This window comes from Pongo abelii, chromosome 2 (genome assembly GCF_028885655.2).
Source record: "Pongo abelii isolate AG06213 chromosome 2, NHGRI_mPonAbe1-v2.0_pri, whole genome shotgun sequence".
NCBI lineage: Eukaryota > Metazoa > Chordata > Mammalia > Primates > Hominidae > Pongo > Pongo abelii.
Window position 1 is genome coordinate 191,924,343 of NC_085928.1, and position 144,179 is coordinate 192,068,521.

The 144,179-nt window shown below is 39.1% G+C and overlaps 1 protein-coding gene across 1 annotated transcript; it reads left to right on the plus strand.

Annotated features, from left to right (window-relative positions):
• The first annotated feature begins 50,252 nt into the window (after positions 1 to 50,252).
• LOC129058388 (uncharacterized) lies at positions 50,253 to 107,877 on the plus strand. Its single transcript, XM_054551171.2, has 7 exons — positions 50,253 to 50,387; positions 51,433 to 51,643; positions 52,770 to 52,913; positions 70,847 to 70,996; positions 97,397 to 97,531; positions 97,620 to 97,756; positions 98,429 to 107,877. Exons 4-7 carry the CDS (start codon positions 70,898 to 70,900, stop codon positions 98,667 to 98,669), a joined length of 612 nt encoding a protein of 203 aa, XP_054407146.2. The 5' UTR covers positions 50,253 to 50,387; positions 51,433 to 51,643; positions 52,770 to 52,913; positions 70,847 to 70,897; the 3' UTR covers positions 98,670 to 107,877.
• Positions 107,878 to 144,179: the final 36,302 nt, after the last annotated feature.

Genomic DNA, 144,179 nt, shown 5'->3' on the forward strand with positions numbered 1-144,179 from the left:
CACCTGAGTAGCAAAGGCAGGATACTGATTCTTAGAGAGTTTCTTTGGTCAGTGAGGTATTGTAGAGCATAGCACACTATTTCCCTAGTCCCCCACCTGCCACCTCTGGTGGTAATAGCCATGACAGAATGTGATAGAATCATATTTCGAGGTGTTTTTTGCCCACAAGATATACCCAGTGTATTTTAGGAGGCATATCTAACTTACCACAAGCATCTAAACAAGGTTCAAAGTTCTGATCTGTAGATAGGGTAAGACTGGTCTGTTTCTGCCTCTGACAGATAAGTTGGAACAATTTCTTTGAGTGTAGGCACTAAGAAGTTTCCAGTGAACAGTCTGGGAGTGAGGAGCTAGAGCTGGAATGTGCAGAATGACTATGTTTAAGCCCCTAATGCAGGGCTGACTTCATGAACGTGCAACCTGTGAAGTCCTACAGATTCTGCTTAGAAGGGCCCTGCCATTAGGTTAGTGCTCTGCTGTCACTGTCTTGGAATGATTAATGATTTTCAAACAAAGGGTCTCCATTGAATTTTACTCTAGGCAAAATTATGTAGCTAGTCCTGCTCATGTGCAGTAAGTACAGGAGGACCAGACAGATTGGGGTTCAAATTTAGACTCAGATTTTTGCTAGCTGTGAGATCATAAGTGAATCCTCACTTAACTCTCTGAGCCTCAGTGTCCTCATCTGTTAAGTGGGGACAATTCCTCATTGTGAGAAATACTTAAATGGGAAAACATAGTTTAAAGAGCTAGTATGGTGCTAGGCACACTGCAGATATCTGTCTACCCAACCATTTATCTGTTTGATCATCTATCTACACATCCAACAAACATTTACTATTTGCCTATTTGCGTAAGGCACAATGCAAAGTTGAATAAAACATGCTCTCAAATAGCTTACAATAAAAGAGAGAAGATTTCTCCGTCCACAATGATCCTGACCAATAGAATTTAAATATGGCATAAATTAGAAGACTGGTTATTATTTGCAGAAAGGTAGAAAGGAGGTAAGAGGGAAGTGTGTGTAAAATTTAGGGATAAGAAGGTGAGTCTATAATCTGAGACAGCCTAAGTCTCAGACAAAAGTTAACAGGAGCTATGACAAATGTAATCTCATTTCAACAAATTCCCCAGGAAGGAAGAGGATGATAATACGGATGAAGACGGAAGAAAAAGGATAGGAAGGGAGATGGCAGAGTTAAAGGTCTAGGGCTGAGAAAAGAACAAAATTGGATCCAATAACTGAATCGAATATGCAATTTAACACTGGCCTTGTCAAGCCAAGCAGCTGGCTTTAAAATAATAAGAGATTTCTTGTTTTAACTACAGCAGTTTTTATCAGGTTAAGCATGTAAGCAGACTAGCAATGCACATATATGGGGCAATTTACCATCTTCGTTTAATAAACGAGTTTATGTGCTGTGTTGAAACAGTGCAACGTCCTTAATCCAATATCTGATGAAGGAGCACGGGTAGAAGAATTAATTTACCACACAGTAATTAAAGAGGGGTATGCACTATATATACTGTGAAAGTCTCTGAAATGAATATTTGATAAACAATTTCTGGTAAATTAAAAACCTGAAATGTTAAATTAAATGCAAATTAAAAATCTGGAATGTTAAATTAATTAAATACAGAAACCTGCATCAAATATCATTATAGGTCTCAGTTAAATCAGAGAGGAAAAAAAAAAGCCAAGTAACGCAGCATCACATCTTGCCAGTGTGCACTCTTGACTCACCTGTTGGGAATAAATGAGGGTGCCAGGAGCTTCAGCTTTACTGGTGAATTTACATATCATATGCACAATCATTTCTGGGCACCTTTTACTTGAGAAACTAAGTAAGGAATGAAATGAACTTTTTGCTTTATTATGGAAAAAAAGGCTAGGAGATTTATTCACATCACTGGATCCTCTTCTAGTTTGAGCTAAGGATGACCAAATTGCTACATAAAGGGTACCCTCAAGGCAGAGTAATTCATACTGCATGGTGGCTGAGCTTATGTCCGATGGGCAGCAGAATAATGAGCTTGCAAAATCAGGCTCAGAATGTTCCTGGAGACATGCCTTTTGCTGTGGTTTTGCTGTGAAGCCCTGTTGCCCCGAAAGGGAATCTAATGGGTCGAGGTCAGCCACAACTTCTTGGATTTCTTGACCATAGGAGATGCCTATAAACCTTGACCTACTGTCATCTGACTCTTGGTTTGAACACAGAATCAATCCATCAATCCCAGTTGCTTCTCTAGATTTGAAATTCTGTACCAGCCACTGATTTTTTTTTTTTTTTTTTTTTTTTTTTTGAGATGGTGTTTCACTCTTGCTGCCCAGGATGGAGTGCAATGGCGCGATCTTGGCTCACCACAACCTCTGCCTCCCGGGTTCAAGCAATTCTCCTGCTTCAGCCTCACAAGTAGCTGAGATTACAGGCATGCGCCACCAAGCCCAGCTAATTTTGTATTTTTAGTAGAGACAGGGTTTCACCATGTTGGTCAGGCTGGTCTTGAACTCCTGACCTCTAGTGATCACCCACCTTGGCTTCCCAAAGTGCTGGGATTACAGGCATGAGCCACCACACCTGGCTCCAGCCACTGATTGTTGAGCTATTCTGGGCAAGGCACTTATTTTTCCTTTCTCCCATTTCCTCACCTATTAAATGAGGCACACAATGCTGACACGTCAGAAAGCTGCAGCAGGAATAACTAATCAGTGAGTGCTTTATAATTTTGGTTCTAACTTCTGCAAATTAACCAGCATCCTAAAGCTGTCATAAACCACCAAAGTAGGTGGTTTTCTTGGTCTGAGTCTCTGGGGTCTATATCATGAACACTTGAGATATATAATTTATTTTTGGGAAAAAAGGAATAAAGACTTATTTAGTGAATGGGGAACTTTACAGAATAGATTATTTTCACCTTCCCTTGGGACACATAGTACCTTGTACGTATCTCTATTTTAGCACAAATTCTGTATTGCAATTATTTTTTAAAAATATACTAATTTTTTATTTCATTTTAATATTTATTTATTTTATTTTATTTTATTTTTGAGGCAGAGTTTCGCTCTTGTTGCCCAGGCTGGAGTGCAGTAGTGCAATCTTGGCTCACCGCAACCTCCGCCTCCTGGGTTCAAGGGATTCTCCTCCCTCAGCCTCCTGAGTTGCTGGGATTACAAGCATGTGCCACCACGTCTGGCTAATTTTGTATTTTTAGTAGAGATGGGGTTTCTCCATGTTGGTCAGGCTGGTTTCAAACTCCCGACCTCAGGTGATCCGCCCACCTCAGCCTCCCAAAGTGCTAGGATTACAGACATGAGCTACCGTGCCTGGCCAAAATACACTAAATTTTAAAAATTCATTAAAAATAGAGAGAATGACAGCATTCTCTTTAAAATATCCAAATAGGACAGATACAGATAAAGGTTTCTTGATGGCAGCAATCAACCCAGGGCATCCCCTGCCATTGACATGTATCCTTCTAGGCCTTTCATTTTTTAACAACATGCATTCACAAATATAGATTTTTTTTTTTTTTTTTTGAGGCAGAGTTTCTCTCTTGTCACCCAGGCTGGAGTACAATGGCATGATCTTGGCTCACTGTAACCTTCGCTTACTGGGTTCAAGGAATTCTCCTGTTTCAGACTCCCGAGTAGCTGGGATTACAGGTGCCCACCAGCACGCCCAGCTAATTTTTGTATTTTTAGTAGAGATGGGGTTTCACCATGTTGGCCAGGCTGGTCTCGTGCTCCTGACCTCAGATGATACACCCGCCTCAGCCTCCCAAAGTGCTGGGATTACAGGTGTGAGCCACTGTGCCCGGCCAGAAACATGATTTTTAAATAAAAAATTTTGTTTACCTAAATAGTTTTGTACTGTGCCTTATAATTCTGCAACTTGCCTTTTTTTAAAAATTGCATAAAGTCTTGAAGAATTTTGTGTCATTGAATTATAGACCAACTTCATTCTTTACTGCTGCACAGCATGCTGCTGTATCATAAGTTATTAACTATTTTTATAACAATTATATTTAGATTGTTTCCAGCTTTGTGCTAACATAAGCAAGCTGCACTCCTTGGCTGTGTCGTTTTGTCCCGTGTATTTCTAGAAATATAAAGAAAATTGGAGTCTATGATGAGCACCTTTAAAAAGTTAATGAATGTTGCTGATTCACCTTTGAAATTTGCCACATTATAGTCCCACTACTAGTACATGAGAATATATGTTTTCCTACAAACTTAAAGCTGAATGTTATAATGTATCCTCCTTTTAGTCAATCTGACTGGGGTGGCGGTAGGCTGGGGAAGGGGAAACTCATTCTAATTTACATTTCCCTGAACACCAATAATACCAAGCAAATTTTATATGTTTATTGGCCATTTTAATTACCTCTTTTATGAATGACCTTTTAATATTTTCCATTAGCCCATTAAATTTTTCCTTTTTTTAAAAATAGAGATGGGGGCCGGGCACGGTGGCTCATGCCTGTAATCCCAGCACTTTGGGAGACCGAGGCGGGCGTATCACGAGGTCATGAGATCGAGACCATCCTGGCTAACACTGTGAAACCCCGTCTCTACTAAAAATACAAAAAAATTAGCTGGGTGTGGTGGCGGGTGCCTGTAGTCCCAGCTACTCAAGAGGCTGAGGCAGGAGAATGGCGTGAACCTGGGAGGCGGAGCTTGCAGTGAGCCGAGATCGCGACACTGGACTCCAGCCTGGGCAACAGAGCGAGACTCCCTCTCAAAAAATAAATAAATAAATAAATAAATAAATAAATAAATAAATAATAGTAAAAAAATAGAGATGGGGTGTCACTACATTGACCAGGCTGGCTTTGAACTTCTGGCCTCAAGCAATCCTCCCACCTTGTCCTCCCAAAGTACTAGGATTACAGGTATGAGTCACCACACCATGCTGACTTTACTTCTTGATGAGATAAATACCAACACATAGTAACGACAGCCTGTGAGATGGGAGATACTGTTGGAGCCGTCTTCGGAAAATGCAGTCTGCCAAAATATATCTCCCAAAAAGAAACACTGCAACCTCTATGAGAAACCTGTTGCTAAAAGTAAACAGATAACCTTCCACAGGAAGCCTGATGTGTAAAATATTCTATCAGAGATGGTACTGTGGAAGTTGGTCTGGGATTCAGGAAGCTTGGGCTATGGTCCCAGTTTTACCATTATGTAATCTTTTGAAATTAGGTATATTATGAATATCTTTGGGATTGTTTTCTCACCTGTAAACAAGATAGTTAAACAAGATGACTACTGTTTCTAAACACTACTGAAGCCAAATCACATTTATCCCATATGTTCCAGTTGGCTCTTTTCCCATTAACTCAAGACAGTTTGTGAACTCTAAATAACAGATATATCTGATGGTAAGGGACTAGGGGTGAAAGTCAACAGTGTCACAATATACATTATAGCTGAAATAGATTTGAATTTACTTTTGAGAAAGTTCCCAAGTCTAAGGTTCTGACTTACTGAATTTTTTTGAAAAGTCATGAAGAGTCCATCAAATGATGCCATGGAGAAAATATGAATAAGAAACCATATTAGTGTTGAAGCTGGTAATTTAAATTAGTTGAGGTAGTTACAAATCATATCAGATTAATCCTTAAACTAACTGAATTACATAGGCTATGAAATCATATTCCAAGGATAATTTCTACACAATAAAATTAGACCTTTTGTAGGAAAAGAGGGGCAGCTGAATTAGTATTAATTGCATTTACAGTTTTTTAAAAATATTCAATTTGTCCCAGGCAGTAAGCATCATGAGCCTACATGTTAAAATTAATACATCACATGAGACTAATGTTTAAACTGGAAGAAACAGTTAATAATTAAATTTGGCTCACTTCTTCAATGAAAGTCGAACACAGACATGTCTTCAGCTAAAAAAAATTTTATTATATGTATATATATTTGTGTGTGTACATATCCACCTATTTATGTAAGTACATATATATGCGTATGTTATATACACATATAAATAATATTCTAAGGTATGTAAAATGAGGATAATACAAAGAAACAAAACCTCAAGTGGATAGCAATGCTCATTGAAAGCTCAAATTAAACATGAGTTAAATAACAACTGCAAGTGTACTGTCTGTTTGTTAAGCAGTCTTGTGTAAGGAAATAAGACATACAGAAAGACTTGTGGGTTTAAAGACATAGCCCCCCTTCCAGAGTGTGCAAGCGCACACATGTACATTTACAATGAAATAATTACCAGAATTAATAATAATCCTTTGGTTTCCTTTTCTCTTTAGTAAAATCCAATTCTATCTTGAAGATTTTGTTCATGGAAAAAAAACGAAAAACAAAAAACAAAACCCTTCATGTTTATTCACCCACTTCCCACACCTACCAAAGCACATATATGAGATTGGTCCAGAAATAAAGTTGCAGGTCTGTGTTCTGTAGTGATTAAAAAAGAAACTTCCTTTATACCAGTAGCATTTCCCGTAGGTATAGTCAATTTCCGATAGCAATAGACGATGTAACTATACTGATATAAATCACAGCAAGATGAGTTGAGGGGATTGGCCTTTCACCTTCTTTAATTCATTGAAAGATCTTATCTTTTTTTACAGGTGCTATCAGGCAGAGCAAAGGTCTGGGAGGCAGGATATTTTTGGGGGTAACTAATTTGCTTGGAGAAAATAAAGAATTTATTGCAAACATTCAAAATAAATAAGATAATCCAAGGCTGGGCGTGGTAGCTCACACCTGTAATCCCAGCACTCTGGGAGGCTGAGGTGGGTGGATTGCTTGAGGCCAGGAGTTCGAGACCAGCCTGGCCAACATGGTGCAACCCTGTCTCTACTAAAAATACAAAAATTGCCTGGGCGTGGTGGCACACAGCTACAATCACAGCTACTCAGGAGACTGAGGTAAGAGAATCGCTTGAACCTGGGAGGCAGAGGTTTAGGTGAGCCAAGATCGTGCCACTGCACGCCAGCCTGGGCAACAGAGTGAGACTCTGTATGAAAAAAAAAAAAAAAGAAGAAGTAAAATAATCCAGGTTTAGTGGAGAGTGTTTTTTTCTCCCCATCTTGTTTTTTTTTTTTCTGAGATGGAGTTTCACTCTTGTCGTCCAGGCTAGAGTGCAATGGCACGATCTTGGCTCACCACAACCTCCGCCTCCTGGGTTCAAGTGATTCTCCTGCCTCAGCCTCCCCAGTAGCTAGAATTACAAGTGCCCACCACCATGCCCAGCTAATTTCTGTGTTTTTAGTAGAGATGGGGTTTCACCATGTTGGTCAGGCTGGTCTCAAACTCTTGACCTCGTGATCCACCCGCCTTGGCCTCCCAAAGTGCTGGGATTACAAGCATGAGCCACCGTGCCTGGCCTCCCCATCTTAATCATTGTCCTTGTGTACCGTGCCCGCTTTATCTCTCTGTCCATAAGTCTCTCTCAATCTTTTTCTCCCTCATAAAACATTAGCTATTCTTTCAGGCCTCCATGTTTCATATATGTAAGTGTGTATATATATATATATATATACACACACACACATATATACGTATATATATACGTATATATATACACACACACATATATACGTATATATATATACACACAAACTATATATACACACACACAGACATACGCATACATTTTTTTTCCTTCCTTGAATCCTTGCTGCCAGCTTGTGTGCTTTGCATTGTTTGGACAGAAAAATCAACACTGGTAGAAGCCAGCATTCTGGGAACTACTTCTGCTCCAACCAAGTCTGTGACTTACTTTCACAGTTGCTTCCTGATTTGTTGCTTTTGTTCAAGAGACATTTCCTCTTGGACAAAACCAACTAAAATATAACATTAAATGTCCAGGATTGCGTGAGAGTCAAGGCAGCTCTAATGACTATGACTGATGGGAGTTGGTGCTGAGAAAACCAGAAGCCAAAAGAGATGTAGCATTTGCCACCCAACTGGAAATGAAAAGATGTCTGAAGTTTGGTGGTTTCTCTTCCCCTTCACCACGTTCCTTTTATTTTTGTGGCAAACCTTGAAACAAAGCTGGAGGAAAAGTGCTTTTTATTTGGTGGGTGGTGGAGGTTCTGACTCAGGCTTTACAAACATGACATTGCTTGAACCTCAAGATGAACGCTCCCACAGGATTCCAGAGAAACAAAGCTGCCTGCTCCATTGTGTGGTAACATTCACCTTGGGAATTCCGGCAGCACTGGGGAGGTGGCCACACAGGTGCAGGTTTTCTGAAGCACATGAATGGAGTTGCCAGAGTTCAAAGAGGTTTTTGAACTATAGACCTAGGCTTTCTTGGTTGCATTTGGCCTATTTGAATGGTAGATTTAGCTCTGCAACTACTAAAGCAGAAATTTCCAAAACTCTCATGAATTATTATTATTATTATTATTATTATTGTTTTGAGACGGAGTCTTGCTCTGTCGCCCAGGCTGGAGTGCAGTGGCGCGATCTTGGCTCACTGCAAGCTCCGCCTCCCGGGTTCACGCCATTCTCCTGCCTCACCCCCCCGAGTAGCTGGGACTACAGGCGCCCGCCATCATGCCCAGCTAATTTTTTGTATTTTTAGTAGAGACGGGGTTTCACTGTGTTAGCCAGGATGGTCTCGATCTCTTGACCTCATGGTCCGCCCGCCTCGGCCTCCCAAAGTTCTGGGATTACAGGCGTGAGCCACCACGCCCGGCTCAATGAATTATTAAGAAATTAGGTTTTGTTAATGAAAAATTAGAAGCATCCTACTACCTAATAAAAGATGAATAATAGTATGTCCATATAGCCAGGCATGGTGGCTTATGCCTGTAATCCTAGCACTTTGGGAGGCCGAGGCAAAAGGATTGCTTGAGCCCGGGAGGTAGAGGTTGCAAGTGAGCCAAGATTGTGCCACTGCAGTCCAGCCTGGGTAACAGAGCAAAACTCTGTCTCAAAAAGAAAAAGAAGTTCATATAATGAAATAAGTACATAGCCATTAAAGGTGATGCAGTAAAAGATAATGAAAAAGTTTTATAATATATTGTTATGTGAAAAAAAAGTATAGGTTATAAAGCTGTGGTAATAGATCATGCCACCTGTGGGGAGAAGAGGAAGGGTAAAGAAGAGTAAAAGATAGATGCATATAGAAAGAATGAAAAATATATTCCAAAATGTTAAAATGCTAGCATTAGTAATTTATGGGTAGGGGAATAGTAAATAATTTAATTTTCTTCTTTTGGTTCATCTAAATTTTAAAATACAGAGAACGTGTGTTATTTTGGTAATATAATTGTAAAAAGAGCACTTATACAGTGCTCTTGGAGGTTCCCACTTTTGTGCTTGGCTCTTGGCACTGACTTAACAAAAAGAATAAAACTTGTGGCATTGTTACGGAAGGATCAAATAATAGAAAGCCCCCAGAAATTCCCCTAGAAAGCCATAATCTTTGGGCCTGAATACTTTGGAGCTTGGCATCTATGCTCATTTCTTCCTTTCCCTTCCTTCCTTCCTTCCTTCCTTCCTCCCTCCCTCCCTCCCTCCCTCCCTCCCTCCCTCTCTCTCTCTCTCTCTTCCTTTCTCTCTTTCTTTTTCTTTCTTTCTTTCTTTCTTCTTTCTTTCTTTCTTTCCTTCCCTCCTTCTTTCTTTCTTTCTTTCTTTCTTTCTTTCTTTCTTTCCTTCCCTCCTTCTTTCCCTCCTTCCTTCCTTCCTTCCTTCCTTCCTTCCTTCCTTCCTTCCTTCCTTCCTTCTCTTTCTCTTTCTTTCTTTCTTTCTTTCTTTCTTTCTTTCTTTCTTTCTTTCTTTCTTTCTTTCTTTCTTTCTTTCTTTCTTTCTTTCTTTCTTTCTTTCTTTCTTTTTCTTTCTTTCGAGTTTCACTCTTGTTGCCCAGGCTGGAGTGCAATGGCGTGATCTTGGCTCACTGCAACCTCTGCCTCCCAGGTTCAAGCAATTCTTCTGCCTCAGCTTCCCTAGTAGCTGGGATCACAGGCATGCACCACCAAGCCCGGCTAGTTTTTGTATTTTTAGTAGGGACAGGGCTTCTCCATATTGGTCAGACTGGTCTCGAACTCCCGACCTCAGGTGATCCGCCTGCCTCGGCCTCCCAAAGTGCTGGGATTACAGGCGTGAGCCACCGCGCCCAGTCTTTGCTCATGTCTAGTTCCAAGCCCACATGGTGGCAAATGAATACATTGGCAGGGTACTGGCATAGGGGTGTAGGCTTGAAGTTTCATAAGCCGAAGTGAAACTGACTTCATCATGGAAATAAAGTATTTTAGACAAAATCTGTTGCTGTTGAGTGTTCTGCTGATCTGAAAATTCTAGCCAAAATGTTTGAAGTGACATAGCCAGTTATTGCTGGTGAACATGCTAGTCCTCTTTAGTGTGTAGAGATATTCCAGGTTTGCTTGTGACCTTGGCCAGCTTTTCATCCTAGAGACTTGCAGTAGGTAAATGGGCAGTAGAGTTTCAGATCTCATGGATGAATGGCAATGTTTTAGATAAGCCATAGAACCATGAATGCAGGAGTCCCTAGTGCCCATAGACCAAGTAACTGCTCATCTGACATCTTTGGTCTTTTTACATTAGCCAGCAAGGTCTTCGGCATTACTAGACTACTAGGCAGGTGGCTCACTCGGTTGCCCAGACTGGAGTGCTGTGGTGTGATCTTGGCTCACTGCAACCTCTGCCTCTCAGGTTCAAGGGATTCTCCTGCCTCAGCCTCCTGAGTAGCTGGGACTACAGGCACACACCACCACACTCGGCTAATTTTTGTATTTTTAGTAGAGATGGGTTTCACCATGTTGGCCAGGCTGGTCTCGAATGAGGCAGGTGGTTACTTACTCATGGCCCACTGTGGGCCAGGCATTTGCCTACCTTGTCTCTCTTCTCTATGTGAACTCTGCAAGGTAGCCATGATTATCCTTTCTTTTACAGATATGGAAACTGAGGCTCAGAGAACTTGAGTCATTGGGCCTATAAATGTGTAATGCCTAAGAACCCATATCTGACTGAAAACTAATGTTGATTCAATCATCAATGTCATGATTTGACTACAATCACAAACCTCCGGCCTTACTTATTTTTTAGTGGCCTGTTCAAGTCCAGGTAGTCCATAAGCTTCCCTACTTATACTGAGCCTTCCTTTCCCTTCCTTCTTTTTTTTTTTTTCTTTTGAGATGGAGTTTTGCTCTTGTTGCCCAGGCTGGAGTGCAATGGCGTGATCTCGGCTCACTGCAACCTCCGCCTCCTGGGTTCAAGCGAGCCTCCCCAGCTGGAGCCTGCCTCAGCCTCCCAAGTAGCTGGGATTACAGGCTTGCGCCACCACGCCTGGCTAATTTTGTATTTTTAGTAGAGACAGGGTTTCTCCATGTTGGTCAGGCTGGTCTGGAACTCCCAACCTCAGGTGATCTGCCCGCCTCGGCCTCCCAAAGTGCTGGGATTACAGGTGTGAGCCATCGAGCCCGGCCTATAAAATTTTATAAGTCAGAGTGCTAATAATTTGTCAGCCATTGTCACATAACATTCTTAGGCATCTCTATCCTCTTTGTTTTGCTTTCCTCTTTTCTCCACTTTGGATTTGTTTCTGCAAGGACACAGCCACATCAGTGATCTCTACAAGGTCATGAGGAAAGCTGGAAGTTCTGAATACACAGAAATTAAATTAGAGTGGTATTTTCCTTTTGGCTGTTTAAGAAAATGGAGCATTTCCCATCAACATTTACCACATGCAACTGAATTTACTGGCGATGTACCCGATTTGGACCAGTTTTACTGGAATCCCTGAGATTCAGAAGATAAAGCTCATTCTGAAATTTATGTGTTCAATTTTACCTACTTTGAGGTGACTCATTATAGCTTTCAGCCCATTTATGAAGTTTCTAAGTAGACCACTAAACTGGTTGTTTTTCAAAGGGTTTTAATCAGTATTTTACTGCTATTTGTACAATACAAGACGCCATCCAATGCTAAATCAAAGAATGCTGTGATTTTCCACAAACTGCCCTTGGTCCTCAGAACCTTGGGTAGTTAAAAAATCCATATGGATTGGAGGCTTAGCCTTTGTTGAATAGGGGAGACCCAGCCTTTGTTGAACACGGGAGACCCAGATGTGAGTAGGAGAGACCTTTTTTAGGCAAATGAACTTTCAGAGAACAGCAGTGCACCTCAAACCTCAGTTGGGTGAAAGCACTTCACTAAAATGTGCTGACCAGCTCAGGCTAGAGGAATCAGTCTCCTTGAGGTGAGCCTAAAGGAGAGAATTTAGGGAAGGACCCTGGAGTCATGGTCAGGCAACAGACTTAGTTCAAGCCCTGGGTCGGCTGCTTCTTAAAAAGGGATTCTAGATAAGACTTGAATCTCTCTGTGCCTCAGTTTCTTCATTTGTCAAATGGCAATGAATATGAGCACATGGTCCCTCACTACTGCCCCAGAATTGTTGTGAAAATCAACCCAAATAATGCCAGCATTTTGAATGGCTTAAAGCCCTACTCAAATGAAAAAATATTTCAGTCAATATTTATTTCTTTTAATGGTAAAAAATAGCATCATTAAGAAAAAAGTTTGAAAAGTATATATCTTACCTTCCTAACACCTTATTTTAATTTTTGAGTATTATTTTTGGTCATTGTTCACATATCATATTTTTACAGATTTAAAGTCATATTAGAATACTATTGCATTTATTTTGCTTTTGTAGCTTAACATTTTATTATAAATATGGTTCTGGGTTACTGCATTATCTTTATAATTATTATTTATGTGTTATTACCATGGTTGAACATTTAATTGATTTCGCTTTTATATATGAAACTGTCACGAACATCTTTGTGCATGAATTACATCCTTAGGATAAATTCCCTGGGGTGAGATGAATGAGCGAAAATATATGGATGTTTTTATGGCTCTTAATAGATTTTGCCATATTGCTTTCCAAAGGTTAGTAACAATGAACCTGACACCAGCAATGAATGTGTGTCATTTAAAAAGATTATTTTAAATCAATTATCCACCAGTCATATGTGAAGACATGTCCCAGGATTCCTGTTTTCCAGGGCCTTACATTTCTGACTCATTCATTCATAAGAAATAAGTAAATAAACAAGAAGACTGTGTATGCTGACTAAATGAAGGGTTCTATTAGTTAGGATTCTAGAAAAGCTGGCCGATTATTGCTATTGTATGTGATGCTTGCTGGCCCATTTGATTTTACAGATCTAGTGATATTTTTGCAAATTTTCTGGAACATACAGAGAACCAAGAAATATTGTATTATCTGGAATCATTTGTAAAAAACTTACATAGAAGTAGGATTTTTTTTTCTTATGCTAGTTTTCAGAAACATGACTTTTTTTTTTTTTTTTTTTTAAATCAATCAAGGTCTTTTTTGTTTCGTTTTGTTTTTTGGGGCTGTCAGATAGGTAATGCTTCAAAAGCATGCCTCAACCCTAAGTGGATATTAATGTGTGTGACTTACAACTATGGAATTATAATAACATTTATCATCTGTGCATATAGGTCTTTCAACTTTTCAAAGCTCTTTAATATGTGTGTTTTTTCTTATTTGATCCTCACAATCATTTCATGAGATAGGCTGAGATGGCATTAGACTCCATTTGACTGATGGGGGACTGAGGTATAAGGAGACTTGCCTAAAATAGTACCACTTCTCAGGGTTGGCATAGCTACCTGTCTCTCAGCTCTTGGCTCTTTCCACTTAACTGTATACATTTAAAAAATATCCTTGGCCAGGCATGGTGGCTCACGCCTGTAATCCCAGCACTTTGGGAAGCCAAGGTGGGCAGATCACTTGAGGCCAGGAGTTCGAGACCAGCCTGGCCAACATGGCGAAACCCTGCCTCTACTAAAAATACAAAAATTAGCCAGGCATGGTGGCACGTGCCTGTAATCCCAGCTACTCGGAAGGCTGAGGCAGGAGAATTGCTTGAACCCGGGAAGCAGGGGTTGTAGTGAGCCGAGATTGTGCCACTGCACTCCAGCCTGGGCAACAGAGTGAGACTCCGTCTAAAAAAAAAAAAAAAAATTCTTTCATGTCAATTACTGTACTTCTTAATTAGCATTGTAAAAATACGTTTGTGTAGAATTAGCTTGCCTTTTTTGTTTGATTTTTTATTGAGATAGGGTCTTGCCCAGGATGGAGAGTGGTGGCATGATTATAGCTCACTGTAACCTCAAACTCCTGGCTCAAGCAATCTTCCTATCTCAGCCTCCAAAGTACTGGGATTACAAGTGTGAACCACCATGTCCAGCCAGTTTGTCTTTTAAGAAGGCATTCTTGCACGACGGCATTGGCTTTTTCTTTATAAAAGTAGTGGGATGAAGGAGCTTCTTTAGTTAATGTAATGGCAATAGCTATCCTGTGTTCAGTGGCTAGTATGTATCAAGCACTTCTTACTGTTTTATTTCTTATTATAACTCTGTGAAGTAGTAAGTGGTATCCCTCACCATGTTATAAGGAAGAAAATTGCAGTGCAGAAAAAGCAAAGAACTTTTCCAATTTCATGGGTGGCAGAGCTAGACTTGAACCCAAATCCAGCTCAAGTTGAATCAAATGATCTTTCATGTGTATCACACAGCTTTCTTCAAACATCACTTTTTGAATGGTTAGTATAACAATATATATAATCTCACATAAATTTTTTTATTATAAAGGAAATATACCTTCACCAAACAACATTTAGAAATATACGAAATTATATTTAAATGGTGTCTTTTCATGTATTCATATCTAAGATATGGTAAAGACTACATTTAATTAGCTGTCATCTTAGAGATGAAAGCATGGAGCTTAAGCCTCCAGTCAGCATTGTTTTTGCTCCCCCAAAGTCTAGCTTTCTGTAAAGCTTAAAGATTTAACTCATCAAGTCCTACCTACCTGGTTTAGGTACTCTCTAGTTTCCGGTCTTGTACCTATTTAATTTGTTCACTTGGGAAGAAAGCAAACACAACAAAAAGAAATCAAGCCCTGACTTTGTACAGTAGCTAATAGAGCATCTTAAATCAACACAGCCAATGTAGCTTCTACTGATTCAAGTAATTATTTTCATCTGTAGCATTTCACATCGTCTCTGCTACCAAAACTTCCTGATACTTAGGGAACAATGGAAGGGCCAGATGTTTATTGGTACAGAGCTCATCTTTAGCTTATGAAAAGAAGATGCACTTTAAGTCTTGTCTCAGACCTCTAGCGTCACACCCCTTCTTTTCACTACATTAAAGTGGTAGCAGAAAGCATTCCTCGAGACACAATAAAGCAACTTAACAGCCATCCCACAGTTGGAGTTGGTATTGGGTTACTTTTTTTTTTTCGTACCATACCAGTTTACAGGAAAGTTGGGACAAGGTCAGGGAAAGTGTGTAATGGTTATCTGCTTTATTGAGGCCACACCTGAATGAAAAGTTTGGTGCTGAGACAAGATCAAACTTGAGTTTGGAACTTAAAACAGCAAACGTCGCTGTAGAAATGAGACTGCCTCATAGAGTTGTTTTAAAGGGACCAAACCCAGTCTGAACAATTTATTTCGATTTGACTGACATTTCTTGTGGGCTTATTATGTGCAGCTCTTTATACTACCTAGTCCAGGGTGTGCCTTAGAGCCCAGACTGGCCACAGCTGACAGCCCCAGCAGTTGGTAGCTCAAGTCCTAGCTGCACACACTCTTATGCAATGCTACTTGTTATCACACTGATTCAGATCTAAAACAGATTCACTCCTGTTCCCAGAAACAAATTCCGTATAGCAAAAGCTTGAGAGAACATAATTAACCTATATTCTGTTCTGTCCCTTGTCCCTGGTGATATACAGATCTTCCTTAACATTTTGCTCATATTCTAGCTGCTGGCATGCTGGCTCTCTTAATGAAATTCATATCTGGTCTTAGGAACTGTCATTAGATGAAAATTATTACCGAGCCTGCAAGCAACTCTCAGATGATTTTGAGAACCTCACAAATTAATTATGTTTAGAGACGCTGCGAGCTACATCGGGTCAATCTGTTTTCTTCTCATTTCAATTGAATTTACCAAACATTCATTGCGTTCCTACTGTGTGCCAAGTACTGTGGTTACAAAAAGGAATGGGACGTGGTTTGTGCCCCAAGGAGTTTTTTGATCTAGCAAGTGATGGATCTCATCATTTTTTCCTTGCTTCTCATACAGCCATATTCTACTCTCCTCTTTTTTAGTAAAGGGGTCCTATTTCTTTTCTTTACGCCACATGTGGGTGAGTTCTTTTCCTTCTGATGTAGATAAACTCTCCTCCATCCCGCTCCTAACTCTGCTATAGTCTTCCTGATTCTCAGAGCAATAGAAGCTTTGGGAGGATTAACATATACATCTGGATTTGAAAATGAGTCCATTTGTCATTATCAGCTAAGTAGAGGCAAAACCTTGGTGTACCATGGGTTTGTCAGGGGAAAAAATAGTTACGCTGTATTTTCTGAGTTAGGGGAATAACACTGGTTATGATTTTAATTCCTCCAGAGCATTTGAAGGGAGAAAATATGTACAAGTCTCCAGTCTTTTATGACTGTCTCCTATTTAGAACAGTTCGCCGAGTCATCACAGGCTATTCACCGGCCTGCCTAAGGACGGCTGTTTAGAAGTTTTAATTGAAAATTTGGCCTGGATTTTTCAGTTCAGTCCTGCAGATGAGAATATACATTTTTAAGGCACAATTCAAAATGAGCAATTTGCAGTGAAAATAGGCATATTTTCCAGTTTCCTATGACTAATGGCACATGAAGAGAGTCTAGTAATCACATAATTACTTTGCCATTACTAAGAAATCATTTTCAGATTCCATGAGATGTGGTTTGCAATAATTTCAGTGGTTCTGCACCAACAACCTAGACTTTGGAGGCCCACATTTGAAGACAAAGGCCCAATTTTCATTGATAGAGCTGTGGGGAATTCTTCTAACTGAGGAACAAAGCTCGGTTTAACTGATTTTCTTTGCATTTTGTTTAAAATCCAACTCTTGGACTAGGTTCAGGAAAAAACTTTTTAGAGGATTTGTAAACTTTTTACAGATCTCAGGCCCTACTCAATTAATATACTTGCCTGATTCCATGCTTAGTTTGAACGTTTGAAGGATCATATATCTTTTGATCATAAAATTTTTGCAGCTTGTATTACTTTAAACCATGATATTGGAAAAAATGGGCTACTTTTTAAAAAAAAGATCAGCTAAAGGGAAGTAAACTGTGAGCAGTAGCTAAAGGGAAGTAAACTGTGAGCAGTATTTATACATTTAAAAATTATTCTTCGGATATTAGAGATTTTAATAAGAGAAACTCAAAGGATCCTATATAATAATTAAATTGAAGAAAAAAAGAGCCTTTATTTTTCTTATTTAGAGTTAACCTTCAGAAGACTAGCTGCAAGTTGAAAGTTGCTAAAGCTGGGTGATAGGTATTTGAGAGTTTTTATTCTATTTTTTTTTTGTTTAAACTTTTCTATAATAAAATATTAAACATGAAGCTTCAGAGAAAGAAAAGACTGATAAAAGTATAAAAGAAAATTAGAAAGAGAGGGGAGGAGGAGGAGGAAGGGAGGGAGACAGAGAGGAAGAGGAGAAAGAAGTTAGTTTTTTGCAATTATGTGGTAAAAAGCCACAGGACCACCATCTCTGAAGTCACTGAATAATGATCATAGTTAACATAGCAGCCCTTTACTGAATACTTATAAGAACTAGAACTTTTCTGCGCATTACCACATTTAACCTTCATAACCACCCTTTGACAGAAGTAGTGTCCAGATCTGTATTTTTTAAAATGTAAGCACAGGCCAAGTACAGTGACCCATGCCTGTGATCCCAGCACTTTAGGAGGTCGAGGCAGGAGGATTGCTTGAGCCCAAGAGTTCAAGACCATGAGCAACAAGATGAGACCCCATCTCTACCAAAAAAAAAAAAAAAAAAAGAAAGAAAGACGAAAGAAGAGAGAAAGAAAGAGAAAAAAGAAGCCAGCCGGGCACAGTGGCTCATGCCTGTAATCCCAGCACTTTGGGAGGCAGAGGTGAGAGGATCACCTGGGGTCAGAAGTTCGAGACCAGCCTGGCCAACATGGTGAAACCCTGTCTCTACTAAAAATACAAAAATTAGCCGGGCATGGCGGCACGTGCCTGTAATCCCAGCTACTCTGGAAGCTAGGACAGGAGAACCTCTTGAACCCTGGAGGCGGAGGTTGCAATGAGCCGAGATCATGCCACTGCACTCTATCCTGGGCAACAGAGTGACAAAAAAAGAAAGAAAGAAAGAGAGAAAGAGTGAAAGAGAAAGAAAGAAAGAAAGAAAGAAAGAAAGAAAGAAGAAAGAAAGAAAGAGAAAGAGAGAGAAAGGAAGGAAGGAAGGAAGGAAGGATGGAAACAAAGAAACTGAGGCTTAGAGGTTTCCTGTGACTTACTCCAGATCCCACATCAATAAATGGCAGGTTATCTGCACCCAGAGTCCAGACCCCAGAATACAGTACCACTTTTACAATTGCCTTCTAGAGAGTGAAGAAGCTTGGGTGGTAAAGAACTCTTCATTTAGAGCTGTGAAGGTGCATTTCTGTAAAGCTACCCACCAAAGCAGTGGAAACACTTTGGAGCTAGACTGACCTCACCTTGAATCCTGCAGTTTATGGTGGTGTGACGTCTGGCAGGATGGGCATTTCTGGGCCCTAGTTCCCTCATCTGTAAAGCAGAGCACATAGTAGGCATAGGAGCACATAGAAGGAAGTCAACAGAGCCTTGCTATCATTTTTTTCTTGCCTACGCTCTTCATGCCTGGCTCTGTTCCAGTAAGTGCTCATGCTGTTCCAGCTTTTTATGATAGAAAGGCCATATCAGATGTACTTCAGAATACCTTTTAGCAATGAGAAGAGAGGTTAAGAACTGAGCTCACCTTATATTAATATAGAGTCCAGGCCCACTTGAAATATTTTTTATTGGGTAGCCAAGGCGGGAAGATTGCTTGAGGCCAGGAGCTTGAGGATGCAGTGAGCCATGATCATGCCACTGCACTCCAGCCTGGGCAACAGACTGAGACCCCATCTCAAAAAAAGATATATATTTTTTAACCACCCACACAGGGGTGCTATTATAATTGCTTATGAGAAAATAGTGAATCACCTTATTACTACTGAGTCATCCCACCTGTACTGGGACAAAGATGAGCAAAAGCTCATCAGGGCTGGTCCCAGCTTTCCTCAGAAGTCTGGAAATTCTTTGCTTTGATTTGAATATTTTCCTATTCTTCCTAAGAGCCAGTGATAGCCTTGGGGACATTGTGGCACAGTCAGGGTTAGCTACCCTGAGCCTAAGTGTGCTTAGATTTGCTGTTCCAACTGGAAAATAAAAAACAAAAAAAACAAAAAAACAACCAACAGGGCCGGGCGCTGTGGCTCATGCCTGTAATCCCAGCACTTTGGGAGGCTGAGGTGGGCAGATCACGAGGTCAGGAGTTCGAGACCAGTCTGACCAACATGGTGAAACCACGTCTCTACTAAAAATACAAAAATTAGCCAGGCATGGTGGCACGCGCTTGTAATCCCAGCTACTCAGGAGGCTGAGGCAGGAGAATCACTTGAACCCAGGAGGCGGAGGTTGTGGTGAGCCAAGATGGTGCCATTGCACTGTAGCCTGGGTGACAGAGCAAGACTCCATCTTAAAAAAAACAAAAACAAAACAAAACAAAACAAAAAAACACCCAAATTTGTCATCAGTGAAAAATCAGATTAGCCACGCAAGTTGTCTGAAACAAATAACTAATATAATCAAAACACAATAATCCAGTGACCTTAACAGACCAGACCAAGAAATGCAAAGGTAACTTAATTTTCTTAAATGTGTCATGCTACGTGCTAAATAAATAAGAACATGAAAAAAAGAGTATATGAAAACAGAGGATGAAGTTTCTAAGCACACCATACATGTATCTACAACATCATGAATCTCTTAACTTTTCTTCCTCCACCTTCTGTACCCTCCCGACCCCTAATTAGGATTATGTGTACTTGCCTATGAGTTCTCAAATAGCTAATGATACAAGGCTTTTCCTCAAACTCCTCCTTAGAAACATAGAACTCATTGTCATGAAACAAACATTTTCATATACTTTCTTGGGCAGGCTTTCTTCCCATTTAAAGAAAGCAATATTTACTTTTCAAGTGCTGTGACTAATTTTAGCTGAAAAAATTGGCTTGCTATAATGTGGACATGGCCCGTGGTAATAGGCTAAGTATTTAATTCAGTTTTTTCATCATTCCAGGTAAAGAAGCTGGTGTAAGAATTTTTAAATTTAAAGCAGACTTTTTTTCTATAGGAAGACTTTCATATTCATAGTCATTTATATTATAAAATAGCTTCTTATTTACAGCTCCTCTCTCAACATTGACAGGGTAGTAAAAAGAGGCAAAATAAAACATTATCTGGGAGGCTGAAGCGGAGAATCATTTGAACCCGGGAGGTGGAAGTTGCAGTGAGCCAAGATCGCATCACTGCACTCCAGCCTGGGCGACAGAGCAAGACTCCGTCTCAAAAAACAAAACAAAACAAAACAAAACACAAAACAAAACAAAAAAAAACAAAAAACAAAAACATTATCAAGTAAAAGCACATGGTGTCTCTTGAATATTATTCAGCAATTTTAAAAGTTTATTCTTTCTGAGAAGAGAGCCTTTAGTCATTTTGCAGAAACCACTCTGGTTTGTAAATTAACTACATAAAACATTTTTAATCTTTGCACCTTGATTTAGTAGTTTCTTACTTGATCAAATTCCTTTTAACATCATGGGAGTTAATGTCTGAATAATTATTTTAGACTTGGACTCAACACAGATTTCCATATGGGCAAATTCTAGGTAATGGGTGAAAAGTTTTGGTCTTTGTGTGTCAGGTGGAGGAGGAGGAAGTGAAACTTCATAGCTTTGGAAACTAATACATATTTTATTTCTGTTCTGTGTTCCATGAGATTTACAAATAGAACAAGGGGACTACCTGTGGAGGCCACATGTTGTTATATGGAAAAGTGAGACTTTGACACGTGCAAAATCCTGAGCGTTATCCTGAAAATCTGTGTTCAGAAAAAACAACCCTTTAATCAGCTGCCCTTCCGATACAGGTGGTCTCCCAGGCAGCTTTTTCTGTGTGAACAAATGAACAAGGAGAGGAATCTGACTGGTCCATTAGCGAATAAGCTGCTTTTGGGGAAAAATGCAAACTGGATTAAGGCTGGATTTTCTAAGAAAGAGGATAGGATCTAAGACCTGGAGATAGGTATTTGGTTTTTACACACACAATACCCTTTTAGTGATTCTAGTAGATCTAGAAAGGAAGTCTGGCCAACTCTCATCCACATGGGAAGAGGACCTGAAACTAGTACTATGGGAGCCTGGGTAAGCTTGAGGGTAAAAGGTTTGGGCAGGGCTGGCCCAAGACAAAACTGTGAAGAAGGGAAAGCTTGGTTTCCAGATGAACTCCCAGTCCCACCCTTACCCCAAGTCCAGGCTCCCAGTAACTTCCAGTGGGGGCACCACGATTGTCCTTTCCTGCTTGAGCCTGGATGGCTTGGTTGGGATCCAGATTATAAAAGATGTAAGAAACAGTAAAACAAGCAAGAAAAGCCAACAATTTATGTATGTATTTGCGATTATGAAGATAGTAGATGTTAATTATAGAAAATTTGGATATTCAATAAAAAATAAAGAAAATGGGTTACTTTTATCCATTCCTCAGAGTGAATCTTAGCATTTCTGTACATTCTATTTCTCTTATACACAAAATACATCACACACATTTTGGGTGGGAGTAGGGATATCACAGTTGACCTTTAAGATTATTTTTTCTCTCCTACTCATTAACATTTTTCTGTTCTATATTTCATTCCTTTAAGATCTTGTTGAACACTGGAGGAATAGTCAGTTTTGTGGCAATGTGACATATGCACAACTATACAATAAATACCATAGTTACTATGGCAAAAATGAGATTGGGGGAAACACTCAAAAATACTTTGTCAGTGACACATGAAATAAGAGAAAACTAATAAAAGTGGTAGCACAGTTGTACCTATGTTAAATGGTTAAGCAAGACATAAATAGTACAATAAATATGGCACTATCTCTTGAGAAAAAGCTATTGTTTACTTATGAAGTGGGCATTGGAAGGGTTGTACCTTGTGAGTTATTGTGCAGTGGTAGAAAGAAGGTTATTTGAAGTCAATGGAAAGTCGTAACACCAGATGTGAATGGATGTAGCTTACTGTCCTCCATTTGGTATTGGCACCAAACATCACGGTTAAGTGATCTTTCAGTCTTCAATCTTGGGACATGTTTTTCTGTCTTTAAGATGTAGATCCCTTCAGCCGGGCGCAGTGGCTCATGCCTGTAATCCCAGCACTTTGGGAGGCTGATGTGGGCGGATCACGAGGTCAGGAGATCGAGACCATCCTGGCTAACATGGTGAAACCCCGTCTCTACTAAAAACACAAAAAATAGCCGGGCGTGGTGGCGGGCGCCTGTAGTCCCAGCTACTCGGGAGGCTGAGGCAGGAGAATGGCGTGAACCCAGGAGGCGGAGTTTGCAGTGAGCCAAGATCGCGCCACTGCACTCCAGCCTGGGCAACAGAGTGAGACTCCATCTCAAAAAAAAAAAAGATGTAGATCCCTTCAAGCATTTGTTTAGAATAGGTATATTTTTCATCAAATTTAAAATTTGATCCCATGAATAGCCTTCTTCTTCAATTAACTTCCGTATGACAACTGAAAAATTTTTTTTGTAGCTTTCTCATTTGCACTCACAGCTTTTCTGGATAGCTGAAAGCTTTGGAAATTGTAGGGATGCTTAAAAAGCAGCCAGTACTAGTGCTAAAAGGAGCCACTTCTGCAGGATTTGGTGATTTCCATTTAAGATCTTTGCATATAGATAGTGTTTTTGTTTAAGTATGCACTGCTTGGCATTTTGAACCAGGTTGCTTAGACAGGTTTAGGATGTTGAATTAGACAGGTTTGGGTTGTTTATATAGAAAAGCTCAGAAGTGCAAAAGAACAGCAAAACTCAATCTTGCAGCATGATGTATGTGGTATATTAAAGTAGCTGGTAGATGTTTGAGGCGTGTGTGCATTTTTTTTGTATTTTTATCCATCTTGATTCAGTTGGATGCAGTTTTCTAAGTTCATCTAGCATATTTTGCTCACAAAATTGTGCATAGACAAATGTGAAATTCAAGTTATGCTCCATTGTTCCCTAATATATCAATTATGTTGGAATACATTTGTGTTTTTCAAAACAAGTATTATTGCAAAGTTCACTGTAGTCTGATAATCACATTTATAGTAAGGCACGACCAGGTGGTAGAGATGCATAATCCTTTATCTGCAATTTTGAAACCTATAAAGCTCTGAAAACTGAAAGTTTTTTTAACTCAGCTTAGATAAAGCTTGATCCAAAATAGGTTCATTTGTCATCAATCCGGCTTAAACTGATATAAGGCTCTTTTCCTTATTTATGTCACTTAATGTGGCTATGTATACACTTGCTCCAGAAATATTATTGCATTTGATAACTAAATGCTGTCTAAGACCCCACTGTAGGTTTAAGTAATATATGGCATAAACAGCTTTCTAACATCCCCCAAATTCTTAATTCTGAAACACAAATGGTCCCAAAGGTTTTGGATAAACAACTGTGGATTTGTAATGGACAAAAATGTATGACTCATTTCGAGCAGCACATTTACAGTTTAACAGGAACTTTCAGCATCCTGTAATATTTATGGGTGACCAATCACAGGAAGACTGTGGGGCCAGTAGCATGGCTGACCACTTCTTCCTTTGTTGAAGCTGTCTTCTTTGGCTCCAGAACCCCATATTTCTAGTCCTTCTCTTTCCACTCTAGAACCTTCTTAATAGATTTCATTATGTGCTTCTTTTCCTTGTCCATTTCTAAAATCCATGCTTATAAAAGTATGGTCCACAGCACATCTGCATCAGAATCATCCAGGGAATTTGTTCAAAATACAACCTCCTGGGCATTAGGCCTGATTTTATAAATTAGAAACTCAGAAAGTGGGGCTAGATGTATGTATTTTCAACAATTTACTTCATGATTCAGATGTGCATCAAAGTTTGGAGTCCACTCCTTTAAATAATAGTGTTCTTCAATTTCCCTATCTTTATTCATTTCTGAGTTTCACTTTGGTCTTATACTATCAATGATCACATATATGCTGACAACTCCAGTATCTTGCTCCCCACTCCTGGGACTCTTATATGTAACTGCTAACTGGGTATTGCTAACCTGGAGGTCCCATGGACTCTACAAAATCAGCATATTCAAAACTGGACTATCTTCTCCATACATTTCAACGAATGGAACCACAGCCACCTAGTTTGCCAAGCCAGAAATCTCAGCCTTTCTTTCATTGTTCTCACTCTCAACTTTGACACCCTATCTCCATTTTTGAAATTTATCTTCAAACTTTTTACTTTTCTATTTTTTTAACTTTTACTTTTAGTTCAGGGTACATGCACAGGTTTGTTATATAGGTAAACTCATGTCATGGGGGTTTGTTGTACAGATAATTTCATCACCCAGGTACTAAGCCTAGAACCCAATGGTTATTTTTTCTGATCCTCTCTCCCCTCCCACCCCCTACTCACATGTAGGACCCAGTGTGTGTTGTTCCCCTCTTTCTGTCCATGTGTTCTCATCATTTAGCTTCTACTTGTTAGGGAGAACATGCAGTATTTGGTTTTCTGATCCTGCATTAGTTTGCTAAGGATAATGGCCTCTAGCTCCATCCATGTTCTTGCAAAAGACATGATCTCATTCTTTTTTATGGATTGAAAGTATTCCCTGGTGTATATGTACCATATTTTCTTTTTCTTTTTCTTTTTTTTTTTTTTTTTGAGGTGGAGTCTCACTGTGTTGCCCAGGCTGGAGTGCACTGGCACGATCTCGGCTCACTGCAAGCTCCGCCTCCTGGGTTCACGCCATTCTCCTGCCTCAGCCTCCCGAGTAGCTGGGACTACAGGCGCCCGCCACCACGCCCGGCTATTTTTTGTGTTTTTAGTAGAGACGGGGTTTCACCATGTTAGCCAGGATAGTCTCAATCTCCTGACCTCATGATCCTCCTGCCTCGGCCTCCCAAAGTGCTGGGATTATAGGTGTGAGCCACCGCGCCCGGCTCTACCACGTTTTCTTTATCCAATCTGTCATTAGTGAACATTTAGATTGATTCCATGTCTTTGCTATTGTGAATAGTGCTGCAGTGAACATGAACGTGCCTGTGTCTTTATGGTAGAATGATTTATATTCTTATGGGTGTATACCCAGTAATGGGATTGCTGGGTGAAATGAGTGTTCTGCTTTTAGCTCTTTGAGGAATTGCCACACTGCTTTCCTTGATGGTTGAACTAATTTACACTCCCACCAACAGTGTTTAAGAGTTTCCTTTTCTCCACAACCTTGCTAGCATCTGTTGTTTGGACTTTTTATTTTTATTTATTTTATTTTATTTTTTATTTATTTATTTTTTTGAGATGGAATTTCACTCTTGTTGCCCAGGCTGGAGTGCAATGGCACAATCTTGGCTCATTGCAACCTCCGCCTCCCAGGTTCAAGCGATTCTTCTGCCTCAGCTCCCGAGTAGCTGGGATTACAGACATGCACCATCATGCCTGGCTAATTTTTGTATTATTTTTATTTTTATTTTTTAGTAGAGATGGGGTTTCTCCATGTTGGTCAGGCTGGTCTTGAACTCCTGACCTCAGGTGATAGGCCTGCCTTGGCCTCCCACAGTGCTGGGATTACAGGCATGAGCCACCGTGCCTGGCCTGCACATTTTCTTGATTCAATCTACCGTTGAGCACTTATCAGACTGTACGTAACTACTTGCTTAATTATCCATCTCCTCCATCATGGTACACTAAACTCTATGATAGTAGGACCTTGCTTGTTTTGTTTATTGTCTAGTATTCCCATGGAAATCACTCAATATCTGATGAGTAAATAAATAAATGAGTTACTTCGGCATGTGTGAATGTGTAGGCAGTGATGGGGCCTTTTATGCTTCTCAAGCAAGACCAGTAAGGATGGCTGGCCAATTCAATTTAGTTCAAGACAACTCAGTCTAGCAAACAGTTATTAATGAGTATTTATTATGCACTATTGGGCATGTCACAAAGTTGGAGAAGACAAGGCCTCTGCCCTCAAAGACGGTTGCCCTAACCTAACCTGTCACTGGCTGGCATCCTGCTGTTCGTGAACAGATGGTTCAAAATCACAATGCCACTGATGTGAGGACTTCAGGAACTGCCTGATGCCTTCACTTCCCCCTTGATACCTCATCTGTCCTCAATTCAGGTGTTTGCCCAGATTATGCCCGAACTGGCCACATTCGTTAGTATGAGAAAAGAACTGCATAATGACAGAATTCTCTAAAGAACATTCCAATTCCCCACTGCTATGTGCCCTTGGCCGTTGGGAAACAAGCAATTTCCACATAAGATTACATTTATAGCAGGAGGTACAGAAAAAGCAAGAGTTAGAAAAAAATCTCAATTCTGTCATGTAATAACAATCCGACCTTGGGCAAGTCTTGTTTGTGTGTGTGTGTGTGTGTGTGTGTTTAGAGATAACAAAGCCACACCATAGGTTTTTGTGAGTATTAATGCTATTAACAAAAAACAATAATGGCTAAGATATATAGAGTGCTTGCTTTATGCTAAGTATTGTCTAAGAGCCTATCTCATTTAATTTTCCTAAGTCTTTTGTGGTAGTTACTAATATTATCTCTCCTGTTATGAGTGAGGCTGGTGAGGCTTAAGGAACTTTCCCTTAGTTCCTTTTAGTTAAAAAGCAGAGGAACCCGAGTTTTATGTGGGTGGCTTGGCTACATAGTCTGTGCCCTTAATCATCTTGTTACCATATGAGGTTGAGGTTAATTGACGATTTTGATAAAATTTCTATTCTATTATTGCGGAAAAAAACAGCAAAATATTTTTTAAAGGGACTTATTTTATTTCACTTTAATTCTCTTGTTTTCCAGGACCTATAAAGGGAGTGTGCTGTAAAAAGTTTTCCTATTCTATAGAATAAATGGGTGCTGTTAGAAATAACATGGCATCTTTTATGCTATTTTTTTTTTTTTGGATGAAGTCTCACTCCATCACCCAGGCTGGAGTGCAATGACATGATCTCGGTTCACTACAACTTCTGCCTCCTGGGTTCAAGCGATTCTCGTGCCTCAGCCTCCTAAGTAGGTGGGATTACAGGCATGGACCACCACACCCAGCTAATTTTTTTTTTTTTTTAAAGTAGATACAGGGTTTCACTATGTTGCCCAGGCTGGTGTTGAACTCCTGACCTCAAGTGATCCACTTGCCTTGGCCTCCAAAGTGCTGGAATTACAAGCATGAGCCATCGTGCCCAGCCCCTTTATGTTATTTTTCACTTGAGCTTTTTTCTTCTCTCTTTACTGATGTATTAACTGCTATGCATACTTGGATTGCATGTGTCCTGATCGCATAGATGCCCAGCCCTTTTGGAAGTGGATGGAGTAACTGGGCATATTAGGGTTGGGGGAGAACAAACATTCTTAATCAGCTACTTATTAAAGGAGCTGGCTAGTTTAGGAGTCAAGATAATTCTTAAGCTTCACGGCTGTCTTCAATCCAAATTTTGCTCTATATAATATATTATTATCTTGATTATATGGTATAACTGAAGTAATTTTGCACGATGATAAGAGTTTTTGAATAGTGCTTGCAGGCAAATAGTGACTCTAAAGGAATATTATAGTTTATAGTGTGGTCAAAAAAGAATTATATGAGTTTTTATTTTTTAAACCACTTTGTTCATTCACAAATTTACACAGTACCTATTCTTTGCTAATGATTTTTAGTTTCTTTCTTTTTTTTTAGACAGAGTCTCACTCTGTCACCCAGGCTGCAGTGCAGTGGCTCAATTTTGTCTCACTGCAAACTTCGCCTCCCGGGTTCAAGTGATTCTCCTGCCTCAGCTTCCTGAGTAGCTGGGATTACAGGCATGTGCCACCACACCTGGCTAATTTTTGTATTTTTAGTAGAGATGGGGTTTCACCATGTTGGTCAGGCTGGTCTCAAGACTCCTGACCTCGTGATCCACCCGCCTCAGCCTCCCCAAGTGCTGGGATTACAGGTGTGAGCCACCACGCCCGGCCACGAGTTTTCATTTCTAGGAATTTTAGAATGCGGGAAAGTGGAATGTGGACATAGGAAAATGAAATGTGACTAACATCCATTTTTCTTTTTCTTTTTCTTTCTTTCTTTCTTCTTTTCTTTTTCTGAGACAGATTCTCGCTCTGTCGCCCAGGCTGGAGTGCAGTGGCGCAATCTTGGCTCACTGCAAGCTCCACATCCTGGGTTCACACCATTCTCCTGCCTCAGCCTCCTGAGTAGCTGGGACTACAGGTGCCCACCACCACGCCTGGCTAATTTTTTTTTTTTTTTTTTTGTATTTTTATTAGAGACGGGGTTTCTCTGTGTTAGCCAGGATGGTCTCGATCTCCTGACCTTGTGATCCACCCGTCTCGGCCTCCCAAAGTGCTGCGATTACAGGCATGAGCCACCACACCCGGCCTTTTTTTTTTTTTTTTTTAAATTAATTAATTAATTAATTAATTTTTTTGAGATGGAGTTTTGCTCTTGTTGCCTGGCTGGAGTACAATGGCACAATCTCGGCTCACTGCAACCTCTGCCTCCGGGGTTCAAGTGATTCTCCTGCCTCAGCCTCCCAAGTAGCTGGGATTACAGGCATGTGCCACGATGCCTGGCTAATTTTGTATTTTTAGTAGAGATGGGGTTTCACCATGTTGGTCAGGCTGGTCCTGAACTCCTGACCTCAGGTGATCCACCTGCCTCAGCCTTGCAAGTGCTGGGATTACAGGCGTGAGCCTCCATGCCCAGCAACATCCATTTTTCTAACGTGTTCCCACAGCCTTACTTCTGTGGGTCTCGAGCTTTCTTCGTACAAAAACAGGGCTCCACTGTAATGAAACACATTGGGGGATATGAATATTTGGGTCAAAGTCTATGGCATGTAATTGACCTCCCTGGAGGTCAAACAACCAAATTCCCTTAATTACACCTGCTTCTAGGTAACTGAGGCTATTTATACATTCATATTGTATTCTTTCAAAGAGAAATTGTGTATAGTGGCAGGAACATAAGCAATATGCTGTAACTTTAGAAATGTATGCATATTTACATACTTACGCACTCTATAGCTTATATTATAGTATGATTTATTACAGCAAATGAGCCCATCAGCAAAGGGCAATTTTTATGAAATGGCAGCAGCATTTAAAAAGCTTAAACACTGTGGTTCATATTTAGGCCTCAACCCATTTGAAGGCACATTCTGAAATGTAGACATAAGGCCCTAAAAATATGTGAAAATAGGCTGGGCATGGTGGTTCGCAACTGTAATCCCAGCATTTTGGGAGACCTAGGTGGGGTAATCACTTGAGGCCAGGAGTTTTAGACCAGCCTGGCCAACATGGTGAAATCCCGCCTGTAGTAAAAATACAAAAATTAGCCAGGTGTGGTGGTGCATGCCTGTAATCCCAGCTACTTGGAAGCCTGAGGCACAAGAATTACTTGAACCCGGGAGGCGGGGGTTGTAGTGAGCTGAGATCATGCCATTGCATTCCAGTCTGGGCGACAGAGCAAGACTGTCTCAAAAAAAAAAAGTAAAAATAAATGTGCTTTAAGTAAATAAGATTGCACATTTAGTGAGAAACATGAACATTTAGAGAAACTGATATTTGGAGTATATGCAATCTATGGCTGAGAACATAGAGAGAAAATGTCTCCTAAGTGATGTTCTGGCTGATTTGTGTTCACCCCAAATTCACATGTTAAAGTCCTAGCCCTCAGTACCTCAGAATGTGACTTTGTTTGGAGACAGGGCCTTTAAAGAGGTAATTAAGTTGAAATGAGTTTATTAGGGTGGGCTCTAATTTAATATGACTTATGTCCTTTTAAGAAGAGAAGAGATTAAGACACAGACAAGCACAGGGGAAGATCATAGGGAGAACACAGTCATTTACAAGCCAAGGAGAGGCAGGCTTCAGAAGAAACCAAGTACCGACACCATGATCTCGTTCTTCTAGCCCCCAGAATAGTAAGAAAATAAATGTCTGTTGTTTAAGCCACCTAGTCTGTGGTACTTTTTTATGGCAGTTCCTAGCAAACTAATACAAGTGGTTTTACCACTTCCCACTCCTTGATCTTTTTGCCCTTGTTTTTGAAGACACAAGTATTGTTTCAAGTTTTTCTTCTTGATTTGCCAGTGAATATAACATGATTCTCAGAATAGCCAACAAGGAAGTCACAAGGGTTTCATTTCTGTATTGAAGTGTTGGCTGAGTCAAGTTAGAAGCTGGGAGACCTTATATATCAAGTTTATCCTTGAACGGGAACAAAGGATAGGATGCTTATTATATTTGTAGATGACAAGAAACCAGAGAGCACAGTCAACACAAATCATCTTGATTGGCTGAATAGGAGTTAAGCTGAAGTAGAGGAAAATTCCGAAGAGAAAAATCTAAGTTCTTGAACTTAGATTCAAATAAGTCAATTGCATAAGTGCAAGATGGGAAAGAAATAAACAGTGTATGTACTGAAAACAGTGTGAGTCAACTGAATGATGAGAATGCCCCTAAATTCAGTGTGTTTATAATCTATCAATTATAGAGCCGTTGTTTCCGGTGTGTCTGGTAATAAAATGAGCTGCTTTAGGAGGTCGTAAGCTTCCCATTGCTGGAGGTGCCCAAGAAATAATTGGGCAACTACTTCTTAGGGATGTGGCAGAGATAGCTTGAAGACACACCTGTGGTTGAAGTTAAACTCACATTAATTGTTGCCTGAGAAATTGAAGACCTTCTGTCCCCATGTAATTCTGAGTTTTTGGTATTGCAATTTTTAAATATTAGTAATTAGGAAAACTGGGCGAAGGAACTGGAGATAGCTCTGAAAGCCGATACCACTATTAATTTGCTTTTATCTCGAGTTATTGGTATCTTTTTTGAGAGAAGTCATTTATTTAAATGTGGATTTGGAAACAGCGGTCCTTGTATTGACAGTGGCCAGCCTGACAACTTCAGTTATTGACTGAATTTGATTTATTCTGAGGTTAGTGTCTTAAATGGTGATACGTTGATCTTGGTTTCACGTCCGACCTTTGTTGCTTTTAAGATAACCAGAAGCCGATCTATAAAACATGTGTTTGCCTGCATAGACTAGTGAAATCTTACGCTGGGAAAAGTCCCCATTTTAATAAGCTTTAAACAAAAAATTCTACCTTACGTGCTAATTAGAATCTAAATTCAGGTGTTAACCTCTTTAACTGAAAGTGCTGTTGAGTAATTGCAGGAAAGGGGCCAATTTCAGGCACAGCAGTAATTACTGAATTAGTAGAAAAGTTCAAGTAGGGCTTCAGATTTCAGATCATTACTGAGCTTTCTGAGGAACAGCTAATCCTGGAGTGATTGGGCTTCTCACACCTGTGTGTGTGCTTGTTTGTGTGTGTGTGAGCGTGAATAAGTATAAAGGAAGCTCTATTTAAATTTCAAAGAAATAATCTTGCAAACAACCACAGAATTAGATACTAATATTTCTTGTTATTTAAAAATATAATTTTAATGACCTCTGAATTGACCTTTAATGCTTCCCTACTGATTTTAAAAATGAGGGGAAGTCTGGGCACGGTGGCTCACCCCTGTAATCCCAGCACTTTTTAGGCCGAGGCGGGCAGATCATGAGGTCAGGAGTTCAAGACCAGCCCGGCCAACATAGTGAAACCCCGACTCTACTTAAAATACAAAAAAAAAATTAGGCAGGCGTGGTGGTGGGCCCCTGTAATCCCAGCAACTCAGGAGGCTGAGGCAGGAGAATCACTTGAACCTGGGAGGCGGAGGTTGCAGTGAGCCAAGATCGTGCCATTGCACTTCAGCCCAAGTGAAAATGTGAGACTCTGTCTCAAAAAAAAAAAAAAAAAAAAAAAGGAAAAATCCCCAGAATCTGTTCTATCTGATAAAATAACTTTGTTCTTAAAATTTAGTCCCTGAATGTCCTGGGAATCAGCCTTTAATATGCTAAGAAGCATCTACCTCTTACATATACTCTACACTGAGGGCCTCATTGAATCTGGTTATCGCCAAAGGTTAACTAAGCTCTTAAACCTACTGTATACATTACATGATTTAATAACCATATGAAAGGACATCATGGGATGCAATGAGTAATGACAGGTAATGATGCTCCAGTGATATCCCCATCTTTGGTTGATGGTAGATGAAGCAATATGAATAAGAGTTATGAACCTCATCACAGTATCAAGCTAAAGAAGTTAGCTGTGCTTTATCAAAATAAGAGAGTAAAGTAAGAAGTAAAGTGACAAAGGAATCAGTAAGTAGGAGATTTTACTCAATGAAAAGGAGGAAGTTCCAAGGATGATGGTAAAGGGAGATTGTAAAGGGTGGATGACAGCTGTGCAGCAGGCCACAGGAATTATCTGTCCAGATTGTAGTGGGCAGCAGGCTCTAAGAGAATGAATTTAAGATGAACTTGATAGCATCCACGATGTGCTTAAATATATTGGAAAAGATTGAGACAATAGGAGAGTGTGTGAAGGTATATTGGTGATAAATATCTATAAAAATACACCAAGCTGAAAAAAAAGGTAAATGAAAAGAGAGAACCACTAACTAAAGAGAAAACAAAAAGTTATGAAAGATGCTATGGAAATAAATGAAAGATATCTTTACCTCCTACTATGGTATGATCAATATATCCAGATTATATTGTTAAGTTAAATGCTTCCATTTTCCTATATATTAGTTCTTTCTCGCACTGCTATAAAGAACTACTTCAGACTGGGTAATTTATAAAGAAGAGGTTTAATTGGCTCATGGTTCTGTAGGCGGTACAGGAAGTATGGCTGGGGAGGCCTCAGGAAACTTACAATAATGGTTGAGGGGGAAGTAGACATGTCTTATGTGGCCCGAGCAGGATGAAGAGAGAGAAAGGGGAGGTGCTACACACTTTTAAACAATCATACGTCATGAGAACTCACTCATATCATGAGAACAGCAAGGGAGAAATCCGCCCCCATGATCCAATCATCTTCTACCTCTTCTAAAATTGGGGATTACAAGTCAACATGAGATTTGGGCAGAGACACAAATCCAAACCATATCACCCTAATAATATCCGTTTGATTATATTAAAATTAAAACAAGCGAAAACTCATCTGAGAGGGAGGTTAAAAATAAAAATAAAAACAAGAAAAGTACAATTCATAAGATAAATTTAAGGCAAGGGAGGTAATAGCTAGAAATTTTAAATATATATTGCTTTATAGATTTTACTTTGGAACCAAGTTAACATTCAACTTAATTACTAAACAAAATTAATTTTTAAAATACAATCCCTAAAAAGCAAAATAAAATGAAACAAATGAACCTCACTGTGTAGCCAGTGAATGACATTATCTCACAGAGGAAAACCATTCCGAATGGCTTTTACAACACAGTTATTTGTCTATGTGTTCTTAGTGGCATATATTCTAAGGATAATTATTTTCAATAATTATAACTGTTTTCAATAATTATATTAGCAGTAGTAGTGTTAGTATTGCTACTCTGAGACTATTGCATAATTATGTTGGTATCAACTGGAATATTCAGTTAAAAAAAGATAAATATGCAAGATCAATGAAGTTAAGAAAAACCCTGAATCTGTATTGACAGTATCAACATAAACTTGTATTTTATCATTATATATCTATATCACATATATGTTACATATACATATCTTTTATCTGTTCACTGTTCACTGGAAAAAAATGATCAACCCAGTAGCAATAAGCACCACTCATGCTCATACCATGGTATCTAAATATAATTTCCCAGTAAAATGGAAGACCAGAGCTCTTTGGAGAGAAATGTCCAATTCCAGGTCTAAAGTAGGACATGTACAAGATGACCCTGGAACATTTGTCATATTAGAAAACAAGGCAACTATTAGGAGCCAACTTGAAGAGGCTTCTGCTAACAGACATAGGAATAATTTGAGTATATATGATAAGGGTAATAGCAATAAATAGAAATATATCTAATATGGTCATGCTACAGTTTCATAAGTGGTATTATTATTATTATAGTAATTATTTAGTAGCTAACCTAGTAATCTGTCTCTCCATGGAAGTTCTATGATACTCACTGCCTGTAACACTCATTTGATAAGGAGTGATATACCACCTTTTTTTCAATAATAGTTTACCTGTTGTACGCCTTTTAAAAATTGGCTTATATCTTAAAAATTGTATCTATTGCCAGGTACAGTGGCTCACGCCTGTAATCCCAGCACTTTGGGAGGTCAAGTTGGGCGGATCACCTGAGGTCAGGAGTTTGAGACCAACCTGACCAACATGGTGAAACCCTGTCTTTACTAAAAATACAAAATTAGCTAGGTATGGTGGTGCATGCCTGTAATCCCAGCTACTAGGGAGGGTGAGGCAAGACAATCGCTTGAACCCAGGAAGCCGAGTGAGCCAAGAACATGCCATTGCACTCCAGCCTTGGCAACAAAAGCAAAACTCCATCTCAATAATAATAATAATAATAATAATATTTATCTATAAAAATCAAAATATGGCAAAGGTGTTTTAAAAAATGATTTCTTCACTCACACATTCCTAATCTCTTATAATTATCCCATCTGTCTTTAAAAAGTAACTACTATCGTATTTCTTATAGAGCACTTTTTAAAAATAGTATGCTTATCTAAGTACAGTCACATACTGTATGACATTTCAGTCAACGGTGAACTGCACATATGAAAGCAGTCCTTTAAGATTATAAAGGAGCTGGAAATTTTCTATTGCCTAGTGATGTCGTTGCTGTCCTAATGCCATAGCACAATGCATTATTCACGTGTCTGTGATGATGCTGGTGTGAACAGACCTACTACACTGCCATTCATATAAGAGTATAGCAATACAATTATGTATAGTACATAATACCTGATAATGATCAAAACAACTATGTTCTGGTATATGTATTTTCTATACAATAGTTTTAATTGTTGTGTGCATTTATTTTATTTTTTAAGTTAACTGTAAAACAGCCTCAGGCAAGCCCTTCACAAGATACTTCAGAAGAAGACATTCTTATCATGGGAGGTGACAGCTGAATGCTTATTACTGCCCTTGAAAACCTTCCAGTTGGACAAGATGTGGAGGAGGAAGACAGTGATATTGATCATCCTGACCCTATGTAGGCTGGGGTTAATGTGTGTGTTTATGTCTCAGTTTTTAACAAAAAATGTTTAAAAAGTGAAAAAAAAATTAAAAAAATTAAAAATGCTTGTAGAATAAGGATATAAAGAAAATATTTTTGTGTAGCCGTACAGTGTGTTTGCAGTTTAAGCTAAGTGTTATTACAAAGGAGTCCAAGAGTTTAAAAGAATTAAAAAGTTTAAAAAGTAAAAAGTTTCAGTAAGCTAAGGTTAATTTATTATTGAAGACAGATTTTTTTTTTTTTTGACATAGTCTTGCTCGGTCACCCAGCCTGGAGTGCAGTGGCACGAGTGGCGTGATTTCAGCTCCTCCCAGGTTCAAGTGATTCTTGAGCCTCAGGCTCCCAAGTAGCTGGGATGACAGGCATGCACCACCATACCTGGCTAATTTTTGCATTTTTAATAGAGACAAGGTTTCCCCACATTGGCCAGGCTAGTCTCAAATTCGTGGGCTCAAGTGACCTGCCCACCTTGGCCTCCTAAAGTGCTGGGATTACGGCTTGAGCCACTACATGTGGCCCAGTAAAATATTTTTTATAAAATTAGTATAGCCTAAGTGTACAGTGTCTGGAAAGTCTACCGTAGTGTACAATAATGTCCTTGGCCTTCACATTCACTTACCACTCACTGATTGATTCACCAAGAGCAACTTTCAGTCCTAAGACCTCCATTCCTGCTAAGTGCCCTGTTTAGGTGTACCATTTTAAAACGTTTTATACAGTATTTTTACTGTACCTTTTCTAGGTTTAGATAGGTTTAGATTCACAAGTACTCACCACTGTGTTACAATTGCCTATAGTATCATTATAGTAACAGGCTATATCCTGTTGTTAAGTGACACATGACCATACACACGTATATTTATAGATCTCTATTTCTTTTAAAAAGGTGCACAAGTGTCGTTTTTGTGGAACAGTTCTTTCCTTGTATGTTCATTGCAGTATTATTCACAATAGCAAAGACATGGAATCAACCTAGGTGCCCATCAACGGTGGATTGAATCAAGAAAATGTGCAGGCCAGGCATGGTGGCTCACGCCTGTAATCCCAGCACTTTGGGAGGCCGAGGCGGGCAGATCACCTGAGGTCAGGAGTTTGAGACCAGCCTGATCAACATGGAGAAACCCCATCTCTACTAAAAATACAAAAATTAGCTGGGCGTGGTGGCAGGCACCTGTAATCCCAGCTACTTGCGAGGCTGAAGCAGGAGAATCACTTGAACCCAGGAGGTGGAGGTTGCAGTGAGCCGAGATTGTGCCATTGCACTCCAGCCTTGGCAACAAGAGTGAAATTCCATCTCAAAAAAAAAAAAAAAAAAGAAAGAAAGAAAGTAAAGAAAATGTGATGCATATATACACCACAGGATACTACACAGCCATGAAAAAGAATGAAATCATGTCCTTTGCAGCCACACGGATGCAGCTGGAGGCCATTTTCCTAAACAAATTAACACAGGAACAGGAAGTCAAATATCGCATGTTCTCCTAAGTGGGAGCTAAGCATTGGATACACATGGATATAAAGGTGGGAATAATAGACACTGGGGACTACTAGAGGGGGGAGAAAAACTACCTATTGGGTACTGTGCTCACTACCTGAGTGACAGGTTCATTTATACCCAAAATCTTGGCATCACATAATAAACCCATGTAACAAACCTGCACATGTACCCTCTGAATCTAAAATAAAAGATGAGGCCAGGTGCGGTGGTTCATGCCTGTAATCCCAGTACTCTGGGAGGACGAGGTGGGCGGATCACGAGGTCAGGAGTTTGAGACCAGCCTGACCAACATGATGAAACCCTGTCTCTACTAAAAATACAAAAATTAGCCAGGCGTGGTGAAGTGTGCCTGTAATCCCAGCTACTCAGGAGGCTGAGGCAGGAGAATCGCTTGAAGCTGGGAGGCGGAGGTTACAGTGAGCCGAGGTCACACTACTGCACTCCAGCCTGGGCGACAGAGTGAGACTCCATCTCAAAATAAAATAAAATAAAAGACGAAATTATTTTTTAAAAAATGAAAGAGAAATAGAAATAGACTTTTTGTTTTTTTTTTGAGACGGAGTTTCACTCTTGTTGCCCAGGCTGGAGTGCAATGGTGTGATCTCAGCTCACTGCAACCTCCATCTCCCAGGTTCAAGCCATTCTCCCGCCTTAGCCTCCCGAGTGGCTGCGATTACAGGCATCCACCACAACACCCAGCTAATTTTTTGTATTTTTAGTAGAGATGAGGTTTCACCATGTTGGCCAGGCTGGTCTCGAATTCCTGACCTCAGGTGATGCACCCACCTTGGTCTCCCAAAGTGCTGGGATTACAGGTGTGAGCCACTGAGCCCAGCCGAGAAATAGACTTTATAAGACAAACAAACAAAAATTGCACAAGTAAGCTAATTCTATAGCTACTATCCTATGCCTTTTTTAATCTGAAAAATATATCTTGAGGCCTTTCACATGCCAATATATCCAGAGCTACGTAATTCTTTTTTTTTTTTTTTTTTTTTTTTTTAGATGGAGTCTCACTCTGTTGCCCAGGCTGGAGTGCAGTGGCACGATCTCAGCTTGAACCCCCTTCGAGGTTCAAGTGATTCTGCTGTCTCAGCCTCCTGAGTAGCTGGGATTACAGGCACATGCTGCCATGCCCAGCTAATTTATTGTATTTTAGTAGAGACGGGGTTTCACCGTGTTGCCCAGGCTGGTTTCGAACTCCTGAGCTCAGGCAATCCACTCACCTCAGCCTCCCAAAATGCTAGGATTACAGGCGTAAGTCACCATGCCTGGCCTATGTAATTCTTTTTAATGCGTACAAAGTATCCCATTATACGGGTGTTCCATAATTTATTTACCTAATTCCACACTGATGAATAGTTAGTTAGGTTTATTTCAGTTTTATGTGATCTTGTGTATTTGATATTACTGTTTAACTTTACACAAGTCTATACCTTATTTGATTGTGAACTCTTCATTAGGGCACGAAGCCTATTGCAAGTTTTGTTATGTCACACACCGAAAGCTCTAGAAAATATGTACTTCAATGATGGTGTCTGCTTTGCCCTCAAATTGAAGTCTCCTTGAAAAATGTTCATACGTCATTTCAATACTGTAAATTTGCAGTTTTACTTTTGAGGTCAGTAAATAGATGCTAATAATTCATCATTATTGCTAGGGTAAACAAGAAGCTCTTTACAAAACTATAGACCACTTAGCACTTTATAGATCAAGGATAACACTTGACGTTATGTTCAGAGGTGAAGAAACAGTCACCACAGTAAAAGAGGCATAATCTAGTTTGTGCTCTAAAGACTGTGTCCTGGAGATGTGGGTTAATTTTGTCTTTATGGCTCTTGCTTTATCTTAGGACCATTAGATTTTGTTTGAAGGTGGAGGGTGAACAGCACACCACGTACCAACAAGCAAGGCAACTGTAGACTCCCACATATTTTCCTCCTATATGTCTTTGGTGATTTGGATTCCTTACTCAAGTAGAAGATGACTTAAGCCTATCTCCGTAACAATTAGCTACAGAATCATTTGCTCCAAGTTCAGGAAGCTCCTTTACCTGCTGCAGAGCAGCTTCTACTGTAATAGAAGCAAAGCCTGGTAACAGACTGAAAAGACTTGAAAGCCATTCTATGTGCTTGGTAAAAGTATGAAATGCACCCCAAACAAAGCCTTGAATGTGTCTGAAGATCTCAGAGTGTGATTGTTTGCATCAGATTTTCTATCAGTGCATTTGTGAGGAAGATAAGGATCTATAATAGGTGTGGCACCCTGATGCCAGTAGAGCATTATTCCTCATATAGATAAAATAATATTCTCATCATGAATTTAAAATGCTGAGGGGCATAAGCTACTTTTGTTTAAAGTAAGCAAACAAATGAAAACACTGTCTAATAAAATCACTATTAAATGAGAGATGCATGCATGCATGCATGAATGGATGCAGCAGAAAAAAAGAAAAAAATCACTAATTCACTGGCAGTCTGTTGGTTTGTATTTCACTAATGTACAGGGTTTGTGGTTTATAACGTCATCAGAGTTGTACAACAGCATTATATCCCTGAGAGCTGTGCAGGTATCTCTCTCTTTCTCTTTCTGTTCTTTGCATACAATGGGGGATCTAAGCCTGGATTCATGCCCTACCCCGGACATTTCCTTTTTGTGGCATGTGAGCAGAGCCGTTACCAACGCTAAGATTTACTGCTTTGGGGATCGGTTCGGAACAAATGTTCCAAACAGCCGTCTGCCTCAGGCAAGGTAATTTTGGACAAATTCAACAAGACTTCAAAGGAAGCCACCTACTACAATGCCTAAGGAGGATAAAGACCTGATTTAAATGAATGTATTGCAATTAGTGGGTATTTACTTTATATGTTGCCAAGTTCTGATAGCTTTCTCTAACCCTCAGGGAAATAATATGTATGTCTACTTCTGGGGAGCTGAAGAAATGGGATATGGGCTTCCCAGAGAGACAGGTGTTGTGAACATACACAGATCTAAAAGAGAGAAAAGATAAAAAGTTCATGAAAGTTGGAGACAAAGAATACATGCAATGTTTGCTTGAGGTGAAAAAAAAAAAAAAAAAGGTGAGTGTAAGTGTTGTTCTTTCAGTGTCCTCCTCCCTAGAAAAGAGACCCCCTGTTGTAAAAATCTGTTTTCTTTGAAAACAGTTTGTATTAACTAAAGAAAAGTAAAGAAAGTAAAGAGGAGGCAACATTTAATAATGATAAATGCAAGAAAGCCACTTATCAATTAAAGGAGTCCCGGACCACCGAGCTGATTTAGGTACATCCTGAAATGCTGCGCTGTTAATCCAATCATTCAGCATGAAGCATTCCAGCAGTAGAGGAAATTAAGGATTAAACTGTGGTGGGAAGAATGAGAAAGCAAGATGCTAGACATATAGTCTGAGTGGACTTTAATCAAATCAAGCCAGAAACAGACCAAAATGGAAATCTAATAGTACAGTGTTTTCATATTCATGTTCACAGTTTCCTTCCAGACCTTACATTTACAAGTGAGGTTTAGTGTGAGAATTGTTACAGGAAAAGATCAGAATGTTCTCTTAGTATTTCTCAAAGAATGAATGAGCAAGCCAGCACAAATTTAGTCAAGGAACACAGCATAGAGACTTCTGTTTGATGCAAAAGAGAGGGCAGAAGAAGCTACATGCCAAACAGCTCCCTAATCTGATTTATCTTTGCCCTGAAAAGATCCCAAAGAGAGGGAAAGCAAAATACATTCTACTCTGTGTTCTTGTTTATTTCAGACAATACACAATTGAGCAAATAAACTCTCAACGAAAAATCTAATCCAACACAGAGATTTAAAGACAGGACTAAAATGAGTAGAAGTCTGTTAATCAATAAGATTGCTTTAGTCAGATTTTAAGACTTGATTTATCGAGATAATCACCAACATTCTCTTCTGTTGGAGACGAGACCACATGCCTTCATCATATAGGTAACTAACATCTTCCTGAATTTTGGACTCGAAAACATATTTTGATGGTTAGAACTTATCAAGGAATTAAAACAGTTTCTAAAAGTAGACTCCATGGAAAACTGCTCAAATATCCTTCTAGGAGTTGCCATCAGTAACATATTTTCCAGCCTTCATCATTAAATATTCTGCAAACCAGCTAAATGTTTTATGGCTGTATATTTTTTCCTTGATGTTGCAGCATTCCTAGCCTAGAAAATTTACCGTTGCCCTGTTATTTCTGAGATTTCTGAGACTGTTGCTACCTGATTACTCTTGTTTTAGAGGAAGTAGAAAAAGAGAATGAAACTCTGTAGGGACAGGGAGTGTGGCTTCTGCTAGCATGGGACTATTTGTTTTAATTAATCTTAAACCATTTTGACATGTGCTAATGGTTGACTGTAGGTATCTGGTAGGTGTGTGGCCTGTCGTGCTTCTCCCCTGCTGTTTACTTTAGCGACTTGTCTGTCTGAAAGTTATGATACCACAAAGCCTCCTTAGGGTCTTAGAGCATGATGTAGCATGCAGACTTCAAAAAACAGCCCCAAGGGATACCCCTTTAAGCTGCTGCAGGTAGAACCACTGAGATGAGGGCAGGGAAGCTTCAAGGAAACAATGAGGAGGGAAGCAGGTGACTTCATCCTGGCTTCACCTGGGTGCCTTGAAAAAATTAGGCAACTTCTATCCAAAAAAACTGCTCTCCTTTGGAAAGATAAAGGGAAATCTGTCGTTAAGTGACTATTGTCACGTTCTGAATTGCCATGTGATGCTAATTTTTCATTTCCTGGGCCTGCCATTCCATCCAAATCACATTTTGCTCAGCACGCTTCTTAACAAAATAGATCCAGTTGATTGGTGACTTTTAAGTGAGGAAGCTTTCTGATTTTTAAAAACACATTAGCAAAGGAATTTATTCTGAGATAAGGAAGAATGAAGTGGCAGTGTAAAACATAATGACCGAGGGAAAGCAGCCTTTAAACTACACACACACACACACACACACACACACACACACACAGAGCAAATATGAGATTTGAAATAATCAATTTCTTTAACCTGGTGATCACAGTTTGGCAAATACATTTTTGGTTTATCATTTCTGAAACAATTGCTTCTAACAAAATTTAAATTGCTTATTTTCCCTTGACAGTCTTTTTGTCTTTTTTGTCTTTTGTTACATAGGTAATATACAAATAGAGTGTTATTGTAAAAGATTTAACAATACTTCCAACACCATCCTACCTCCCCAGCCCTATGTACACAGACACAAGCATGCACACTCTCTCCCGTTTTTAGAGGTAACTGGCTAGTGTCAGAAGTTTGCTCTGTATCTTTTGAATCTCCTTTTGTCACATTTACATACAAATATACCTACTTTGGAGGCTTTAAATATGAACACAACTAGAAACATAATATGCCTGCTTTTTTGCAATTTTTCTTTTTTTTTTTGCTTAATATGTCTTGGACATTTTTCAAAGTCAGCAGATATTTGATTCTCTGTATTTTTAAAATGGCTGCATGGTATTCCTTAGGTGGAATTAGCATCATTCACTTACTCATTCTTTTACTGATGGGCTTTAAGGTTGTATCTTTTATTTCTATTAAATTTTGAACTCCCCCGCCCCATGTTAGGCTGTTCTTGAGTTGCTATAAAGGAATACCAGAGTCTGGGTAATAAAGAGGCTTAATAGGCTCATGGTTCTGCAGGCTGTACAGGAAGCATGGTGCTGGCATCTGCTCGGCTTCTGGGGAGGCCTCAGGGAGCGTTTACTCATGGCAGAAGGCGAAGTAGGAGCAGGCACGTCACATGGTGAGAATGGTAGCAAGAGAGAGACAGAGGGAGGGTAGGTGCCACACACTTTTAAAACAACCAGACTTCTTGTCAACTCAATTATCACCAAGGGGATAGTGCTAAGCCATTCGTAACGGATCTGCCCCCAAGATCTAAACACTTCCCATCAAGCCCCACCTCCAACGCTGAGGATTATGTTTCTTTTTTTTTTTCTTTATTGAGACGGAGTCTCGCTCTGTTGCCCAGGCTGGAGTGCAGTGGTGCTATCTGGGATCACTGCAAGCTCCGCTTCCTGGGTTCATGCCATTCTCCTGCCTCAGCCTCCCAAGTAGCTGGGACTACAGGCACCCGCCACCATGCCCAGCTAATTTTTTGTATTTTTAGTAGAGACAGGGTTTCACCTTGTTAGCCAGGAAGGTCTCAATCTCCTGACTTCGTGATCCACCCGCCTTGGCCTCCCAAAGTGGAATTATGTCTCAACATGAGATTTGGAGGGGACAAATATCCTAACCATATCACTCCCACACAGATGAGAATCTATTTTTAGCAGAAATTTCCAACAAGTAGAATTATTGGATCAAAGATGTCAACTTTGCTGTCCTTTTCCAAAAAAACCTCATTTTTTCATTGATAAATTAATTACTAGCATATTTTGCATACCTACTATGTGCATGGGGCTTTAGGCAAGACATGAACACATATATCCTAGTAGGGAACATGATAGAGTCCCATTTGGGGCCTATGCCTTTTCAGACAAAAATTACTTTTAAACAAATCTTGCTTTCTTTGATCATAAGACTATCCTCTAAATTAATAAAAGGCAGTGGGTCTTTGCTGTAAAGCTGACTGAAGCTACTTTATTATAATACAAAAATTTTCAGTTTAGAACCTTGTGCTACATTGGCACTGAACGTTTGAGATTGGGTTTTGATTATGTGATTCAAAAGGACCAATGACTGCTTTGGGAGGCCGAGGCAGGAGGATCACCTGAGGTCAGAAGTTCAAGACTGGCCTGGCCAACATGGTGAAACCCTGTCTCTACTAAAAATACAAAAATTAGCCAGATGTGGTGATGCATGCCTGTAATCCCAGCTACTTGGGAGGCTGAGGCAAGAGAATCACTTGAACCCAGGAGGTGGAGGTTGGAGTGAGCTGAGATCGTGCCACTGCTCCAACCTGGGTGACAGAGTGAGACTTGTTTAAATACAAGACAGGATAACTGTTTTTGCCTGAGATTCCCAGCCACTGAATATCTAACTATCCCTGATATGTCTAGGCAACCCAACCCCTGGAATGCGTGTTAACCCACATCAGGTTTAGAGGGCTGGACTCTTTTTTTTTTGAGACAGAGTCTCACTCTGTCACCCAGACTGGAGTGCAGTGGCACAGTCTCGGCTCACTGCCAGCTCCGCCTCCTGGGTTCACGCCATTCTCCTGGCTCAGCCTCCCGAGTAGCTGGGACTACAGGCGCCTGCCACCACGCCCGGCTAATGTTTTGTATTTTTAGTAGAGATGGGGTTTCACCGTGTTAGCCAGGATGATCTCGATCTCTTGACCTCGTGATCTGCCCACCTTGGCCTCCCAAAGTGCTGGGATTACAGGCGTGAGCCACCACTCTCAGCCTAGGGCTGGACTCTTGACAGCACAGCTGCAATGCACAGCATGTGGGGCTAGAAGGCTTGAGTCTGATGGTCTCTCTGCAGGACAGCATAATATGATGGGACACCAACTCTGGGCAGAGACACTTACCTGTAGCTAGTGAGGAGTAGAGTAGTGACTTGAATTCAGGTAGCTTTACACCAGAGAATGAACATTTAACCATAGGTTATCTGGCAACTATCAGTGCAAAGTTGAATTTCTGCAGAAAGAGTTCAGAGGACAGAGTATTTGCTGTGGGCTAGGATTGCCCTATAGGGCTTTCAGGAAGAAGCTGGGATTTGAATAGTTTCGGTTTAGGTTATGAGGAGGAAGAAGAGGAGGAATATGAAAAGCAACTCAGGACCAGGCTTGGTGGCTCACACCCTGTAATCCTAGCACTTTGGGAGGCCAAGGCAGGTGGATCACTTGAGATCAGGAATTCGAGAACAACCTGGCCAACATGGTGAAACCCTGTAAAAATACAAAAATTAGCCAGGCATGGTTGCACGCACCTGTAATCCCAGCTACTCAGGAGGCTGGGGCAGGAAAATCACTTGAGGCTGGGAGGCAGAGGTTGCAGTGAGCCACGATGGTGCCACTGCACTCCACCCTGGGCAACAGAGTGAGACTCCACCTCAAAAAGAAAAAGAAAAAGAGAAAAGAAAAAGAAAAGCAACTTAGAAAGGGAAAAATATGGATATGGAAAAGGGAAAGCAAAAAGTAAGATAGCAGCCAAAACAATAGCAATAAATTAACATTACTGATTGCTTTATTAATACTATCTGATAGCACTCTGCTAAGTGCTCTACAGGAAACATTTTATTTAATCCTTAATAAATTGGGATGATATAATGCTATTCTTTTTGTATAGATGAGGAAATGGGACTCAAATATATATTAAGTAAGCTGCCCAAAGCCATGTAGCCAATAAATATGTGTAGCCCAGTGATTGGAGGGGATGAAGGGCAAGGCACTCATGGATGTTAAGGGGCATCGTGGGAAGGGTAGAGAGGAACACTGGGACAGGTCATGGAGTGTCTTTGATATGAAGGCTGACCATGCCAGTAGGCAGTGGGGAATCCTTGAAACATTTTTGAGCACTGGAGTGACATATGAAAGGGCATCTATGATAAAATCATTTTATTTTTATCCTTAAACTCTCCCTACTCTCTGATGAGAGGTGGAGACCTTGTGTCACTCCAGATTTATAGATGCGTTCTGTGATGGCAGGTGGTGATTACAAAGGAAGAGCTGAAGATAAAGCCTGAGCAGTATGACCTTCTCCTTTCATCCCTGCCTTGAGGGCCCCAGCTGAGACCTAAAATAGTCTAATATATATTGACACCTGGTTAGGTCCAACAGTGCTCCAGGGAAAAGAGCATAAGCTCTGAGACAAGAAGGACCTGGATTCAAATCCTGGCTCTGCCGCTTTCTAGCTTTGTGCACATTCCTGAGTGTCTAGTTACTAGTCTGTGAATTCTAGTGGGAAGGGACTGTGCCCTGTTCACATTGTGAACAATGCCTGACTTATAGGCTTCACAACATTCTTTTTTGAGTAACAAGAGAATGGAGCTTTCTGAGGCTTTATCTCTTCATCTGTAAATGAGGATTATCACACCTACTTCATAAAGTCTCATCTCTCGTAAACCAAGGAATTGCAAACAATCCAGACCCTTTCTGGAGAGGGAGGCCTGTGTCTCTGCTGCCATGTTATCCTGATTTCCCATGTTTTGCCATCAGGGTGGGGGGTGGGAGGAGACGATAATTCCTTGTTTGTTATTTTGGAAAGTAATTTTTTCCTGATTATTCAAGTAATACATGTTTATTTTATATAGAATCTGGAAAAAATTCAAAGAAATTTGAAAAAATAGAAAATAGAAAGTAAAAATATGTTCCTGTAAGATAATATGTATTAGTGTTCATATTTTAGACAATTTTCTTACAGTCTTTATTCTTTTCCTCTACATATACATTTTATGTAATAAAATTGTGATCATACTGAATGAAACTTTCTAATCTGTTTTTTTCTCAAGTACCATTTTATTATGAGACTTTTCCTAGATCTTAAACAGTATTTCAAAATAGGATTTTTAATGTCTGTATAAAATTTCATTATGTGAACTTCCTTTACTTTATTAAAACTTTTTCTTATTTTCCAACAAGTGCTTGGTTTTCAGTTTTTCAGTATTAGAAAGGACACGGCAAGGCACCACCTCACTAGTGGGTGCTCAAAGGTTGTTTCCAGGCTGACTGATTCAGAATTACCTGGGTAGCTTTTAAACCAGAGATTTCTCCCTTCCACCCTAGATTCCTGAAGAGGGAGGTGGCTATTAAGAAAAAAATAAAAGGACCCTTCAGGTGATCCTGTTGTAAATTAGGAACCACTGATCTTGAGTTCTCAGAGGACTGTTTTTGTTTTTTTTTTCCATAGCTGAAATCCCCTTGCCCTACACAGTGCCTGACACAGTGGGTGTTCTGTAAATACTTATTGAGTGAATTAACAAATCTTATATTCTGCATTTTAATTCTGTTTCTTGTTTCCTTAGCAGAGTCTTGAAGGTAAATTAATGGGTTAAAATTTTAATTTTAAAAAACATTGATGGTACTTTTTAAATAAGTACCTTCTCTAAAAATCAATATATGCTTCTTTTTCTTTAGAAATACATATTTTTCTTTTCTTTTCTTTTCTTTTCTTTTTTTTTTTTTTGAGATGGAGTCTCGCTCTGTCACCCAGGCTGGAGTACAATGGCCCGATCTCGGCTCACTGCAAGCTCTGCCTCTGGGGTTCACGCCATTCTCCTGCCTCAGCCTCCTGAGTAGCTGGGACTACAGGTGCCTGCCACCACGACTGGCTAATTTTTTGTGTGTATTTTTAGTAGAGACGGGGTTTCACCATGTTAGCCAGGCTGGTCTCGAACTCCTGACCTCAGGTGATCCTTCTGCCTCGGCCTCCTAAAGTGCTGGGATTACAGGCGTGAGCCACCCCGCCTGGCCCAGAAGTACATAGTTTTCTTATAAGAACAACATTGATTCATAATATAAAAATTTCAAAATGTAGATTGTAAAAAGAAAAACTCATATAATATGCACACACATATATGTATATGTATATTTCCATTCAGTTCTTTTCCTGTATGTATATATGTGAATATATGTGAAAAATATATGTTAGCCACATATCATGCAGTGAACAAAATGTTGTGTAATCTGCCTTTTCTTTGTGGGTCTCACAATCATTATTTTAAATCTTGGTTTGGCAGTTTTTGCAATTATATTTCTAGCCTGTTGATAAATAATACCTAGTCTATTAAATCTGTGTGTAATAGGGATCTATTTTCATGGCTGAATTTAAATATTTCCAAAATCATTACTAAACACAGTTTAAAAATATTTAGCGAAACATTCTGTTTGGTGTGGTGTAGACTGCAAATTTTCATACTTTTTGCATTTACAAGAACTGGTAAATATCTTTTGGGGAGCTGCATGGAAGTGACATATTAGTAAAGCCATTTAAATAACCTAATTACCATCTACTACTATATCAGAGAAGAAATGATATTTTAATGTAGAAAATGTAAGTGCATTTACTTTTCTAAAAATTAAAACTCAGTTTGAGATGTGCAGACCCTATGTCACTTTAGAAATGTAAAATGGCACATAGCAATTGCAGAGGATGTATTCTGGGTAAGAAGGATAAAGCTGAGAATAAGTTTGCTAATTTTGCCCCAGACTGATGAAAACATCATCATTAACCAGCTCCAATCCTTCAGTATCCACTAGATAAATGCATGTCTTGCTTCTTAGCCATTGTATTTTCATTCACTTATTTGTGGGCTCCTAGAAGGGAGCAGTCATGTTTAATTCATCTTTGAAGTCCTAGTGCTTAAGACTGTGCAGTTAGAGTAAATAGAATGATTGTGAGAAAGCACACTCCATTTCTGAACTACTTTCTTTTCACTTTGTCACTCAACTTTCTCTAAGTTGCTCTTTAAATTGGTATTCATTATTTGAGCAAAAGATTTAGGTCACAGAGTTGGGGAACAGACCATTTTTATGCAGTGACAAACTTGATTTTCAAGATCTGGCAAGATTGAAGAAAGATGTTCAATATACATTATCTTTACATCTAGCAACTCAAACCATAAAGGAGCATGAACACAGGATTACTGTTGTACAGGTCATGTCAGAACTGCTTTGCAAATTTGGTCCCTACTTCAATGTCCCATTGCTATTTTGTGTTTCCTCTGCCGGAGGCTCCATTCTCTTCTCTATCTGTCAAGCTCCTCCTCCTCCTTTAAAAGCCCAGCTCAAATGCTCCTTCCTCTATGGAGACTTTTCCCCCTTTTCCCTCAATGTCTCTAAACTGGACAGAAGTAGTCATTTCCATCTTCATGCTCCCATTATGATCTGTTCATTCCCAAATTTTAACACACCATTGTGCTTTTCTGTTAAATATATAAGGGTCTATCATTGATGCATGTTGAAGTTCCCTGAGGGATGGGGAGGGTTATTATCTTTGTCCTCAGTATTTAGTACAATATATGATCTAGGGTAAGGAACTCATAAACTAATATTTTTAGGGCCTTTTAATTTAGGATCATCAACTATACATATATATACTCAAATCCTTTTTGTTCTCAGTGGCTGCTAAGCTAAATCCATGATGATATGCAACAAATCCAGGATGTCCTTTTGAATGGGTTCTTTTGTCTGGGTGGCTTCTCAGGCATCTTTAGCCATTGTTCAACTCCACGAGAAGGCGCTGTGGGTGGGGTGGGATGGGGCTCTTGAGGCAGATGCAGTACCCAAACTCTCTCTCTCCACATACTGTTGTAAGGAGGGTGGCTTGGTTCTCAACCCATTGGTCTTCCAAACCCAAATGTGTTTAATCACCTACAAGTATCACTCATTAGACTACCCCTAAAAACAATAATTAGGTACCACATTTCAATGTGAATTGATCCATGTTACCATTGTTTCTTCTGCATAGTGACTCTCCCATTGCTGGTATTGTGACAGCTAAATAAAAAGGCCAGTAATATGTGGGTTTCTGTTTTTTGTTTTTTTACCTTGAGGAAACAAAGACTCTCCTGACGTAATGAGATACTAGGAATCTCGAAAGAGCCAAACAGAACAATAGATTCTTTTTTGTATATTATTATTATGAAGCCACTAAGAAGGAATTATTCAGCAATAACATATGGGAGACTGGTTATTGTTAGAACCTTCAGCTCATCACTAGGGGAAAAACCAAGTTGTTCAAAGCAACCTGTGAGGGGTGGATTACTAGAAATGCACATAAATTGTTAGAATTGACACTGTCTCTTGGCCGGGCGCGGTGGCTCACGCCTGTAATCCCAGCACTTTGGGAGGCCATGGCAGGTGGATCATTTCTCTTGAGATCAGGAGTTTGAGACCAGCTTGGCCAATATGGCGAAACCTCGTTTCTACTAAAAATACAAAAATTAGCCGTGTGTAGTGGTGCGTGCCTGCAATCCCAGCTACTTGGGAGGCTGAGGCAGAAGAATCGCTTGAACCCACTAGGCGGAGGTTGCAGTGAGCCGAGATTGTGCCACTGCACCCCAGCCTGGGCGACAGAGTGAGACTTTTGCCAAAAAAAAAAAACAAAAAAACCAACATTGTCTCTCAAAGGCAGAAATTAACAAGCAACAAAATGCTAATAAGAATCTCTCAATGCACCTTTCAAACAAAACTCTCTAGTGTTAGCCCAAAGTTTTAAAAAAGGGCAAACCTTTTTATTAAAAAAGCGTTTGGCCGTGTTGCCTTGTACATGACTTTTGGAGCCTTCACTAAAAAGCTGTTTACCCTAATTTCCCAGTAATGTCTTCATTTCTTGGTCAGGAGATTTAGATTATCTCATTACCAAGATCCTGATTCATTGGCTTGAGGAGTTAGGTCTCCCCCACAAAAGGTCCTCTCTTTCCTCTGGGAAGTAAAAAAGCCACATATAACTCCATATAACTGCCACAGAATGCCCAGGCAACTAAACTGACATCTTACCATGTGATTGGCCTAGTGCCCAGGAGCACCATGGGAGAGAATTTGAACGCTCTTGGCAGTTGGGATTCAGACCTTGACAGTTGTAACTGATAGACAGGGCTGGGGCAATGCTGATGAAAGGCAAATTCCTGAGAGAAAAATCACCCAAAGTAAGGAGTTTGGCACTGTAGACTAGATTCAGCTGCAGGAATTGTGCACTAGAAAGATGCAGTGTTTCTTTTTTTTTTGAGACGGAGTCTTGTTCCAGGCTGGAGCGCAGTGGCACCATCTTGGCTCACTGCAACCTCCCTCTCCCGGGTTCACAAGATTCTCCTGCCTCAGCCTCCTGAGTAGCTGGGATTACAGGCACCCACCAAGATGCCCGGCTAATTTTTAGTAGAGACAGAGTTTCACCGTGTTGACCAGGCTGGTCTCAAACTCCTGACCTCATGTGATCTGCCCGCCTCGGCCTCCCAAAGTGCTGGGATTACAGGTGTGAGCCACTGCGCCCGGCCAAGATGTGGTGTTTCTAATGGCAGGCACTTGAACCCAATTGAACCCTGAGAGCCCCTCTGAGAGGGCTGTGTGTGTTGGGAATGAGAGAGTTACGAGGTAAAACTGAAAAAAACATCATACGGGGCCCTAGCCATTTGAGAATTGGGCACTCGAAGAAAAAATGTGTTTCCCTGTTGGGTATTGGGTGGAGAGTGGTGTTAGGATTGGAGATTAGGAGGCAGAAGATAGGGAAATACAGGCGGGGGTAAGAACAGATAGCACAGGGCCCTGCTGGAGGTCAGGAGTCGGGCAGCGCTCCCCGACGGGGCTCTGAGGTCGTAGTGAGCCTCACATTATTAGGCTCTGAGTGCTGTGGGGATTTTTCAGAAACAAAAGAAAAGCTTCCAAATTTTAAAGAGTGACTAATCCATGTGAAAGGATGGGACATAATGACCAACAATACAGGGCAGTGGCATTTTTAAATAGTACCAACAATAAGAGCACTTGTAATTCAGAGGGAGAAGGGGTTTCTGGGAAGATGGTTAGAAGGGGCTTAAAGGAGGCTTAATTGAAGAGCCTTAAAAGAAAGACCAAATTTAGGTAGCTGGAGAGAGGAACACTGGGGGCAAGAAAAATTCATAAGAGCTAAGGTGTGCCTTGATTCTGTCAGCTCCGTTGGATAACTCTGGTATGCCACCTATTATAACCATTGTCTTTAAGTTTTTCAGTGCCTTCTCTAGCTTTCTAGAAGTTGTTATGAGTGGACCTGACTACCTAGAGAGAGTAATACAGAAGCTCCATGCCGATCACAGCTACCTCATTACCAAGTTCCTCCAAGATGGCCGCCCCTGAGGAGAATCATCAACTGGGCTTTACGGAAGAGAGAAATCCAAACGACCATCAGCAACAAATGAAAGACTGAAGTTGAAAGGCAAGTCTTCAGATTTGGAGTAAGAGCTGTATCCAGTGTGAGGTTATATTCTGGAAGGGAATGAAATTTCTGAGGTGGCAAGATATCAGTTAGTAAACTAATTTTGTCACTGTGGCTATTATTTGTATAACTCACATGTGTGTACATTTCACTGCCTGAGATGAATACCTTTATCTTGGTTCCCAATTGGTTCTATCTTAGTATACAGAGTTGCTGTAAAATGAAAGACGCAAAAGAACGACAAGGTTAAGAGAATTTTCAGATAGATGATCAGATGCAGAACCAGGGATTCAGAGAAGAATGAAGTCTTTCTCCTCCCATGTCCTCCTCCCACTGGGATATCATCAAGAGTCAGTTGGAGAAATATGTCTCAATAACCTTGAACTCATTCCTGCCCTGATCCTTCTGGAAACTGAGAATCAGTATGACATGTATTAATGAATTAATATTCTAGGCAGGCTAATTCTATTATTCTGCTCAACTCAGGAGAGAGAGAAGAATTTACTATGCAATGAAAATAATTTTCTCCCAATGTCATCTTTGCCCTTTGGCCAAGTGTAGTGAGCACCAATTGAAGGGGTTGAGAAGTAAGTGGTCAGGTATATGGCTTGACAGATACTGTGTTCCCAGTCACACACTGCCCTGCACTGTAAGTCTATTTCTCCCTGAATTATCCATGCTGGCTCTCAGTGCAACATGACTCACTGATTCTTCACCAACCCTTCAGTTCCCTTGAAGTAGCAGGTGGTTAAAAGTTTGCTGCCAATTATAAACCTCTGACCTTCAACAGCACCCTCTTCTTGACTGCTTCTGAATCTGGTGTTTTAGCAACTAAATATCAGAGATGTTGTTAAGTGAGTATTTTGGGGTTTTGGCTTCATGTTTGGTCCAAGACATTATGGAAGGATAAGGGATTCTATGGTTATTATTTTAACCATATTCGATGGCTATTATGTTTTCAACAAAAATACAACAACCACTGTCCCAACTTTACCACTCCCCACTAAAGATCAGCACCAAAAGGGCTTCTGGGGTTTCCAGGCAACAGGTTTAATAAAGATGCCATCAATTTTAAACTTTAATTAATGTCCTCCTCTTTATTATTATTATTATTATTATTTTACAGAGTACACAAGAATTTCATGGCTGCAGTCTCCTAGAGGAGTTCTTCTGATTCATCCAGCCTGAAAGAGTGCCTCCTTATGAGGTCAAGGCTTTCAGAGGTGTATGCAGCCTGTCACCTGGACCTCCTGGCCCTGCCCCATTTCAGGTGGGTCACTGCATGAACTGCAGGTATTGAGAGGATCTTTGCTATTCTACTTTAGCTGCTCCATGGACATAATCTCCCATCCCCACTTTACATTTTCAACCTTTTACATCCATTGCCTGATGGTCAGATGCAGAACCAGGGATCAGAGAGGAATGAAGTCCTTCTCCCTCAATATCTTCCTCCTACTGGGATATCATTAAAAGCCAATGAAAGAAATATATCTCAATAACCTTGAACTCTGAAAATCATGGGGTTAAGGGAATTTAAGAGGGGTGACTACTGGTTTCTCTGGAACTCTTCCCCCTTCGAGATTCTAGAATGTGGGCTGAATAAAACATGTGGCTTTGTCTGCAATTGCAGGGAGTCCAGAGCCACAAGCTTCAAGCTCTGGAAAGAGCCGTTGGCCTGGGATATTGGTTGTTGTTAAAATGTTAAGAGAAACGGGGAGTTTAACATGCAGCAATGAGTTTCACTTACATAAAGAGGAATATGTATAGATAAAAGATCTGAATTCAGTAAATTAAAGTATTCACAGCTGCATTGTAAGATTATAGTTGATAGTTTCCTTTGTTTTCCTGCACTTCCCAGCCCACAAAGAGCATGTGTTATTTTTATCAATAGAGTTTTAGCCTTTAAGAAGAAATAACGTAAGGGTAGGAGTTGTGCTTCTTTCATTTCACTGTTGTGGTTAATGACTTCTATGGTGGACACCTGGCCCAGCACCTGGGTAATCTAGCATTTATTTCAGTGCTTCTTGGGACAGATGAAACAGTGGTGACTAAGTGCCAGGAATGATACTAGGCGCTTTACATAGGTTATTTTTAAATCACACTATCAAGGTAGGTACTATCCCCTCCTTAATCTTGTAGACAAAGAACTTGAGGCAGACAGATTAAGTAACTTATCCTAAATTACCCAGCTAGTAAGAGTCTAGGCTAAGTTTTGAGCCCATGTGTATCTGGTTCAAAATGGTTTCAAAATGGGCTTTCACTATTTCCAGCATGACTACCTGATTCCTAGTCTTAGAGCTTTATCTCTTGTCTCTGCATGTAAAACTCAGGCCTGTTTTTTCCCATGTCACTGGGTTGATTCACCCCTAAAAAAGCATTCCTCTTGCTGGGATAGTTTGGTGTTGTCATGAAGAGGCCCCCCTCCCAAATTGAAAGCTGTGTGGCAGCCGGCCTTCAGCCTGAGCTCAGACTTGCTTTCATTTACTCATTCACTTCCCTTTTGTTGTGAGTGTTCCCACTCACAGGCCATGGGTACACCCAGACTGAGGGTATGGTCACCAGGAGATCGCTGCTGCCCCACAGTAGCAGTGGAGCCGCGGGGACATAGCACCCTCAGGCTTCTGCTGGTAGTGGCTCAGGCAACCCTCACCTGACCCTTCCTAGAGTTTAGGGAAAAAAGAATTGAGGGCTTTCTGAGGTGAGGGTGGAGGTGAGGCAGGGCAGACAAGTCGTCTTCTCTTTCAGAGGGAAGTAAAGACTCAAATCATGAAAGGAATCAATTTACAGTAAGTTCTTCATGTTTTAGCTTGGCTGGAGGCATTCTGGGTAATCGACTATTCTTAACAAGGGTGGTGGTGTGTACTATACGTGGCTGAACACTTTTCCAGGGATTATAAACACAATTAAGTGTGGGTAAAATCCAAACTTCACTAAATATAATTAAATTTTTTTCTGATGATTCGTAAGACCTTCAGGATCCTGTAGTGCCTCAGGATCACCATTAGGTTTATCATCATCCTTGTTGAGGTGGGCAGCTGAATAAAAGCAACAGATTTAAAATTACAGATCTCACGTCCACCCTGCCTACTTGGGTGGTATTGGACAGGTGACTTTGACCTCTGGAGCCTCAGAGTCTCCTCCAAAATAAGGGCGGCAGCATTACCTCATAGAGTTGTCACAGCAGAAAACTATGTGCATGAAGAATATTGTCCTTATCATCGTTACTATTAAGCTACAAGGACATCAGACTGCCAGCTGATACAATGTCTTTTTTTTTTTTTAAGCATGTTTCAAAGCCATTTACTTTGGTCTCCTTTTAAGGAAAATGGCTTCCCCAGCAGCAGGAATTGCTGAGAAAGTGATATTTAGTCAAGTGCTAAGAAGAGTGCTATAAAACATTGTTTAACCTGCAGAAGCAGTATATGTCTGTTGTAAAAAAATAAAATAAATAAACACTAAAGAAAAACATGTTTTTTTAAAAAGTTCACTTCTACTCTAATTGTTTCAATCTTCTCCAGAGGTAAGACTTTCATAATTCAGTGTGTACATGAGATTTAAATTATACTGTTCATTATTGTTCTGTGACTTTGCTTTTTTTTTTCAATTGACAACTTAGCTTGGGGATCTTTTTATTTTTTTGAGAGCTGCATCTGCATAGTCTTTCATAAGATGGATGAATTTCATCTTGCTTATCTATTGCTCTGTTGATGGACAAACTGCCAGCTGATACTAATGATAGACATTAGGCTATTTCTAGTTTTTCTATGGCAAACAATGCTGTAACGAACACAGAATGGCATTCACGCACTAATTCCATTGCAGCCACTCAGTAATTGTTTATTAACCTCAGGCTGCCTTAACCCATACTTCCTAAAACACGTTCTTCTTGATCTGTAGGTAGCTCCAAAGAGATAGTATCAAACATGAACACAACAAGTGATTTTTAAAAACAGTCTGGTGATTTCTAGTAAGTCTGTACACTTGTGCAACTATCACCACAACTCAGTTTTTAGAGCATTTCCGTGACCTCAAAAAGTTCCCTTACATCTCTTTGCAGTCAATGTTCACCCCATGCAAGATCTAGGCAACCACCAATGTAATTTCTGTCTCTACAGTTTTTGCCATATCTAGAAAGTTCATATAAATGGAACACAATTTGTAAGACTATGTATTATATCTGGCTTCTTTTCCTTAGAAAAATGTTTTTTGAGGTTCAGTCAAGTTGTTGGATGTATCAGTTATTGCTAAGCTGTGTTACGTTACAGAGATGTACCACATATTGTTTGTTCATTTGAATTATTTCCAGTGTAGGCCTATTTTCAGCTTATGCCTATTATGAATAATGATGCTACAAACATTTGTGTACAAGTTTTTATATGGGTAGGTACATAGGAGTGGAATTACCAGAGCTTGTAAGTATGTATTTAACTTTTAAAAAGAACTGCCAAACTTTTCCAAAGTGGTTGTTTCATTTTACATTACTACCAGCAAAATATGTGAGTTCTAGTTTCTCTATATACTCACTAACACTTGTTCTTGTCAATCTTTTTTATTTTATTTTAGTTTATTTTTTGGAGATGGGATCTCTCTGTGCTGCCCAGGCTGGAGTGCAGTGATGTGATGAGAGCTCACTGCACCCTAGAACTCCTGGGCACAAGTGAGCCTCATACCTCACCCTCCCCAATAGCTGGGACTACAGGCACATGTCACCATGCCTGACTAATTTTATTTTTATTTAAAAAGTTTTTTTTTTTGGAGAGACAGGATCTCACTATATTGCTCACGCTGGTCTCAAACTCCTGGCTTCAAGCGAAACTCCTGCCTCAGCCTTTAAAAGTGCTGGAAATACAGGTATGAGTCACTGTACCTGGCCAGTTTTATTAATTAATTAATTAATTAATTAATTTATTTATTTGGTTTTTGAGACAGAGTCTCACACTGTCACCTAGGCTGGAGTGCAGTAGTGCGATCTCTGCTCATTGCAACCTCTGCCTCCCAGGTTCTAGCAATTCTCCTGCCTCAGCCTCCCAAGCAGCTGGGATTACAGGCGCTCACCACCACGCCTGGCTAATTTTTGTATTTTGGTAGAGGTGGGGTTTTGCTATGTTCACCAGGCTGGTCTTGAACTCCTGACCTTGGGTGATCCACCTGTCCTGGCCTCCCAAAGTGCTGGGATTACAGGCATGAGCCACCATGCCCGGCCCAGTCTTTTTTATTATAAATATGCTAGTGGTTGTGTAGTGGTAAACACATTGTCATTTAAACAGGCATTTTCCTAATAACTATTGATCTTGGCTACCTTTTCATGTGCTTGTTAGCCATTCATATACACTCTATGGGGAAGTGCTTATTGAAATCTTTTGTCAATTTTTTTGCTGGCCCATTTGCCTTTTATTTCTGTGAGAGTTTTTAATATATTTTTAATACAAACTGAGTGTATATATATATGCACATTTATACATGTTATATCAAACACATTTATACATGTTACATGTATAGATACATGATTTATAAATATATTCTCCCAATCTGTGACTTGTTTCTTCATTTACTTAGTGGCGAATTAGAAGAACAAAAGTATTTAATTTTGATGAGGTATAAATTAGTCAATTCTTTCTTTTATGGATCATTCTTTGGGGGCTATATCTAAGAAATCTTTGCTTAACCTCAAGGTCACAAAGGATTTCTCTTATATTTTCTTCATGATTGTTATGATTTCGAAGACTAGATGAAGCTAAAGTTCTCTATGGGCCCTCCTTAGGCTGAAATCAGCAGGACCATGGAATGAAATCTACAGAGTAGTTCTTCCCTACCTTTTCAGGGTAGTTTTCACAGCTTAGCTAGATTCTGTACGTACAAAATCAACCAAAGTTGCTCTTATTATTGACTCCTCAAAAATTTTTACCAAGAAAAAAATGTAAGATCATGCTTATTTAGGAGGATTAGGAAAGATTTCCTTTGAGAAGTCGTATTTATTTCCTATACCATGAATAGAATGTTCTTCTCAGTGTGTTATTTTATCAAACAACTGTAGGGCAATTTCTCTTAGGCAGTAAAAAGGCATTTCCTATTTACCATGGTTTTGACATGCCATAGTTTCACTTGCTTATCTTTATTCCCAACAACTCACTTTATTTCTCTAGGTAATGAGAGTATTATTTATTAGCCTTTAACAAGGTTCTGCGTGTGTGTGTGTGTGTGTGTGTGTGTGCACATGCGTGTGTGTTTGTGTGTGTACTCTAGATGTACATTGCTCCTGATTTTTGAAACTCTTGATTCTCATTTATTCCAAACCTTCATTGATTATAGCATATACAGGTCCTCATTCTCTATTTGAAATTCTTAGGGCCAGATGTGTTTTAAAATTCATGGTGTTTTGACTTTAGAAAGAAAGAACAGTGAATATGCTGAATTAATATAATATTCTCAGGGAGTCAAGATGACTAATATTCCATACTATGAACATATTAATCTTTTTAAACATCCTGAATATTTACAAGTTCTGAAATAAATAAAGACTATAAATGAATTCACATCAGTTCAGATTGGATTTTGTAACATGGATTCAGGTCTGGTCAGTTTCTGGAGGCAAGTAAGTTATTTAAAAAAAAAAAAAAAAAAACAACCTGTCCATTTAGAGCACTTTTGGATTTCCAAATTGACAGTAAGGGCTTCTGGATTTGTGTTTCCTAATGCACTACACAAGCTACCTGTTGTAGTATACTGGGTTCCTCAGCCTTAGTTGACCACTGCTGGAGCTGTGAACGGTGTCATGTTCTAGAAGACATGGTGAAGCACAGACATTGGTGAGGCTTTCGGTCTGAGAGAGTTTTCCGAAAAAAACGTTTTGAAGAGAAATAATTTCCACTGTAAACAGTGCTGTGGTTTATCTTGTTCTCTTCTGGGGGAAGATTTTCTGCCATTTGAGATCAATATGTGCTTTTAAAAATAATTCCTTGTCTCCTACTAACTCTAGTGCAGCATTTGCTTCATGGCACAGACTCTCAGACACAGATGCCTAATACATTTTTCTAGGGTTGCCTGGATTCCTGGCTTGGGGTGAAATTATATCTTATAAAATGGAATTGAGTCAAGCTGTGGTATATTTGAATCCCATTGAGAGCTAGATTATACGATCAATGGCAGCTCACAAACACATTTTAATCAGCAAGCACTTTGGTGCTGACCCAACAGCACTTGTGCAAATCTTTGGCCCATGTTCCCAGGAAAAACAAGAGCTTCCTTGGTACCCACTGCTTCTTTCCTCTTGAATAGGAAGAATCTTGTCATTTCAACTAATGGCACTCCAAGAAAAAATTACAGAAGCAATACATACTTATAAACAAGTAATGCATATAAAATATTTATACAAGTAAATTATATGCAAAAGTTTATGTAAATATATAGAGTTAAAATGTAAAAGCCCCTCAGTGCAACTTTCCCATGTCATCTCTGCTACCCTCTTCAGAGGTCACCACTTATGGTAACTTGGCATGTGTTACTCTAGGCCGTTTTCTTTGTAACCGTGTATGTGCCCACACACAAATACATTCACACAGTTGTGTTTATAGGCAAGAGGGTCATAGTCTTCAAATTGTCCTGTCACTTGCTTTTCTTTAACCATCTACTGGAAACATCTTTCCTTGACACTGTTATCCTTTTGATGGCTGCAGAGCATTATCAGGAATGTATTTAACTCAGTCCCCAGTAAAAAACCCATAGGCAATTTTTTTTTAATTACACAGTATGCTTCAATGACCTTCCTTATTCATATTTTTTGCACACATGTATTTTCATAGAATAGATAGTAAAAAAGAAATTTTGTTGTTTAAGAGCCTACTCCCAATAGTTGCTCTAGTAACTCCAAATTTCAGCATTTACCATGTCCTTTTCTTGCTTCTCCAGAATAGCAATTTGGGGGCATTGCTCATCTTTCCTGGAACATGAGTTTCTATTGGGGTGCAAATGGGGACAATAAAGAGCTTTATTTTTGTTTACAAATTTGGTATACTTCTGGTTTTGCCTGTTAGCTATTAACTTGATGTCATAGTCTTTTATTTCCTCTCATATATGGGACAGGTCAGATAAATAAAATAAGAGTTTGCCTTTAGCTGCGTAAATTGTTGCAACCTTTTTGGGAGGGCCCTTGACAATATCTACTAAAATTTAAGATGTTCATGCCTCTTGACCCTATAATTCTATTGCTACCTGGCATCATGGAAATTATTTTGAGACCTGAAAGATTTTGTTAAGATATGAATCTCAGCAGGTTTTAGAAATCTGTTTAAATAGTTCATTTCATGCAGATGCTGCAAAACATATATAAAACTAAATCTTTTAATTCATAGAATCACAAAATTTTAGAGCCCTAGAGTTTAAAGCTATAAGGACTTCCTGGTACTTTGAAAAATGAAAGGATTGGATTAGATGATCTCAAGTTTCTCCTTTAATTCTTAGCATTTTGTGGTCTGTTGTTCCCAGAGAAAAGATAATAGTAAAGGTGGAATGATGACAGTGATCAGTGTAGTACTAGTGGAGGAGCCTTTGCATTTAGGACAAGCCCCTTTATTGCTTTCATTCTTAAGGTAGAAATTTTCTCTCTTCATTCTTTATTATTGTATGGTCTTTCTTTTATGTGTGCAAATATTTCCATCAGCTTAAAGCATTCTTTGACGTGGCTTTATTTTCATAATTTTTACTGAGGAAGGTTAATTGGTGGAGATGTAACCAAACTAAGAAACAGGTTATCTTTTTGAGTATGAGGAATGGCTGCTAGTTAACTTTTAATTGCACATGTGTAGTATTTTCCTATAGTAGATGTTACTTGATGTAATTGAAGACTGTTCAACATCTGTTCAATATTATAGGAGGTATAGCAGGAATTGTGGCTGCAGAGATAAATGAGGTGGAGTCCTTGTCCTTAAATAGGTCATATTTTGGACTTAAAAAAATCCAGTGACACTGGGGACAGAAATAGGGTCAAAGGGTGAAACTCCACGGAGATAACTTTTAGCATAATTTAAATATAATCCAAATGAACCTAAACTCCTATCAGCCTTGGAGTATAAAATAAGGTCTTAAAGATTATGGACCTAATTATGATGATCCTTTATGCCCACTTACATGATCATAGGACACCAGCTCCCCTCTCCATCTCTTCCAGTTTCTAGAATAGGGACAAGTGCACGCATGCTCTCCCAATCTGGTAACCCATCATGTCACCTTGCCTCTGGCTTAGCTGTGACAATAGTGCTTCATTGGCACAGGTTTCCTCTGCTGAGCTGTTAGGGTTCCAAAGACACACCATAGTCTCTGACAGAGCTGGGGAAGAATGGTCCTCTTCTCAGCTCTCGGTACATTTTGTTTCCTGGGCCCCACAACTGCCCTGCTTGTTCCTCCAAGCAGGACAATTGTCCTCAACAATTGTTGAGGACAATTTGATGTTCTTCAAATTCTCCCTCCATAATCTTCCTCATCATGGTGGATCTAAACCAGTTCCCCAGGCTGTGTGACAGGGCTGGATGGGCTGATAGCATGCTGTCTCTCTGTTGTCCATGCCTGTTTGTTTTTTCCTCATTTTTCCTCTAGCTTCTTGCAGGCACTACTGTCTCTTTTAGAGAAAAGCAGGTTCTCCATGCACATCTCTTCAGGCAAATAGATGCCCAGGAGCATGGCCAGCTTGCTGGTTCCTCAACAGCCAGATTTCAGCATAGACCGTGTCTTATTTGACTTTGTATCCCTAATGTCAGTTAAGTGCTTGCTACAGAATGGACCTCGAATTCTTGTTGAATTAATGAGTCAATGTTTGTTAAAAGGTACACATATTAATTCCATGAAGATAGAACAGAGATTTCCCAACTTCATGGTCATGCCCACATTTGTAAAACACTTGCCCAAGCTTAAAGCTATATATTGTCTGGATCTACAATATGGTTTAAAAAGATTAACAAACATTTATTTGGAAAAATATGCGCAATTAAAAGCAAAACAATTTGTGCTACCCCCAGGAAGTTATCAGTGTTACGGAGAGTAGCAGACACCTGGGTGAAAGGAGACAGGGAAACTGGGAGTGGGGGAGAGAGGGAAAATCGTGACTGAGGATTCCCACTGGAACTCCTGGCAATCTAGCTCTCCCAAGTTCTAGCTCTGAGGTGAGCAAGCTCACTTTTTGGTTTTCTTTAAATGGAATGTTTCTGAATAAGCAATCAATTCACATAGTTTGACAACCCCCACTCAAAAAAAGCTTCCTTCTATTCATTTCCTCTTGTCACCGGGCTCCTGGAGGGGCGTTTTATAACTACCAATGCAAATTTGCTTCAGAATGGGGCCAGAGAGAAGATATGGAGACTTAAAACTTTTAGTCCCTCAGGAAAGGTCAAGGCTGACTGACTTGTTTAGGGAGAAAAATCTGTGATCTTGGTCTTGTTAGTCTTATGTTCGAACATACTGAGCTTATCAGCCTGGACAAGGAGCCCTGATTGTTCACAAACCAGCAGACTCTCAGAGGTCTTGCCCTGTGCTTTAAAAGATTTCAGCAACAGTTGGATCTGGTGTTTGGGTTCTGAGGAAGCTATGCTTTGATGAGGGCATTCCCATGGTGGTCCAGAAGCAAGTCAGAGCCAAAAGTCAGGAGGGAGAGGGGGCACTCAAAGACTAGGAGACTGAGCATGAAGAGCCAGCACAGGAGGTCCCAGATGGGCCTGGAGTCAAGGTGCACAGGCGGGAGTGGGTCTGGAAAGAGCATGAGTTGGGAGAAAGCCAGGAGGGTCCAGCATGATGGCTATGAGCAGGTGAACACCCCACCTCTTCCTAGGCTTGTGTTTCTTGCCAAATAAGTGGGCAGATGTGTGTGTAATAGATAAACTTCAATGGGTCGGAGGTTGGTGGGGAAAAATGTACCTCCAACAAAAAAATATAGCTTAACAAATGAAAGAGCTAATGAAACTGAAATCACTTCCAATCAAGAGACCACCTGGGTATTTCTTTTCTTTCCTTTTCTTTCTTTCTTTCTTTCTTTTTTTAAGATGGAGTCTCTCTCTGTTGCCCAGGCTGGAGTGCAGTGGGGCCATCTCAGCTCACTGCAACCTGCACCTTCTGGGTACAAGCAATTCTCCTGCCTCAGCCTCAGAATAGCTGGGATTACAGGCACCTGCCATCACGCCTAGCTAATGTTTCTATTTTTGGTAGAGATGGGGTTTCACCATTTTGGCCAGGCTGATCTCAAACTCCTGACCTCAAGTGATCCATCCACCTCGGCCTCCCAAAGTGCCGGGATTACAGGCAAGCGCCACCTAGCCTGGCTCCACCTCGGTATTTCTGTGTGACCAATAAGATATTCGAGCTTTAATAAAACTTTTAGCAGATTTTATATAGTTGTTTAGAAAAATTGTCAGTTAAAAGAATTGACATTTTCAGCAAAACTGAGTGACATTTATCATTTTCTTTTAGTGAATATTTTCTTTTCCCTCTTTATGATATGACATTTTATTATTGTTTTCCCCGGGTTATTTTCTGAAATAAAAATTTACTTAGATATAAAGTCACCTGATTATATGTTAATTTTTCAATTAAACATTTAAAATGTTAATGCTTAATTTAATAAAAAAATCACTCGGTTCTTACTGTCAAATAGTTTACAAGATTACCCTCTCTCTTCTCTTGCTAGCACTTATCACGTCTGTGAGTAGCTAATTTGGGTTTTGTTTTTTACTCTATGCTATATATATATAAATAAATACTATATATATAAGTATATATAGTATACTACACTATATATATTTAATACTACATATAAATATATATAGTGTAGAGTGAAAAATATATACTGTATATACTATAGTATTGACTATATACAGTATATATTTTATGTATTACGTGTGTGTGTGTGTGTGTGTGTGTGTGTGTGTACTATAAGCATCTTCAGGGCAGAACTATACTGATCTTGCCCATCTTTTCTATTTCTAGCACCTTGCACAGTGTCTAGTACACAGTAGGCACTTAATATTTGCCGAGTGACAGAATGAAGGAGATGAGATGAGGTGAAGTGATTAAACCAATGAGGCACACGTTGTAAAGAAGGCTGTGGGTGTTATCAGAGTACAGAGAAAAGGGTCCTGACCCTGGAGGTCAGGAAGCCAGCAGGGAAAGCCTCTTAGCGGTGTGTTTTTTGACTGAATTCTCTGAGCCAGGTGAAGAAGAGAGTGACATAGTCCAGAGGAAAGCACGGGAATGTTGGGAACTGCTACTCATTTGACATTGGCTGGAAGAGGGAAACTTTCTGTGGGAAATGCCAAAAACAGTGAGAGGTGGGGCAGAGTGCAAGACCACAGCGTAAAGGAACCCACGTGTGCCAAGGAGTGTGGAGTTCTTTCAAAGATGGTGGGAGCCCTGACGTCACTGTGACAATGGTAGAAAGGTCAGATTGAGAAGGAGAGACTGTGTAGGGACTCTGCTTAGGACACCAATGCACTACGCCAGGCACCCTCTTTTTTTTTTTTAATTTTTGCTTGAAAACTTTATTAAAATAAGGATTAAACCTGAAAAAAGAACAATCAGAATGCCAGCCCTTTGTATAAAATCATCAAGAAAAAGGAAAGAAAGAGAGAAAGAAAGAAGAGAAAAGAAAAGAAAAGAAGCCAGGCACCCTCTTTAATTTCTTCTCATCTCTCTCTCACAGACGCTCTCGACAGAGGAGTGCTCCACCCCCTCAGTCTCTTCTTTTTCTCTGTCCATTCACTTCCATTCATGCACTGCAAGAGGGCTCTCCGCCCTCCCATTGTAGACCCATGGTTCTTCATTCCCCACACTTCACAGTCACACTGCTTCCCCTGGAGCCCCAGTCACCTACTTACTCAATTTCAGTTTTCAGTCTTGGTTTTGTGAGACTTCTTGACCACTATATTCTCCTTAAAGTATTTTTTGAATTGGTAATTCCTTCATAGTTCAAACTGGGAAAGCACAAAACAGAGTGAACAGTCTCTTTTTATCCTTGTCCCTCAGTTTTCCATATGCAGCCACTGCTGTTAGTTTCTTATATATCCTCCCAGAGGTCCTTTATAGATATATTAGAAAAAATGCAAATTTATTTGTATTTAAAACAAATAAGAATATAGGTTCTTATTTTTTGCCCTTCCTAAAAGAAAAAGTAGATATTGCTCGCATTGTTTGGCTTTGCATTTTTTTCATTCAACAAATGAAAAAAATAGACATGCGTAGACACTGGGCTTCTCATGGGCATCTGACACTCAGTTTGCTCTGAAATGAACTACTTCCCAAAGCTGCTTCTCCTTTTATATTCTTCGATTCAGTGGTCCTGGTGAGTAGGGGTTATGTCCATTTATCTAATCTCTTAAGTCAGAAACCTGGTAGGCATCCTTGACCACTCCCCTAACACCATCTAAAATATCAGCAAGCTCCATCTTTTCCCCTTCTTCGTCCCTACTGTCATTGACTGAATCTAAGGCTTTTATCCTTCAGGAATCCTTTGCTAAAAGACTTCTCCCAACTCATCTAGTTGTTCAACCCTGCAGCATTACATATATACCTATGTCATTGAACTTGCCATCACGACTGATTTATTAGTTTGTGCCCTTCACTAGGCTGGGCAAAGATGTACCAAATTCATTTTTACTGGTAAGGACATAATGAATGCTGAATGAATGAATAGAAGAATAAACAGAAGACATTCAGAAGAAAGTTCACTTGGTAAACAATTGACAGCCTTAGTGAATATTTTTAGGCATTGAAGCAGTGAGAGGGACCAAGGTATCTCAAAGGATCCAAGGTTTTTGGATTGGCTGCAATGAGCAGAGATCAGTGCTGTAGGAAGGAGAAAGGCTTTCTTTCACTTTTAGACATGGCAATATGAGGTTTTTGTGGGACATACAGTCAGTGGTTGTACATACGATTTGAGAGCTTAAAATAATCTAGAGAAGTAAGTTCAGAGAGTTACATCAACCACCTATGGTGGTTGATGTAAAAGTGTGGTGAGATCCCCTTAACATAATGTATAGTGAGAAGAAAAATGAAAAAAGAATCCTGGGGATGACCAGCATTTAATGGGGTGAGGAAGAAGAGAAAAGCAGCAAGTAAAGGATAAAAGATAAGAGTGTTGTGCTGGAATGCAAAGGAGGAGAGGATTTCAAGTAGGTGGTTTAGGGGTCAGGAGTGTCAACTGCTGCCAAAGTGTTCAGCAAGATGAGGACAGGGGTTTAACCACTAGATTGAACAACTTGGAGGCCTTTGGTGACACTGGCAATGCCCATTTTAGTGCAGTGGTAGGTAAATAGGTGACTCAGAGTGAGAAAGTGGAGGCCAGGGAGGTAGAGGACCCTTTCAGGAGGCTTAGCCGTAAAAAGAAGAGGCACAATAGCTACAGGGGCATGTGGAGTTATGGCAGGGGGTTATTTTTAAAGTTTCTCGAAATTATAAGTAGAGTTCACATTCATTGTAGAAAATTAGGACAGTACAGGAAAGGATTAAAGCTGCAAGGGTCCAACCACGCTAATCCAAACAATGCTGCCTTTTTTTTTTTTTTTAAACTATTCCTTCCAGTCTTTTTCTTGCATTTTCACTGAGTTGAGAGGAGACCAAATGGGTGATTGTAGCCTTTGCTTCTGCATGTACAGAGGATTTGGCTATAGCATCTGTCCCTAAATTAATCACCAGGAGTGATTTGGCTGATCTAATTGGCTAGATCCCTTTCCTCCCTGACTGCTCCCTGGATATTTCTCTATATGGGGTTATTTAATTAGACAGAAATAAAACTTCTTTCATAAATTCATTCATTAAAGATTTATTAGTTGTCCATCATGTGCACTGTGTTATAGTTGCTGAGGGATGGGGTAGTGAATAAGACAGACACTTATCACCTCATGATGTTTGAGTAGTGCCATTTGCAGAGAGGCTTCACTTCTGCCTGTATGATATACAGATATTGCACTCATCTATTAGACAAGCCTCCAATGTTTACTTGAAGGACGTTCTCACTTGACAATATTTTCCCCTGACATTAAAAACTGCAGAAATGTCCTCATCATAAAACTACCAGGAGCACCTTTGAAATTAAACTTGCTCCATATCTTAATACGATTTCCCTAGGACTGATTCCTAGAAGAATTCATTGGGTCAAAAGATCTGAACCTTTTAAAGGAGATTCAATATGTTTTGTCAGATTGCTTTCCAGAAAGGTCCTACTAATTTACATTCTTTAACAGTGGAATACAAAGATGCCTTTTTCACCAGAGAGAGGATTAATTTGTTTATATGCTGAGTTGACTGAGCCAATAAAAAGGGAAGGGATAAAGATAAAGAAGATGGGCGAGGCGCGGTGGCTCACACCTGTAATTCCAGCACTTCGGGAGGCTGAGGCAGGCAGATCACTTGCGGTCAGGGGTTTGATACCAGCCTGGCCACCATGGCGAAATCCCATCTCTATTAAAAATACAAAAATTAGCCAGATGTGGTGGTGCATGCCTGTAATTCCAGCTGCTCGGAAGGCTGAGACAGGAGAATCATTTGAACCCAGGAGGCGGAGGTTGCAGTGAGCCGAGATTGCACCACTGCACTCCAGCCTGGGCAGTAGAGCGAAACTCTGTCTCAAAAGAAAAAAAAAAAAAGATAAAGAAGATGGAGCAAGATCCCTGAGAAGTAGTACTGATGGAATCTGGAGAAGATGCTAGAAGTTGGTTTTGTAAAGGAAGCCAGATAGCCCTCCCATTGAGACAGAAGTCAAGGTGTATGGACCCACAAAGAGTGTTTGTGTGTATGTGTAGGAGGAGGGAGAGCCAAGGGAGTTCCTAGTTGATGGCCTTCACTCTCTTCCCATGCTAGGAGGCAAGATCATCTTGACAGAGAAGAGTAGATAAAGGGAAGTAGGCGCATAGCTAGGGGAGAGGAACTATGTAGAAAATGGGACACCATCTAAAAGGTGCAGATGACCAAACAACATAAGGTCTAATTGTGTTTATAATTGTAAGCAAAAACTTGATCAGTGTTACTAAAACTCTGCTTACAGGGTATAGTGCAATTGAGAATTGGCAATTATTTTATTAATTTGATGAATGTTCCAAATTAGAAACACCAGGTCAGCGTACGTTTCCGATCTAAATTATACAGTACAGTTGACTACAGTGATCAAATTAACCAGCTGATTGCCAAATCTCTATTTCTCCCTGTCCCCTGTGGACATAGCTTAAAGAACTAATAACTGAACACGACTCTGCCCCAATCTATTTTGGGATAATTGATGTCTTTGTATTCATATCCCTGCAGCTTGGTATTAAACACTGAAGCTTTGTGTAGAATATGTCAGTAGGCGATTTACTACCTCAAAAAGCAGTCTTTCTCTTGTAAAGGCTTATCAATCAGAACTTTGGAGAGAATTTTCCAAACTCCCTAAGGAAAATTATATTTCATTGCTATGAAAGATATTTGATTTTGTGCATTTTGCTTCATAAAATGAATTTGTTTCAGATTCTGAATACTTATGATTTTTGTTTGTGTCTTTATGAATTACTTTAAAGCAATTTCCCTTTTACATTTAAATGGTTTCAGTTCTTAAAAACATTTATGTTCACCAGAAGCTGGCTTTTTTTTTTTTCTTAAATGAAAAGTATAAGGGATTTTAACCTCATAAAGAATAAGGAAAATCAATTATGGTGAAGAAACATTTCATTTCTTACTGTTTAAATATTTCCTTCCTAAATTGATGGTTGATGTAATGTAGGCTGTAAAAAGAAAGGAGGCAGTTACTGAAATACCTTGGGCTCTAAAACCCATTTTGTGAAATAGTAATGTAATTTGAATATTTTAGGAACTGACCTCAATGCTTTGAGCTTCCTTTGTATGTTCTTAAACAATGCCTTAAAGTAGCATTTACTTATATGTTAACATGAAAGTTATAAGTTGTCTTATTGTAACGTTGACTTGTCCCTTCAGAGAATCAGCCTTCCATTACGCTCAAGTATTCATCAACCTTCAGGGCTGGGATGGTATAAAATAATGGCATGACCGGGCCAGGCATATAAGGATTTCCCTTCTCTCCTCATTTTTATTTTTATTCTTTGTGGGTACACAGTAAGTGTATATATTTATGAGATACATGAGATGTTTTGATACAGACATGCAATGTGAAATAATCACATCATAGATTTCTCTTCTCTGGAAGAACTTACAACCTGTTGAGGTTTGCTAGCAAACAAAACTCTAACAAAGAACGCTGTTTATTTTTTCTTTTCTTTTCTTGAGATAGATATTTTTTATTTTAAGTTCTGGGATACATGTGCAGAACATGCAGGTTTGCTACATAGATACACATGTGCCATGGTGGTTCGCTGCACCCATCAACCCATCATCTAGGTTTTAAGCCCTGTTTTGATTTGAATATTATTCAATACAAGTGAAGATTGAAATGTGGACATTTATGCTAAGAACAGCTTCTGGAATTATACATTTGCCTTGTATTCTTACCAATTGTAAGATGGATAAACAAGCAGAAATTCAAAATGACAGAATTATATTTCTTTGCATCTGGATTTTATTCTGTTCCTGGTCCAAGTTTCAAGATTGTCAAGAATGACAAGTTGGACTTGGTCTAGTTACTTCCACAGCAGCAGGAGGAACATGTGTGTGACTCAGGATAACTGGGGAAGCCTTGGCTAGGCTTTCTTCATGTCAACCTACCACTCAAAGGGAGAAAACCTCCTGATCAGAGGAGCCCAGAACCCAGGTTTGGTGGGGGTGGTTGGGGGGTGAGTCTGGAGAAACTAGAAATCTAAGGGTGTGTGTGTGTGAACGTGTTTTTTTGTTGTTGTTGTTGTTGTTTTTGACAGGAAATCCATAATTTTTGAATGCTGGCCGAGGTCTGTGACCTCTGACTGAATGGTTTCCAAGCTCTGAATTCCTAGGTAAAAGCCCAGACTTTACTCTCCTTAGAAGTCAATTTTTATGTCACTTAATGTGGAGCGGGTTCCTTTCCATCACTTAATCTTCCCAGCCTTCTTTTTAAGTTTTGAAGAAGTAAGAAGATGCTTATATTTGAAGAAAGGGAAGGCAGCACTAACATTAGACTTACTATGCTGTTAAATTTTCTCAAAACTCTCCATTTCAAGTTTTTTTCTGGCTACATTATGCTTTCAGAAAACATTTGCTGAATATTCTATGGTATTTTCTTTCCAATGAAAATATATTTTGATATTTTTGGTTAATTTCAAAAGTCAGATTTTTTTCTACTGTTTTAGTTTAAAAAAGGAAATAACTTATTTTGGATAGTATCTGTTTAAGCAGTAGTTAACTAAATGGTGGTGAAATGTTGCAAGGTGATGTTTTCATTTGTTCCGGAAGGTATAACACTTGCTGAAGAAAGGAAAAGCTCTCTGATTTAGGTGTAAGCAAAACAATCTAAACAGTAGGATAAAATCGTGTTGGAGTGGAGTTCTGTGTGAGCGCTGTCTTTGAACCAAATCAGTTCCACAACTGACCCTGTCAGGGACATATAAATGTATGTATTTGTTTCAGGTGGTGATATCTTTTAATGTTTGTTTCTCTCTCCGTGAAATAATATAAAGCAGTTGTGATGCATGCAATAAAATTCCATTTATATGAGAATATATATTCCATTTATATGAGAATATACGTTAGCTGTGTTGGTGAATAAAATATGCTTTACCAACCTTCATTCATTCATTAAATAAGCATTTACTGGGACCCTATTATGATGTTGAGATGCAATGATTAATCAATAAAACAGTTGATAGCTGTTTAACTTATAGCACGTAAGTAACAATTGAAGTAGTACTTTCTCCCCTCTGCCACCTTGCTGATAGCAAGCTATAGCTTTGGGTTGCACAGTTTGGGAGTAAGAGAGACAGGAAAAGCACTATAGAGAAGAGGGCATTTGAATTGTGTGTACTTTGCCAGGAAGCTCTTCTTTCCTTTGTAAGCCTGCCTAGGACTCTAAATAGTACTTCCACTGTCACTGGGAGACTGGTTATATGGTTGCAAGGGTGCCCTGAGAAATTTTTCAGCATGGTTTTGGTAGAGTTGTTGCTACAGGGTGTCAAATGAGTTCATTCTGCCTGCAGAAATTTACATAGCAGTGGTAGCAGTGAATTAAATCTTATAATTAAGTTTAAAAATCTTAATGTCTTATTCATTGCATTTTAAGCATTTGCCTAAAGTGCTACATGTTTTTTGGTTTTCCAGTTAGCATTTCGGTGTGGATACAGAAGACGAGATTAACACAGATCAAGTAACATGGAAATAAAAAAGGAGACAATGCTGGATGATACGGGGGCAGCCAACAAGAGGAGAAAACCCAAGCATTGGCAAACCCCTCATTATCCAAAGAACACTGTAAGTCTGTCTTGGCCATGATGCTCTTTTCACATCATAATAATGAACAATTATATAGCACTTATGATGTGCCAGCCAGTTCCAAATCTTTGCATATAATAAGTCATACATGAATGCATAGAAAATAGATGCACAGATAGATAAGTGAACTTAAGTTAACTTGCCAAGGATTATTTCCATTTTTTTTTTTTTGTAGTAAACTCTACTTTAGAAATGGCTTAAAGACCCCATTCAGGTGTCATTGAAGAAAAACCTCAGTCCTCAAGAACAAATGGGCATTTGGTCACCAAGCTAGTGCCAGATGAAATTAGCCAGGTTAGACATCCTTTAGGTAGAAATTGTCAGCTTTCACTTGGTTCAAATCCATTGACTACTGAAACTGCTCAGAAATCACTAAATTATTGCTATATCAGAAAGTACATTAATATCTTGCAATGTCATAGGCTCACCAACATGAATAATAATGATCACAAGTCTGTGCCAAGAAAATAAATGGTCATTTAATATTTTTAGACATTTGATACCAGAAAATGGTTTATTATAAAGCTTGCAACCTACACATAAACTTCTAGTATCTGGTTATGCCAGGTGTGTGTGTATGTTTCTGTATATGTATGTGTGCGTTTTGACATGTATGCTCACACATATACCAACAAGTTCATATGTACGTGTAGTTAATGACTTTATCAAAGATATAAAGATGAGAAAATTGCTGTATGGTCTTATAATCTTTCAAAAGTTACTGTTGGCTTATAGACAGAACATTAAGAAGAGATCTGTCTTGGAATTTTTTGTAATTGAGAGATCCCAGGAATAGGAGGCAGGAACTAAGCCTGCATGTAGGGATCAAAAGGTCATAGGTGGGATGAAAAGAGAAATACAGAGACCTAAAATCAAGCCATGTGTGTCACTTTGGGTGCAACAGTGAGTGCCAGGAGAGAGTAGCAGGAGTTGGCAAGGGGTCTGAAAGTGGAAGGGTAACGTCAGGTAAGGAGAGAAATGGAAGTGATAGATGGGCCTGACCTTCTCATGAGTCAGCTTTGCTTTGTGTTTCTGACTCATTCAATTCCTGGTCTTGTCAGGGCTTGATTAGGTAGATAATGGCCCAGGTAATTTTAAGAATTCTCATGTGCACATTTTGAAATCAAACATTACTAGGCAGAACCTCAATCATTTTATAAAGTAGACATTCATTACACATTGATTTGGATTTTGGGATTCTATTTTGATGTGCTGGAAACACCTCCTTTTCTCTTTTTCTCTGCTCTTACTTGCGAGCTGCCTTTACTATTTTATTTACTTTTTAATGAAGTTGTAATCGTACATATTTGTGGGGTACAATTTGACATTTTAATACATGTATTTGTTGTATAATGATGAAGTTAGGATAGTTAGTTTATGCATCACCTCATGCATTTATTATTGTTTTGTGATGAGTGCATTCAAAAGCCTCTCTTCTAGCCATTTTGTAATACCATATCTTACTGCTAACCATAGTCACCCTACTGTGCAATAAAACACCAGAACTAGCCTGGGTGACAGAGTGACTCCGTCTCAAAAAAACAAACAAAAAAAAACACACCAGAACGAATTCTTCCTACCCACTCGTAACTTTTTACCCATTGGCCAACCTCTCCCCAATTTCCCCACCATCCCCTCCCTAGTCTCTGGTAACCACTGTTCTATCCTCTACTTGCATGATATCAACTTCTTTTTGGATTACACATATGAGTGATATCATGTAATATTTGTCTTTCTGAGTCTGGGTTATATTTAACATAATGCCCTCTGGGCTTATATATGTTGTCAAAAATGACAGGATTTTCTTCTTTTTTATGGCTGAATAGTATTCCATTGTGTATATAGACCACATTTTCTTTATCCATTCATCTGTTGTTGGATACACGGTTGATTCCATATGTTGGCTATTGTGAATACTGCTGCAATAAATACGGAATTGCAAATATCTTTTTGACATACTGATTTCATGTCCTCTGGATATATACCCAGTAGTGGGATTGCTGGATAATATGGTAGTTCTATTTTTAATTTTTTGAGGAACATCTATATAGTTTTCCAAAATGACTGTACTAATTTACATTCCAGATAACAATGTGTAAGTGTTCTCATTTCTCCACATCCTCATTAACCCTTATTTTCTTTTGTCTTTCTGATAATAGTCATTTTAACTTGAGTGAGATGGCCTCTTATTGTGGTTTTGATTGCATTTCCCCGGTGGTTAGTTATGTTGAGCACTTTTTCATATATCTGTTGGCCACTTGTATGTTTTCTTTTGAGAAATGTTTATTAAGGTCTTTTGTCCATTTTAAATCAGCTTATTTGTTTTTGCTGTTAAGTTCCTTATATATTCTGGTTATTAATCCCTTGTCAGATGTATAGTTTGTAAATATCTTCTCTCATTCTGCAGGTTGTTTCTTCACTCTGTTAATTGTTTCCTTTACTGTGCAAAAGCTTTTTGATCTAATCCCTTTTGTCTATTTTTAGCTTTGGTTGCCTGTGCTTTTGAGGTCTTGTTTTTAAATCCCTTGCCCAATTTAATGTTGTGAAGCATTTCACTTATTTTCTTCTAGTAGTTTCATAGTTTCAGGTTTTACATTTAAGTCTAATATATTTTGAGTTGACTTTTGTATATGATGAAAAGAAGGCATCTAGTTTCTTTCTTCTGCATGTAGACATTCAATTTTTCCAGCATCATTTATTAAAGAGACTGTCTTTTCTCCAGTGTGTGTTCTTAGCACCTTTGATGAAAATCAATTGGCTGCAGATATGGACTGCCTTTAAAAAAAAAGCTTTAGGCCAGTGCAGTGGCTCATGCCTGTAATCCTAGCACTTTGGGAGGCTGAGTTGGGTGGATCACCTGAGGCCAGTGGTTCGAGACCAGCCTGGCCAACATGGCGAAACCCCATCTCTACTAAAAATACAAAAATTAGCTGGGCGTGGTGGCTTATGCCTGTAATCCCAGCTACTTGGGAGGCTGAGGCAGGAGAATTGCTTGAACCCAGGAGGCGGAGGTTGCAGTGAGCTGAGATTGCACCATTGCACTCTAGCCTGGGCAACGAGTGAGACTCTGTCTCAAAAAAAAAAAAAAAAAAAGCTTTAAATTATTTTAGATGTGGAAGCCTAGATGCTACACATAAAATATACAAGTATACAAGGAAAAGTTATGCATTTATTTATTAGTTCAATAAATATTTTCTCACACTTCATGCCAGGCACAAAGGACATGGCCATAAATGAGTCAAAAGGCTTGCCCTCATAGGTTTTACAATCTGGTGGGGGAGAGTTAACTTTCTATTTCTAGTCTTTTACAGGTTATATCAAGCAAACTATGTGAATCAACCTGGAATGTTTTAGATTCACTCAATTGTGAAAAGTTCAGAAATTCAGTTGGGAGTAGCAATACGAGAGCCTGAATTTGTCTTTGGCTTCAGTTAGTCATTGGATTCCCAAAGGTAGTGTTTTCTTGATTCCCAAACGTAGTGTCTTCTTGACAATGTGATAGGCTTTCAGGTCTAGATGTGAATATTGATGAGCAAATAGGCTGTGGCCTCGAACAGCATCTTTCAAATTTATGTGAGAACATAAATTTTAATTTACTCTCCCATCTTTAACACATTTCATAGAATGAAGGCGTGTTTTTGTTTTGTTTTGTTTTTTTGTTTTGTTTTGTTGTTGTTGTTATTGTTGTTTTCAGGCAGAGTCTTGTTTTGTCACCCAGGCTGGAGTGCAGTGGCTCAATCTTGGCTCACTGCAACCTCCACCTCCCGGGTTCAAGCGATTATCCTGCCTCAGCCTCCTGAATAGCTGGGATTACAGGCGCATGCCACCATGCCTGGCTAATTTTTGTATTTTTAGTAGAGACGAGATTTCACCATGTTGGCCAGACTGGTCTCGAACTCCTGACCTCAAGTGATCCGCCCACGTCGGCCTCCCAAAGTGCTGGGATTACAGGCGTGAGCCACCACGCCTAGCCGATGGTGTGTTTTTTAATAGCTAAGATAAAAGATTATCTTCCTGCTTAACTCAGCTTTCATAAGAAGTTTGAGTCACTTTTATCAAAGAACATTTCTTAGTGAAAATGAAAACAAAGTTTAGAAAATTTGATTTTTGATTATGATCAGAAAAAACTATAGTGCAGTTTCTGAAATCAGATGAGATTTTCCTGTTTCTGTCTTTCTAGTGATCCCAACTCTTGTTTAAAAAAATCATAGAGGAAGACACTATCACCAACCTTGTATGAATTCGTAGAAGACAATTTCCTTCTTTACCCAGTTAAAAATATCTCATTATTGTTATTATTATTATTATTTTGAGACAGAGTCTTGCTCTGTTGCCCGGGCTGGAGTGCAGTAGTGTGATCTTGGCTCACTAGAACCTCTGCCTCCTGGATTCAAGTTATTCTCCTGCCTCAGCCTTCCGAGTAGCTGGGATTATAGGCATGGGCCACCATGCCTGGCTAATTTTTTTTTTTCTCTTGAGATGGAGTTTTGCTCTTGTTGCCTTTGGGTATAACCTGGTAATGGGATTGCTGGGTTGAATGATAGAACTGTTTTAAGTTCTCCAAATTTCTTTCCACAGTGGCTGAACTAATTTACATTCATACCAACAGTGTATAATTGTTCCCTTTTCTCCACAGCCTCACCAACATCTGTTATTTTTTGACTTTTTCATAGTAGCCATCCTGACTGGTATGAGATGGTATCTCATTGTGGCTTTGATTTTAAATTCCCAAATTTTCAGAGTTTACAATGTTTTGTTGAGTTAAAAATATGACTGAGACTCTTAATGTGCTATTTAACCAAGATAGTGTTTGCTAAAACAGTGTAATTTTTTTTTTTTTTTTTTTTTTTTTTTTTTTGAGATGGAGTCTCACTCTTGTTGCTTAGGCTGGAGTGCAATGGCACAATCTCGGCCCACTGCAACCTCCGCCTCCTGGGTTCAAGTGATTCTCCTGCCTCAGCCTCCCGAGTAGCTGGGATTAAAGGCGCCTGCCATTATGCCTGGCTAATTTTTTGTATTTTTAATAGAGATGGGGTTTCACCATCTTGGTCAGGCTGGTCTCAAACTCCTGACCTCAGGTGATCTGCCCTTCTCGGCCCCCCAAAGTGCTGGGATTATAGTCGTGAGCCAGCATGCCCGGCCAGAAGGGTTAATTTTAAAATGCCCTGCACCTCAGGAAACTCCAAAGACTACAAAAGGATATTCAAAGAGAGAAGAAAAAAATGAACAATTTGGAATGTAATATTAGTAGAAGGTGGAAAGAAGACAATTGTATTCAGCTTCTTTTTTCTGTGTTGAGCAGCATGGTCTCTAGACTGTAAAATGTAGGACATACATTCTAGGAGGATATATTTGACTAAGATAAGAATTTTACATCTAAATAATTCCATAGTTTCACATGGAGTCATGCCTCCATTTTTGAGTGAAGTTCGTAGGATATGTCCATAGTCTACAGATGTAATGAGCAATCCAGTGCTCAAACTTAACAAGAGGTTATAGACAATGTGAGTGGAGACAGTAGATAGGAAATGAAGTGATGCTATTGATGTTATCAAAAGAAGAAAAAGTTGGACTACTAAATTTTAAGGCTGATCTTAGGCAATAATTGAAAACAAATTATATATCTGATGGTTGTAAGTGCCTAAAAGAAAAGCAGAGACATTTGTTTTTATTGGCTTGATTGAAGAACCAAATGCATTGACTAAATGTATGTTAATCTCAGCAAGATGATAGACCTGTGAAAACCTGTGGGTATCCAGTGCAGATTAAATGGTAAAAGAGTGGAATGGATTAACAGTATGCCTGTATGACCATGAGAAATTCTTTAGAAGAGGGAAGGGTCTAATCTTGATCCTGCTCTGTTAGGTGTTTTTATTAATGACTTGATGTTGGCAAATATGATGCTCCTCAAATAAGCAGAGAAGTCTGGATTGTGAGGGAAAGTTAATACAATAGAATACAAATGGAAAAGATAACAAATGCCTGAAATAATGGGTCTTCATTAACAGGATGGCCATTAACACAGATTACTATAAACTTCTGGATTTAGGTTGGGTGTCTGTGTTTTTAGAAAAGTTTCACAACTTCTCTGAGCCTCAGTTTTCTTGACTGAAAAACAGTGATACAAATGCCTACCTTGTAGAGTTGTCATGACGGTTATAAATGTGTAAAAGACTTGGCTGAGGGCCTGACATACAGTATGTGCTTGATAAATGGTAGCTATTAGTATGATAATTATCATTTTACCAGTTCTTGAAGACAGGAGCATGTGTGGACTTTACAGAGTAGGATAGCTTTAAGACTCACTGGTCCCAATGAGCAAGGTACTCACAAACAATATTAGGGGAGAATATGAGGACAACATCTTTATGAAATCTGAGCTCAGGAATAGATTTTAAAATTTTGATAAAAGTGGCTTCTATTAGAAGCAAATCTTATTTAATTCATATATCTGGAAGAAGACTCCCAAACTGTGGAGTTTAAGGTTGCAAATGATGGAGACTAATTTGAGGCTAGGTGGAAATGCCAATAGAGATTAAACTGCTGAAGATTTTTAAAAGACTGTTAAAGTATTTGTTAGTGCTCTATTACAAAAGTTTCACAGATATTGAGTGGTATGCCCAACTTTATTTTCCCCATAAACTCTATTACTCTTCATGTGCAATTTTGTAGAAAGCAAAAGTTTTTTCAGTTACATTGTACCATGGAAGAAATGCCCATAGACGAAACATTTAAATGTAGATGAAAACTTATATTTACTTCATACCTCATTCTTAATTCCACAAACAACATGTAGCTAGGAAAACAATATAGACAGAGAGGTACAGTGGAAGAGAGTCTTGAAGTAGGTCTTGGGGTTGCTGGGCTCTAGTCCTGATTCTTCACTCATTAGTTGTATGTTATGGGCTGAATTGTGTCCCTGCTCCCAAATTCATATGCTGAAGTCTTAACCTCAGTACCTCAGAATGTGACTACATTTGGAGATAGGTCTTAAAGAGGTGATAAAGACAAATGGGATCATTGGTGTGGGCCCTAATCCAATGACGGGTGTCCTTGTAAAAAGAGGCAATTAGGACAAAGGTACACATAGAGTACCTTCATGTGCATGAAGACACTGGGAGAAGATGGTGTCTTAGCTCAGGCTACTACGCAAATACCATAGACTGAGTAGCCTGAACAGTGAACATTTATTTATCTCCATGTTGGAAGCTGAAAGTCTGAGATCATGGTGCCAGCTTGGTCTGGTTCTTGGTGAGGGCCTTCTTCCTGGTTATATCCTCATGTGGTCTTTCCTTGGTACCTGCATGCACAGAGAGGGGTTGGGGGAGAGAAAGAGAGAGAGAGAGAGAGCTCTTCCTTCTTTTATAAGGGCATTAATCTCATCATGGTGCTCTCATGACCTTATCTAAACCTAATAACCTCCCAAAGGTTCCACCTCCAAATACCATCACATTGGGGATTTAGGGCTTCAACATATAAATTTTGCAAGGATACAAACATTCAGTCCATACCTGATGGCCATCCACAAGTGAAGGAGAGAGATCTCAGAAGAAATAAATTCTGTTGACACCAGAACTGTGAGAAAGTAAATTTCTGTTCTTTGAGCCACCTAACCTATGGTACTTTGCTATGGCAGCCTTTGTAACCCTGGGTATTTAACTTCTCTGAATTTTCATTTTCTCATCTGTAAAGTGTGGTGATATTTTATGATATAAAATGTATGATATTTTAAAATAAGTAAAATCACCTATTTTAAATTGGGGGAAAAGATGACAAAAAAAGGAATAGTAATGAATAATGGTAGCTTTCTAATTTCATTTATTTTTCTAAAAGTCTGAGAGAAAAAGATAGATACATCCTGATCTGAAAGGACCAAAAACTCTACATAAAACTAACTAACTAAATAAATGAGTAATTATTTACAGGAAAATTCCCCAAATCATAATACCATCACTTAGAGAATACTCCAAGGGAATTTTAAATAAAATTTGATTCTCTCTCTCCAAAAATGTCAATTTACATTAACTTTCCAGAGGTATACCTATTGCATAAATTAGGACATACCGTACTTGTTAAATACTTAAGTTTTGATTTAATAAGAGATTTCAGGATGCTGAAAGCAACCTAACCCTGCTGTTGTTATTGTAATGCATGCATAGACTGCAGTTGATAATCAGAGCTGTGTTGGGCATTCCACTTTGCACCTCCTATGGCACCAATTTTCAGAAACTGTTAGAACTCAAAATCTCACCTGATTCATCTGTGAGCTAAATTACAGGGGAAGCCATTATCATTCATTTTACATGCACTATTGGTTCAGGTTATCAGCCGAGCACCTCTGGATCACAGGGGAGGATTTTGCTAGCTTTGAGAATCTGAGAATTGAAATAGTCAACCAAGTTATTTCATTGTCCTTCTCATCAATAAATACTTTTTAATCTAACCAAAATGATGTCTAGGTCTTGTCTGAGTTCTGTGGCAGGGTTGGGATAGAGGAGTAGAAATTTAAAATCTTGTTGGAAGAGACCAAACAAATACTAAACGATTAGGAATCAATTAAATGTTAAACTCTATGGAATTAAGTAGAAAAGTATTTTAGAGAAAGGCAAGGTGAATATCAATTTGAGGAAATCGATTAGGCTGATGGAAGAGGTGAGACTTGGACCAGGGTTTTGAAGTGGGAAGCTTGGAGTAGAGGATACGTGGGTGCACGTTAAGGGGAAGGGTGTGTTTGTGTGTGTGTGTGTGTGTGTGTGTGTTATGCATGGTGCTCAGGCACCGTTTTCTGGGGTCGTGGTTGGGGGGAAGTGTGAGAGGAGAAAGATCATGAGCAAAGATATGCAAGTAAGAACCTAGATACCATGGGTAATACACTTAGAGAAATGCGGCTGATGAGAGGAAAAAATGTGCCCATTTACTGTCAGGATTAGGAGTCTTATTTCTAAGTCCTTACAACAACCTACAATGTAAGTATTATCATTGCCATTTTGGAAATGAAGAAACTGGGATTTTGAAAAATGCATTGATTTACACATACTAAATGCACAAGCCACCTAAGTCTTCATGAGTTTGTCTGGCATCGCGGGAAATAACAGGTCCACATGGATATCACAAACTAATGGAGACCACTTGCTAAAACTAGGGCTAACATTATAACATACTTTATGCTCCAGAGTTTCCTGATGGGATCAAACTGAAGGTCATCTGAAACTGAGATCACATCTTGCTTAATATCTCCTCCCCTCCCCACGTATTCTATCCTGTATCCCTCAAGCTCCCTCTCCAGAAAACACTCCTAAAAAATCACTTGAAAAGAATCCCCATCTAAGTCTCTGCTTCTGGGGAACACTGCCTAAGACACCAGCATGTGCCAAATAAGGCTTCAAACTGTGATCAATGCATACAGCGTATCCTTGCTGCAAGTGAGGACTCATTGTGTAATGGAGCTGTCTATCAGACAGCATTGTGCTGAGTGGGATGTTGGTGGGAGGTAGTCATAACCATTACCATTAGCCAGTGTGGATGTAATAAGCACTTTACCTGGATCTTCTTTCCTAAAGCTGATTTCTAACCCTATGAGTCAGGTTCTATGATTGTCTCTGTGCTTACAGATATGGAAACTGACATTTGAGAGAGGAGATATGGTTTGCTCATGGCCACACAGCTTGTCAGTGGCAAAGTCAGGATTCCACTACACCTGTGTTTAACACTGCAGCTCCATAAACGAGTTTGTGCTTACTGAATATGTAATTTACTAAACATGTAACTTACTAGAATATCTAAGAGTCATGGCTCAGGACAATAAAGAGTTCTACTCAAGTTGCAGGGGCAACCTATAATAGTATATACAGTGTAATCCCTTTAAATGAGCACAGAATTATTTGAGAACTCCTGGGCATAAAAGAGAATGGCAAATTGGGCAGAGAAGTTTGAAGTAAGTAGAAGATATGGTAACCACATGATTAATTAACCAAATGGAACACTATTGAGGGCAATAGGAGACGCCATTAATAATTACACAAGGATAATAAGTGTAAGACAGACTATCTGAGCAAATCAGGATGTATGATCACTTCAGTAATAGGAGGCAACAAGGAGCTATATAGTAAGTTCTTGAGCAGGAGAGTGAAATAATTCTTCTGTAAATGGTGTGCAACATGATTTGGAAGAAACCTTGGAAAGTAGGAGAGCAGGAGACAGGAGATTGTTCTACAGATACTAATGTGGTCTGTCTGAGTTTCTGTCCTGGCCTCTGGTTTTCTTTCTAGTTCACTGCTAGAAATGGTGGTTCTTTCTGGACCTCAACATGCTTTCCAAAGCCTGTCAGCCAATCCTTTTCCCAGGACACCTGAACCCTGTTCTGGTATTCCCAACCACTGGTTAGATCCTTTGTTTAATTCAGAAGGACTTTGCCCTGGAACCAAATATCCTCATTCTTTTTTTTTTTTTCTTTTTTTTTTGGTGGTGGTAGTGTTTGAGATAGGGCCTCACTCTGTTGCCCAGGTTGGAGTGCAGTGGCATGATCTTGGTTCACTGCAACCTCTGCCTCCCGGGTTCAAGCGATTTTCTTACCTCAGCCTCACGAGTAGCTGGGACTACAGGCAAGCGCCACCACGCCTGGATAATTTTTGTATTTTTAGCAGAGATGGGGTTTCAGCATGTTGGCCAGGCTTGTCTCAAACTTCTGACCTCAGGTGATCCACGCGCCTCAGCCTCCCAAAGTGCTGGGATTACAGGCGTGAGGCACCGCGCCTGGCCCAAAATATTCTCATTCTGCTGGCTCTACTTTCCTGAAATATCTATATCTTCACGGGGTATCCTGTGCCCCAGGGGCCTTGTGACTTTTCCCATAGAAAACAAGGTCTGGATGAACAAAAAGAAAGAGGTGCGCATTTCCCACTGAGAATCTCAGACATTTTGCCTAGATAGATTTGTCCTAAAACTTACTTCCTTCTGCTTAATGTAAGTAAAGTGAAAAAGGTCATCTTGTATAAGTGGTCCTTTTTTTTTCGGCCTTATACTCCTGAGAATTTGTGGCAGTTCTGGGTTAAACGATGAAGGCTTCTTATTCTCATGTAGGTCTCACAGCCTCTTGTTTCCCTGAGTTTTAAACACATTGCATTACCTTTCCAGAGGTAAGATTAGGGTCAATAGTTTGAATTTGGGTTTCAGAGGGGAAAGACAGAGGACCTAATATTATTGATGGAGAGCTCCTTTGCAAAAAGGTGGTGGGAGGGAGAGAATGGTGTATCCAGCAAATCTCCAGGGTTTGCAGAGATCTAAAAAATGTAAAAATATATATATATATAAAGCTTGTAGCTTATGTCCTTTGGAATTGAAACACATGTTCTTTCACAAGGCAGCTTCCTGTGTCCCTGTCCTTTGGAAAATGCTGCCTCCTGGTCTGCTTGTGTGGAGAAAGAATGAGGAAGACAAGGAAATTAAGGACCCCTCATTATGTGAATATGGGACTTTGTTTCTAAATACAGATTGATTGTCCAATCTTAAAAAACCCAAACTTGTGAAATGGGTTTTGACTGTATTTTTCTTTCTTTCTGTTCTTTCTTTCCTTTTCTTTTCTTTTTTTTTTTTTTTTTTTGAGACGTAGTCTTGCTCTGTCGCCCAGGCTGGAGTGCAGTGGCGCAATCTCAGCTCACTGCAACCTCCACCTCCTGGGTTCAAGCGATTCTCCTGCCTCAGCCTCCTAAGTAGCTGGAATTACAGGTGCATGCCACCACGCCCAGCTAATTTTTGTTATTTTTAGTAAAGATAGGGTTTCACCATGTTGGTCAGGCTGGTCTCGAACTCCTGACCTCGTGATCCTCCCACCTCGGCCTCCCAAAGTGCTGGGATTACAGGTGTGAGCCACCGCACCCAGACTCGAGTGTATTTTTCTACCTTTACAACATAGTGAAAAGCACCCAAACTTTAGAATTACATAGATCTGGGTTCAAATTCTAGATTTATTGTTTAATAGTTATATGACTTTGGATAAGCTCTATAACCTCTTAGCTTGATTTTCGTCATTTATAAAATATCAGAGAAAAATAGCACCCCTTGAGGTTCTCATGCAGTGTAAATGAAGTACTATTTATCAGGTCTCAAGCATAAAGCTCGGCACACAGTGAAGCGGAACTGTTGCTTCCTCAGACACGGTACACATGGGCTAATGTCTGCACTTTGCATAGCCCACTCTAAAGGAACATATCACATCATCTTATACTTAGTTGTCCATGTGCCTGCCTCCCCACCAGAACACCTGTTTCTTTTTGTAGTCCAGAGCCTGACATACAGGTGCTCAGAATATAGTCATTGGATGGAAATTAAAAATAAAATAATCTTTAGTAGTAACCTAGTTTCCGGGCAATATTCTCTTTATCTGGAATCTTGACAAAACTTTTCTTTTTTTTCCCTTTTTTCTTTCCTTTCTTTTCTTTTCTTTCTTTCTTTCAGTTGTACATTTCCAGTGCTGTTTCTTCTTTGGTAAAATGGAGTCCCTCTCTAGGGGCTGCTGTGAGGATTACATGACTCAAGTCTGTGAAGGGCTTGGCAAAGGACCTGGTATAGTGCAGTTGTTTGGCATGGGCCGTGGAACGGTGTTGAGACAGGGTCTCACTCTGTTGCCCAGACTGGTTTTGACCTCTTGGGCTCAAGCAATCCTCCTGCGTTAGCCTCCCATAGCACTGGGATTATAGGTGTGAGTCACCATGCCCAGCCTAGTGCAGATAATTGTGTAAGTGCTTCTGATAATTGTGTCCAACTTGTGTATTCGCTATTACAGAACAGCTTTTGAGGTAATTTATGTTGAAATTTCTATCGCTTAAAAATATGTTTTCATTACAAAACTAATACATGCTCACTGTTAAAAATTTGGCAAATATGGAAAATAGAGACTCCTCAGTCTAATGATTGGCTACTTTCTGAGGCTTCTGTGGAGCCGATTTATGGTGGGCAACATTCTTCTTGCAAGGCATGAGAAGATTAGAAACCTGGACTGGAATACTCACACAGAACTGCAGATGTAGAAATTCTCAGGCTTGGGCAGTCCAGACCTAGAGCACATGTCCTGGGAATGCTCCTGAATTGGTTTGGAGAACCTTATCAATGATAGGCTTACCTACATGACACCTTTCATTCCAGTGAGTGTTTCTGAGGCCTGCCTTGGTGAAATCACAGCGTGGCTGCAGAACTGACATGGGCCCAATTGTCCTACCACTCATAGCATCACCACCTGGACTCAGACAGCTTTGGCTACTGGTCCAGACACCTGGCTCTCAAGCCCTGATTTTGGTGAAGTTTGTCTAGTGTTGGTTTATAAAAGCCTATAGTGTCAGTAAGATTCTGCCCACACTAATAACCCTACTCAAGTAGTTACAGTTGTCTCATCAGCTGCTTTAAATACCTTCTCTCATTTTGGAGCACCCAACCACACAGAAACCCAGCCCTGTCTCTCACTCAATGAACTGACCCTTTCGTGGTGGATCTAGTGACTGTGTATGGAAATGGCCCATATTAGCAGTGTGGCCACACACGTGCTTATTGTCTTCTCTTTCTTTCCATAAGTGAGGAGCATCACTAACGGTAAAACAATTTTATTCTTTTGATTCAACCTCAGAACTTCCAAAGTGGCCCTTCCTGTCCATCCCCGTTGTTTCAGTCTTCTTGAGGCCCTAACATGTGCTATCCTATGGGGTACTTCAACCCCATTACAATCCACATTTTCAGTCCAACTTCCTGGAAAAAAAGATGTAGCCAATACCCAGCTGCTGCAGTTTGCTGCCCAGGAGTCTATCACCATTGTCCGTAAGTCCATGCTTCTCCAGTGCTATTTTCTTTGCCAAGAATATTCTATCTCTTGGAAAAGTCCTGCTATTTTACCTAATCTGAATGTTGCTACAGTGAAATCTTAGTTGACTCTGGAAAACAGTTATCCACTTCTTTCCAATGCTCTCAGAGCCCACAGTTTTGCCTCTGTTACTGCCCTTATAGTATGTTGTAATTATCTATTTATACATCTGTCTCCTCCCACTGGAATGTGAGATTGTGGAAGCCAGCGATAGCTCATATTCACGGGTGCATCCCCAGCGCCTAGAGCATAGTAGGCGTGTAGTGTTGATTGGAGGAGTAACTAGTGACTAGAATAAGTGTTCTTTTGCTCATGGAAAATGACTTTTAGGCTAATATGCTTTTGTGATTTAGCAAAAAATGATAAAGTTCAAAGTGGAAAAAAGTTTCCTAACCTGTTGTGACATACAGCAAGAGATTTTATTGCATATTTCTGTTTTTATCTGCCATATGGCTTTCCATTCACAAACTGCTCTAGTGAGAATTACTTTTGCAGGTAATTTTCTAATGATTGTCTTGGGATAAACAAATTTATCAGACTTGTTTGGCTAATGTATTCAAGGAGGTTCACAGGGGAAAAGATTAATCATCTAAGAAGCAAGCCGGTGTCTGTCATTAGGCGGAAGGGTCCAGAGAGATGATCGGAGCTGAGCGAGTGGTTGCTATGACTGCAGATACCTTTCTCTCCCTTTGTGAGGTCAACAGCAGCTCCCAAGCTGATTGGCTAAAATTAGATTATCCTGCTGACCAACTATGGGGAGTTAATTTCATCAGAAAGAGAAAAATGGTAGGAAATCCTGCTGTGACGCTACAAAGGAATTTTCTTTAGAAACCCACAGAGCCCAAGTTTGCTTTCATTATAATTAATATGTTCTGTCTAATAAAATAATTTAAGGGAAGCAGACAATAGCATTAGTCTATTATTTTGTATATCCATATAAGCTTTAATCTTGTTTGTCCTAAAACCAACTCTCAAAGTTAAAGTTACCTTTATTTTCCTGTAAATACCTTCCATAACCAAAGACTGTCATCGTGTACATGTTTATATAATTGGAGATAGGCTAATTGTGAAAAATACAAAAGGAGCTGGCACAATTAAAGGTATCTGCTTACAGGCCTCTCGCCCTAGGGAAATAGCAGGCACAAAGAACTTTAAGCAGAATCATTTACCTTTGGATTGAGAGCATAGTTTTAATTGAATTTGAATAGAATTCTGCCTTCCAAAGGTTTCTTTCCCTGGAAGTCTTATACTGCTTACCCTCTGGCTTTCCACCTGGTATATCCTTTGTTCTGGAAATTAATCACCACTGACCTGGCTTATTACATTTATTTCTGTACAGAGAAAATACAGACTTTGTTCATCTTATGAAAAAGAATGTTGTCTGTTTGCAGGCTCTACTGAGTTATAAAACTAAGTGGATGTAAAACACAAACCAAAGAAAACCAACCCAAAGGTTTTTTTTTTTTTTTTTAATTTTTTTGTTCTTTCGTGACTATGGAAATAAAATATGATTAAGAAAGAATCTGAAATAATTGGTACCTCAAACAACCGTGTCACAAGTTTACCTGTATAGCAAACCTGCACATGTACCCCGACCCTAAAATAAAAGTTAAAAACAAAAAACAGAAAAACAGCTAACATTTATGGAATTCTGGAATTCTGGATACTCTACATGCTTCTATCTATATGATTGCCAAATCAACATGTTTTAAATATTAAATTAACCTATTGAGATACATTTGGTTGCATGCTGAAGGGCTCATGAGAGGGACTCAAGATGACCCTCTCCTGAGAGCCATGGTTGGGGGATTGGAGATGAGCATGTATGTTTAAAAGGTAGTGATGCACTCCAGGCAAAATAAAAACATTACTGAACAATCATTTCAAATAGGAAGCACTGTGGGAATTCCTAGGAAGACAGAGTGAGACTACCATGGCTGAAATGATCCAGCTTCAGATATTTCTTACAGAAGACGGGGTAGAGAGATGAAGAGATGACCATCACGATGCATATTAATGTTACACATCATTGAGGATTTGGGAAACAAAGACAAAACACCATAGTTCCATCACCCTCATAATAATCACTATATTAATCACATCTATTGAGTGCTTATCCTATTTCAGCCACAGCACTCATTTACCTCCCCACGATACTCCTCTGAAATAAGTTCTTATTGTGATCACTATTATTGCATTGTAATTAATGTGAGGAAGCTGAGCCATAGAGATGAATCCATCTAAATTCACACCGTTAATAAACTGGGGAGCCAAAATTCCAATCCACTTCCTCTTGTTAGCATTTTTTGCATGAGTCTCTGCTTGTTTTGCATGAGTGTTATTACAATCTTCATTTTTTGTTACTTTTTCACTTATGTTATTGTATAAATCTAATGATCATTTTTGATAGCTACATAATATTTCATTGAGTGATTTGTACCACCAATTACTCAACATTCCATTATTGCTGAACTTTAGTATTTTCAAATTTTGGAAACATTTTCTGAATAAGTTATTTTTCTGTTTACACTAAGGCTATCATATAACCCATATCATAGGGTTAATTTCTAAAGTTGAAAGGACTCTTTGAAAAACAATGTTGTTATATCCTCTTTTGTCATTCATACCAGGGCGCTCAATGTACTGCATTCCTGACAGCTTGGAAGAATCATTAAAAAAGCAAAAACATAAAACAAAAAAAATTAAAAATGTTGATTGATAGGCAACAATAAGCTTCCTGTTTTATGCTTTTCCTGGTCACTAAATAATTTATGTATTTGTTAAAACATATTTATTGAGCACCTCTTTGTCTTGTGATATATTAGTGGGCAGCATAGATAAGTGATGATATATCTGTTTCCTAATTCTATTCAAATATTTTTTTTCAGACAGGACATTTTAAATATCACTATTATAGTATGTGGGAGGAAGATGATTAGAAGGGAGAAAGATTTCAGGGAAACCAAGTTCAGATACTATCTTAATAGAATGGCTAGATAAGTATTCTGTGACCAAACAATTTTAAAAAGGGAAAAGTGGGTGCACAAAACATATAGGATCACAAACTCTTATGAGTTATCTCAATGTTCTAGTGGAATTTCCTTATAATGACATTATTAAAAGTCTCCATCCCAGGCTATTGGATTTAATAAGAACTTTGTAGATGCATGTGAGAGACTTCCAGCTCACGTTTTCATGTATTTCTTTCTCGTCCTTTCTTTTAATACTGTGGCTGTTGGGTAGTGGTGGTGTATAGCTTCACATTTGGGTCACATTTTCAAGTAGGAGTGATGTGGTTGTTGTGAGAGATGTTGAAATTTGAGTTGTGGTGGCATATGAATAGACCTAAGATAGCTTTATCTCATGGTTCCCTAGGGTAGAAGGGGAGAGGTTGTCATCCATCCTCCCACTACTTGCAATAATGCAAGCATCATATAGCCAGATAGTTTGGTTCTAGAGTATGGCTGTCACACAGCCAAGGGCTGTTTGAAAGTGGGTGTATGGTCACACAATTGATTCCTGTCGTTTTAGAGAATGGATTGTATTGAAACCAACCATAGTCTATGTTTCTGCAGATCATTATTTGAGACAAACATAGCTTGCAAAACAAAATATTTGTTCATTCAGAGGTCATGCATGCTAGGTTATTTAGCTCAGTACTTACCACAATGTAAGTGATCAATAAATATTTGTTACTTTTGTCATTTATATTTTTATTCTTGTTAAATTTGCTGAAGTGTGATTTTTTCCTCTTCATATTCCAAAGGCATCTAGAAGTGAAAGGGAAAAAAGGAATAGCATCAGAGATGAAAGAGAAGGAAGGATCAAGGGGGGAGCTATTTTTAAGACTGGGCTGCTGCTCTGAAGTGCATAGGAAGAAACAAGAAGAATAAAGAGACTGATGATGAGGGCAGAGAAGAGATCAACGGTTAACTGTGTAGAGTTGTGGGAGTAGGTGGAGGGTCCTGGACAGGAAGAACAGTTTAGTGGAAAACTAGAGAAATGTTAGCAAGTCAGGGCTCTGAAATCATGATGAAATTTAGCGTGCCTTAGGCTAGGCACTATCCTGTTTCTAAAGCCATGTGGTATGGAAGGCTATACTCGCTCTCTATTGCATGCCAGATTGTGCAAGGATTTGCAATTGAAAACAAATTGCCTTATTGCTAGAGAGAAATTAAAGACTGAAGTGAGCTTGGGAGTGACAGGTTGATAAACAATTATTTTGTTTCCTTGAAGGCAAGATTACTGGCTAAATGTTGAAATTTCAGTTAACTAACCACACAGTGGGCCACATGGCTTGTTATGCATAAGAAGCAAATGGAAAGTCCAACCATGATTGTGATCCTGGTCTGACAAGGTGGCAAAGACTAAATGGACTCCTTTTACGCTGAGCACTTCCTGGAAGGAAAAGGCTGATGATTTCTCTGTCCTCCTCTAAGAAGTTTGCTTAATTTTGTCTGAGCCCCTAAGGAGGGAGGGGCGACATCTAACTGGTTTGTGGGCGTACAAGTTGATCGGGGCCTACAAAGAGGATTGGCAGGCAGTTTCCACAGACCAAATTGTGTCTCAGCTGATGCAGAGCACTACCAAGTCACTGCCTGTGTGGTTGTGTCAGTGTCTGCTACAGGAAGGGACTCCGCGGTGGGCTCAGAACTGGGGCATTGCCAACCATCCATGTGGCTCGAAGCAAGTCCCTTCACCCTGCAGGGGTCAAGCTTTATATATCTGTAAGGTAAGGGCACTGGACAAAGAGCCCTCTGGGTGCTAAGAGTCATGACCTAAATATACCTGTAGTACATGGGCCTTTAGGATTGCTGGGTCCACAGAAGTGTTGGCTGAAATGGGAGGAATAAGATAATTTCCAATTGTATTTTCTCCGGCTCAGATAAATTTTTTGATCTTTTCCTTGCTTCTGTGTTGTAGCCTATTAGATAGTTTCAATTAGTTCTTCCCTATTATACAGTAATTGTTTATCTGTCTTGACTGTGAGCTATTCAAGAACAGGGACATAATTTTTCTTGTAACTTATTTAGTTTCGAAGAAGTAGTATATTTACATGATTCAGAAGGTACAAAAGGAAATACAGTAAAGTCTTCTTCCCTCAGCAACCCATTTCCCCTTCCTATTGGCAATCAAAGTTATTGTTGTCTTGTGTATACTTGCAGTTGTTTTATGCATGCACGGATGAAAATATATGCACTATATTCACCTTCCTTCTGTTCCCAAAACCTTTTGTGGACAAATACTAGTTAGTATATGTACTTGTTCTGCATTTTCTGCTTTCTGCTTAATGCTATATAGTGAAGATATTTTTACATATTATATAATGAATTACCTCAGTCTTTTTTATAACTGCATGGTATTCCATTTTGTATATATGTCACAATTTATTTAAAACAGTCTCAATTTGATATTTAGGTTGTTTTTAATCTTGTGATATTATAAATAATACTGTAATAAATAATCTTATGATTTTGCAGGGGTGTGTGTGTGTGTGTGTGTGAAAATTTCTAGTAGTAGAATTTTTGGGTCAGGTATATATGCATTTTCAATTCTAATAGATATTGTCAAATTGCTTCTTATAGAAGTTGCCTCAGTTGACAGTCTTACCAATAAAATTCAGAGTGCCTGTTTTTCTACACTTCCACTAACATAATTGTGTATCTCGATAGGAATCTGAACTCTTGCAAGGGCCTGGGTTCTTTGATTAGGAAGATCAGCCAAATCTATCCACTTGCGATTAGTATGTGTTCTCCAGCAGTGCTGCCTCTTATCCTCCCACCTCCTACTTGCGGCAAGGGGGAGGGGGAGGGGGAGGGGGAGGGTGTTGGGGGGACAGAGAGAGAGAGAGATTTTGTGCTAATGAGACAAGTGGCAGATAAGTTCCTAAAATGTGATTTTGGAAATGCCAATGGGGTCTCTCCTTCACAGATACTTATCCCATCAATTTAATTTGATTTTTAAAAAATTCCACATTTGAATTCATTCCTTTGCTTAAGATTTTGTCTCTTATCAAAACATAACTGATTAAGTCTTATCAGTCATTTGCACCCTACTGTGAATTATTTCCACCGTAAGCAGTTTTGCTGTGCAGGAAGTCAGGGAGAAAGATGGGAAGGAAAAGATTCTGAAAAGGGAGATGAGAGAATATTCAAATGTCACCTATTTAACAAGTTTAGCTATGTCTACTGTCTCATTAGAGACATCTCTCTAAAACCAATTTTGGTCTTGTCATTTTCCTGCTTAATATATTTCCATGACCCTCACCACTTTTAGGATCAAAGATACATTTAGCATGGCATGCAAGCCCTTTCCCAGTCTGGTTTCTGTTGACCGTTATAGCTTCTTCTCTTTTAGTCTTGGCCCTTTAAACCACAGTTACAGTTAGCTTCTTGCTACCTCTGAAGTGAATGATTACCCTGTGTATCCTTTACCACCTTTCCTAATTTGAACTCTGAAGGCCATTCCGAGGGCTTCCTAAAACATTTGTGCCTACCTCCATCCAAGCAGAACTTCTTCAGCATTATAATTTCTCCTAAATTAATTGTTGTTGGTTTAATTCCTATCTCTTAATAGACTATAAGCCTCTAGTAGGTAGGAAGTTTGTTTTTTTTTTGTCAAATCTTTTTTTCCCATAGGTTATCGGGGTACAAGGTAGTGTTTGGTTACATTAGTGAGATTTTTAGTGGTGATTTGTGAGATTTTGGTGCACCCATCACCCGAGTAGTATAGACTGCACCCTATTTGTAATCTTTTATCCCTTGCCCCCTGTATTAGTCCATTTTCAAGCTGCCAAGACATACCTGAGACTGGAAATAAAAAGAGGTTTAATTGGACTTACAGTTCCACATGGATGGAGAGGCCTCAGAATCATGGCAGGAGGCAAAAGGCACTTCTTACATGGCAGCGGCAAGAGAAAAATGAGGAAAATGCATAAAAAGAAACCTCCAATAAAACCGTCAGACCTTATGAGACTTATTCACTACCATGAGAACAGTATGGGGGAAACCGCCCCCATGATTCAAATTACCTCCCACTGGGTCCCTCCCAGAACATGTGGGAATTATGGGAGCACAATTCATGATAAGATTTGGGTGGGGACACACAGTCAAACCATGTCACCCCTCTCCCAACCTTCCTCCCAAGTCTCCAAAGTCCATTGTATCATTCTTATGCCTTGGTGTCCTCATAGCTTAGCTCCCATGTATCAGTAAGAATATACAATATTTGGTTTTCCATTCCTGAGTTATTTCAGTTAGAATAATAGTCTCCAATCTCATCCAGGTCACTGCAAATGTCATTAATTCATTCCTTTTTTATGGCTGTGTAGTATCCCATTGTAAATATATACCACAGTTTCTTTATCCACTCATTGATTGATGGGCATTTGGGTTGGTTCCATGATTCTGCAATTGCAAATTGTGCTGCTATAAGCATGTGTGTGCAAATATCTTTTTTGTATAAAGACTTCTTTTCCTCTGGGTAGACACCTAGTAGTAAGATTGCTGAATCAAATGGTAGTTCTAATTTTAGTTCTTTATCTTCTCTTAGTTTTTCTTTCTTTTAGTTCATTGTGGTTTTGATTTGCATTTCCCTGATCATTAGTTATGTTGAGCATTTTTTCATATATTTGTTGGCCATTTGTATATCTTCTTTTGAGAATTGTCAATAGCTGTGACATAATTAAACTAAAGAGGTTTCTGCAACAAAAGAAACAGTCAGCAGAGTAAGCAAACAACCCACAGAGTGGGAGAAAATGTTCATAATCTATACATCCAACAAAGGACTAATATCCAGAATCTACAAGGAACTCAAACAAATCAGCAAGAAACAAAAATCTCATCAAAAATTGGGCTAAGGACATGAATAGACAATTCTCAAAAGAACGGCCTTCATCCTTAGATCTTCCCTCTGACAGAGCCTACCCAAATGAGAAGGAATCAGAAAACTAACTCTGGTAATATGATAAAACAAGGCTCTTCAACGCCCCCCAAAAAATCTCACTAGTTCACCAGCAATGGATCCAAACCAAGAAGAAATCCCTGATTTACCTGAAAAAGAATTCAGGAGGTTAGTTATTAAGCTAATCAGGGAGGCACCAGAGAAAGGCGAAGCCCAGTGCAAAGAAATCCAAAACATGATACAAGAAGTGAAGGGAGAAATAGTCAAGGAAATACCCAGCATAAAGAAAAAACAATCAAAACTTCAGAAACAATGGACACACTTATAGAAAGGCAAAATTATCTGGAAAGTCTCAGCAATAGAATTGTGCAAGTAGAAGAAATAAATTCAGAGCTCGAAGACAAGGGACCAGTCCATGTCACAACTCTTTAACCATCTTTTTCTGAATATTATTTCCTGTGATCTTTTGAAAGTTGACGGATAGTTCACCAGACTAAGCTCAAATTCATTTGGCTTTCAGTTGAAACGAGGCAAGCTAAAGAACAGAATATCTTTAATTAGCAATATCATGGTTTATATAAACCCAACAAGGCCTCATATCATTTTGGTACTAGGATAATGTTTTTCTTAATGTCATAACATCAGTAAAATTGATCCGTAATGGGGTGTGTGTGTGTGTGTGTGTGTGTGTGTGTGTGTGAGATTTATGTAACTTGAGTGTTGGCTAGGATAGCTGCTGAAGTTTATAGCAATGTCAGGGTAGGATTAAATTGGTATATAGTCCAGACTGCCCAGTTTTGAATCCTGGCTTCATAACTAGCTTTATGACTCTTGATGCACAACAAGACATTCCTTGATCTCCTCAGAGGATTGGTTTCAGGACCCCTAGCAGATACCAAAATCCACAGATACTCAAGCTCCTTACATAAAATGATGTAGTATTTGCATATAACCTATGCACATCCTCCATATACTTTAAATCATCTATAGATTACTCATAGTACCCAATATAATGTAAAATATAGTTATTATACCATATTGTTTATTATTTGTATTGTTTTTGAACATTGTATTGTTATTATTTATTTATATTTTTTCAAATATTTTCAATCCATGGTTGGTTGAATCCTTAGATGTGGTACCCATGGATACAGAGGGCCCACTGAACTTAACATTTCTGTCACTTGTGTTATCTTCTGTAAATGGGCTGAAGATAATAGTAAGACCTTCGTGGAATTTTTTGAGGATGAAATGAGTTAATATATGTAAAGTGCTTTCACTAGAACTTGGCACATAGTAAATGTCCAACATATGTTAGCCATTGTACATGATACTGGGAGCAGATGAGAAATAGTGGTGTTTATGCATCCTGGGTTGAGGTTTGGTGTGGAGAATATGTGCCTGCTCTTGGCCTTTTCTCACATTATCAGGAAAGGCTAGAGAGGGAGTAGCTAGATCAGGGTGCTGTAGGTGTCCCTTACAGAAGAGCAGCCCCTGGGAAATAAACACAAGCTATGGAAGGAAGCTTGACCAGGCAGCTGAGTAGGTTTCATGATAGTTAGAGTAGGTGTATATGGATCAACATTAAAATGGTCAGGTCCCAGGAGCTGGTGCTACCATTTTGAGGCTGAGGTTCTTAGTGGAAACTGACAAGACAAGGTAGATTCTAGGGCCTGTAGAAACTCTGCAACTCATGTCTCAGACAAAGGGCTAGTTCTGTTCTCCATAAAGAACTCTATAAGACAATTAAATAAGCCCACCACCGTATAAAAAGAGAGCAAAAAATAGAAATAAATAGTTTGCAGAAAAAGAAGTAGAAATGGCTTTTAAGCACATGAAAAGCCACTCGGCCCCACTCATAAAAGAAAAGATGTGAATTGCAACTACAGCAAGATTCCATTTTTCACCTATCAGATTGGCAATGTAAGAGTTTGATAATACTGAGAAATGGCTCTCTGCCAATTGGCGCAACTTTTACAGAAAGACATTTGTTAATATCTATCCAAATTAAAAATGCATATGCCTTTTCACCTAGCAGTTCCACAGGTAGCAAAATGTCCCACATATATATTCTCAAATGTGTGAAATAATCCATGAAAAGTTTATTCATTTAAGCATCATTTGTAATAGCAAAGTCTTCAGAACGTCCTGAGAGCCCACCAATAGGACTGGCTAAATAAATAAGTTTGCATCAATTTAATGTAACTGTAAACAAGAACAAAGAAGTACTTTTTGTGTAGACATGAACTCCAAGATTTTTTGCTTTTTTTAAAAAAGGCAAAGTGCAGAAAAACATGTCTAGTAGGCTACTTACTCCTTGTGTTTAAAAAGGGAAAACAGGCTGTATACATACTTATCATCTTATGTATATGCATATGCATAAATAGGTGATATAGATTATCTGTTATGTGAAATGCTTGAGACCAGAAGTGTTTTGGATTTAGATTTTTTTGGACTTTGGAATATTTGCATTATGTTTACCAGTGGAGTATCCCTAATTTGAAAATCTGAAATCCAAAATAGTCCAATGAGCATTTCCTTTGAGGGTCCTGTCAGGGCTCAAAATGTTTCAGATTTTGGGGCATTTTGAATTCTGGATATTCAAATGTATGGGGATGCTTAACCTGTACATTATTTGCCTGTGTGGAGGAAAATTGGGGGATAAGTGAGAGAGAACTTTTCACTTCATACCATTTGGTAGTGCTTGAATTTTGAATCATATAAATTCATTACCCATTCAAACTTTTAAAATAGAAATAGTGCATCCTGCTCTCTAATATAACCATGGAATTTAATGTGAAAAGTGTGGTTCGAAATACTGATGAATGCAATTAATCATATACCACCCTACTCCTGTTCCTTTTGATATCCAACAATATTTGAATAAATTTGATGCCCCAGAAAGACACTATGGGCTTATCCTATAGCTCCTTACATCCTGGTGTTCAGATCAAGTACTGCTGAACATGCACTTACCACAGTGTGAAATGGGTTTAGTGGCATGAGTAAGGCTTTGGAGGAGGCAGAGCTGAGCATAAATCCTGTTTATATTATCATTGGCTACATTAACTTGATTGAGTTGCCTAATCTCTCTATACCTTGATTTCTTGATCTGTAAAATGTAAATAATAACTATTCAGTGCTTTATCATGAAGTTGACCTTCACTCCCCTGATATGCCATGGGATTTCAAGTTGATTTAAGGACGAAACTCATTAACAAACAGCTTTCTGCATTAGTGTCCCAGCTTTGCCTCTGTTAGAGCCAAGGTAAAGCTGACCGAACTTACCTCTTGCCCCTTGTTTCACTAAGTCCCTTGTAAATGACTCCAACCCACTGTTTTCTGGTTCCTGCTGCCTCTCTGAAGTTGGTCTCCATTTCTTCCTGGTCAGCCAATTCTCTTTCTAAGGTACACTCAACTTAGCCCTAAGAATGTGCTTCTTACCCTCTTTCCTATCCAAAGCCTCTGGAGGCGTTTTAGATAGTTGTTTTCTCATGGTTGAGAGAAAGGGAATTCCTTTCACAATGGGATTTGGGGGCCAATCTATTGTGTCTGGATCCCCAGGGACATGGTGACAATCACACTTATCTTGGAAGGATTTGTGCCAGGGGTGCAGGGGTGGGTTAGGCTCTTCTGTCTTCCCTTCCTCTAACTGCAGCTCTTACTTACCTGTGGTAACTTTCAGACGCCTATGCTAACTGTTCATCAGAGTTTGGCTTGGTGTAATTTACAATCAGCTGTACATAAAATGTGTTTGTGTCTTGCAAACTGTTTACTTAAGCAACTACTAGGACCTGTTACCACATGACATCAAAGGCTCTGAGGTAGTTGTTTTTTAGTCAGTCCAAAAAATTATCGAAGTTTTGGGTTTATATGTGTTCATGTACTTTAATGGTAGAGAAATTCGCATATGGTTAATAGATTGGTTGCTATGATGAGATAGAATGCTTTTTGAAAAAGTTTCTCTTTAAAGTCACACATTAATCACTTTCAAGGTGGAGGGAAAGCAGAAGTGAGAAAAACCCAGACTATCGTAGGCTAGATTTCCCCCAGATATTATTGCTGCTTCTGTCTCTACAGCCGAACATAACAGCTGGTGAGTAGGGAGAAACTGGAGAAAGATCTTTTCTTGCCTTTAATCCAGTATGCTGTTTTCTTGTGCCCGTTTTACTGTAATTCTCAGCGGCCGTGGGACAAAAGCTGTTGACTGATACATGCAATTACCTCCTCTAATATTGCTCTCAACTGTCGGGCCTGACTGACAAAAGTGGATGAGGTTTAGTTAAGGTCTGGGAAAACACTCTTTTAATAAAAGACATTCCCATCTCTATGATCACACCCTCCCTCAGACCTTTTCATCTGTTTTCTAGAAAGATAAGGTCTGGTGATGGAAAGTTAAAACGTGATGCTGAACTTGGACATTAGCAACACCACCATTTACCTCAAAAAAATTCTCCGCAGTGTGGTGTGTGTGTGTGTGTGTGTGTGTGTGTCTGTGTGTGTCTGTGTGTGTGTGCGGGCACAGTTTGCATTTGCAATGATGGAAATCAGTTTGGATCGTTGGGCAGAGTTTCCCCAGAAAGAATAAGAGGCTATTTTAGAACATTAAACCAGATCCTTATTGGTTTCAGCCCTCAACTGATTATTTTGTTGGCAAAAGAAAGCCTGAGGAGGCTTTCCCCTCTGAGTTTTTCTGTGGATTGCTGGACTCTGAGGCCCTCATTCCTCTTGCAGGAGGTGTGGAGCAAAACTGTGTTGAAGGAACTGTAGATGGAAATTCTCTCCTTCCCACCGAGGAGCCGCTGCAGGTTGCAGACTCCCAGAATGCCACACTGAGAAGAGGAGGGCTGAAATTCTAGAGCAGAATCCCTGGGGCAGCCCCTGCTGAAGGAGGGTGCATCTGTTGAAAATCTCACCACCGCCCCCACCCCGCCCAGCCTTCAATTTAGAGGAATTTCTAGTTCATGCAGAATGAAGACAAGATCACATAAGTGAGGATGACGCCCTATTTACAAGTGTGGTTTGGAAGACTGAAGTGGAAACCTTGGGAAAGTGTTCTTATAAAAACAAAAAACTGTGTGGGTTGGGTTGTGTGCCTGCCTTTTGAAAGGCCTGCTGGTCGTTCTGAATGCAGACTGCTGGCCATGGTGCAGATGGAAACCAATTCTTTAGGAAGGCTGGGCAGCACTTGGCAGAGCCTTCTCCCTGACTGCTTTGATTTGTGTGCGTGTGTGGAGAGGGGATTGGGACTGAAGAGGTTGCAGTTTATTCACACACCCAGAAGGGAGCTAATCCAGGTCAGAAGGAAGTCTGCTCCCTTATCAACAGTTAGGTAGCTTTTCCTATCAGTTTTCCCTTGTGTTGGCACTCAATTTTCATAATACAATATGTAATGTGATAAGGCCTACCCATTATTCATAGTAGCAATAGCATGGCAAGGTTATTCCTATGCAGTTTTCTTAAAGAACAAAGGGCCAAGCTACTGATGAAGCTAAATTACCTATGATTTTAGAACCAGGACAAAACAAATTATTCTCTTTCAAATATCTGCAGACTCTACTTAAAAAAGGTTTCTCTTAGTGGTAAGCCCGCCTTCCACCTCCATCCTTTCCTCCTTCATATGGAAACTATACATCAAGGTAACACCTCTTTGCTTTCTGTAGGGGCCTCAGAGTATGTCAGCTGGGGTCAGACGGGAACAGGAGTCTGGCTCAACACACATTTATTGCACTCCTGCTTCATGCCAAGAAATGCACCAAAATCTGGAATTGTGTAACACAGCAAAGGAAAAGACTCATCTCCAGGAAGCCCCCTTGTCTAGGAAGAGAAATTGAATATCAGCATAAGGTGGTGAAAAGCTGTGAAGGAGATGAGTGCCACAAGTCCATGGAGGAAGGATTCTAGCCTGGACAGGTGAGGAATGGCTTTCTGGAAGAAGCAGATGCCCCAGCTGAACTTTAAAGTGCCCATGTGAAATGAACTGTCTGTATCTTCAATCAGCAAATGGAATAGGTGGCCACTGTTTAATTCTGGAATGGGGAAGTGTAAAGGTGTGGTGTGTGTGTTTACCCCTACTTAGGGATTCAAAACAGACAGTAAAGAACAAAAGTCTAGCCCTTTGAGCATTCTCCATGGGACATTTGAGGTCTAGCTGGCCCCAGAGAAAGGGAGACAGAGGAAAGGTCATATCCATTTGAGAAAATCAAAGTGTCTGCTCCAATTGAGTCTGGTGTCCTTATTCCTGGAATAGCCATTCCTACTGCTCTGGTGCTGATTTACCTCCGGCAGTTCAGTGCTTCCTGGAAGGTAGGCTGGGCTTTTTAACAAAGTGACTCCTTGCTTGACATGTTTTACCCATACACAGAGGCCACTGCACTACGTGCAAGAAACAACAAAAAATTAAATGAGACTCAATGCCTTCCTTAGGGATCTAAAACCCCAGTAACACAGATAAACAGGTAAACAAATAATGGCACGATGGTGTGATTCTATAGCAACAGGAATAGGGCACTGCAGGGCCACTGAAGGAAAAGGTGATGACCTGGCTTGGATTAGTGATAAAAAGGGGCTTACCTCCTTTCTCTGTTTCTGCTAATAGCCAGTGACTACTCCATGCTTTTCCCATGTCGGGCATAGCTATAAGTACTTTGGACATAGCGGCACATTTAATCATCACACAACAATAAGAGGAAGCTGAGGCAGACAGAAGTGCCCAAAGTCACATACTTGAAGCCAGGACTTGAACCTGGGCTATCTGGCTCCTGAATCCATGCCTTTCACTAATAATGACTTACCCTCCAATGGGGAACAAGCTCCATTCTGGCCTTTCTTTAGCGAAGGCAACTGCCTGAGCTCATGGTCTGATCTGGCTTCTGGGAAAGAGAAAGCAGGGGAAACGTCTAGAGATGGCATACTGGGAGAAGAAATTTCTTGCTGCGGAATCCTGCCCACATCTCCCACCCCACCATACACAATCCCACGTGCACTTACACCTACATGCCGTGTACATACGAACATTTTTTCCCCTACTCCCATGGGCCCCAACTCTGCCTTTTCATCAAAATCACCGAGAGTTTTAAATAAAATGCAGATACTGAGGCTTGTTCCTAAATTACAATCTTGGGCATCTAAATTTTTTGATTAAAAAGATTGACATGCATGCTTAAAGTAAAAATTTAGACAGTACAGCAAAGAATGTGTTTGTACCCCTCCCACCTAGCCGTTAGTTCTTCCCAAAGGCAAACACTTAACCGTTCCTTGTGATCCTTCCAGAAAACAATATATGCATATATTCATCTTTCTTTTTCTTCCTCTGTAGGTGATAGTGGTGAATAGTCATGAGAATCCGGGAACTGGCTCCTGCTCTGTCTATCTTGGAGATGCATCTTTTGTGAGAGGCCAGGGCAAGAATAGGGAGGCTTAGGCAATGGGGAGTTTCTGAGTAGATAAAGCAGATGGCAGAGCAAAGGGATAGAGCCTGGAGAGAGGCTACTTCCTGTAGCAACCTGCTTAAGAGTGAGAGGAAAGCAAGGCATGGCTATGAGCACGTGTAGTCTCAGCTACTTGGGAAGCTGAGGCTGGGGGATCACTTGAGCCCAGGAGTTCAAGACCAGCCTAGGCAACATGGTGAGACCATGTTTCTTTAAAAAAAAAAAAAGAGAGAGAGAGAGAAAAGGTGACAATTCCTCCAATACACATCAAATACATAAGAGCTAACAAGGACACAGTGGCAGAAAATAGTCAGAGTTGAGCAAGCATCAGTGAGGAAATGCTTTCCAGAGGAGACTTGAGAAGTCTCAAAAATGAAAAGAAAGAGTATTGGTGTAGAAAGAATGGCTTGAGATGTGAAAGCTCATTCATCCATTTATTCCAGGTATATCTTTTTCTTCAGTACTTTGGGAGGCAATAGGTGTAATAGCAAGAACATTCAGGTTAGTGTGAGTCTGCCGTATGTATGAGGGTTGAATTCACATTAGGTGTGGTGACTATCATATGGGAGGCGCTGCAAGGTGAAGGAGACATGTCCTCACATTTGGTCTTTGGGAAGCTAAGCAGGCAGAAACCTAAGTGCAAAGCAGCCAGTGTTTTCCTAATGCTAGATAAGTACATGATGTGTTGGAAGGGTGGAGTAGAACTAGAAACTCCTGGAATTTCTTTTAAGAACGAATGCAGGACCTCATTAGCCTGAGTCTTTAAATAAGTCACACATTTTTGGTCACTGCATTCTGGAAGGGGGACAAAAAGATCTGTCACAGACAAAATCTGGAGATATTTAAGGCTTTGTTGACTTTGGCAAACGCTTGGTTATAGTTCTGTGGTCTGTTTGTTATCTAGAGTCTCCATGAATTGCAAGGGAAAACAATGGTACACTGGCATTTCTATTTGATAACCCGTTCTCTTTGGAATTCTGGTTAGAAATCAAAGGCTTACTTGAGTTTTAATGCTTTCAGGACTTGAAATACTTTTCTATCTTCCTAATAATATATTAACATTTTCTGAGGACAACATATATCTGGAAAACAACATTATTTACTCAAATAATTTTTTTTGAAAAATGGACCAAAAAAAAAGAAAAACCGACAAAAACCTTTTCATGTTGTATCTCAGACTAGCCCAGGTTGTGTTCCAAAATTTTTTTGCTGAATGGTCGTTTCTGCAATTGAAAGGCCCATGATTTTTTTTTCACAGCACCATTTTGCTTTTCAAAATTTCTACTGTGTGCCAGGTATGGTTTTGGCATTGCATCCTTGCAGGAGCACTGCAAGGGAATGATTGTGCTATTATCTTCATTTTACAGATGAAGAAAATGAAAGCAACAAAAAGTTTCATATCTTACCTAAGGTCTTCTTGTTCTGATAAGTGATCAAGCTGGTATTTGAACTTGGGTGCCTCAACATGAAGGTCAAGCATCTCATTTTACAGATGAGCCAACTGAAGTCCCAAGATCACTCACCTCATTGGTTACAGATCTTGGAGCCCAGGGACTCTTAATCCAGGACCAGTATGCTTTGCATGACATGCAGGATGTATCTGAGACACAAACTGTGCTTTGTTCTCTTTCCTCACTAATGAATCCTGCATACATTCTCCCTACCCTCTTCCCCCATGAATCCATGTTTGTGGTTTCCCAGGAGCTACAGATGATGGTCCCAGACTCTGTCCATCCTGATCTTTGGCATGGACCCCTAAATCCAGCCAAATGCGGCACCCACAGTCTCTTGCATGAACAAGATATGGGCTTTTCTGTCTCTGTCATTATTCACCATTTACTGTGGTTGGCATGCCGTCTTCCTGCCAGCTCCACAGTTCGAGGTGCCGCTATTCTTTCAGATGCATCACACATGTTACTTCTTTTATGAAACTTGCAGAGTCTCAGAGTTGCATGAGATTTGTCACTCTTGTTGAGAGAAAGAGGACAGAGTGGAGAAGAAAAGGGAAGGGAGAAAATGGGTGGAATTCATGGCCCTAGATATGAAGCTTGGAGATGACTGAAGTGATAGATGACTCCAAGGATAATCAATAGCCATGAGAGTTATGGCTTATTGAATGCTTACTATTTCTTGGGAGAGTGCAATGTTATCATCTCCTTAAATTCTCACTGCAAGTCGTCAGGTTTCTGCAGCTGGTATTTAAGCCCAATTCTGCCTGAAGTCAAAACTTGTGTTCTCTTTCACTGTTGTCTCCTAAGACAATTGGTTGTGAGGTAGAAAAAGAACTGGATAATTCTCAAAATGGAAAATTGAAAAGATGAAACAAAATTGGGGTCATGGATTGAGACAATACAGTGAGAGACACTGGAATTGGAAGAAATGAGGCATGAGGCCAGAGTGGAGCTCCCTTAGGACACTGCTTTTGGCTTCTGGAGCCTTTATTACAATGAGGCAGCTCAGGACTTACAGTGTTCATCTGAGTGCCAGGAATCATACTGTCATGGTGCTTCTCATGGGTTTTGCATCTTGCTTTGTGTTATAGGGCTTTGGGTTCACAAGCTCTCTGAAGGAGCTGATTGTGAAGGCAAGGACTGTGTCTATGCCTTTTTTAAGGAGACACATATTTTGTCTTAACCAAGTGGACACATGAGAGGCACAGAGAGGGGTGCACCTCAGTCTACCCAAGGATATGGAGTGGGGGCTTCATGGAGACCTGAGGGGCCCAGGCACAGAAAAGAGACAAAGTGAGGGAACACTTGAGGGAGATGGCGGGGCACATGCTTAGGAAGGAAAGCTTGGAAAGGCATAGGCAGAGTGTTTAAGGATGTGCCCAGTGTGTAATCTAGAGAAAGCAGTCAGAGGAAATGAGACGGGAGAGGCAGCTCGAGGCAGGGTATAGATGTGAAAGTCACTCGCACCCCCTCTCATCATATGACTCCAGGCAGTCCTCCAACCCACCCACTCGAGCTCCCTGCCTTCTGACAGGTTTCCTTATTTCTGAGCGTCTTGTAACAGGCCCAGGATATCCTTCCTTGCTCATGTAAAGAATTCCACTCATCTTTCAAGGCATTTTAAACAGAAGTCCTGTGAGGCCTGCCTTGAGACACTCACACTCAATTTACTTTCTTCAGAAGTGTCTTTTCTACTTCTCTGTTCTAGCACAGCCACAGTGTTTCATCTGTTTTCCCTACTATTGTGAGGGCTTCTTCCACAAGAAGAATTTTGTCTTCTCTTTGCACCCCCAATGCCAGCACATAGTAAGCACTCAGCACATTTGATAATGGAATGGCTCTGGTTTTACATTCCTGTATTTTTCAGGCAGATAGTGAGTAGTCAGCGGGGACTCATGCATGACTCTGGGAAAAGTAGAGGGTAATTTTTTTATTTGCTTTTCGAGGGCTGATCCCGGCTACTTATTTTTATGGCAGGCCAGCATCCTGCTCACCCTGACTCCCTCCAGCTTCTGGTACCTGCGTATCCAGGCTATGTTAATTTCACTGCATTTTTCTTCTTTGTCACTTTTTCTTTTTCTTCTTCAAAGAGCGTAGCAATCTCTCAGGAGTTTGATTATATTGCAAGATGAATAGGATATTTGAATTATGCTATTTAAATGAGTCATCTCAACCCTAGTGTAATTGTTCACCCCCTGTCACACTAAACGTGACCTACATTTTTAAAAGAGTGCTTTTGGCCTGAATAGAGGACTGCTGAAATTGTTGGGTTCCAGTTCTCAGCAATTTATCATTTGTTATCACAGAGTGTGTCTTTTGTTTCACATCTGGGCAGATGTGAACTTTTAAAACTGTCTCTCACTAGAGCTATCAAAAGAAGCTGCTTTTATTTGCAAAAAGAAGGTGAACTGATTTCCTGGGTGTTTATGTGTGTGTGGTATGTGGAGGGGCACAGAGGAGCAGCAGGGTTCATTAAACAGAAGATGTCTGGTCTTGGCTAAGCAGTTTAAAAACATATAGGAGTACTTATACTGAATTGATTCAGATTTTGGTTCTGTGGCCTGAAACTTGCTTGTTTCACCCTTCTTTTTTGAGAGTTTTTGTTGCTCTAAAACTAAGCCTGCACTAATGTTCTTGAGATGGATCAACTGGGGAGCCCTGTCGTGCCTTACCAATTTTTCATCTTGGAGTCAAGCTGCAGGGCAGGATTCTTATACTGCCCAAATGATTGGAGGCACATTTCCCTTCATTGTCCATTTCTTTGACAGGCTGTGAAACATAACTAACTCCAAAGCCACCTATCAAAGTTCATGAAGGTTTTAGTCAGGAACTGGTGGTTTTGTTGTTGCAGATACTTCAATTATTCAGACTGTGCATTTGAGTCATAGCCTACTAGGCAAGGCCCATACTGAGATACAAAGGAACAGAGCTTTCTAAATTAGAAGTGAGCAGCATTCCTGAAGTGATAGATAAGGTCCTTGTACTACATTCATTCAGCAGATATTGATTGTGTGCCCATGAATCAGGCATATGTGCAGGGTGTTAATACAAAAGAAACTGGTTTTTGAGGCCCCTGCCCTCAAGAAGTTCACAGTCTAGTGAGGTTGGCAGGCATGCAGATGATAACATAATGGAGGCATGCAAGAAATGCTGTGGAAAATTAAGACAGCACAGTCTGCCTGAGGAGACTGTTCAACGTTTTATAGAGGAGGATGTGCTCGTGTTGGAACTTGAAGGATGAGTAGTGGTGAAGGCAAAGGCTACTGTGGCTACAGTCTAGTGTACAATGATGGAGATGAGGTGGTCAGAACACGAGGGTTCTTGTACGTCAAAGTATGTTAGTTTTACACCATACATTTATTATTATGAATTCAGCTGTGAGGAACAGAAATCTGCAATTCAACTGGCTTAAACACTGAGGAAAATTTATTAGCGCATATAATATGTTCAAAGGCAGTTCCAGGATAACTGAATTCAGTGGCTCGACTCTATCATTAAGGACTTAGGTTCTTTCCATTTTTTTTGCTCTGCCATCCTTGGTATGATGATTTGCTCTCAGACTTGCTCTTCTCCTGATCACAAGGTGACCAAAGAGGAAGAGAGATTTGTTTCTTTGTTTTTGAGGTTTGTTGGTTTTGTTTTGTCTTGATTTGTGTCTTTTCAATCAGTAAGGAAAATCTTTCCTAAGGAGCTCTCCTGCCACTCCCATCAGACTCATCCTCATGCCTCAGTGGCTAAAAGTGCATCACGTGCCCAATCCTAAACCATTCACTGGCAAGGGGAATGCAACCACCATTACTGGCTCAGACCAATCTTGATTCACTCCCTGGAGGAACTGTCCCACTTCTTCTGGATTATATGGCCCAGGTAGAGGATACTGGAACAAAATTGGGTTTCCGATAGAAAGTAGGAGAAAGGGAGACAACTGATTCCTGAGTTGGCAACCAACAGCATTTGCTATGGTAGATGATGGGAAACCAGTGTAGATAATTGAGCAGGAGTGGCATGATCAGTTATGTTTAAAAAAAGTCCTATCAGAAATGTAGAGTTGAGCTTAATAGATAGAAAAATTGAGAACACATGGAAGTCTTGTGAGCAGCCAAGGAACTGATCAACACACATGTGGAACTGGAGCGAAAACTTTTCTGGAGTCATGCTTCTGTAGTGGTAGGAGGGGGTATTTAGGGGTAGAAAGGCAACTAATGCAGAATAGAGATTTACCAAGAAGTTCCTTATGGTACTGTGGCAACCATGCAACTTTTTTAAAAAAGTTCAGATGATAATGTGGTCCACTCAGAGGAGCCATTGTGGTGAAAGAATGCTAGCATTTTGGAACTGGTAGTGATCTTGATGTCATCTAGTTCAAGATCTTTATTTTACAAGTTACAGAACTGGGACACAGACAAGCAAAGTGATTTGTTAAGTTCCTATGTGTGGTTCATGGCTGAACTAGAACCGTGCCCGTAGATTTTCTGACTTTCAGCCCAGGGCACTTTGTAATGGGTTCTCAGGGCCCTTTCTCATGGGGTTTAACATGTCCATTCGGGAGTGCTGTAGAAGCTCCACAGGCCCTCTTCCTATGTTTCTCTTATCCTTGACAACAATTCTATTGTTGGAATTTTGTTGTTGTTGTTTAAATATGGTTTTGGTTTCTATAAAAATGCAAATAATACTGATAAGTATAATGTTTTAAGCTCTTATCATTCATTTGGATCTTAAAGTGAATGTGTCCTTCTTGTTTTTTCTTTGAAGCAGATTTTAATGGGGGATGGGAATAAGAAATTCAGGGTACTGGAAACATAAAAGGAAAAAGGAGGCCCTAAGAAGAATCCCTAAGACGAGAAGCTGGAGGCCGAGGGTTCATTACTTTGTTGAGGGTGTTTCTTATGACACCAAATAAGACCCATGGTGCCTGAGATACTAATGAGAGGCAATTGCCACCCTAGTGTGAGGTGGGGCCTCTGGCCCACTTTTCTTGACAATCTAAACATCCATTCACAATGACCCAACTACACTTCTTCACTCTTTCCTTTGGTCTTCAATGTGCCTATGCCTATCCTTCCCAGAACATATACAGTTTTGGCTAAAATTGCTATGCAGAAACTTTTGGAAATTCACCCTGGTAGACAGAGCATGACAGCAGGCATTAAAAAAAAAAATGTTCAGTAAAAACAAGAAAATGATTTGAGAATCAAGCTCTTACTGACAAGGAATCTTAGCATTTTGGAGCTGGAAGTGACCCTGAATTCATCTGGCTCAAGACCTTTATTTTACAAATGAGAAAACTGGGACCCAGACAAACAAAGTGAGTTGTTAAGTTCCTCCTATGTGTGGTCCATGGCTGAACTAGAACCATACCCATAGATTTTTTTCCCTTCAGCACAGGACTCTTTGTAATGAGTTCTCACCAAGCTTAAGTAAAGATTGATCTGTAAAATCCATTTATTTCAACTTTACTTTTGAACATATTCCGAAGTATTAATATATTAGTTTATTTTTTTGGTAGTATGCCAAACATTATAAAACTGCTAGTTTTAGATGTAGACAGTGGATAAAGACTGAGCTAAATCTGTATAGATTGTGGCCTTTTGGGGCATTTGGTAAAAGATAATCCTATTTCTGTAAAACAAATACTGAAAAGAGGAAAAAAAAAGCGCATATGTATGTGTATGTCCATCTAAGATTGTTTAAGCCTGGAAAAACATGGAAGGATATATATGAAGTTGTTATCACGGGTTTGCCTGACAGTGCTGATGCGGGTAGAAGAGGAAGATTGGGAGAAGCTGTACAAATGTATGAGAAAGGGACTAAAAAGGGATGTCGATGATGATATTCATATAAATTTATTTCTAGGTGTGGCTGTATATTGAAAAAATGAGTAAAATACTTTAAAAAGTGATCTGGAAAATGAGAAAACAAAAATGAGTGTAATTCTCATGTGCATTTAAAATTATAACGTGTCAAATGTTTGTCTAAATTGGATGATCACTAAGAATAAAATTAAATTGGAAATTTTAATTAAAGGTGCTAAATTAAAGGTGCCAATATGTAGCTGGACATACTCTTCTATTTTCATTTACATTTTGTTTTACTTTCATCTGCTTGCTATGTAGTTTTTCATCTCATGCATTTTTTTGATACTTTATGTCAGTGGTGGCTGAATTGTATTTGAAAAATATGAAAAACATGTATAATTACATAGACACAATTAAAGCTAAGCTTATTTCAAAATTGTGTATCGTTTATTCTAAAATGTGAATTTGATCCATCTTAAAAAAATCCTTTAGTATTTTTATGATGCTCTTATTTTAAAAAAACCCTCAAAATATCGGGATGAGAACTCTGAATAAGCTAGTTCAGTTGACATTTTTAATCAAGATCTTATAAACCCTTTTCTAAAATTGTGCTTAACGGACTGTAACTGCTTCTGGGTTCACTCAGTACATCCATTGGCACTTTTAATTGTGGAGAGACTAAATGCATTCATTTATACCATCCTTCCCTCCACCTCCCAAATACCTCCCAGCGCACGCAGGTAGACCAACAGCATTTATTAAGCATTTATCAGGTATCAGATACTCTCCTCACAATAAACTAGTAAAGGCAAATATTTTATGCCCATTTAATAGATCAGGAAACTGAGTCCAAAAGTGATTAAGAATTTACTCAGGTGAATGAACTGAGCCAGGTTTTAAATCCTGGGCTCTTTGAATCCACAGGTCAGCTGTTGTGTTTTTTTTTGTTTTTTGTTTTTTTTTTTGCCATTTGTTTACTATACAACCTAAGCCATGTAACAAGGAAAACTGGAAGGGTTTTCTTACTCCAAAGACTTTACCCAGGCATTGTTTCTGAGATGTGCAAGAGGAGATGGAAGAGAAAGAACAGGAAGGGAAAGATAGGGACAGTCTCTATTCACTTGAATGCCAGATTTTCCTAGGACAAATGACTGTCTTGGAATAGTTCAGTCTTGGGGTAACTGTCCTCTAAGAACGTCATTCATTCATTCCTGAAACCAGTAACTAACATCACTCACCTGGCTTCCAGAATATTCTAACGTTCTTAAGGCCATGTCACTCCTACCATGTTTAAGCAGAGAGAAATGGAGCTTGGAAATATTCAAAGGCACCAAAATTAGAATAAAATGGGGGCACGGGGTCTTGATTTGAACAGGCTGATTTTTTTTTTCCCCAAATCTTGGCACCCCAAGGGTAAGCTTTCTTTTGTTAAGTAGCAAGAGTTAAAAGAAAACTCCAGGAAAAGGAACACTCACGGTAATCTCCTATGGCCTACAATAAAATGAAAATGAGGCAATGTGGACTTTTTTTCCGCCACCACTTTGGACCCTCTACCAATCCTAAGATTCAATTGAGTGAAAATGTATTTGTTATGGTTATTTTCCTCTGACACATGCACTTTAAAATTAAACTGTTCTTTGAGTTGGTTAACGGCGATAAATCCAGGGAGCCTATTTGACATTTTAAGTCATTAATTGTTGCGCAGGCTTCATCAATTGTTTTAACAGAAGGCTTTTGTTTGCTTCCTACATATTTAAGATTTTTTTTTTTTACTTTTAAATAGGACAAAATAGCAGAGGATTAATATTTTCTTTCTGTTGGCTCAAGCAGGAATCCAAGACAGATTTCGATTCTACCATGTCTGATTGATAACTTTGAGAGCACCTAGCCAGGTGTTCTGTGATCAAGTATATAAGCACTGGAGAGTGTGTGGCAAAAGAAACCACACAGGAAGGGGCCAAATCACTTTTTTTTATTACCAGATAATTTTAGAATAAATTGATGCTTAACACAATGTAATCTGACATCTCACACAGTGTATAGTATACATTACTGTGTGTATAGTCATACAATTATGTTCTGGGTATGATTGCTCACGTAACGTATTACAAATTAAATAAATATAATTAAAGTATGTCTTTTGAGTTTTTCGCAGAAAAATTATATTTGACACAGGTTAATACAAATTAAATACAAGATTAGAGTATGTATAGTTGTTTTGGGTATCTGATACCCACCATCTTCCCATTTCACAGTGATATAACTACATTCTGCAATAATAAATTATTAGTTCAGGAGTTTTCAAAACTAGGAGAAAGATGACCCAAGATATTTCAAAGGGCGGCATCAGAAATAACAATCAAAAGTAATTATAAAAGGAAATAGGTACAGTTAAACTGGTGGTGTTCCAGCCTTCACTTGCTTTATTTTGCCTTTTCATTGGATAATTAGAGGATCCTAAAAGGCATCTTTACTGTCTTTACCCAAGGAATTATGAGCTTTCATGTGCATGGTATTGGGAAATTGTGATCTATTGCTGTCTAGTTAGGAAATATGCTCTAAACAGCTCCTAAGACACTGCTGAGCATTACACAGATACAAGATAATTAAAAACAGTAATTTTTATACCCTTGAAGTTCAAGGAAATTAATAGCTAATTTTAGGGGTAGAAAAGAATAATTAACTTGAAGATGCTCACATTCTCTTCTTGATGATAGGGGCAGCTGATACGAAAGCTTTTTTTGAACTAGTCCCTTCATTTCTAAGTTGGAGACTCAATCATATGGAAAATGGAATATCAGAGCTTTTGAATGGATTCCTTAATCTTGCCTCCGAACTTGCTTATTTTATGGATTCTAAATTATAAGCCACAGAAAATAATGTTTTTCCAATTTTTTTATTGAGACGTTATTCACATACCATAAAGTTCACCCTTTTAAAATGTACGGTTTAGTGGTTTTTAGTATATTTACAAAATTGTGCCACCATTATCACTATCTAATTTTGGAATATTTTTATCACTCTGTCAAAAATCCCCAACCCCTATTACTTTCAATTCTTTCTCCCCCAGGTCCAGGCAATCACTAATCTACTTTCTTCCCCTATAGATTTGCCTATCCTAGATAACCCTGCTCTTTCAGATGAGCTAAGTCATACTGATTATTCTGTCCCCCTATTCTGTCAAGAGTCCTTTGCACTCTTCTAGTAAGTACTATTTCTATATTGAAAGACTTTCTGTATTGTAGTATTTCTGTATTGAAAGACATGCTTTCTAGATTTTTTCTTTTCTTTTCTTTTTTTTTGAGATGGAGTCTCACTCTGTCGCCCAGGCTGGAGTGCAGTGACATGATCTCTGCTCACAGCAGCCTCTGCCTCCTGAGTTCCAGTGATTCTCCTGCCTTAGCCTCCTAGGTAGCTGGGATTACAGGGATGCACCACTGCGCCCGACTAATTTTTGCATTTTTAGTACAGACAGAGTTTCACCATGTTGGCCAGACTGTCTCAAACTCCTGACCTCAGGTGATCCATCTGCATCCGCCTCCCAAAGTGCTAGGATTACAGGCGTGACCACTATTTCCAGCCAATATTTTTTTTTCTTTTGAAACAGAGTGTTACTCTGCCAATCACCTAGGCTGGAGTGCAGTGGCGTGATCTTGGCTCATTGCAACCTCCGTCTCCTGGGTTCAAGTGATTCTCCCGCTTCAGTCTCCCAAGTAGCTGGAACTGCAGGTGTGTGCCACCCACCATGACTGGCTATTTTTTTTTTTTTTTTGTATTTTTGGTAGATACGGGGTTTTACCATGTTGGCCAATCTGGTCTCGAACTTCTGACCTCAAGGCATTTGCCCACCTTGACCTCCCAAAGTGCTGGGATTACAGGAATGAGCCACCGCGCCTGGCAGCACTTTTCATATTGGGACTTGGTGAAGTAACACATTTGTTGGGCACTTACTGCATGCCAGGCATTGTGCTGTGTACTAGAAATATGATCTGCACCACAGGATCATTTAATACTCAACACAACCTTAGAAGTTTTATATTATTACAATCCTTATAGACAAGAAACTTAAGGTCCAGGATTTCCCAGCTGGTAAGTGGAAGAAAAATTATATGAACCCAAGGTTGGATGGCCTTTTCAATCCACACTTTTCCCTCCATGGTCACCATCACGAGCTTTACATGAATATTCCTCATGTATACCCAGTTCAGTGCCTAACACTCACTGTGTGTTTGGTCCATGTTTAGTGTTGGTGTTGGTGCTCCTTACACATCTCTATTGTAGATAATTTAAGAGTTAGTAAACATGTTTTCAAAAGTAGAAAAAATGTTTAGACTCAGTAATTACTAGAGAAATGCAAAGTTAAAGAAAAAGAAGGCACTGTTTTATACATGCTAATAAACATTTTTAAAATGTCAATATTCAAGTGTTTGGTATAGCCTTACATTTCAGGTGGAAGTGTGAACTTTAAGTCCTTTGAATGCAATACCAGTTAAAAAAAAAAAAAACAAAGTTCAGTCTCCATGACCTGTTGCAGTAATTTAATGTAGGGAACAACAACAACAACAACAACAACAAATATATATATATATAAAGAAAAAAGGTAGAGGTTTATTTACAAAGATGTTCACAACAACATTATTTCTAATGCCAAACCATGATTCAAATTCCTGAGAATGGTTTACTAAACGGTAAGGTATGGCAGATATCTTCAAATGTAACATTAGGGAGCCATCAAAAATGACAATCATAAAAACCTGGAAATTGTTTGAAAAAAATGAAAAGATTAAATGCAGACTTAAAAGCTTTGAATATATTTATATATTCAAAAGCTTTGAATATATTTGAAGATATATATTTAACAATTTACATGTGCAAAAATGTTTTAAAAATGTAGTACAATATCTGGCACACAGTAAACAGTAAGTATTGATTGAACGAATGAATGACCAAACAGAAACAGAATAACACCTGCACGGTATGTAATCTCATTGCTAGAAGTTACAAGATTCAAATAATATACTATGATTGAAGCAAGGTATGTTTAATAAGACTAAATGTTACATAGTAACTCAGGAAATGTGAATTGCTGTAAATGATTATTGCAGGTCTAGGAAAAATTTAATATTCTTGGTGATATATACATGCAAATAATTTATAACAAATAAAACTTTAGAACGTTTAGAGAATGGTGTAATTATCAACAACGGTGTAAATAACAATTATCATAGCTTTTAAAAATTTTATCTTATTTTGTTTTGTTTTATCATAGCCTTTTAAAGATGGTATAATAGCATCATTTTATGTACTTGTTTATAATTTAGTATCTAGTTCCAAAAATAACATAGGTTAGCTAATAATAATAATGAGTAAAGTTTAAAAAACACCTATTTCGAAGAAAAGAGGCACATAGGAGAAAGAAACAAAGACAAAGGCCATAGTGGGTAAAAAAGAGAGAGAGAGAGAAAGAGAGAGAGAGAGAGACAAAGACAATTATGCAATCTCCAGAGTTGAGCTGGTTACTATAACTGGCAGTGGCAACCACGGGTAGAGAAGCCCATGATGGGTTGTGTAACAGTCCTTACAATTTCTTGGATGGTGATAACTGCCTGCCTCAGTGCTATAAACATTCCATATCTCTTTTGTATCCTCAGAGAAGTGTCGAGTAGCTACGGGGGCTGCCAAACTACTGGAGTTCATATTCTAGCTTCATTGCTTACTATGTTATTGTATTACCTTGGGCAAATTCCTCAATCTCATCTGTAAAATGGAAAAAATAATTGTATCCCCTTCACAGGGTTGTTTTAAAGCCCAATGCTTGACACACAATAAAGTACTCAATGTTAGCTATTCTTATTATAATTCTGAGAGATATAATTACTCTTTTCTTACAGAGAAGTAAACTGAGGCTTACAGATATTAGAGGCAAGATTCAAACCCAATCACATTTCAAAACCTAAATGCTTTCTCCCACATCTTATCAAGTATATTGTTGACAGAAGAGGATGTCCATTTTGATGAGCTATCAAAGAAAAACAAATTCTTCACTCACTATTTTATACATCTGATGAACTGAGAAATTTTTTACAGACTACCTTCTAGCTCCATGCATTTCAAACTTTGTTTCTTCTCCATTATACATATACTTTTGGGACCAATTTCCTGTAGGACATTTGTATTATGGTATAACATCTGGTCTTGTACCTTTGTTTCATGATACTGGGTGAATTAGCACAGTAATGACAGGCATAATCCCAAAACCCACTCTTTATACCAGAATGGCTAGCAAAGCACATAAATATATCCTATTAAATCTAAACTAATATATCCCCAGATTAACTTCTCCTTAATTGGATCTCAAAAATACATCTACTTCAAGGCTAGCTGACACAAGAAATGTGACAAAAGGAAGGTCAGGGTGGAAAGAGACCAGAATGTTAACTGATTGAGATGAAAATTTCTTAATTTTCCAAAATTTTCCAAAGCATATGATAATGTGTATATATTGCCAGGGCCACTCCCAGAGCCTTGGAATGGGCCTGTACAAGTGAGGGGATCTGGAGCTTAAGGCCCATTAGCTTCATGATAAATGTGTCTTTGATTGTCACATTCCCGATGTAAAGGTTACTAATGACTTTTTGCTTTGTATCTTCTTAATATATAGTCAATGCATAAATCCAATGGCTGTACACAGTGTAAAAGAACATACACACACATAGGAATTACATACAAGGCAAAAATAAGACTTGTGTCTGCACTTCAACTAAAAAAGCGTTTTCAAGATAATATAATTTTGAGTGGCATAATCTAAAAACATTTTGTTGTATATATGAAAAGGCATGGGCATATAATCCATACTTCAAGGAAAGTACCTTATTTTCAATGTACTGGAAAGAATATAGCACATTAACTGGCTCTGGTAGGAGGGAAAGTTTATTGATCTTCACAGCTTCTAGTTTTTCTTCTATCCCATATCTTGAAGGTCTGCTCCTGAGCCTCTCCCCACTGTCACCACTGAGGAACGTGTCTCAACATCTCTTCAGGCCCTTCGTCACTGCCATTGCTTGGATGTTTGCCATCCACCTCCGACACCGGAAACAACCATGAAGGCACTCTGCCTTGCTTCACCATTGTACTTTTACCTCCCCAGGGCTACAGCAATCTACAGCTGTACCTTGGCTCCCTTGCTCCTGGCTTCTTTCAGAATAGAAATTAACTCAAGTTGTTAGAGGGGGAAGAACTGCAAATTGTAGCAGAAAAATAGGCTGTCAAATCAAAGGAGAAGGAAGGTGTTCTAATTTTGGCCACTGCAAATACATTAAACCACTTATTGAAGTTTTCTTGGTGCCTTAATATTACATGGCCTCATGGCCTTCACTCCAGGCACCTGAGATTAATCAGCTTTGAAGGAAGGTAGACAGTCTCAAACAACAAAACAAGAAATAGGACACCCCAAATCTGGGGCCAGTCACTGTGAGACTAGAACATAACAGACAGCACATCTGAATTTTGTAAGGTCACAGAATAGCTGTTTCTATTCAGGAATTCTTTGGTATCCAAAGAAAGAAGGCTGTGAGAGCCAAGTGGAAGAGGAGGATAAAGTGGATAAAATTCTTTGCTTACATACATTAATTGGTAAGATAGATGAACTCTGGGAGTAAGTTATGTCTACAGTAGTTCTTTGAGGGGAACAGTTATCTCTCTAAAGTTATGGCCTCAGGAAGAGAGGAGAGTAGGAAGTTTTGGCTTAGCTATTGGTAACCAAGTAGCAGTTAATTATGGCATTTCTTATACCTAGAATGGGTGTTTTAAAGACTGAATTTTATTTGTACTTAGTTATTCTTAAATGTAAAGTGCCTCTAGCCTTTACTGGAATATTACAGAAAAGGCCTTTATTTATCAACTGTAGGTATTTCATTTTTTAGACGCCAACAACATGAATATTATTAAAATGAAAATCGTCTGGTTTTAGCCCTCAGATGGATTAGCAGAGGAGCTATTTTCAGTAACTTTTGGCATCTGGCAAGATACCCACACATACTCTCTTGTCTCCAACCCCAACCTAGAGAAAAGATTCAGCTAGATTTGCTTATTTGGTTTGATATGTGGATATATAGCCATAGCAAGTCTGGGAGCCTGTGGCCTGCTTGGTTCCTAGGGGAGCAGACCGTCAGTTCAGCTCAGTGCCCATCAAGCTTTAGGATGGTGAAACTGTCTTCTGCACTGAAGGACAGTACTTTGCTCTTTTGTACTTCATCATCCCACAGCATGTAAACCACACCCCTACTCATCATGCTCAGCTTCTACCCATCCTATGAAACCAGAACATCTCCTACTCTATGTCAAGCAAACATTTGTTTACAGCAGTTTCAGCATAATTGATGGAATTAAACATGACACTACTACTCTCTATCAACCATATCCAGAGAGGAGGATGGTGGCACTTGTTATGCCCTGCAGTGGGAGCTATCCTTCACTGCCAGCTCCCATAGACCTTGGGGTCCAGAAGGAATGTCTAACATAATGGTGGCTGGTGTGGAGCACACTGTACTTCTGTACTTTGGGCTGATTTATTTCTCCTTTCTCTCTCTCTCTCTTTCTTTTTCTTCCTCTCTCTCTCTCTCTTTCCCTCTTCTTTCTTCCTTTCTTTCCTTTCTTTCTTTCTTCTTCTTTTTTTGAGATGGGGGTCTCAGTCACCCAGGCTAGAGTGCAATGGCATGGATCTCAGCTCATTGCAACCTCTACTTGTGAGGCTCAAGCAATCCTCCCACCTCAGCCTCCTGAGTACCTGGGACCACAGGCACACACCACCATGCCCAGCTAATTTTTTGTACACTTGTGGAGACAAGGTTTTGTCATCTTGCCCAGGCCGCTCTCGAACTCCTGGACTAGAGCTATCTTGAGTGTTGGCCTCCCAAAGTGCTGGGATTACAGGCTTGAGCCATCCCAGTTGGCCTTGATTTCTTCAACGATCTGTTCACCTTACAGATGGCTGTTTTTATCTGTTTAAAATCTTCTTGTAGAAGATTAAGCTTGATCCCCAGACCGTGAAGTAATCTAGCAGAATTTGCTTTTTTGAAATTGGTCTATTTGGCCATGGAGGCAAAAGAAGGAAGGCAGCAGAAAGAAAAGGTGAAGAAATTGGTCTTCCTCCATGTGAAGGGGTCTTGGTCATGCAGCCTGGTATCGGTACCATGGCTTGGACCATCAATTATTATCCTTGGCAGCCTCAGGACATCATTTGGTGGTTTCCAGAAAGATCATATCTGTGAGTTCAGGGAAAGAAAATGGTGAATTGGAAAGACCACGATCCATGTGGAAATTGAGATGGTGATGGAAACTTTGAACCAAAAAAATAAAATAGATTTGTTGTGCTCTTTATAATTTATCTTGAAACTTTCTACCAAGTTCTAGTTGTTCCTATTCAAGGGATCTTATTCTTGTGCAGGCTTTAGTTGCTAAGCTATTCTCAGAGTCTCCTAAACACTGGTGTCAGGACCAGTGGAGTGAGACAGCTTCAACTGTAAAGAGCCATAAAAAGAAAGAATGCAGCTCTTCCTGTATGTCAAACCAAAAAGCAGTGGTGTCCAGAAAATGCAGTGTGTGTGTTAGCGGGGGGATCATTTCCAATGAGAGACAAAGATAATTCAAGAATCCAAATTTGTTCCCATGTTGTTGTCATTTTAGAAGGCATAGCAGAAAGTTGGGTCTAATTTCTATTTTTATTTACTAATACATCTCTTCCTGAAAACACACTGTTTGATCTGAGTTCTCTGACTTCAGGGTATAGAGATGGCAAATGCAGATTAAATTCATCTGTCAACAGTGCCTGGAGGTGTTCTTGACTTTGGCAGAGCCTTCTTCCCTACCTCCATACTCGTCCCCATACTAAACCTAACAAGTTGAAAAGGACCTTAGACTGATTTGAAAGTTTGCCGTCTTGGATCCTCCTCAGTTTGAGAGGAGGAAGGAAAACTTATATACTAATTGCTTCTATTTTAAATTTTATTTTAATTATCCGCTTTTAAAGTCTGGGTGAAAATGTCACTAATCAAAATAATGGGTTTTTCTGATCACAGTACAATCTTTTGTCCTAGTTTTCCCATTTCTAGGATATTTCTGCTGTACGAATGAAAACCTTTGATTTTGGAATAGGAAACAAGATCCTCACAGCAGGGCAAGTGCTAAGCTGGCTGCTCTGATAAAACAGGAGCCATGCTTGGGATATGGAGAAAGGAGGACATTTTCTCCAGTAATGTGTGGTCAGAACCATGGGGAAAGGCGCAAACATCCTGTCTGGGACTGGAAAGAACAAAGGCTTTTGAAACAAACTGAGTCTTGGTTTCATTTCTTAAAAGCTGTATAACTTTAGATAAGTTGATTTACTAAACTTTAGCATGCATTACAGTCCCCAGAGAGCTATCTTCATACACATTTGAGGAATCTACCAAACTTTCTAATTCAGTGTCTTGGGTTGGGCTTAGGAATTTGCATGTCTTCAAAAAATTATCCAGCCCTGGTGGCACATGCTTATAGTCCCAGCTACTTGGGAGGCTGAGGTGGGAGATCACTTGAGCCCAGGAAGTTGAGGCTGCAGTGAGCTATGATAGCGCCATCGCACTCCAGCCTGGGTGACAGAGTCAGACCCTATCTCACAAAAAAAAAAAAAAAAAGAGAGAGAATTTGCACTTTTAACAAGTTCCCAGAGGCCAGACTTTGAGAACTTAGATTAACCCATCCCAGTCTTTTCACCTATGAAATGGTGCTAATGTTACCTACATCACAGGATTGTTGGGACAATAAAACCCACGTTGCATTGAGCACATACCAGCCAGGCATTATACTAAGCATGTTATAAGCTTCCTATCACTCAATTCTCACAAAACCCTCATGAGGAAGGATTTGCTTTGGAGAGTTTGCTAAGTCAAACAACTAAGAAACAGTAGAAGCAAAATTTGAACTCAGACAGTCTTGGGACCACAGCCCATGCTCTTAATCATTCCCCTAGGCCATCTTTGAAATCAAATGAGATGATGCGTAGATGTGTAAGGTATCTATTATGGTGTCTGGCACATGGGTGCTTAATATTTGAGTAATTTTTGGTAATTTTGAGTTCTTTCTTGGAATGACACAGGGGAAGGAGAAAAAGGGAACTATGTATAAGTGCCTGAGTTCCAGTGGCTTCTTCTACTTTTTTTTTTTTTTTTTTTTTGAGACAGAGTCTTGCTCTGTCGCCCAGGCCAGAGTGCAGTGGCGTGATCCCAGCTCACTGCAAGCTCCGCCTTCCAGGTTCACACCATTCTCCTGCCTCAGCCTCCCAAGTAGCTGGGACTACAGGCACCCACCACCACGCCCGGCTAATTTTTTGTATTTTTAGTAGAGATGGGGTTTCACCGTGTTAGCCAGGATGGTCTCGATCTCCTGACCCCGTGATCCGCCCACCTCGGCCTCCCAAAGTGCTAGGACTACAGGCGTGAGCCACCGTGCCCGGCCTCCAGTGGCTTCTTCTGTTACATGCTGCCAGGCTGCTGCTGGTGGCTTGGCTCCTTGAGGCTCTTTGCTTCCTTTGCTTGTATGTCAGAGAAAAGGGACAGTCCCAGGAGATGCACTTTCCAGTGGTTTCACCACACTATGGTGTCCGGTGTGATTCATCATGCTTCTGTTTGTTTGTTTGTTTTGAGACAGGGTCTCGCTCTGACATCTAGGCTAGAGTGCATAGAGTGCAGTGGCGCAATTATGGCTCACTGCAGCATCGACCTCTCCAGCTCAGGTGATCCTCCCACATCAGCCTCCTAAATATCTGGGACTACAGTCATGTGCAACCATGCCCAGCTAATTTTTCTTTTTTTTTGTATTTTGTGTAGACATAGGGTTTCACCATGTTGCACAGCCTGGTCTCAAACTCCTGGGCTCAAGAGATCCTCCCACCTCGACCTCCCAAGTGCTAGGATTACGGGCTTGAGTCACCACAACTGGCCTTTGTCATGGTTAAAGCCCTTAGATTTCACTCTCTCAGGTTCAGACAAACTCTCAACTCCAAAGCAAGTAAAGTTGTTACACACACATCTTCCAGATTGGCTCAGGTGTGACCAGAGGGAGTGTTATCCAGGGCCAAGCTTTGGCATTCTCAGTAAAACTTGAAACCACTGAAATTCAAACATATTAGCTTGAGCCAACTTTGACTCTCTGGCTGATGTAATAATAACACTTTAAAAATATCACAAGACAGGACATACAGAACATGAGAAGCTACTGCTTACTTGTTGCATCATTTTGCCTTTAATGAAGGTCTGTGGGATGACTCTGGGGGGACTGGAAATTGCTTCCAGGAGTGTGACTCAACTTATCACTAGCTTTTCTAAAAAAGAAGTCAGAGCCTTAGTGTTTAAAACTTGTAAGTCTCAGCAAGCCCCAAACAAAACCTCTAGTTAAAAAACAAACAAACAAACAAACAAACAAAAAAACTCTGGTTCAATGCTTTAATAAACATCATTGTTAGCAGAAAAAAATTATGGAAGATATTGTAACTGATAACTTCTCTATTTGGCTGTATTTGGAAAATAATGTCTTGAAACTCAAACAAGATCTTCAACTTCGCCTCTCTGATATTTTTTCATTTGTACCTTGAGATATATTAGCCATACAGCTCAAACAAATTCGGTAAAATTTATACTGCAAAAATCTGACACTTTGAAAATTTAGAGGGATTTTTTTTTTATCAAAGTAGGAAATACAGCAAATCCAATTATTTATGGTTGCAACTGGAACTATTCCATTTACTCTGGGTTTAATGATTATTCCCTTGAGAAGGCAATAGGGATTGCCAAAGGATAAGGGGAATGTGATAAGTGGAGATATGATTTTACTTTTGTAACTATGATCATTAAAACCATATACATACATATATCTACATCATATATTTTTCCACAAGTTATTACATATTGAAAACTAAGACTCAGGAGAAATGCAGAGTAGAAAACATCATTGACAGAACTGAACACCTTTCGTCAAGAAGAACAGTGCATTTTTCAGGCCCTGCAACAAATGGTCTGAGCAAGTTGTTGAACCCCTGTTGTAGACTGCATTTTTTTTCCATCCACGTTCCTTATTTCCAGAATGAGATGTTATGATAATTACTAGGACAAGGTTAGCAAATGAATCTAGAGCTCTGTGGTAGAGGGTGGCACCGGAAATCAAAGTATGATTCTGTTTTGGAATTTTGACATTCTAAGATCTATCTAATTTCTCTGACTAAAGCTTCCTATACAGACACAAATACCAGATCCTAGTGCCTGTAAAAATTCCATTGCTGGTTACTGCTCTGTAGTCATTAACTGGAGACCTTTGATGTTTTCTATCTACAAAGTTTCTAATCTTTCTGAGAAATAAAGCATTCATTCTTTTACCCTTTACATTTAGCGCTTCAATTTTCTAATTCCACCTTCCCCTTCCCCCATCTTTCCCACTTTGCAGATCTCACAGGTGTCTGGTCAGACCCGTCAGGTGGGTCTCTGTTTGCCTGTCATTTGGGAAGCTGATGGTCTTACCTGGGCATGGCTGATTGCACAGAGCAGAACAGGGGTTAGTTTGAATTGCAGGTGTGAGCAATCAGTGTAGATCAGCACTAATCCATCAGCTATTAGAACAGCCAAGCTGCAGCAGACCCAGCAGAGAGAGCCAAATGCTGAGTATGAGTGTGTGTCTGTGTGGGTAGTCAATGGTTTCCAGTGCTGAGGGATTTTGCATTTGCTGAATGTGGTCTCCATGACTCTTATAATGACACTTCTTCATTGAGGCCTCACCCTGTTCATGAGAAACCATGGTGAGCGGAGACAATAAAGAAACTGATCACATCTTCAGGTGGCTTATAACCCAGAAGAGATACAATGATATATAACACAAGGGGTAACAGCTCAGGCTATAGAATTCTGGGTTCAAATAACCATTCTGTTATTTATCATCTGTTTGATCTTGGGTAAGTTTCTTGTTTTCACTAACTCTCATTTTCTCATCTACAAAATAGAGATAGTACCTATTTCAATGAGTTGTCTCTGTCAAATAGTATGCACTAAGTACATGCTAGTTGTTGTTAATTCTACTATTATTATTAGAGAGCAGTGCATGTTAAGGGATATGGAGTAAGAAGAGGAAGATACTCCTCCTGGTCTGGGAGGCCAAGGAAGATTTCGGGGGGGCGGAGTGGGATGTGAAGAACTTGAACCTTGAAGATTCACCCACGATCAGAAGGAAGTGGCATAAACTAAGACTATTCTGGGGCCAGCAAAGAGTTTATTTGGGTTGATTTGACAGTTTGGAGGTAAAGGTCTATAGGGCCCAGTTTGTCAAGGACTATGCTCTGTAAGGTTTTTGTCCTTTCAAAACAAATTCTGTGATATGAGAAGCCCGGCATCCATTTATCCAAAGATTCCCTTGCAAATATTGTCACATAAGACAAGCAAAAAGCCAGGGCACAAAAGAAGGCGCACTTTTCTCTTCTGTCGGTAAGGTTGAGTGGCTCAATATGCATTCCTCGAAAAGTGTATTAGAAGAACTTTCTATGTCTGGGAGCATTTACTTTTGATCAATTTTAATACCGCAAACCTCCGAAATAGGAGGAGGTTGCCCTTGGGATGCTCTTGTGCCTTTAAGCTTCATATCAAAATATGGAACATAGCCTGTGATTTCCATGAAGCTGAAGGCAGCTTAAGGCTGAGATACTCAGAAAGGTGACTTGTTGTCAGAATTGATCACATTGTCAGGTAGATGGAGCAATATATGAAGTAAAAATCATTTGTCATTTATTAGTGGGGAGACTTTGGAGCAAGTCACCTCTTCTTCCTATTACCCAGTGGCTACATTTGTAAAATTAGGGTGTCACACTGATCATCAGTAAAAAATCAAATATTTCTAAGTCTTTTTCTTAGGCAGCAAAAGCCCTTTAAGTCAATCAACCCAATGCAGAATCCCAATATATAAATGAAATAAAAGCAGGGTGGAGGATCCTGCGGAAGCCTCAGAGTACTCTGCCTTTTGCCTTACCCTGAAAGTGGGGCAGAGGTGGACAACTGGGCCTCTGTGGGTCTGGTGTCCAAGCTGATGAACTTCAGGACTGCTGAGATGCCTCATATTTCAGACAGTGTAAACTACCATGACACAGAGGGCTTGGAGGTTTCAATTTTTCCATTAACTTGATTGAAAAGTTTTAGAAAATAAAGTCATCTCCCATGGGCCTCTCTGTTAAAAAAATTGCATAATATTTATTTATACAATGGTTTTACCCAGACATATTTCACTTTAATATACTAAAACTCAAACACCAAATGCCCTTTGAAGAAGGGCATTGAAATACAACAGATTGTATGTATGTTGGAGATATTCAGCTAGGAAGCTGTCTTTATTAGAAATGATACTGAAGTGTTTGCAGTAAAAGTCTTGTCTGGCATCGGAACAGAGGTGAGGAAACTTAAAGGAATAGGTTCTCTGAGCTGTAGAAGAGGCTTCCTCTGGAGCTAGTTGACCCTTGTCTATTGATGATCCTCCAAGTAAGAGTAGCTGTGGTCAAACAGAAGGGCAAATGCTCCATTCCTAAGGAATTTGAGGAAATAGGAAAGCAGCTGAAAGATGCTGGTATCCTAACCCTTCAAAAGTATCCCTGTCCATTCCTGCTGTGTTAGAGCAGTTAATACCAGTTGGAGAAGATAATGCCTTAAAATAAGGGCTTTGCAAGCCTCCTAGTATTGTTATCCTCCAGCAGCCAACCTCAACTGGAGAAGAAAGTCAAGGCCTTGACTGTCTCTAATGCTACCAAAACCTTGGACCACACTCTAAGCAGGACGATTATGCACAAACCGCATAATTAATGCATCATAGACTTAGAAATCATATCCTATACCCAGTCACCAACTACTATCTTAGAATATCTGTGGCCAGGTGGCATGCTCCATCTCAGAGAAGCAGGTGTACAGGCCAGAGGATTCCCATGAGCTTCTTGAGCCACTCAAACTTAACCTTAGAGGCTGGGAAGCCCTGGAGCTAGCAAGGGGACGTTGTTGTCTCCTCTGTGACCCATTTGCAGTCATGTATTCAATAACTAGTTTTTATCCTGGAAGATTTTATCTTCAGAAAGTCTCAGATTCATCAATAATTCCGTGAGAGTTACACTTGAAATTCTATGCTAATTTCAAATTCTATGCTAATATTGTATAACTATGCTAATATTTCTATGCATCTAAATCTAGATGCACATTATTATATACTTTTTGAAAGTAAAAGAAACAAGCCCTGACAAACAGAGAAGTCAATGGCAAGTCGAATTTTGTATGGTGACTTTACCAGAAAAGATAGCTAATTATTCCTGCCGTGTAGGGTTATTCTAATTCAAACTCTAATACTTTGAAAAGTCCCTTAATCTCTCCAATCCTCAATTTCCTCTTCTGTAACATAGATTTAATAAAATTTACTTTGCAGAGTGGTTGTGAGAGGCAGAATGTATATATTTTTTACCCTCCTAGCATGGTAGTGGCCTATTATAACTAATAACTAGTAAATTTATTATTGTAACTTTTAGTTTCTATTTGCTAATCAATTGATTCTGTTGATCAACTGTGTCTGAACCATGAAGCCATTAAACACAAACTACTCATTTAAACTTTTCTGAAACATTTACCCTGCCAATGATTGGAGATTAGACAAGCTATGTCCATACCTAGAGCTTGTAAGCAATGGTCCACGGTCAACTGTCTAATGATATGTTGACATTCTGTAAATGGGAAGTATGAATTCATTATAAACCTTAAAGGAATACTAAAGAAGTTACTGTAATAGTTTAAGGTACTACTTACTAGTACATGGTTTAGTCTTTTTGGAGGCAATTCTTATATAGTTCAGTTCAGACCAATTTCTAAAACACACAGGATTAATATTAAATAAACACATTGACAAAGTAATGTTAGGGAAGACACTCCAGACTTGCTAGCTTAGTGCTAATGTGGACAAAGCTTAAATGGCTAATTCTACCTAGAAAGGAAGGTTTGAAGAGCTATCTCCTCTCTATTCTTTTGACTAAGGCTATGCTGTTTTTCTTAGCTCATGTGAAAAAAAAATACTCAGAAAAAGATTGCTAGGTATTTCTTTCCTTTGGTGTATTTTTTTTCAGCCAAAGTATAAGACCTTGCTTAGATGACTAGCAATTAAGGAATTTTTGTGGTTTATTTCCTGATCTAACTGCGTACTTCTGAAGAAAGCAATTCTGACAAGCTTCAGTTAACCTGGTTCTTACCAAAACCATAGAGCCAAAAACATTTTTGAAAGATTCAGATAGAAACGCTAGGCTGGAATTTTAACAATAAAATGCTTCTTAAGGTTCTGTTTCCTAGGTCACATGGACTTTTTTCCCCCTTGGATATTGATTTTGTAGAAAATAATATATTTTTCTGTGCATTAACTTTATGTTTTAATAACATTGGAGAACTGCAGCTGAACTAGAAGTAAGGCAAATAGTCAAATCAATGACGATTATTCTTACAATAATACTTTGAATTAATAAAGCCTTTACTTAGGAAGATTTCAACACTTTTTTTTTATACAAATTTTACCTCTTTTCTCTGTAAGCATTAGTTGAACATGGATTTGAATTTTAAGTCTCTTTCAAGAATTGTTATAAGGAAGAAAAGAACTTTTAAAATCCACTTTCTGGGAGAAACTGAAAGATGTCACATTCAGTATCAAGATGTAGAATTGCCTCCTCCTGATTACTGGTAAATGCTGAGTAGTGCTAGCATCAGGGGGGCATGAATCAGCAGCTCAAGTGTGCCCCCAAGGATTAGACATTTTCATGTCTCTGTCTGCCATCTGTGGTGTTGACTTCATCTAATGAGGCTTTACTTATTGCTGCAAAATGACTGCTGGCAACAGCTAGGGTTGTTTGCTGTCTGGTTGGCCCAGTAGGTGAGCATGGCCATTTTTGCTCCAGTATTCTCTGCCGCTGTCATGAGGTTCACTCTGATGGTACTGGCTTAGTTGTGGCTTTGGGAGGCCCATGGACCATGTCTGTTGGCCAGGAGAATACAGCCAGGCTCCATATCTGGAGCCCTGAGCATATGGTCCAACAAGCGAGGATACATTCCTCTGGAGTTGCTGACAGGCAGATAAAACCTAGACTGAAACACGGAAGTGTCCATGATATTGGTCACCAATTCACAAAGCAATGCTTTGGGAAAATACTGTTGATGATAGAAGTCCGGTGAGAGTGGAGCGGGTGAGTAGAGACAAGAGGGTGGATATATTGAGGACTTTTGAGCAGGAATACGACAAAGCAAAATGGCAATTTAGGCATTTAGGAATGGTAATGATAATGACAGTAATATCTTGTGTGACTAGTGCTTAATATTCTCCAAAGCACTTTCACTTACTTGAGAGCTCTGGATCCTTTTGTAAGGTAGAAGGGGCAGGGCATATACCTATTTTGCAGATGAAATAGGGGTCCAGAGAAATTATTTACAGCTAATAAAAGACCAAGGATGATGATTCAAACCTCTTAACTTTTCGTATAGTTCTCTTTTAACTACATTATCACATACAATACAAATTATTATATTAACTACACCAAAGAAGATTACTGATACAGTAATTATTCACAGAATATTTAGTGAATGATTATGATGTACCAGGAATTATGTTAGTTGTTGGGGCTGAAGGACTTTACTAAGAGGCAATACCACATAAGTCAAATTATTTATCATCAGCTAAATAAACGCACAGAGTGATACAGGATTAATGTAGTATTGAAAGAGGTGGAGGTCCAGTTAGGGAAGGCTCCTGGAGTAAGAGCATCTCAACTAAAACCTTCAAGACAAGTAGGGGTAAGGCAGATTCACCATAGAAGACCAAGAGTGTAGCAAGAGCAAAGCTTTCCAACAGGAAACAGCACGTACAAGGGTCCTGGGGTGAAAGCATGGGATGTAGAAAAACTGCACAAAGTTCAATATGGCTGGGGCACCAAGTGCCATCAGTTGAGTCATAGAGATGAAAGAGGTTGGAGAGATGGGCTGTGGCCACACCATAAAGTGCCTTGAATACTTTAGTTTTTTACTCTGAGGGAATGAGGGGACATAGAAAATGTTTTACAAAAGTCACTCAGCTTAGAGAATGGAAAATGGGTGAGAATTGGCGGAGGAAATGGAACAAGAAGCCTATTATGACTGTTTCAGTCAACAAGGAGTGAGGTAATGATGACTCAGACTAAGGTAGTGTCAAAGGAAGGGAAATAAGTATGTACGTGGGTTTTTGAGGTATTAAGGTTGCAAACATACAAAATATTATTTTACTTCAAAGAAATAAGTAATGTCTATTCAGAACACTTAGTTTTATCTTTTCATTCAAGGTTCACATAAAATTGTTTTTTCATTGAATTTTCTTTATTCAGCAAACATTTACTGAAGCACCTACAACAAGCCAGATATTCTAATACTCCAAGTGCTGGCATTCTTGACATCTAAGTTGTTTGGAATACACTTGCTTCTTTCAGGCATATCACAAATCGGTCAGTTTCAGCCCTATTATACTTTATTTAGGAATTGTTCTGAATTAATATTATTTCGAGTGTAAGAGAGTTGTGAGATAAAATTTTTTTTGCACTTATTCCTAAACTAAAAAAACATTATTTTTCTGATGATATCTGGGAGAAAGTCAAAGAAGTGTCTTGAACAAATCACTTCATCATCTGATATAACTGTGTAAAAATCACTACAAAAATTACTTCTAATGCATATTGTGGGGCTCGCTGAAATTTCAAAATTAGGACAATTCTATATCCAATAGATGCAAATGAGAAAAGGTATTTAGCTCCTGCAGGGAATAAAAGGATGTAGGCAAACATGCAGTATTTGTTTACTAATTAATTCAGCTAAATTTTGATGAAGTCCAATGTTTGAAAACACTCTATTTATTTATGGAATTAAAAGGCCATACACTCCTCCATTATCAGCAGGCTGGGCACATTCTTCACCCAGGTATCAGCTCCTCTAGTAATCTCTAAGCTGTTGTGGTGCTTTACAACTCTGGCTGATAAAGGCAATTCTAATTTAGTGCACACGTTAATTATCAGTAATATTAAATGAATATATTGGAGCTATTTACATGTGTCATTCATAGTCGCTGTATGCTAAGGAAAATGATTATAATTGTTCTTATTAGTTATCGTATTTTATGCTTCTGCAATGAAATTCTTTTTTGGGAGCTTGTTTTGGGGAATATTTTAGTGAGGAAAAAGGGCTTATAATATAAAATGTTCACAAGGCACTGAATAGCACTTTTTAATTCATTAGTCATATTTTATTGAAAAATTGCTTTGTGTTATTTGTTTCTGAGCACATATAAACCAGGTTAAAAAGTAGCAGCCAGTCAGTCTTCCTTAGTAATAACTGGCAAAAGAAATTATAATAGAGAATAAAAAACAGAATACCTCTGAGATTTGAGAAAGTTTAGATTTCTTTTTATTTTTGTACATAGTTCTGTTAGGAGTTGAATATGAAAACATGAAGCATACCTTTTGTTGCCTGAATATTACCCAACTGGAATCCAACTCATAGTAACCCTGCAGGATAATTTGTTTCCATAGCATCTTTTCCTAAGCTGAAAGCATTTCACTCTACCCCATATTGAATAAAAACTTATATTTCTAATATGTGGATTACCTGTCTGCTGTAGACACCTGATTAATTTTCAAAGTTGATTCAGTATTCTAAACTTTGCTGTGACAGTAAGAACTGCCAGATTTTCACTTGAATTGATTTATATAGAATGATGCCTCAGTTATTTAGTGCAATTGGGGGAATCAAATATTTCAAAAAATGGATTATTTCCAAATAGCTGAAGTTCAAATCTTTAAATCGTTTTCATCCTGAGCACTATGTATCATCCAAAGCTCAAGTCAACATTGCCTTTTTTGAAAATCCTTCCCTAATCTCTCTACCAGCCCCAGTTAGAGTTTATGCTCCCTTTCTTTGTACTGCCACACCATTTTGTATTGTAAGCTCCTGTTCTACTCATCTGTCCTTATCAGCCTTCTTCCTCCTCCCTTGCCCTACTAAATCACTGAAAGTTGGAACTCTGTCATACATTAATACTTCCAGTGCCTTATGCCACATCTCATACACAGTAGATAGATTTTCACCATGTACTAGAAGCTATTTGAAAATAGAACATACATTTTCCTTTAAATAAAGTTTATTTAAAAATAATGATCAAAGTTTGATCACTTATGTTTATCATTATGGTCCAGAGGTCCATACATCTTCCAAATGTATATCTATTCATCTCACTGCTGTTCGTCTCATGGTTGAGCTGCCTAGGGTTTGTGTTCCCTTTAATGAGTTTCTAGAATGAAGTGAGTTCTTGGTGTCAGATCTCTAGAGCTATTGCAAAATGCTTTGGGGTCCTTTGAGCTGACTCCAGACATCAGGGTGTCTGCCCCTCCATTCTTTAGTTGACCTTTCACTTTCTTCCATTTCCAATGACCCTCCTCATCTCTTTTCCCTTTAGTTTTGGCAATTGTTGGCTATTAAACCAAATGCCATGGTTTTCAGAGCAATCACTATCCTTTTTTTCCCGGGACATAAGCCAACTCATCCCAACACATCTTATGACATCTTTTTGGCTAGCGTCATTGCTGAACTCTAGATTTAATCACATTCTGAATGCCTAAACTGAATATTTAATGTGTCCAGAAAGCTGCTTTCTAGAAGATTGAGGTATTAAAATAATTGATTCCCATTTCGAATGACTCAAAATTTGTTTTGTGTCTAAAAATGTAATTTTAACTTAGCAAGCAAAAACCAGAATATGTACAGGTATTACATTTATTTCAAATAATTCTATAAGATTTTTTACTTTAAATTATTTTAGGGTAAGATTCTTCATTCATTTCCTTTAAATTTTTCCTAGACTCTTACTAGTCTTTTAGTATCACATGACTCTTACTTTATGACATGCTTCTTTCTTTTTCTTTTTCTTTTTTTTTTTTTTTTTTTGTGATGGAGTCTCACTCTGTTGTCCAGGCTGGAGCGCAGTGGTGCGATCTCGGCTCACTGCAAGCTTGGCTCACTGCAAGCTCCGCCCCCTGAGTTCACGCCATTCTCCGGCCTCAGCCTCCTGAGTAGCTGGGACTACAGGTGCCCACCACCACACCTGGCTGATTTTTTGTATTTTTAGTAGAGATGGGGTTTTACTGTGTTGGTCAGGATGGTCTCGATCTCCTGACCTCGTGATCCACCCGCCTAGGCCTCCCAAAGGACATGCTTCTTTCTGAGAGCTAACCTCAATACTTTCTACAGTGATTTTTGTCTCTTTTTTTGCTGCACCATTTCCAGTGAAGGCACAGGTTTTTCACTTACTGACGTAGTCCATCCCTTGAAAGAATTGGTGACTACTCTAGAATTTATGTTTTTCCCTTAATTGTTGCTCCTTTCCAAGATGCACATTAGAGCAGCGTTTCTCAAAATGTGATCCACTGGCCATCTGCATTAGAAGAAAGCTTATTTAGTATTTCTGTACAATTCCCCAAAACTCCATTCTATGTATTCATTTATTCAGTATTTGGCTTTGTATAAAAATAAAAGTAATACCAATATTAAGGTGAGATTAAGTAAATTTAGATTATGGTCCACTCTGAACCCCTGATTATCCCCCTTGTCTGTTCAAAGCCAGCCTGTTTAATTATTTGTTATAGTGTTAAAAAGGCCCTATAGAGGTCAAGTAATCTTTCTCAGTTACGTTTGAGAAATTCTCCTGTGTTTCCAATCCCAGGTTGTATTCTCCTTTCTATCCATCCTCACTCTAGATGAGTGCATCCAGTCTCACGGCTTTCGATGACATGTTTGAGCTGATGGCTTCCAAATTTATAACTCTGGTCCAACCGCTCCCCTGTACTCAGACCCATATATTCAATTACCTATTTGTCACCTCCATTTGAGTGTCTAATGGGCATCTCACACTCCATGGCCAGCAAATCTTAAGATAACTGAGACATAATTCTTGACTTCCATCCCAACATCTAAAACCCATACTACTTCGAATCTTCCCCATTCCAATGAGGATCATTACGTTTATTTATCTTTTCAGGCCAAAAATCTAGGAGTCATTTCAGATTCCTCTCTTTCTCTCATTTCTTACATCCAGTTCATTGGCAAGTCCTACTGGTACCACATCCAACATATATCCTAAATCTGACCAGTCTTTGCTCCCTTCGCTAGTATCATGCAGCTTCAAGCCACTATCCAGTTGGCTTGAATAGTTCTTGTAATAGCCTTGTCACTGTTCTCATGGTTGTCACTGCTATCCTCTACCCAGCAGCAGAATCAGCTTTTTATAACATTAGTCAGATTGCATTACTCCACTACCCAAAACCCTCTGAGCTCCCAGCCATACTCGGAATAAACCTAAGGTCCCTACCATGGTCTACGAAAGGCTTACATGATGTAGCCTGCCTGCTTCCCCTACCTTCTCTCCTACCTCTCTGTCCTTGTTCACTAAGCTCCTGGCATGTTTCTACCTCAACGTCTTTGCATGTGTTGTTTCTTCTGTCTGGAATCCCCTTCCCCATGTATCACCCTGAATTTTTCTATCACTTCTTTTAGGTCTGTGCTCCAATCACCTTATTTGAGAGGGCCTTCTCATTTAAACTGCCATCACTCTCCATTTCTTTACTGTGCTTGACTTTTCTCCAAAACATGTACACTATCTGGCGTTATATTACATACTTATTTTGTATGTTTACTGTCTATATTATTCCTGTCTGTGTTACTCTACTGGGAGCAGCACTTCTCATGCATTACTGTTTCTTCAGGGCCTGCAACAGTATAAGCACATAATATCTTTTGAATGTGTGAATTTAATCCATGTCCCTTCTTCCTACAATACTTTAGTTAAATTATGGCTTAGAGTTTGAAAGAAAACATTTTGAAATTTTTCTATGGCCTAAAGTGACAATGACATTACTCAGCTTTGGGTGGTCATTAAATTAGTCTGTTATTTATTTATTTATTTCTGAGACAGAGTCTTGCTCTGTCACCCAGGCTGGATTGCAATGACATCACTCAGCTTTGGGTGATCATTAAATTAGTCTGTTAATTTTTTTTTTCCAAGACAGAATCTTGCTCTGCCACCCAGGCTGGAGTGCAGTGGCACGATCCCAGCTCACTGCAACCTCCACCTCCTGGGTTCAAGCAATTCTCCTGCCTCAGTCTCCTGAGTAGTTGAGATTACAGGGGCAAGCCACCACACCCGGCTTTTTCTTTTTTTTTTTTTTTTTTGGTATTTTTAGTAAAGATGGGGTTTCATCATGTTGGCCAGGCTGGTCTTGAACTCCTGACCTCATGACCCACGCACTTTGGCCTCCCAAAGTGCTGGGATTACAGGCATGAGCCACCGAGCCCAGCCTAGTCTGTTAATTTTTACTTTTTCGTTGTTTGAAATTGTGTCCTTAAATCTGATCACACTTATTTTATTATTGAGACCTCTCTTTTTCTTGGCTGAGCATTCCTAGAGCCTCATAGCTGGGCCCTCTATATCCCCAAGTCTAAATTATAGCACTATCATAATTTTTTTTATCATTTGATATCACTGTGAATCTGTGAGTATAAGTAATCCACAGAATTTCTTCTGAGACATTTCTTGATTTTGTGTTCTTTTTCATAAGTTAGACATACCTTGGACATGTTTAGTTACGTTCTTACTCTCCAAGTGGCAATGAAAATATGTTAAATTGGATATCAGAAATATTAAAAGCTTCTTTTTCTTAGCTTGGCATCATCAACTGTGCTCATGTAGGTAGTTGAAGATATTATGCCCAGAATTTAGTATATGCATTAAATGTGATAGAGTTCACTAAGAAATGTAAAAATAGAACAAAATGCAACACTTTGCTCACAGATTGGAGGTGAGGTGATTGGTATGTTAATTAAAGGTGACCTCAACACTCTTAATATTAACCTCCTGATTTTCTCCAGTGTTTCAGGTGGAAAAAAATTATTCTTCAATATTCGTAAGAATGAGATCGGATAAAGGACACAAATGAAGTCCAGACCAAGTACAAAAACATGAGCTCCTTCTCCTGGCTGCTCAACTAATGCAGACTTAGCCTGAGGTTGAGATAACTATCTCAACAGCCATTCCATTGCTCAGACTTCAAATTATAGTAATTATGACAATTTGTGCCAATAGCCACGAGGTGGGATTTTTGATGTGGTTAAAAATAACATCTGTAAAACCCAATAAAAATTACATTTTGCTAATTTTCTGATAAGATACTGTTTTAACTATACTGTGTCTTCTGCCGCTGCCAGTTTTCAATTAGAGCATTCCTTAAAAAAATTTTTTTAACCCATTTTGTCTCCTGGATCCAATTCCATCCTCAGCAATGCATTTGTTTTAATGCTGTTAATTAATTGTTTTGTGTGAATTTTGCCTTTCATACTGATAGTAATCTTCGGGACTTTATTAATGTGCTGATTGCTAAATCTTGATACAAAAGGACCAATAGCACGACTCAGCTTGTTCTTTCTGGCTTAGAAAACAGAGTTCCCATAGCGGCCTGCTCAGCCAAGTCAGTGCAGAAAAGGACAATGATGAAGCGAATAATGGGGCTACTAAAACGGGTTGGGTCTGCAGTTCTGTTGGGCTTGGAAATTGCTAGCTCGCTCTAGGGGCACAGCCATTGGTGATATTTCACAAAGAGATCCCCTCAAATGCATTGTAACAGTGCATCGTGTCTTCCTATGTTATGTTTCCTTACACCCCTTTCCTCTTGATTAATTTTTGATGAAAAAGTATATATTTTCCCGTCTCTTTATTTCACAGGTGATAAAGTTGAGGTTTGGAGAGCTCAAATGGCCTACCCAATTTAGCTCAGAAGGTGGATGAGTACCAAAGGCAGGACCTTTTGATTCTCCTCTCATTGGTCTTCCAATTTAACCATGTGGCCTCCAAACCAGTATGTTTGTGGGTGGGTAGTGCCAACTGCTGCTTCCTCAGAAATCATTTTCTCATCTTTGCCCTTTGTTTACTTCATCTTCTCTCTAAACAAACAAATAAAGCTCCTTCTTGATCTAGCAGCCTCCTCCAGCCATCACCTCATCCCTTTCCTTTCCTTTTCTTCACATCTATACTTTATAAAGAACAGACTATTCTTGTTGACTCCATGTTTTCACATTCACTCAACAACATGGCACCACTAAACTGAGACTAGTTGGTGACAGTATTACTCAAACCAATCTTCTCTCTTCATTTCTGTATTAGTCCGTTTTCACACTGCTGATAATGACATACCTGAGACTGGGAAGAAAAAAAGGTTTAATTGGACTTACAGTTCCACATGGCTGGGGAGGCCTCAGAATCATGACAGGAGGCGAAAGGCACCTCTTACATGGTGGCGGCCAGAGAAAATGAGGAAGATGCGAAAGTGGAAACCCCTGATAAATCCATCAGATCTCTTGAGACTTATTCACTACCACAAGAGCAGTATGGGGGAAACCACCCCCTTAATTCAAATTATCTCCCACCAGGTCCCTCCCACAACACATGAGAATTGTGGGGGTACAATTCAAGATAAGATTTGGATGGGGACACAGAGCCAAACCATATTATTTCTTTCTTTTTTTTCTTTTTTCTTTTTTTTTAGACAGAATCTTGCTCTGTCACCCAGGCTGGAGTGCAGTGGCGAGATCTCGGCTCACCGCAGCTCTGCCTCCTAGGTTCCAGCGATTCTCCTGCCTCAGCCTTCCAGGTAGCTGGGACTACAGGCACATGCCACTACACCTGGCTAATTTTTGTATTTTTAGTAGAGATGGGGTTTCACCATGTTGACCAGGCTGGCCTCGAACTCCTGACCTCAGGTGATCTGCTCACCTCGGCCTCCCAAAGTGCTAGGATTACAGGCGTGAGCCACCATGCCCAGCCATTATTTCTATCTTCACTGCTCCATTTCTGGCCCTATCTCTCCTCTGGCCATGTGGATATTGGGCGATGTGGGAAATAGGTGTTTCTTCATTTACACATTTACTAATTGCTGACGACATTGTAGTCAGCAAAACACACACGATTCCTTCACTCACTGAGTTCACAGGATCTTTTGGCCTGTTCTGTTTAAGGTGAATGATTAAAGCCCTTCTCATTTCTAATGTCCACTGTCTCTCCACCTCAAGTATATGTACATAATCCTCTCACTAAAAAAAAAAAAAAAGATTTTACTGTAAATAATATGTCAATAATTATATCCTTTTACATATATTAACTTCTGAATCATAACAGCTAAAACAGTAGTTTAGTTATTATTAAAATATTAGGTTGGTGCAACAGTAATTGCGGTTTTTGTCGTACTTTAACAGCAATTACTTTTGCACCAACCTAATAGAAGTCATATTCTCTAGCAGTATTTTTTGCTCCCCAAGTTTGGTGGTTTTTATTAAGAGAGAGCATTTGTGTGTGTGTGTGTATGTATGTGCACACGTGTCATGGTGAGAGTTTATATGTAACGTTTCATGTGCTAATTCTCTGGTTATTATTTCTCTATGAAGACATTTTCTTACTTTGCCATTATTGATGAGTTTCAAACACCCAAGTGTTTGCTTTAAAAAGGAGATTCGCTTTTTCATTCATTTTTTCCACTTGCAACTTATTCTGTTGCCAATTATGCAAAACATTGATAATACTACATTGCATTATCATCCAATTCCTCAGCAATCTTTTCCAATTAACTAATCAATTCTTTTAGTTATTTAAAATTTTCTTATTGGAAACAGACTAGACATTTATAGTTTATTTTACTTTAAGTAAAAAAAAAAAAATCCCCTTTACAGCGACTCAATGTATCGTTTTATTTCACTTACGGTTTTGCTCCCTCTTCTTCTTAGAGCTTGAAAACTCAGGTATGTCAAGAAATTAGTCCTTCTTGAATATTTAAATAACTTGTTAGGAAACCGAGGCTCTGTCTGTGCCTAGAACATAAATAAAGATGGCATGAACAGTTCTGGTAATGTTAGGAACCACTACAGAATTCTAAAGGGTCAATTTCATACCAGTCATAAACATAGCTGGAAAGAAATAGCCAGCTTCAGATTTTATCTTGCTGACCTGCTACACACAGATTTGGTGTCAGGTAGAAAAGTGAATAAAGCCCATGTTTTTCATCATTCAAATCACGCATGCCTCACCTGAAACCTTGCAGGAGCTGAGCTGAGTGGGTAGAAGGGGACAATAAAGGACAAGCAGGAAGGGAGTGCTTAGCTACTTAGGATGTAAGGACCGAGGGCAGCCAGGCCACAGAGCTGTGAGGGCAAGGGCCATGTCTGTTTTGCTTAGTATCATGATCCCATCACCTGTTGAATACTCATCAGTGAGAGTGGTTTCAGGTAAATGTTTTTGCTCTAATTACTATGAGTTGCAAAGTAAATGGGAAGTGAAAAGGTAAAGGAAAATGTAGTCTATTTATTCAAGAAGTTTGGTTGTTAAGGAAGAAAAGAGGGTGATGGGTAGAGGAACTGTGGAATCAGAAATTTTTGCTTTTGGTTTTTGGCAGGGGATCATTTGAAGCAACTTAAATATATTTATAAGAGTAGCAGAGAGGTAGAGGAGAGATTGAAGACAAGAAGAAGATATTGATAGATTGAGATCCAAGAGGAACAATGTAGGATACACTCACACACACTCTCTGCCACACAGACCTTAGCAGACATATGGCTTTTTGCCATACAGTATAAGGGCACCAGAGTTTTAAATCTTTTGATCTTTAGAGGAAAGTCTTTCTCTCACTTTTTTTTTTTTTTTTTTTTGACAGAGTCTTACTTTGCCACCCAGGCTGCAGTGCAATGGCCCGATCTCAGCTCACTGCAACCTTTGCCTCCTGGGTTCAAGTGATTCTCCTGCCTCAGCCTCCTGAGTATCTGGGACTATAGGCGCATGCCACCACACCTGGCTAGTTTTTGTATTTTTAGTAGAGATGGGGTTTCACCACGTTGGCCAGGCCGGTCTCGAACTCCTGACCTCAAATGATCTGTCCGCCTCGGCCTCCCAAAGTGCTGGTGTTACAGGCATGGGCCACCATGCCCAGCCTCTCTTGCTTTTATTTCTGAAAACTTTCTGGTATAAAATGCCTAGTTCTGGAAAAATGTAAGTGGAAGAAAAGAGAATTTCATCAAAGTATGGAAACACTAGTCACACACACATGTTATATATATATATATACATGGTATATACGAATTATATATGTTATATAAAATATGATATATATATTTAAGGAAAGATTAGGGAAGCTAGGAAGGGTCATAAATGAAATAAGATTGACCATGAGCACTCCCTATTTTTTTATACATTAAAAATTTTACATAATAAAACATTTTTATAAAGCACTAAACAGTTGCCAAACTCAAATGCTCATTATTTACTCACTCATTGAGTTTTGAAATGACTGTAAGACTTGGGTAGTCTACAATGATAGTTAATTGAGTACGTTAATATCTTTAGTGAAAACTGCATTAGCTAATTTTTTTAAATTCTCAGTCCCTTTAATTTTTTGATCTGATAGCTAACAAATGAGTTAACTAATTGCTTTACTGACAGTTATTTTAATTATTACTAACATTGAGCATCTCTCATATGCTTATTGGCTATTTATTATTCTTCTTCCATGGTTGAATTTTAAAATATTCTTTGCCAATTATATTTATTTCCTGTAACAAATTACCACAAACCTGATGGCTTAAAACAGCAGAAATTTATTCTCTCACAGTTCTGGAAGACAGAAGTGGAAATCAGTATCACTGAACAGAAATCAAGGTGTCAGTAGGGCCACACTTCCTCTGGAGGTTCCAGGGGTGAATCTGTTCCGTGCCTCCTCCATCTTCTTGTGGCTACCAGCATCCGTTGGGTTGTAGCCATATGACTCCAGTCTCAAGGCTAGCATCTTCAAACAGCTCCATCTTCACATCAACTTCTTCTCTGTGTATACAAAATCCATTTGCCCTTTTGATATGATCTGAATGTATCCCCCCCAAAATCATGTGTTAGAAACTTAATCCCCAATTTAACAAATGTTGGAAGGTGGAGCCTAAAGGGAGGTGTTTAGGTCATGAGTGTTCCATCCTCATGAATGGATTGATGCTGGTTATAAAAGAGCTTGAGGCTGTAAGTTTGATTTATTATTCTTTCTTGCCCTCTTGCCTTTCCACCCTCTGCCATGGGCTGGTGCAACAAAAAAGCCCTCACCTGCTGCCAGATCCTCGATCTTGGACTTCTCAGCCTCTAGAACCGTAAAAAATAAATTTCTGTTTATTATAAATTACCCAGTCTTAAATATTCAGTTGTAGCAACATGGAATGAACTATGACACCCCTTCTTATAATAATACTTGTGAGTATTATCAGGGCCTATCCAGACAATAATCTTCTCATTTCACTCTATTCCCCCAAAATCTACCCAGGAGATCCAGAGTTAAGGACAGCTAGACCACAGAGCTGTGAGGCTGTCTGTTTTACTTATCATAATCCCATTATATGATTAACTGAAACACACCTTCATAGTGTCTTTATCCTTTTTTTTTTTTTCTTTTGTCAAATAAAGTAACATTCACAGATTCTAGGGTTTAAGATCTGGATATCTTTTGGTAGGCCATTTTATAGTCTACCACACTCATCTTTATACTGTCCTTAAAAAAAATAAATGTTTTATATTGGAATAATTTTAGATTCAGAGAAATGTTTCAAAACTAGCACAGTGTTCTCATTTATCTTTCACCCAGTTCCCCTAGGATGATTTTAAAGATGTTTTATTTCTCTGAAATTGTGTTTCAGGATTTTTAGGTGCTAATAAATTTGGGTATAGTGTTTATTTTTACAATAAAATGTTTTGAAAAAGAATCTGCATTGTTCTTTTTAATTAAAATGAGATCCCCATTATCCATCTCCTACTTTTCCAAAACAAGGAGGCAGAAGAGGACCATGATTCTGGCTAAAAAACAAATTGATACGTATAGCAAAGTCACACAATTCCACTTGGACCAACAACTGGAAAACAGCCATGACTGTCAAATATAAGAGAGAGTTTTAGTAATATTAATGTGACAATTCCCAAAGTTTCTTTTATACCTTGTCAATACATTTCCATATAGATTTTGTTTAATTTGCTCAAGAACAGCTTGGCATATTTTAAGATTTTATTATTCGAAGGAAAAATTGAAAGTAGTAGGTTTCAATTTTGTGTGTCACTGTGTATTGAGAAAAAGGGTATAGCCTAGTTGTCCCATTCACTAGTCCCATGCTATGTCATTAAATAAGACATTGAATATATTGAATTAATTATATATAGTCATGCATCAAATAATGATAGAAATACATTCTGAGAAATGCATCATTAGGCTATTTCGTCATTGTGCAAACATCACAAAGTGTACTTACGCAAAGATGTACTTAGGCATAGCCTGCTGCATATCTAGGCTATGTATGTGGTATATAGCCTATTAGGCTACAAACCTGTACAGCATGTTAGTGTACTGAATATTATAGGCAATTGTAAAACAATGGTAAGTATTTGTGTATCTAAACACAGAAAAGATACAGTAAAAATATGTTATAAAATAAAAAATGGTACACCTGTATAGGGCACTTACCATGAATGGAGCTTATGGGACTGGAAATTGCTCTGGATGAGTAAGTGAGTGAGTCGTAAGTAAATGTGAAGGCCTAGGATATTACTATACACTATTGTATACTTTATAAATACTGTACACTTAGGCTACTCTAAAATTGTTTAAAAGGTCAATAATAAATTTACTTTAGCTTACTGTAACATTTTTACTTTATAAACTTCTTAATTTAAAAAACTTTTCTACTCTTTTAATAATGCTTAGCTTAAAACACATTGTGCAACTGTATAAAAATGTTCTTTATATCCTTATTCTATAAACTTTTAAAATTTAAAATATTTTTATAATTTTTATATTTTTTCACTTAATTATTTAAATTAAAAGCTAAGTCACAAACACACACATTAGCCTAGGCCTATGTAAGGTCAGGATCATCAATATCACTATCTTCCACCTCCACATCTTGTCCCACTGGAAGGTTTTCAGAGGCAATAATATGTATGAAGCTGTTACCTTCCATGATAATAATGTCTTCTTCTGGAATACCTTTTGAATGATTAACTGCAACTGTTTTAAAGTTAACTTTTTAAAATAAGGAGTACACTCTAAAATAATGATTAAAAGTATAGTATAGTAAAGATATAAGCCAGTAACTTAGTCATTTATTATCATTGTGAAGTGTATACTGAACATCACTGTATGTGCTTTACATTTGTATAACTGGCAGCACAGTAGGTTGTTTACACCAACATCACTACAAACACATGGATTATGCACTGCACTATGATGTTAAGGCAGCTGTAATGTCACTAGGCGATAGGAATTCTCAGCTCTATTATAATCTTGTGGGACCACTGTTTGTTGTCTGTTGTTGATGGTAACATTATGTGGCTCATGACTGTATAATTTATTGAATATTATGGAGTGTGATTTGATCTAAACTCAAAACAGTGTCAGTACATCTAGGGGGTTCAGGTAAGCCACTCTAAATTTCACACAATTTCAGGCATTTGGTGGGAGAGGCAAATGATCAGTGGCTACATTTTCACATCCATTTGTATTTGCTTTCTGAGACTTGATGTTTGTCATCAAATATAGATTTGGCAATAGAGATCTGTGGACTGATTTGTTGGGATTAAGGAAACAGAAGGTAAAATTCTATTTAAAGACTCGATTTGGTGATGACACATTTTTAACTTCTTTATGACCAGCCAGGTTAGTATCATGAAGAATCTAGCTGACTCTCTTAGTACAGGCAGCAGAACAATCATCTGTTTTCCACTACGCCATCTGGAGAAAGCTGCTGGTTGAATGACATTGTATATGATGTATGAGAGACTAATGAGAAAAGCAAACCTTCTATTAAAGTTTGAGATCTCAGAACTCCTCAAGCCACCACAGTCTTCAAATATTGTTTTCTCAATGGCTTTGGGCCAATTACTTAGCCTCTTTACCTCAGCTTCTCAATTGGAAAAATGGGAACTGTTATAGTGTGATTAATTTATCTCCTAAGGGGGTTGTTTATATTAATTAACTGCTGTTAAGAGCTTTGAAGATGAAAAGTGCTAACTGCTTATGTCATGATTACCCATGGAATAGTGGAATATGATAACTGCTTCACTAGATAAATTACTAAACCTGATACACACAAACTGTGAAATCAGTGGGAGGGGTTAAGAACTAGGGCAATGAGACAGCTGAGGAACTAACCTCATCAAGGAATATATTAGTTATGCTTTAGCCTTGATTTACGCTGTTTACCTTCTGAAATATATGTTTAAAATTTCATAACGCAGGCATCATATTTGGCTTTGCCAATGCCTATAATGACATTTCTTTCCTGGATATATTTCCTCTATAAACCTAAAGAAATCTGCCTCGACTCATATTCTGAAAAAATTTTATTATTTCAAGTTACTCCTTTTGGGTGTGCTCACACCACCCACAGACGACACACAGATTGTTACTGTTGATAGGGTAGAACATTCTGCTTCTTATTTGCATTGTTTGAAGCAAACCAAACACATTAGTGGTGCATAAATGGCTATTTCTTTGAGGTAATGGATTTTTTAAAATTATACTTTAAGCTCTGGGATACATGTGCAGAATGTGCAGGTTTGTTACACAGGTATACATGTGCCATGGTGGTTTGCTGCACCCATCAACCTGTCATCTACATTAGGTATTTCTCCTAATGCTATCTCTCCCCTTGCCCCCAACCCCCCAGCAGGGCCCAGTGTGAGATGTTCCCCTCCCTGTGCCCATATGTTCTCATTGTTCAACTCCCACTTATGAGTGAAAACATGCTGTGCTTGGTTTTCTGTTCCTGTGTTAGTTTGCTGAGGATGATGGTTTCCAGCTTCATCCATGTCCCTGCAAAGAACATGAACTTATTCTTTTTTATGGCTGCATAGTATTCCATGGTGTATATGTGCCATATTTTCTTTATCCAGTCTATCATTGATGGGCATTTGGGATGGTTCCAAGTCTTTGCTATTGTGAATAGTGTTGCAATAAACACACATGCGCATGTGTCTTTATAGTAGAATGATTTATAATCCTTTGGGTATGTACCCAGTAATGGGATCACTGGGTCAAATGATATTTCTAGTTCTAGATCCTTGAGGAATTGCCACACTGTGTTCCACAATGGTTGAACTAATTTACGCCTCCACCAACAGTGTAAAAGCGTTCCTGTTTCTCCACATCCTCCCCAGCATCTGTTGTTTCCTGACTTTTTAATGATCACCATTCTAACTGGCATGAGATGGTATCTCATTATGGTTTTGATTTGCATTTCTCTAATGACCAGTGATGATGAGCTTTTTTTCATATGTTTGTTGGCCACACAAATGTCTTCTTTTGAGAAGTGTCTGTTCATATCCTTTGGACACTTTTTGATGGGGTTATTTGTTTTTTTCTTATAAATTTGTTTAAGTTCCTTGTAGATTCTGAATATTAGCAATTTGTCAGATGGATAGATAGCAAACATTTTCTCCCATTCTGTAGGTTGCCTGTTCACTCTGATGATAGTTTCTTTTATACTGTGCAGAATCTCTTTTGTTTAATTAGATTCCATTTGTCAATATTGGATTTTGTTGCCATTGCTTTTGGTGTTCTAGTCATGAAGTCTTTGCCCATTCCTGTGTCCTGAATGGTATTGCCTAGGTTTTCTTCTAGGGCTTTTATGGTTTTAGGTCTTATGTTTAAATCTTTAATCCATCTTGAGTTAATTTTTGTATAAGATGTAAGGAAGGGATCCAGTTTCAGTTTTCTGCATATGACTAGCAAATTTTCCCCATACCATTTATTAAATAGGGAACCCTTTCCCCATTGCTTGTTTTTGTCAGGCTTGTCAAAGATCAGATGGTTGTAGATGTGTGGTATTACTTCTGAGGCCTCTGTTCTGTTCCATTTGGTCTATATATCTGTTTTGGTACCAGTACCATGCTGTTTTGGTTACTGTAGCCTTGTAATATAGTTTGAAGTCAGGTAGTGTGATGTCTCCAGCTTTGTTCTTTTTGCTTAGGATTGTCTTGGCTATATGGGCTCTTTTTTCTTTCCATATGAAATTTAAAGTAGTTTTTTTCTAGTTCTGTGAAGAAAGTCAATGGTAGCTTGATGGGAATAGCATTGAATCTATATATGACTTCGGGCAGCATGGCCATTTTCATGACATTCATTCTTCCTATCCATGAGTATGGAATGTTTTTCCATTTGTTTGTGTCCTCTCTTATTTCCTTGAGCAGTGGTTTGTAGTTCTCCTTGAAGAGGTCCTTCACATTTCTTGTAATTTGTATTCCTAGGTATTTTATTCTCTTTGTAGCAATTGTGAATGGGAGTTTGCTCATGATTTAGCTCTCTGTTTGTCCATTATTGGGGTATAGGAATGTTTGTGATTTTTGCACATTGATTTTGTATCCTGAGACTTTGCTGAAGTTGCTTACCAGCTTCAGGAGTTTTTGGGCTGAGATGATGGGGCTTTCGAAATATACAATCATGTCATTTGCAGAGATAATTTTACTTCCTCTCTTCCTATTTGAATACTTTTTATTTCTTTCTCTTGCCTGATTGCCCTGGCCAGAACTTCCAATACTATGTAGAATAGGAGTGGTGAGAGAGGGCATCCTTGTCTTCTGCCAGTTTTCAAAGGGTATGTTTCCAGCTTTTGTCCATTCAGTATGATGTTGGGCCAATGAATATTTAAGGATATTAATTTACTTCCTCTAATAGTCTTTAAGAAATTCAAAAAATAAACATGTGGAACAAAGAAATAAAATGTCAAACCTTAAGCTTCAACTCTTACTGATGAGGACTGTGTTTTGGCATTGACCGTATCATTACCTACCTAGTTATGAGGTCATACTTCTGCATAGTTCATTAGAATTTATCTTTAATTTTATAGCAAACCATAACTGCAAAGCCAATGTGTTTTGGTCAACATTTATTGCATGGACATTTTTTTTTCAAGGGCATATATTAAAGAAAACTAAAGGGACAGAGTCTCTCCAAAGTTCTTTGGATTAAGAGTCTTAATGACACTTTAAAATATTTCCTTCAGAGTATCATTTTGGGAACTTTCTCTAGCATTCTAATGATTCACAAATAATATGTAATACCATTTCATTTTGAGACAATTAATAGACTTTAAAATTTTTTCTCAATTTTTCTTTCCTTACTTATGCATATGCCACTTTGTTTTTAAAAAGGATTTAAGGCAGCCTCCTTTATTAGAACATGCCTTGTCTATACTGCAATATAGTCCTCAAAGCTGAGGAACATATCTGGAGTGGGATACGGGAAAGCACAAATTTAAATTAATTCTCACTGGAATGCTTAATATTCATACCTAAGAGATACCACAGTATAGTGAAAAGCATATCACATTTTTAGTCAAAAATCTGATTTTCATTCTCTGACACCTACTTGATGGTGCAATTTTTACAAATCTTTTGACTTCAGTATTCCCACCTATAAGCCGGAAATAATTTCTTCATCATAGACTTACTATAAGGATTAAATGATTAATGTTTATGAAAGAGTGTCTGGCATCTGCTAGGCACTACGCACATTTTATTTATCTTTTTTGGACAGTAAAAATCCCCACAAAA

What these genes read in the sequence shown, in the direction of transcription:
- LOC129058388 (XM_054551171.2), top strand. Translation starts at nt 70,898, where the DNA reads ATGGAAATAAAAAAGGAGACAATGCTGGATGATACGGGGGCAGCCAAC. An exon ending in CTCATTATCCAAAGAACACT is followed by an intron (nt 70,997 to 97,396) that starts GTAAGTCTGTCT and finishes TATTGGTTTCAG; the next exon opens with CCCTCAACTGATTATTTTGT. An exon ending in AAAACTGTGTTGAAGGAACT is followed by an intron (nt 97,532 to 97,619) that starts GTAGATGGAAAT and finishes GAGGGCTGAAAT; the next exon opens with TCTAGAGCAGAATCCCTGGG.